A 144,179-nucleotide genomic window follows, 5' to 3' on the forward strand; every position below is an offset into this window, starting at 1 on the left:
TGAGCTAACTCTTATAGACCAAAGCAGTGTGCTGTGAAGGGAATGTGGTTTGATCCAGGGAGAGGGAAGGGCTTCCCTTTGTACAGACTTATCTCCACTTGGCCTTTTATCAAGGTTGCAGGTCTGGCTGCATTCCTAACCCCTCAGACTCATACAGCAAACAATGGCTCAACCCAGGGCCGAATTCACCATATACATCCTGTCCACACCTTTTCAGCTCATTGTGGAAAGAAGGAGACCAGAATAATACCTAACCCAGAAAGTAAACTATCAAATGTGTCCCATTAGAAAGGTGAAGTGATGAGTAAGTGTCAAAGCAAACATCAGCGTGAGAATATTGACATTTTACACATCTCACGTTACATTTTGTCAGCAATTATTTTTAAAAACAGTGACCAAACTCCATTGGAAACATTGCAAAAAATGGAAAAGCAAAAGGGGGTGCTTAAAGGAACATAACGGGGATCAAAACAGTCTTATACGTTGCTGCAGTTTGGTAACATTGTGAGAGTTTAAATCATATCGACTGTTTTCGAGTATTTTACCCATGAGTCAGTGTCATCAGCTTCCTCATCGTGCAACCGCTGGAAAGAGCCACGCTGCAATACCAGTCCCTCTGCTGCTGCCCAATGGAGAGAGCAGAGGGGAAAGTGGGCTGGGCTGCACCCCCCCAAGGCTTTATAAAATTCCCTCATACATCCGCCTTGGTCTGCACGTTATAAACAAAGCAACGCTTCTGTCGCTGCAACACTTTGCGCAGTTTAAAAATACAACAGAAAGTTGTTCGTGGACTTTTTACATCACAGGAGTGATCATCCCCGGACAATCAGAAGTTTAATCCGCAGGTAGGTTTCGGCACAAAACCATATTTATCTGTTTTTTTCAATAGTTTATAAAGAACTGGGAGCTTACTTCCCGTTGTTTGTGAGTTTCGCAGCATGTCTGAGCACGTTACAATTCCTGTTTGGCAGTGCATGCAACTCTGAAATATCTTTTCAAATGTGACATTTTTATTTGAGCTGAAGTAATATAACTTGTTTACGCACATATCAAAACGATTTCCACCTAAATCAGGATTTTTTTTCTGCATCTTAATGAAATGCAAAACAAGATTTCACGTGAGATACAGTAGCCTATAGTTTTTTGGCAGTCTTTTTTTTTTTAAGTGTTATATATTTCTTACAATTTTTACAGATTGAATGTAAAGTAGAAAACAGCTGTTTGTATCATGTGGGCGGTTACAGGAACTTGATCATATCAACATGCTTTTCACGTTGCTTTTCATGTTTAAAGATCCCAAACACACAAGTCAAGCAGTAAACTCTTATGGCATATATTATTAAATACACTATTGCGTAACAAATCCACTGCTTTCTAGCCTTGATAGAAGGAAATAAACAAAGACATGCATGGGTGTTGGCAGGAGGAGTGTATAGTGCTGGCAGCTGGCTGAGTAAAAAAAAGGAAAAACATGGTAGTTTAAGGCAAATAGTTTCAATCTGCCAAAAATATAAAGCTCATCCTCCATTGTTACCAAAACAGCACTGCATCCTGAGTCCTGACCTGTTAAGGCTGTGTTTATTTGTCCAGCTTATGTCTTCAATCTTTTCCAAAAGCGCATGAACCTGATGGGCTGTAGTGCTACATGAGAATTCATTTCACATAAACAGCAGCAGCTGCTTGTTACAGTGAGGGTGTGATCCCTCCCCCCATCATGACCCCCACCCATCAATTTACAGTACCAATGGAGACATCCACATTTTTATATCTTTTACAATCTGAAAATGTAGGTCTGTGACAGCTTAGTCCGACAGGCCTGCTGCCGCCCTGCTGATATTTCAGAACCAGGGATTTTACAGATTAAGTGAGTTCCCAAAGATTAGGGAAGCAATCATTGTTTCTGCAGATGGAAGCCACGGGCTTGTGGATTTAAAACTATATGAAGGCCATGAAGAAAGGATGGCCTGGCCTTGATTCTGGCTCCGTAATATTGAGACTCTCTGTCCAAATCTAATCAGTACATATGTTTCTCTCCCCCAGAGAGCGGAGGACAAGTTTGAGCTCATGCTGTTTTGTAACTTGGATGTTTCTGGCTTAAAGGGGACCTGTCATGCAAAATGCACTTTTGTACGTCTTTTATACATGAATATGTGTCCCCGGTGTTCCAGGGAACTCACCAAGTGTCAGAAAACACAACCCTCTCTCTTTTCCTCCATACCCAAATCTCTAAAAACGGGGCTGCAACCGATCTGATACAGACTGATCCAGATTTGAACATTTCTCTGACGTCAGGACGGAGGAGCTGACCTATCAGGGGAATGAGAGGTTGCCGTGGCATGGTAACAGCATGGTAACACGACGCTCATAACTCGGCCCCTCCTTTGCAGGGGGGCGTGGTCAGCTGCAGCGCATGCAAAGACAGGGTGGAGGAGAGCAAAATAGAGCGAAATGAGGCATGGCTAAAATGCATGATCTGTTTGGTATTTTGAAAAAGAAAACGTATAAATATACCTTATTTTGGTATGGCCCTACAATATATTATTCAAATATAGCATGATAGGTCAACTTTAAAGTACTGTGTCATATCTCTGGATTTTCCATGGCAAAACAGGCTCTAGTTTGTTATAGGGTCCGCATCAGTGTTGTTGTTTTTCTCTAAGGCTCTGGCCTGTCAAAAGTAAACATTAGATTTTTTTAAAAGGTCTGCTTTTCAGAAATTAACAAATATTACCTAATCATGAGAGTTATGTTTATTGTCAAAGCTTGAAAGCCGTATTGATTATCAATGCCTGAGAGCAGCTAATCATGTGAGAGAGTTTATTGTCACAGGACTTTCAGTCAAAACAATATCTTTAATTCCTGAAGCCAGTATTTCCCCAGAAATATTCCAAAAGTCTGTATTATTGTGTTATGCGGTTGATTTTGTGCTATTCATTTCTGATACTCCAGAGCCTATATCCTCCCACTGTTTCCTGTTCATGGTTGCATAACACAGTCTCACTTCTGCCAGGCTGAAGCTGTTATAGTGAATAGTTTGTTTTCTTCCTCACAGCGAAAAAACCCCACAAGAATTTCAATAGGGAATATGCATGTAGGAACCGGTTTGTCTTGGTTAAATATAAGGTGTAACCGTTGTCAATCACTCTCAGCTGGCTTTGGTGTGAAGCCAGTTTAAAGAGAGCCCCCTGCTGCAGCCGCATACAATCCCTGTGAGAAAAAGATGCACTGCAAAACCTTCACATTGTTTTTTGGCAACTGGGAATCCTTGCTGATAATCTGAGACATGGCATACACATTTTTATCATTTGTATGTATGTTCAATATAGCAGTTGACTTGACATAACTACACATCTATGAGATTATTTTGAAACTCCTTACATAAGAAAGGTCAAAACAGCGACCCTCAAATCTCATTGTTTGGGATTAAGATACAGTGGGGTTATACAAAAAACCTCCCGCCCTTTCTAACTCCAGCCAGGTGAAACATTAGCTCAGCAAGGTGAACGGTTGGGGCCCCACAGCTGGTGTAAACAGCAGGTGACCTAGTTGTCCCTGCTAACAGGTGGTGTCAGTGGCCAAATAAAGATTTCGTTGTTAATAAGCTCTTTAGTCTGCCATACATAGAAGTGTTTGCAAATAGACTCTGAAATAGGCTTAGAGAATTCCCCCATGTTGATACTGCTTTCCCATCTGCATTTGCTAATGTGAAATTAAGTTGTTTAATTTCACATCAGTCATGAATGTGACTGATCTCACGTGGCTGTGGAATCTCAGTGGGAGCTGATCTCTTGTCCTCTTCAACAAAGCTCCTGCAGTGTGATGGCGGCCATGTTTTTCAAGGCCTCTGCAGAAAAATGAACCTGTTGTTTGATACTCCTCTTTCTCAGAGCTTTTGTGAGATCCGGCTGGCTCCGGTCTCTGTTTTCCCAGTCAGAGGAGAATGTGTGTGTGTGTTTGTCCAGGGTGTGTTCTGCCAGACATCTCTACATCGACCATGTAACTTCGACGGTCACACTGCAGTCCTGTAGGTCAATGTTGATTTGTTATCTGATATGGCTGAATGGAAAACGAATCAGGAGAAACTGTATAAGTATGTAACCAAAAAACAGTCAGTCGTTAACAATTAAACAAAATCCTTACTAGAGGATAGGTTAACTCAAACAGTTCAGCAATAATCTAACAGACACATTCCAAAAAGGGAGCCAAAAGTGCTGATCACCACATCTTGTACTAGGAAAACTGGCATAATGGCACATGCTGCAAATCTCCTCAATCATTTATCTCCAGGCCATGTCACCTGGGAGGAGCGTTACCTGAAGGGACACCATCACAGTGTGAGAAAAGACACGCGCAGCAAAGCGCATACCACGAAGAGAAACGGAGAGCAAAACAAATAGAATGTGTCTGGAAAGGGCAAACATGGCAACCAAGCAGAAACCAAGACAAACAGAATACAAGGAGCCAGAACGCCAGGAGAGGGATGAAAAGAGGCCGGGATGTATTGATGGAAACCCGGGTGTCTGTTGTTTCCTGTGTGTGTGGGTCAGTGAAGGCCTTCAGCCGGGGGGAGAGAGAGGAGGGCCGGCCCTTGGCTCTCAGGAGACCCCGGTGCCCTGGACAAAGAGCCCTTTAACCGGCCGTTTGATTTGCATGCAGAGCTGCAGCCTGTTTTCTCCCCTCCAACACAGCATGATGACCCACAGCACAACCCCTCTGTACTTTCTTATGTTATTAAATGTGCATTTAACCGTCTCTTTCTGTTAGTCTACCCCAATCTTCTTTCTCTTTTGAAATATGCTACCAATCTTGAGAATACTTGTTAGGGAGGGACTGCTTTAGTTTCAGTTCTGTGAGTCGTCTGTCTTTTAAAAAGATTGTGATCGAAGATTAAAGCCACAGAGTGAGAGTTATTCAGAAATCTGATTTATTTGAACCCATTACTATATCATACTTCCCCTTGTCTGTGTGATACCAGTCTGCTTGGCTGTGTATCTTGTCTGCAAGGTTAAGATTGACTGCGTGTCTGGATAACTGTTTTGGGCGGTTCTAAGGTGTGGCACGTTATTTGGTCAGCATGTTAGCGCAGATCACAGCGCCAGTCTCTGCATGTCTCTGTGACTGTACACCTTTGTGGGTGTGAGTGTACGTGCATGTGATATGGTCTTTAGTAGCCTTTTTTGTGTTGCCTTTGTTAAATACAAAAAACACACCCACCCCAAAAGTTCAAGCAATCTGTCATTTGATTGTGTGCAAGTTAGACCAAGCCTTTTTCCCCACACACTGTCCTGTATAACCTGAAGCGTTTTCAATTTGGAAAAGCTCAGACAGAAGTTGAACCAGTCACTCACTAACTGCTCTTATCTCTCTGACGCCTATAGGCTCTGCAGCTCTTTGAAATGGATGACATCCAGGTTGTTGAGTCCAAACCTCTGCTGGTCGACAAGGAACTGCCGGTATGTATTCTGAACGGAGCCAAGAACAACAGTGATTCACAATACTTTTCAGAAAACTGATCATCAATATCACTCGGCCTTGAATGATTCATATCTGACGAGATCCTTGTTTGGGTCATTAGTACATCTGTTGCTTCATATGAGAATGCACATTTCCATGAATAGCATTGATGTGCACATTTTGAATCATTTACTCTATATGACTCCTTGAATTCCTGATAAAAAGCTGAGCCACTGAATTGTAAAAAACACATTTTGTTGCTTCATTATTATGATGTGGAGAAATAGCTGTAATTGTTTGTTTTTTTAAAGGAGAAATAGCTTATTATGCAATATTTGCAATAAACTGCAAACAGTGATATACACTGATCTTCTATGTGTGGAAGAGTTGTTTTGATCTATCAAGTGCAGAAGTTCATTAGGAAATAGAAATAAAGTCCATTGTTTTACAAATAGCCATTTATAATTGTGGACCTGGACGGACTCTGCAACATAATATTAAATATCACACTAACACATTAACATTTAAAGATAAAAACTAAGATATTGCTATCACATGCTGATGTTTTTGCTTCAAATAAGCCAACCATTGTCCAGTTCTGAAGGCAGTTTGCTAACCTTTGTTCATAATGTTGAAATTATACGTGGTGCCTCATAAGACAGAGGTCATATAGATGTGAAAATACATTCAGTGACAGGATGGCGCCCTCAGGATATTAGATTATAGCATGTTGCAATGTAATCGCATTAGTTTTGTATTTTCATTACTCTGTTCTTTCCTTGCAGGGCCTGAGAGAGGCTGTGCAGCATCTCGTTGTCAAGGTATGTTTGCAGACATAAGAAATAAGATCCAGCATTTATTCTTCCCACCGGTTGTTAACCCAGCTTTATTATTTAAAGCCTGTGTGGAAAGGGGATTCAAATTACTGGTTGTATGTACAGATGTTTTTTATACTATATCTTATAGATTTAGCTAGTTTGGTACCATCTAGTGGTGGATAAAATAAATAATCTGCCACACATCAACAGTTTTTGCCGTTGCTCATCCATCATGGTGCTGACCTTTCATCCACCGTTTGAAGTACATATTCTTTCACTTTCAAGGGTTAACTTGCCCTTAAAGCTTTCTGACTGACTTTGGTGTCACACTGACAGGTAGGCTGACCTAAGTATACAGATGAAGCGTTGGTAATGGTTTCAAACTGTCTGGTTTTGGATTATTTGATGGTGTTGATATTGTGGTATTGCCGCTGACCTCCATAGTAAATGCACGTACATGATCACATGATGTGTGCAGGATTATCTCGCCTATGTATAGAGGCTAGGCGAAGTTGTTGATGTTTACATGTAGTTTACGCCACCTAGGGCAGATCCCATGCAGTCAAAACTGGTTTGAAAATCACTAAGTAGGTCATACGTGCAGTGCTTGAACTACAGGTCTGGTCTTCATAGGGACAATTTTATTTTGGATTCATTTCGCACACAAACAGTTGGATATCCAAATTAGAATTTTTAAAATATTATGTAAAAGCATTTTTCTTCTATACCAACACTGACAAATTGACCAGTATATTTTCACGACAACAATATGTTTCAGACAGGAAGTTTCAATCAATAATGGATATCTAATTTTAGAAAATCATTAATCAAATAGAATAAACTTAAGTATAAACGGCATTCAAAGTTAGAGTTTCTTTTTATTGAGATGCATGTTATTGTGCTTCCGGTTATATAATGTCAGTCACTGGCTGTTTATGGGGTATTTTTTACAGTGATTAAAAGTCTCTGTTTTGCTCTTAGCCGCTGTCTCCCTCATTTGCTCAGCATGTTTTTCCCTCTCATCACACACCCATACATACATCATCCCGTCAACACTAGTCAATGCCCCTCTGTCTGACATTGGTTGATCCAATTTAGGGATCTCCATCTAGAGTTAGCTTGTTTTGACCAGCCTGCAAGGCACCATGGGAGGCAGGGAGCTTAGGCCAACAGTGGGGTATAAAACACCGCTCTAAGAGGAGGGCTAAACAACTTTACAGGCTTACTAACATTTGGAGCTATAGCTCGGGGAGCCACTGCGACTACACCTTTTTCAGTATCAAGCAGCGTTAACGTCCTCTCCTGTAAACATGGTTTTGGATGATTCGGATGTGGAAATGATTCTTGCTGAGAATGAAGTCAGCGTAAGTAGACAAAAGGCTTTATTGAAACATTTGCAGTTTCCAGTAACATGTGGGATTATACTCCATGCTAGAATTGTGGAACAGGGGGCCGCAATGAAAGAGAATCGTTTTTATTATTGCAGCTTATTATTATTATTTGTTGCAGTTTGTTTGGAGAGTAGTTTTAATAATTGAAAGAAAAAGCATTACATTTTAATGGCATTAAGATTATACAATTTAAGAAGGCAACAATGAAACATTTATTGTAAATATGTGGAAAATTGAATTGTTTTGTGCAATTTGCATTTAACATGCAATTTAATTACAAGGATAACCATGGTACAGGTATTTAGGTTTGCACCCATAATTGTTGGATATTGTGTTGTGGTGCCAAATACTTTCAATTTTTTTATTTTAAATCCAAATTCCTTGATATATTTACTTGGAATGTTGTTAAAAGTGTTTCATTCACAAATGTTATGCTAACTTTGGTTATTTATTTTGCATCCATAGGAGCACGATGTGGAGACTCCTTATGGAAGAGTCCGCTGTACGATGAAGGGCGTTCCCAAGGGTGAAAGACCAGTGATCCTCACCTTCCATGACATTGGACTGAACCGTAAGCCTGGCTTCTTATTCAGCTGGATCTACGTGAAACATATGTTGTTGTGCCTAAAGCCTCGGGGGTGTTTTGCATTACCAAACCATATGGGACCAGATTATGTTTAGCAACCTGACTCTATATTCTTAGTTGTTTATTGTAATTATTTTGTCACTGTTTTTGTCTCTTTGCTGCACACTCTTATTATATTTGTATAAATATTTCAATTTTATTTTCATTATTAAAAAAAAAAAGTATTTTATTTTATTTTATTGTTAAAAAAAGTATTCTGATTTAAAAAAACAAAAACGTTTTCATTACAGTATCTAAACTCTTCCAAACTAACCGCCATATTATTGTGATAGTGTCAAATATTGTTTATGATAAGGCTCTTGCATGTTATACACAGATGAACAAGTCTTACACTTATTCTCATGTTACTTGAGGTAATTCCTGGTTATCGGCCAAGTATCACTCATCCACCTCAACCTCCACCTCCTTTTCCTTGTACTGTTTCCCAGACAAAACCTGCTGGGACACGCTCTACAACCACGAAGACATGGCAGAGATCACGCAGCACTTCGCTGTGTGTCACGTGGACGCCCCCGGGCAGCATGAGGGAGCTAACACCTTTTCCACTGGGTGAGCGAGGGACACAGTCACAAAAACACACAAACACTTTATGTATGTCAAGTAGTGTGACCTCTGACTCTTCAGCTAGGTAGATCACTGCGGACGTGCTTAAGACGACCTAATTTGTTGAGTGTGTTGTAGTGACAGGTGTTTGTCTCGTTCAGCCTAATCTCTGCTTTACTGATGGGACTTTGCTTCATGTTAACTCCACCTGAGCTGAACATGATATGAAAACAGATGGGGAAACACAGATGGCTATTACAAACTGATATCAACAAAACAGAACAATAAACACAAGTGATTAGATAAAGGCTGTTAATAATTTCTTAACTATTAATTTTTAAATGTTGTTTTCCAGATATGAGTACCCATCCATGGACCAGGTCGCTGAGACACTCCCACTGGTGTTGAAGCACTTTGGGTAAGTTAAGCTCCAGTTTTCACACTGATTCTTTACCCTCATATTCAAGAGTTTTTCTAACCTGTTGTCCTAACAGTTCCCTGTTATGTTTGACGGCAGGCTGAAGAGTGTTGTTGGAATGGGCGTTGGAGCGGGGGCCTACATTCTGACCAGATTTGCTGTAAGTCCCCCCCTTTCCCTCTCAGTCAGGTTTAATAATTATTAAATTAATCATTTCAGGATTAACAGAGCCAGTTAATGTTTTTCTACTACTTGCTGATTCTGGCACCGTAACACTGCCTATTGCTCGAGCCTGTTGAACCATAAAAGCCTCAAGAATGTTCCAGATCAGTTCAACACCAACACAGTGCTCAGTAGGAAGTCTCACTCTGTTGACACAAAGCTGACTAAGATACAACTTTTAACTCCTTGCTGCAGCCTCCTCTACCTAAATCAAATGTGCATCACTTTTTTAAAGCATTGACTTATTTAAACATTTGAATTGAACAGACATTCACTTTAAAATCATGGAGTAAGATCTGATGCAACCATGTAAACATGTTATCCTAAAATAAATTGGCAGAAAATGCTGTTTTCAGTCTGCATCAAACTGAATATCATTGGATTTTGGCCTGACAAACTTTTTTAAAGACCCCACCTTGGCCCTTTTATAACACAGAAATAACACATAGTAATCCAAACCATGCCCTGAAGAGGGTAAGGTAAGGTAAAGTAAGTTTATTTATATAGCACATTTTCAGACACATAGGCAATTCAAAGTGCATCATCATTAACACTTAATAAGAAGACAACAGGGTAACACATATTAAGATTTTTTTAAATACCACAAAACATTGGCAGCCTGATCCCAGAGCCCCCAGTTTTGCTTTACCTATGTATTAAGCTTAATGCAGGATTGTGGTTATTAATCATTACTGTTACTTTGTATTATAGCTGGACTACCCAAACATGGTAGAGGGGCTGATGCTCATCAACATCAACCCAAGTGCTGAGGGATGGATGGACTGGGCAGCACACAAGGTAACAGACATGAAGAACAGTTTAAATCACTATCTGAATCAACTCCAGAGGCTAACTTGAAACCCTTACACAGTACGTTAGCTAAATAGTTTTTATGTCTAAACTCAGATCAGTGGATGGACCCATGCCACGCCTGACGCGATTATCGGACACCTCTTTGGAAAGGTACAGATTTAAGTTATCTTCTGTTGCGAGGTATATTTTTACTAACCAGCTTTTTCTAGGTTTGCAGTCCTCAGTGAGTCTAACAGCTTTTGTGTGTTTTGTTTTTACCTCAGGAGGAGATCCACAACAACCACGACTTGATCGGAACGTACCGCCACCACATCATGCACGACATGAACCAGTTCAACCTGCATCTCTTTGTCAAGTCCTACGAAAGGTATAGAAAAACACAAAAAGTCAGCTTAACCTACTAAAGTTCATCCTTAGATTCAACATGTTCTATAACCTATGTCTGTCTCTGCAGCCGGAGGGATCTGGAAATTGAGAGGCCGATGCCTGGAATCAAAGTCGTAACCCTCAAGTAAGTTATCAAGCATCAATCCGTAATATCACCTGCTGCTTAAATTTAAAATGTAATATTTCCCCAATGCTTATTTGTAATTGCATGTTTCTTCCTTATCCAGGTGCCACTCACTGCTGGTTGTTGGCGACAGCTCTCCTGCCGTGGAAGCTGTGGTGAGTTGAGCAATCTTTTGCTAAATTAAAAACAAGGCTCCAGTGCTAATGATTAGACGAGTTACCACCGGGAAAACAACAAAACATGTTTTCCATTAACTGCAGTCACATGTGAAAACCAAAGAGATATGCAAGATTGCATTGTTAAGGAAACTAGTTTACCATGACTGTCTGAGGCAAGAGCAAAGTTGGGAAGAGAAACAAAGTGACACAGAGTAGTTTTAATCTGTTAAAAGTTTGAGATTGGTAATTAATGTTTTATTTCACATTGTTTTTGCATAGCAATGTATTCATTAAACGTACACATGTGATCCTTAATAACATAAGATGCATACGTGAACTTACCCTCTTTTATTTGTGCCTTTTTAGGTTGAGTGCAATACCAAGCTGGACCCAACAAAGACCACCCTGCTGAAGGTAAACAGGCCTGTTAATCTCCCTCCACCTCCCCTCCCTCAGCTTCATTCAGGTCTTAATAGCCTTGGTGGAAATGTTTCGGCTGATAAGATTCCATGGGCTCAGCATTTATCTGGTGACATATTAACCAGGGCTAGGAAAGCTGAAGAGGGGACGTGCGATTGCATATCGCCTCCGACGACGCAATCTGCTGCAGCTGACCTACTTGTGTTGGCCCATGGCAACCTTTTAATGATCTACAATCGAAACCAAATGGCTGTTGGAGCTAAAATGGGCACTATTTATTGGGGTTAACTGTTCAGGGTCTATAGGTAGCAGGGAAAAGGTGTGTTGAACAGGGGACTGTTGAGTGTAATGAGGGTTAATGGTGTGTGTCCACTGCTGTGGGAATGTACGAGCGCCAAAATGCTAAATGCTAATTCCTTTGTGTTTTCCCTTCAGATGTCTGACTGCGGAGGCATGCCCCAGATTGACCAGGTGGGTTTTTGTGTAACAGAGAAAAGCTTTGTGAAACATGTTGATTTTGCTGAGCACAGGGTCGGATAATGGAGTGTCAGGTGGACGGGTGGATGACATAAGGAGGATGCACTTAAGAGCTTTAGCAAGTGGCAGATATGAAGCACAGGTTGTAATCCTGTGTAGCACCTGCTCACCGCAGCTGTCATATCTCCGAGCCTGAGCAGTAAGCTGCTGGATGAGAGATTGAGGGTGTCAATGTTATGAAAACAAGTGTGGTAATTAATGACAAGAGGACTAATTATCTCCCTACTTGTGCTTTTTCTCTCTGCAGCCTGCCAAACTGACAGAGGCTTTCAAGTACTTCATTCAGGGCATGGGATACAGTAAGTAATCAAGACATCACTCACTCACAATGACCCATATACTCAACTTAGTCTTGGATAGATAAAGAAGTATAAGTAAGAATTGTGCATTTAAAACTAAAGTGTCTAAAGAGTTAAAGAAAAACATGTGGCTATATCACTATAATTCACTTAAAATATGGACGTATAAATGACCACTATCCCCTGATTGGATATTCATTTAATTTCAGATACACATTTAAAGAGCATCTCAAATTTGGAATTAGTCGAAATGAAACTATTTCTAGCTGTTTGGTAGTTCATTTACTGTTTAACTATATATTGTATTTTGTACGCTAATTATAGGCCTTTAAAATCTTAATCTGCATAGTAACTATAGCATTCAAATGTATGTAGTGGAGTTAAATGAACCACATTTTCCTTTCAAACCATGAAATGAATAGAAGAAGTAGAAGTACCTCAAAAATGTTCTTGACTGTGCATTTTGTTAATCTCCCGCCTCCTCTTTCCTCAGTGCCCGCTGCCAGCATGACCCGCCTGGTCCGCTCCCGCACCGCCTCCGGCTCCAGCGTCACCTCCTTCGAGGGAAACCGCTCCCGCTCCCACACCCATGAGGGGAATCGCTCCCGCTCACACACCAACGAGGGAAACCGCGGCCACAGCCACCTGGCCAACAGCAACGTGGACCAAGCTGTGCCCAAGTCCACCGAAGTGTCCTGCTAAGTGAACCATCGCTCTCCAGGCACCGAGACCTCTCAAGGTCCCTTCGGTTTGTGCTGCGCTGCCTCTAACTGACACACACACATTCCTACGCACTTGCACACCCGTGGAGAGGGCAGTAAGATAGCATGTGTTTTTGTAAAAAAGCACAGTGGACACTCACCTGCCGATTGTTCAGTGCAGGTGAGATGCCCCAATTTGAAAATAGAATGTCTTTTAAGTGAGAGTTCAGGGTCAACAGTAAGTCTGTTCTCAAACTCTGAGGGACTCAATTATTTTTTTTAAATAAATACTTCTGATCTCCTTGGTCAGATGAGTTTAAAGTTGGGGGCAGCGCAGCATTTTGGGACACCGAAGCAGAGAATGTGGAAGAAAGCTGTGGCTACTAGTACACCAGCTTGTACATTTATCCCTCATAACCCCGCATATATAAAAAAAAAAAATGTTTTAATTCCATTTTCTGCATTCTTGTATCCCGTTTTTATCCATTTCTACCATATTGACACCGCTTTCTCAAATATACCTGACTGTAAATGACTGTTTTCTGTTCTCACTGTAATTGTTTTGATCATTTATTCTTTTTTTTCTATGTCTGAAGAGTTGTTGTTTGTATGTAGGAGCAGATTTGTAGAAGTCGAGAGAGAATTGGAGGCACTTGGATAAATACAAATGGCTGTTTGCCTCACAACATTTCCATGTCATTTTGAAAAAGAAGGGACAGACTTCTAGTATATACAGCTAATTATATTGTTTCATGCCAGTATCCATTATCCTTGAGTTATTTTAACATCTGTTCATTGGTGGAATCAAACTATCATTTTTATTACATTCCAATGAGGCTGTATGCTTTGTCGTGAATCAAAACACTCAAACACAAAATTCAAACTGTTTTACATTGTATGCTTTATTAATGGATCATGGCTTAAGACAACAAGGTTATTTTTTAGTTTTTTATGATGATTTATATGCAATCAAGCACAATGGAACAAAGATGTGCCATGGATTTGTTCTTTTTTTAGACGTGATGCTCCTATGTGGTTGTGGATTTTTGGGTGAGTGAAGTGATAGGTCCACATGTTAACATGAGGATAACCATAGATCTTACCTAACACCTTCTACTCCTGTATTTTACTTGCACTACAGCTACATGTTGCTTTGTAGAACAGAAACACAGCTTTGTAAAGATGCAATGCACAACTGTCTAATGCTGTAGAGAAGCATTAAAATTACATAACAGTTTGTATTTATTAAAAAAATGACAATAAAAAACTTGTAACTGAACTTCCCTGATCTTTTCATTTTGCATTGGCTTTATCTTTGGCATATCAGTCCATATCTGTCTTTTAAACAAGTATTATATCGTACATTTCTTGAAATATAAAAGAAAATATATACAGTTACGCCTTATTATCTAAGTGTACATGTGCGTTTTAAGACAGACAATGTGTACTGCTCTTGAAAGCATCTCAAGAACATAGCATATGTTATGGCATATGCAAAAAGCAACATAAATAAATTAAGCATTCAATATTTCACACATCCACTGTCTGAATGTTTTCATTTGCAAAGCACTTCTTCAAATATTCTTCTAAAGCCCCTTATGCTTTATGAATCCAATCTGGAGACAGGTATATATATTTCATATTTACAGATTTTTCCAATAGGAAAAAAGAAAAACCGTAAGAAAATCCCTTGCATATAATCCATCTGAATACAAAAACACTGCATAAGAAAAAGAAGCCAGAAAAATTGAGAGAGGCAGGGTGCGCTGTTAGTTCATGACTTCTGGCTGACTGTAGTAATTCTCCAGCTCGGCGAAGATGTCGTTGGGGTTTTTGCAGCTGAGGTTGCAGAAGCAGGCCTGAATCCACAGCATCTTCCAGGTGAATCCCGTCCCGTTAGGACACTCAAACTCCACCTCGATGGTTTTGGACTTGTAGGGGATGCAGCAGCGCTCGTCTGTGCAGACGCCGCAGTATTTGGGTCTGTACAGCTTCCTGCTGGTGCAGCCGGAGATAGTGAGGTTGGAGGGCAGCTCTTCCCTGTAGATGTTCAGACATTTCTTCCCCGGCTGATGGAGGAAGTAGAAAGTAGAAAGATATTTTTTACAACCCGTTCTTCTCTTGCAAATCATCATTTTGACGGCTTAATATATTAAGCAGAATTGATACCTTGATGTGTTTGGTGATGTCGACCGCACAGGGCCGCAGGTTGCAAAGGCGAGCCTCTTTGACCAGCTCACACTGCTCGTTGGCGTTAGAGACCCTCAGGGACAGGCCGCGGTCGCACGACTTAGAGCAGGGGCTCCATGAGGTAGTCTGGGTAATGCAGTTCTTGTGCCAGCTCCTGGTCTCAGCTGGGGCAGCTGTATCAGCAACAAAAAGTGAGAAAAATTGATTAATTATTTTAAAAAACTGCTACAGTAAACATTTGCTACACATTTAAATGTATGTTTTCTATTTGAATAATGTTAAGCTTGTATTATTTTACAAAGAGAAGCACATGGATATTACACAGTCTCTGTTTTAATCCAAACAGTTACATTTGTGTTTCTCTTGTAATCTGGATCTGAAATGTATCCTTATGCAACACAAAGAGATCTTGTTCACATTGATCCCTCCTCAGCACTGCTGCAATAAATCGCTGGAAACTGGACATGACCCAAAAACAGTGTGAGGGCTTCCACAGGAAAGGTTTGGTTTGTCCCTGCACACCGTGTACACACACAAACCTTGTGATCCTCCTGGACTCACATAACTACAGATGTTTGTACTACCAATTCAAACACAGCTGCCCCTACTTTCCAAATCCAATTGTATCCATTTGCTATTGGAAAACTGTATAAATGATTTCTTCTACAAATATGTTCTTGTAAATTAGCAATAATCCTTTAGCAGAATTATCCAAACAGACATATGACATCAATAAGAGGCCATATGCGTTGTTTATTAAAATACTTTGCATTCCCTAGCCACCTCCAACCTTTTCTATAACATTATCCTCAAGATCAAATCCTTTTTTCCCTAGCATTACCTCGTTTTTGTGATCTCTCTGAGCATTCCAATTAATCTACTCGACATGAGAAGGAAATTCAGTTATGAGGAAAAAGTTTGCAAGTTAAAGTCCATCTTCATAAAGCAATAGAATACATTTCCTACCCTCTATTGCGTGTCGCAGCGCCGTCTTGCGTCCTCTTTTGGGTTCATCACAAATCCACTGCTCACAGCATTCCCCCCGAACTTTAACCCGCCGTGGGGTTTGGCACCAGACCCTCGGAGGCTGGGACTCCGTGCACAGCCCCACACAGCCGATGGCCCCGTTCACACACACACACTGGTATTTACAGCTGGGCCTGAAGCTCTGCCCGTTACGGTAGATCACGCCATCATGCTCACAGCCTGTTCCCCCCATATCTGACAGGGAATAAAGACAAGCAGTCACATATTATAGGCATGCAAACAAACTGCAAACAAAACTAAGTTAATGTCATTGTATTTCAAATACACATAATTAGGAATAAACATATTTCTAGAGGCAAAAATGTTTGACAATGTAGAATAAATTACTTTGTGTTGCAGGCTGATATCAACCGATTGCCTTGTTGTGACTGACACTGGGAATTATCTATTCTACTACATTTAGCAAGCTACTTATTGTAAAGAAAAAATGTGTAAAATATGAAACACATGTCGTTTCTAAAAAAGATTAAGGCATATTTTTGGCTAAGGATAGAGTCAAGTCTCTGGCAGTTGACATTTGACAAGGATATTATTAAAAGTAAATGTTTTTTTTATGTACGTCCATGAGTTGGATATATTTCTCTGTGCAACCAGACCAAAACATATGAAAGTCTTTTCTAAATTTGGAAGAATTTCAGTATGATTTATATCAGATTTTTGGACATGCAACAGCTGTCATTGTGTTTGAAGTGATTTACTATAGCATCAAACTGAGATATGCACATACATATATGCTGTAAAAATGCAACTACTACTGAAATAACAAATAATAATAAGATGAAATGAACAATTGTCTTGCATGCTACTGAATCAGTATTCTGGTCAAGTGACACCTGGGTTGTTGCTATGACAACAGATGTAGATATGGCAGCAAACACCTGCTCTACAGAAACACAATCTGGTCCGTGCTGTGGCTTGCACAGGGAATCTTAAATACATCAGAAAATGAACCTGCTGTGTAAAGTCTGTTGTTTGTCGGTTTTGCTGAGTGACACTTACATGCACACACTCCTTTTTCGTACCTAGGCTTGTCCGAGCTGTAGTCACAGTACAGTCCCTTGTGGTAGTCGCACGTGTCCGCATCGTTGCACACCTCCCCCACCTGCAGGGCGCAGGCCTTGCAGCAGTCACAGCCGTCCATGAGGAGGCTCACGCCCCGCGGACAGGTGGGTGGGGCCTTGGGGCACGCGCAGGGCCACTTGCAGTACTCGGTGCGGTTGTACGTGTCCACAGCTGCCGAGGTGACGGCAGGCGGCATGGCCGTGGAATTCTGGGAGTAGGCCTGGAAAGAGGAGAGTGGATCATTTAGGGACAGGTTAAAGAACAACTTTCTTTAAGATAAATGCAATTTTACCGTCCAGTTTCACTTAAACATTATGTTTTTAATTCAGAGTATGACCAATTGCCTTCACATTATGAAATCAATTTGCCTCTCATTAGTGAACATTCAAAGGAAGTTTTAGCTTTGGTCACACAAAGTAATAGGCTTGAGCGGCTACACTTTCTCTGTTTGTGCATCATCAAAACAACTTTTTTTTACATAAAGTTATATGACCACATGTGGTTAGGCAATATTGTTTAATATTTTTAATCCTGATTTATTAAAAGACATTGCTGTTTTGAGTAAGGTTGGCTTGGGAAGTAGCTGCTCCTAAGGCTCTCAAACACATAAGGTGGTGAACCATATGACAGCCTTCCTACGTCTGTTTCATGATGAGAATAAATCAATTAAGCCTATTAAAATGAATTAAACCCTCAGTGGATATAATCGTATTAAATCAATGGCATAGTCTCGTCTTGTACGTACTTAGCACTCTGCAAGTGTTCCATCATCGTATTTAGAATCTGCAACTGTGCTGAGCAGTAACAAAACCCTGCCAATGAAACTCAATCAAAGCCCCCCCCCCACAGTGTGTTTTCACTCTTACAAGCTGCTGTGTTAAGCCAAGATCACACAGTTAACAGCTCTGCAGCTTTTAAAAGCAGATGTTCTCACTGAAACGGGCCACATGAGCCCCGTTAACATGGAGTTAGCATCGGACAGAGAGTCTCAGCAGAGGACGCCTGTCTTCGGTCATTTAAAATGTGTTATTCTGACAACATATTCAATGTTTTACAGGCCAAATGTAGTTCTGCTTGTTTTGAGAACATGGTGTGCTTGAGAAAAAAGCCAGCAGATCATAATGTAGTGAGTGAGAGAGACACTGAGATTTGTTTTGTAAAAAGTTGACACAAGTAAACATAATTTAAGCTCATACGAAAGTTGTTGGGCAATAATGCAGAGGCTCTCAATTTGCATTTAACTCACATGAAGCGATATTCGCAGTGTTAATGACTAAGACACACTCGAGTTGTAGGTGACACCATGTTTATTATTATTGCCACAATGGACTAATCAGGGAGGCAAACACTACATTAGAGGTCCAATATTGTCTGCATTCTCATAAATCATAATTTATTCCATTTACTCAGAGCACTGCACCAGTAAAGAGCCACTGAACCATTAAAAAGACACGCCTGTAAAACAAGACACACATAGGTGCATGCACACTTTATATGCAATTAACTGCAAGGAAACACGCTTAATCATCTAGTGCAGGCCGAACCATATGTCATATCCCTGAGCTTGTTTTGTGCACTTCAAAGGTATTATTGTCATTAATAACTGCTGTGCATAGTGTTCAAAGCTAATGCATTTATTGTAATTGTAGTAATGTGTTTTTATTACATGTACAGCACTTTGGCTCGACCAAAAATCGCTTTTAAATGTGCTTTATAAATAAAACTTGATTTGATTTGATTTGAATGCAGATACATGAGTTTTGATCACAGCAGTGCCACCGAGCCCTTCCTCAGAAGAGTTATTTAGCAGGCTTATTCAGAGAGGAGGGCAGAACAAACTAAACACATCTCAGAAGCTGTCCATCACTCTAATAAGACAGGAGAGAATAGAGAGGTGGGTGTTTGCTAAGTTCATTATCAAAACATGGGGAAAGCCTAATGTAATCTTCTACCAATATCATTTTTCTTAACTAGGTTAAGCGTGATTTTATTTAAAAATAATTTGAGAACTTTTGAGAACGGGCGCAGTAACAGAGCAGTAAATGGGAGAAACCAGTATTTAAGAAAACTTGAGCTAGACTACAAGTAGCGAAAGATGCTAAAATAACTTGCTGATGCCAATTTAACACATTTAGGTATACTTCACACAACCCTTTAAAACTGTCATCTCTTCAAATGTTTTCCGGTATGCGCTAGCTGTCATGTTTTACAGATGGTCAGCTAAAGATAATGGTGATTTATTTTCTCTGTTGTCAGAAGTGACAAGGGCTGATAACCCTCCTTCTCCTGCTGGTTTGAGATGTTTCTTCCGGTCAGATCAGATGACCTCTGACCTGTGCACATGTATGAACGAACCCATCCCTAAGGATGTGGGTAAACACTAAAAAAGGGAGGGTTTTTCTAAAAAGGTCAGGGTGAATTAGACAAACTGACACAGTGGTACTGCTTTGCAACATTTCTCTACAAAAGCTTGTGGTACTTCAAGGGAATACAGCATTTTCATAATTTAAAATATGCTATGAAAGTAATACAAATGTGAAAAACGACATTGTTTTTACTGTTATAACATCCCATATTAAATAATGTATTATTATGATCCCTTTTTTTACCCATTTTTTCAATAGTTGAAACAGGAAAACGTTATTGAAGGCATTAAAAAAAGCTGTTTCCTATATAACCACGAGGGGGCAGTAACATATAACAAACGATGAGACGTGAATCTGCTGAATGGAAACTGCCAGCACCTCACACTGCAAGTTTAACCTCAGGGATGATTGATGACAAAACCATCTCTAGGGAAACATTTGCAGAGAATTGAGTCCAGGTTAGTCAGTCCATCCCATCTAGTCACAAGACAAGAACACTTTCCACAGGCTGCACTGACTTCTGTTTTGGGGCCACATCTACAGATCTACAGCCAACTTATTTTTGATGTCATTCCCTGAACTGATGTTGCCTTGAATAACAACGTGGTTACACAAACCGGCCAATTCAGCGGTACAAGCTATACAAATACTTTAAGGAATAAACAGGCTATTTTAAAAGTCACTAACACTTACTGTGAAGTATTAACACACTGTCACTGTTTTTTCCAGTAACACTGACACAACTTCATGGGCAACACATGCACAGTTCCATAATATCATTAACCACACTGCTGATCTGCATACTGAAAGTGCGCTAAGTGTGCAGATTGATTTCATGTTTTCAATATTTTTGGGAATACTTAATAACAAATCAGTCCTCCATCCCACCTGTTGAATCCCGGCTGCAATGAGAATCCACAACAGGAGCCAACTCATCACTGGTGAGGATCAGCAAATGCATTGAATCCAGAATTAGTCCCGTTTTAAAGCCTCCACGCGCCGCCGGCCGCAGGTGTGCTGCATCCTCGTCCCATCGCCGACATCTCCGTGCACCGCAGTCTGAGTTAAGAGTCCCGGCTGACGTAAGGTCTGAGAGGACGAGCCCCGCATACTTCAGACATCCAGGGGACGGGTTCTCCTCTTTCCCTCCGCTCCACTTTCACCCGATCCTCCTCCTCCTCAGCCCCGGTGTTTACAGGGCGTGTCTTGAAACCCAAAGACACTCAGGGCTAAACTGAGGTCCCTTTGACACATGTGTTACTGCTGCTTCATTTCAAATTAAATGATAGGCCAAGATTTATTTCGAATCTATCTTATACACTTGCCAATACACATGAACATAGTTTTGGTTGCTTTAATAGTTTCTCATCCCCATGCTGACCATGAGAGATCTTTTCAAGACATGATTTCAGGGGACAGCAGAAGAATCAGAATCAGAAACAGGTTTATTGCCAAAGGTTAGCACATACGAGGAATTTGTCTTGGTGTACATGGTGCATACATAAACACAGTTAAAGAAGAAAAAAAGTAAGAAAAAACAACCACAAAATAAAATAAAATAATCAAAACTATACGTTTAGATGTAGAAAAGGATTTACATGAAATCTGGATATACCAAAAAAACGCAGTATAAAATAAAAGCATTTGATTAATCTTTCCAAAATAATCCACTTACTTATTCTGTGCAAACATTCAAAAAGCATTATTTTTCAGAATAGTGCTTAATTCCCCCTTCGCTCCACAATAATATTTCTAAATGTGTGGTACCCGGTAAGTGAGTGTTGTTTTAAGAGGGACCAGAATAAATTCAACACATCATTAAGCCCACATTTGGCTTTATTGTGGATTGATGGTTTGCACATGTTTTACATTTTATTTAGATGCCGCCATGATATAACTGAGAAATCGGAGCTAAAGATGCCACTTCTTTAAATTAATTTGGACTCGAGTCACATGAATTGGGCTCAAGTAAGACTACAGTCACATTGAATGACTTGACTCTACTTGAGAACATTTAAAAAGGCTTGCAACTGGACCTGGACTTTAGCTATGACTCGTGACCACTTGTACTTGAGCCTTTTGAATGATTTGATACCTTCCCCAAGCCCAAAGATTACCTTTAACTCCATTCCTTACCAGGAAGTCAATTCTAAAAAAAAACAAGAACCACTTTGTATGAACCAATCTGAAATACAACTCTCTGCTGTATTGTGAATTGCAATCTACATATTGTTGCCTTTGAACTGTTACTCTCAAACAAGCCTCAAAGTGTCACTGGCGTTTCGTTTTACAGTCTCATCTGATTGAAGCTCATCTGTAAGCACTCTAAAATGACTCAGGTGTGGCCGATCCAAGAATGATCTGCACACAAATTGTTGTGACAAAGCAAATAAATAAACCCTGGTTGCCTACCTCCTACCTACAGTACCCACTTCAAGGCTGGGTGCTGTGTCTGCCACACAGATGTTCAGTGTGAGTCAATGACGTCAACTATCTCCAAGTACTTTCCTTTCCTTTTCCATTTTCATGGAAATTCTAAAATGGAATTTTGGAAAAAAAAACAGTTTTCCACTTAGTTATCCTGGACCTTGAATGTCACTAGTTTGATGTTGAAAGTATCACTTGAAAAGATCTTAACCCAGGAGCAAAAAGGGATGGAAAGAGTGAGAAATGAGTGAGGTGCCCCAGGTCTGAACCCCTATTATTTACAGGCAGTCCTCTAATCCCTGTCAGAGAGCTGTCAGCCTCTGAGTTGATCTGAGCAGCTCTCTCTCTCTCTCTCTCTCTGAACGGGACGATCCGATCGCACTCCACAGCACAATGTACCCTCTCTCTCTCCGTCTTTGGTGCTCTCTTTCTCTCTCTCACTCTCATTTCTATACATTTATACTTTTCAATCTCCATCCCTTTTTATTGATCTCTTTCTTTCCCCAACTTCGATCCATTTCCATTCACCTCAGTGTTCAGTTCAATGGTATGTTTGTCATTTTGATCCCATGTAAATGTATTTAATTATTTTGTGTTTTTTTCATGATATGGTTTTTTCAAGATGTTGATATTATGTTACTTGAAATCCTGAAGTGAGAGTTTTTATTGCCATGATTTTACAAGTATGCAAACTAGCACCACCCCAAGACTAAATATATTTCATAAAAACTCATGGATTAGTGTAAAGACGGCATCAGTTCAGATTCACATCTTATAATATTCTGTGCTGTCTGACAACTTTATAAACCCTATTTATTCAATTTAATTAAATAAACCTTTATTCAACATTTCCATTCTTCACTGAAACAATAGAGAGACAGGAAAGAAAAGTTTCAGACCCCATGTGGCATCATTCACGCTCATGTGAGCATCTGTCCTCCATTTTCTGAACCAATAGCGGTAATTAGTGTTAACTGCTTCACATGGACCTGCATTATGCACCATTAGCTGACGTCGATCAAAGCACTGCTGCATGAAAACTCTTCTGTGATATTCATGTCTCAGTTGTGGTACTTTTGGCAAAAATATTTTTTTAATGAAAGCCAGGTCTGAGGTGACTAGTGCTTCTCACATGAGGTGGATATAGAGCTCAGTTTGTCAGCTGACTTGAATTCATAGTGTTTAATGATTCAGTGGAAGGTTAAAGGGAAATGTTGTTTAAGGGACAGATGCTCCAAGACAGCTTTTGTTTAAAGTTGTGATGTTGGAGGAGAGAGAGAAAAAAACATTGAAGTAATCTAAAATATATTGACTTTACTGTAATAATTAAGCTAAAGCTAGCTGGCAATTAGCTTACCTCAGCACAAAGACTGGAAACAGAAGGAAACAACTAACCTGGCTGTGGTCAAAGGAAAGAAGATCTACCTTCTGGTACCTCTTAAGCTAACAAATTAACTGTATTTCTTTGTGTTTAATCCAAGATTAAATTGTTTGTTTGTTTACAGTCTTTATGCCAAGTATTCAAACCAACTGGTGGTTGTAACTTCATATAGCATACAGTCTTATTGTACTCTTATTGACCTTTCATTCAACTATTTAGCAAGAAATCAAACAAACCTATTGTCCAAAATGTTTGGCTTAGTTTTTTCCACCTTCCTCAGGCCTGGAGGATATCCCAGGATGCATTAGGTGGAGAGCTGGCAACACTGTAGAGGCGTGTCTTCATACACAAACGGCATTGAACCTGAGGTCAACAGCTCTAATCACTGCAGAACCCCCTGAGCACTGTGCAGTATGGAAGTAAAGGAGCGAGTAAAGCACTGCAGGTATGAAAGTGTGATGGATGGCTTGATTACGGGAGCCGACCATCTATGACTCCGGTCCCCTCATTAAAATCCCCTCAACTCACAGAGAAGCCTTGAAGTGAAACTGTGTTTTGGAAATCTTTCAGCTTCAAAGTCAAGTGGAGTCGGTAATCCGCCCTAAAATGGGAGACTGAATTTACAACACCTTGAGGCGACCAAAAACTGCTGAGGTGACACGTAAAAAAAGTTCCCAACACACCAGTAGTGTGGGGAAATCGGACTTTCCTTTTTCTATGCAGCTAGTGGCCTCATAATAGTTGGTAAACCTCTTAAAAACAGCAGTGTGTTTTCTGTGGAGAAAAAGCTCAACATCAGAACAATCAGTCTTGCAAGAAAATCTTTCTGACTGTTTATAAATGTAAAGACCATTTTTGAAAGTTAATTTAAGTGCAATGCACCAAAGTAATTATAATATCTCAAAACCTCAGCATGAATAGTAATTGATTAAAACAAGAACAGTAGTAAAATATCCAATAACTGCGATATAGACAGTTTAAAGAAATGTCTTGTTTTTTTGTGTGTATGTGTGAGAGAGAAAGGGCATGGCAGGCTAGGCTCAGACCAGTCCGGTAATTATACCGTCTTTATATAGCTGTGGCCTGGCTGAGAACTGAGAAAAACATCTGCTGAGCTCCACAGATATGAGAGTCCTGCATGAACTCGAAGCGGTTTAATAGCCCGCTATTGCTCACTCTTGCTGTAGGTATTTATTTTGGTTATATGTATGATTCTTAATAGATGTCCCTACGTCATTGAAGGCCTTGTAAAGCCAACAGCACACATGTACAGTTCAAACAAGGCTTAACAAAAAAAAAGCCACTCAGTCACTAAACATCAGCCTACATGAAATGATCGTAGCATGTTTTATATGAGTAAGGTTGGGTAAATAAATATATTAAGAATTTATATATAATTTATGTATTATTCCTTTGACAGATTGCACAACTTTGTAAATGATTCTCCACCTTAGTAACAGTTCTTAGGAAGAAATGTTTATATAAAACTCAAGTTTCCATTCAAGCCAGTGTTCTTTGTTAAATGTTCTGCAAACAACAAGTCATGAAACTTCCAAAAACAACTTTTTTTTTGTGGTCCAATGCTATCGGCTCTGTATAAAAGGCTGTGAAGGAAAAACATTGACATGTTTGTTATGCAAATGTGTGCAGACATTTCCGCACACAGGGACACAGCAGGGCTTTAAAGCTGGAAAATGATTTGCTTATGATTAAAATGATTTATACCGAAGGCTTTAATGTCTTTAATTTTCCTCTCTGAGCAGATGATTTTCCACTGGCTGACCCACCAAGGCAAGATAACTCTAGTGAAAAATGTCGGTCTGACATTTCCTTTTCCTTTCAAACGACTGCCTTTTTGTCTCCTCTTTAGACGTCTGCAGCTACACATCTAGACAACAACAGATCAATCAGGATTGTACTGACCAAATGGAAATCAGAATATTAAAGAATGCAATCTTTCATCCAACGATGTTAAACTTATTTATTTAAAACTAGTTTGTGTCAGCTCTGTGTTTGAAAACCCCCCCGTATATCATTACAAATCACAATTGTCCAGACATTATAACCACGGTAGAGGTAAGTCAAACATTTTCAAAGCTTTATATGAAATGAATTGAAATTGTGAATGTCTTTTCTAGATTATGCCAACATGATGGTGTTCAAAAGAAAATGTCAGTGTTATTTTACCATAAATGTAACATCCGAGTGAATATAACTTTGGTGCCATGTTAGTTGAAATGAAATTCCTCACCTCATGTCAGCCTTGTTCTGATATTTAAGCTCAGGATCAGACATGCCTCATGTGAATGTCTTGGTACTGGTACTGTACCAGCCTCTACAAACGTGTGTGTGTGTGTGCGTGTGCGTGTGCGTGTGCGTGTGCGTGTGTCTGTGTCTGTGTGTGTGTGTGTGTGTGTGTGTGTGGGACATCACGTGTGTGTATAAACACCATATATGCCTTCTGAACTTCTACAAAAGCTGTGGTTCATATCTCACGAATGAAGGGCCAGCTGTAACGGGGCCCCTTGCACTCTGCCTGCTTTGAGCGTGTGTGCTGCTTCCTTCACTTGTTTAGCTTTTGGCAGGGGAAAGGTGACATGTAGACAAAGCACGGGCTTAAGATGATATGAGATCCCAACTGCTGTCAACATCACAACTTTAAACAAAAGCTGTCTTGGAGCATCTGTGAGTGGGTCAACAATATGCGGCGTAGTGACGCGTATACATTTCAGCTCAATATGGCTTTGGCTGCAATTCAAACCAAACACTGCCTAAAGTTTTTTTAACTTTGTGTAGACAATGACTTTAAAAAAACACAAACATTTGACTGTTTTAGAATATGTCTTCTTTGTAAATGGCTGATTTGTTTAAGCATTTCTTGATTGCATGAACCGAGCCCAATGTAGGAATGCCTTTTCTTAGATTGTTTACCCTGGATAATCTGCTCTGTCTAAAGACCTAGCCTTAGGTTGTGTGATTTTCTAAAGCTTGCCATTTGCAGCCAAGAATCATCCAAAGGTGCTATCTGACGTGCAGATGGGTACACTGCAAAGAGGTCGTCTCCTCTGAGGCTTTGTTAGCAGTTGTTTATCACAACCCCTCTGGTATAGGCATATCCAAATCACTGACAGGGCTAAATGACTTTGAGGCATTTTCAGGCTTTAATGCCAGATCTTTTACATCGGTAACTAATCCCTTCACTCAACATTCGTGGAATCAGCCCTTGGCAGATTTGCAGGTATTTACCCTCATGCTGAGAAACAGTTTCATGTGATTTTTTGATATTGTCTACTTTTGTAGCACAAGTTATAATATGTTAAATCTTATATTGAGTTCTTTTTGTTCTTTTTTCCTTTTAACATGGTTGGTTGAAAGTGACACATTTTGAAACGCTGTAAGAACAACATGCACACGGAAAATAGGAAAAACATATTTTGATCAGTTTGAAAGTCCTGGCTGCATTTTCGGCAACTTCTGTTGAGATATTTGAAAGGGTAAGGGGAATCTGTGAGCCATCTGAGCTAAACAGAATTTCTCAAAGTCAAGTAAAGCCGTAAACAAGATTTAGAGAGAAGCACATCCCTAGAGAATCCGCTGCAGCAAAACCACATTTTAAACGTCTGTCTGTTTTATGCCATCACAACTCTGCTCAAACCTGCAGGGACCAGTTGAAAGTCAGACAGTATGACAAGATATCCTTTTTTGCCTTGGTAAATCTCTAAAGACTTATATAAGAAGGCTGCAGAGCTGCCAGCATCATTCCAGATAGCTTCAGTATGTTTCCTTTGACCTTTCCTGCTTTGTGAAGTTGGTAACGGGAGTGAACGAGGGCCAATTACACACTGGGATGAAAAACAACCTGCACACAGAGAAAGTCTCCCCGGTAGCGTCTGCACTCGACCATGAAATATGTAAAAGCCAGACACTAAGTCAGTATATTGTTCTGACCCGGGGTCAGATTCTTTTCAAGGCATGCGGCTGCTGACAAGTGAAGTATGGCCTCAAGTGTTTCCTGTTTTATCAGTACAGATTGTTCCAGTCGTGTACTCAGTCGGTGCTGCTGAAAACATGTCACAATTCATTGGTTCCACATTATAAAAGTTAAAAAATACAAATAATAACATAATAATTGTTCTTTTAATGCATCATCTTGGAGATTAAACTCAGTGATAATGATGAGGTTAAAGTTGAGGAACATTACAGCAAATCAAATAAAACCGCTTGCTGACAGCAGAAATGTAATCACCATATAATGGACTGTGGCCAGTTCTGGCTTGATACCTTGAACACAGATGACAAGGTGAATTCCAAAGTTAAAAACATCAGGCAGGAATGTCAGGAACGAGGGAAATGACAGGAATCACGTTACACATATTCAGCGGTGCTTCTATTGGTGGAATGAACACCGACAACCATATTCTCCCTCACATGAGTACAGAAATGAAATATTGTTATTATCATTTGTTGAATTAAATGTGCAAAACCAATAGAGCTTCAGTGTTTAAGCGATTAGATGGAATTTATCAATCCAGTTTTTTGTCATCTAATTATTTTATAAAACAGAGAATGACCACTCTACACTCTTCACTTGAGCTTGAAGGCTAATGAGCCTAACACAACATACTTGTCTTTCACTTTGTGGTCAGATCAGATTTTGTTATTAAGAAAGAGAGGGACAACTGCAATGTTTTTTTAGGTCAACTTAAAGACTGATACTCAAAGCAATCCTATAGCTATCGGTAAATAGTGGCCACTGTGGCCACAAGAGACAATTCAAGATAACAGAAAGGGCTAAACATTAGCTGACATTTGAAACCATTAGCTATTGCTCATACAAGACTAAGGTTGCAACCCTCTGAATTGTTGAATTAAACCGGCGTGGCTTTTGTTGCTTATTCATTCAACATTTCATTTGTAAGAGGAGGATTGTCTTGTTAATTCTTTCTAAAGTTACAAAGGCAAGAAAAGACAAAAATGAAATGCTTTTGGATGTTAAACTGTAAGTACAAACTCAAAAAGGTACATTTATTTCACACATAAATGGGCCTTACAGTCAGCTGCTCAGGATCAGAGTCAGCATGTAAATATGTTCTGCCACAAATCAAACACACACTTGTGAGACATTGGGCTTTCTTGCACAGATCAGCATCCATGAAAATATATGTATATTATACCCAGCTAGCAAGCCTTGACAACCATGCTTTAACACCTAATGAACAGTGAATTTAGTGCATTTTGGAAATATATTCCCATAGTTCCATTGTGGATTGATTTTCCGGAAAGTACTAAAACAAATGATATGCCTGGAGGGATAGCAGGAGCTGAAAGATTTCAAACACCAGCCAGTGGAAAATACGTTTAGAGAGTTTTCTTTGTTATGTAACAGTTGCTTGGATTTACTTTTACTGAAAAGGTACATACAAAGCTAGTGGGGGCCCAGCTAGTGAAATTGTTCAGTGTGCTTTTGTCCCATTTTTACGTCTATTGCATTTACTTTAATAAAAAAATCATTTTAACTGAAGTTAATTAACTGAAAATATAACCAACTGTCAGTGAAATCAGCTATTATTACATTGCAAGGTGTAACACACTGCATGTTTCCAGTGAGCATACACATGCTTACACCAAAACCAACAGAGTGTTTATCAGATTTGACTCTGGGGCTTTTTTGGGCTTTAAATGTCTTAAAAACAGCGGTGTGCCTGTATGTTTGAATGGGGGGCTGGATGTACTTTCACAGGTGCACAGTGAAAACAAGCATCATGAAAATAGCTTGCTGGTGCATAATGACGGGGTAATAGAAGATGACACAGCAATACACGCCAAACTCCCATCTGGATCGCTGCAGTGAGTGAGTGCGTTCGCTGGTGCAGACGCTCATTATGGGCTCGGCAGGGCTGGCTGGCACCGTAACCGATAGTTACCCTGCCCTGGATGTGAAGGCTGGCATTATCCTGGATGTGTGCGTGAGAGAGCGTGCATGTGGAGGTGGAGGTGGAGGTGGGGGGCGGGGCTGCCAGAATACACAGGTGGCCCGCATGAAGTCACTGATAACAGAGCCTGAAGGATGCCCTGACATTAGGAACACTTTCTCTCTTTGCAGAGCACACCTTTGGGGATTTGCACTTGTTAGTTTAATGACACAATTAGGGAAGAGCTGCACCTCCTTCACTAATGTCTGCATGATGCCAAATCCAACCTGGAATAACCTCAGGAAACCTTACTGACTTGGAGAATTAAAGGGGCTTTCCACAGATTTCACACAACCAAAGTCAGTTTGCTCGTCATGTGGAGTACAAATATGCAAGTGAAAACCCTTGTAAAATGTCTCTTGTAGGCCTATAACTGAAGGGAGCTCTCTTATGAGAAAATAACCCAGGGAGCGAGGATCTTACACAAATATGAAAATGATTGGCATTATGGGAAATGAAGGACCCGCTGTGTATTTATACTTCATGATATCATGATATCTCAGCCTCTACTGTATCGGTCTTGACTCTTTTAAAAAGACAAGTTCATCTCACGTCCCTGTAACACTGGATTACAGAATGCATTGCTTCCTGTACAACCCTTATGCGTTTAAAGGCAATTTAAATCCAGTGTAGGAATGGCGGACTCCGCCACAAACAATAAAACTGCTATATACTGAGTTAATTACAGACCAAAATACATTAAATGGCCATGGCTGCAAAAAGGACGACCATAATAGTAACACAAATAGGTTTGATTGTCTGTCAGACCAGCATATACATGAGAAAGAAAAGTGGCATCACATTTTCAGTTTCTATGCCAAGATGGTCCACCCACAGTTCTTTTTAAGTACCACCACTCAATAAGTGCCATCACAGAACTGGATTCCTTTAATGGTGGTCGTGGTTCACAGTAATGTCAATGATGTCATATTTTCCTCTACACAGCTGGGAAAAAAGCCATTAAGTCAGGTCTCATTATGGCAGCAGTCTGGAATGAATGTTTCAGGTCTGGGTTTTCAGGTTTAAAAGTTGTTGTTGTTGATTCACTGAGGAACTTTTGCTTCCTGAGGCTAAGAACCAAGGACATCTTTGCTGCTCTGTGCTCTCTCTCCCTCACAAACTCTGCTATAATGATGCAGTTGTTTGCAAGTTTAGGCTCAAATTTCTTAATGCAATCTCATCCAATTACGTTACCATCCAAAAAGCTCTGCGTAACTGCACTCTAGGATAAATGCTGTGTTATTATGGTTAGTTTAAATCACAAAATCAGCAAAAAGCAGAGCTGTTGAAAATCATTTAAGGATTATTTCTGAGGAAAAGTTGTGAACGCTGAAAGGAATGTATTAATGGAAATGATAAGCAGGGAGGGCTGATTTCTTGCACAGATGGTTATGAGGATAAGATGCTCCAGATGCCTGAATGACCCGCATGCAGTGACCACATCACATTAATGATTACAGGCTAACTGGGGGAAGATTTTGGACTCTATGTAATTGTGGCTCTAAGTTTGTGGCTAGAAAAGCTGCAGATACACACACATGCACATATAGCAACGCACCCCCCCCCCCCCGATCCTGTCAATCCTGTGGTTTTGAGTTCAGTTGGGTCAGCCTTGCTTCTGAATTTAGATACTACTCATTAAAGTGAGTGAACACAGCAACCGCATAAAGACTAACTACCGGTGTCCGAGCATGTGGAATGTGTATTGTTTTTAGGAAAAGAGGAATTGTGGAAGGATTCATTACAGAAACACTCACCTCCCCTGCTTCCCTTCCACTCCCTGCCAAAGAGCCTTAAAGGCATTATGAACACATCTTGATTTGGACTTCTAGAAGAAAAAAAAATGATGAGGGGAATTCCTCACAGTTAGTAATTTAGTAATTTCAGACAGAGGGCGTGGAAGTCACTTCTCCTTGAGATGTTCAAACACATCCAGTCTGCTATACAGCAGCCACTGTGGCCAACGCCAAACACAGGCAGAGAGCATCTGTCTTTACGAGATTGTTGCCCTAAAGAAGCGCTTACAAATCATCAACCGTCTTCAAAGTTAGGGCTTTGACTTCCCACAACACGTGTTATAAACGGGCAGTGAGACATCAATCATGCATGTCTCTCTCACAATCATCCATACAAGGAGAGTGTCTGACAGCCAAATATCAGCTTTACTGCCAGCGTACCATCTGGAAACACCTGCTGCACTGCTTTTATGAGCATTTTATGAATAAAAACATTTGTTCCGAGTTTATTTTGGTATTCACGAGAGGATATGGATTTAGAAAAAATATAAGGTTTTCATTGATATTTAAAGTCAACTTTATTGTCAATCTTTCAGTTTGTGTGTACAGACAGAGAGATCGAAATACCGTTTCCCACAATCCCGAATACAAAAACAAATATATATAAAAATATGTATGAAAATATGTATACACCTATATATACACAATCAAAGACACATTTATACATATGCACACATTAAGACCTAAATAAAAGCACAACAATCAATATAAATAACAGTCACAAGTCACAAGACCTGTAATGATTATGATGTATGGCAGATACATTCCCTTTAATTTCTTCCCTTTACTTAAACTTGCAGTGGCCTATACGATGTAATTCATGTAATTTGCCAAATAAACACCTGCCTAATCCAATTTTAGACAAACGTTTTCAATCGAGGCAATTAAGATTAATAAGTCTCAATCAATTACCTTAAGTGATACGTTTTCCATCCAGATGCAACAAAGAGTCCATTGAACTGGTTTCACCTGCGTTCTGTCGGCTGGTGACTCATTCAGAGACACATGGCCCTGGCACTGTCCGTGACACAAGCCAGGACCTCAAGAGCAAAACAGAAAATAAAAACTTGTAGTCAAGGAGGAAAATGTGAAGAGTGTGGTAAAAGCCTGGTATGCTTTGTATTTTATCTCAAATAGTTGGAAACCCTATTTACTGTGGCTTTTTTAATGTTATATTTATATCTTTTGCCAATTGTATTCTGAATCCGTAATGTTTTATCATGCAATTGTGAAACGTACCTTAATAAACAAAGTACAAAGATTAAACGCATATCAGTGATTCACCAAATTAGAAAATAGATAATACAATATATACAAATATATAAGAATATGAGCTGTTGACATCACTTTGTGTCTTGAAGAAACAACTACATACCATGGAGGTGAGTGGGACAGTTTGCTTGTCATTTGTTTTATTATTTTGAAATGCGGCTGAACCAAACCCTTCAGTAAACAATTCCAAAAAGATCACAAAAAGCTTGTCTGCGGTAGCACAACATTGTGAAGAAATGCAAAGAAGATGGAAACATCTGCCGGTAACATTTCCACCAACAAACCCAATTAACTACAATCTACTTTTGAGCTTTCTAAAAATGAATACGAACTGGCCACAGGAAGTGTTGCTCTATTCTCTGAGCTTTTTACACTGTCACCACACAAGCTACACGTTGACTATGTGTTTATTTTCATCTAAACCCGATGAAGACTTCCTTCCTCTCTTGCAGCCACAACAGCTAGAGATCTGGCATCTGACACCATGCAGGCACCACCCACCAAGCTACAGCAGCAGCTCTCTTTCTTTCTTTCTTTCAGACTTTTTGGTACAGCCTTGAAAAAAGAAACTTCCAAATCCTGTGTACTTTCTCTATAGAATATACTATCCGTCTCTTAGAACTGACTTTACTCTTCCAAATACACACACACCCACACACTTCACACGCACACAGCAGGAAGAACTCAACCAGAGAAACTGCCAGCTCAGTGTTTAAAATGCCACAATGACGGCAATATGAAATAGGTTTACACGATTTACAAAATTTACAAAATCCCCAAAAGATACGTATACTTTAACAATGAGGCTGATCTCATGCTCTGCCTCTTTTTTTCCTTTTATTGCATTACTGTCCTACCTTCTGAAAGGAAAGGTGGCAGGAGAAAGAGGCCTAATCGTTTGAAGGTGACTAATCCAGATTTTAATATGGAAAATGCATGAGCTAATATGTCTTGAGAGAGTAATATGGCATGAAAGAGGAATATTCTTATATAGCCAGGAATTTGAGGCTTAAGATATACTCAATAAATCCTTACATAAGTGTTACATTAAAACGCTTATTGCCTTCAGCCGAAAGTGTAACTATGATATAAAACATATTTGTGGATCTGAGATGAGAACTCAATGGGAGTGTTTGGTGTCAGGGTGAACATCTTAATAGGTATGAATGAGTTATGATGAAGCAACGTAGAGTGAGACAGGGAGTGAAAAAGTCTGGATGAAACTTCAGACAGTTTTTATCATGTATAGCCGCAAAGATAATTAGCCCTGAACATTTCTGAAGTCAGACGCGGTTTGTCAGATAAATGTCCTGCCATGAAACACCATCTGCATACCATACATTCCCTGACACTCAGAACATGAACATATACAGACAAACATTTTTCATAGAACTGTGAACAACTGTCTCAGAAGATGTGAAACTGATCGTTTTGGGTTCCCTAATTTGAAGCTGCTGCAGCAGCATTCTGGGATACTTTCAGACCTCAGATAAACACCACAGCTAAAGATAAGACACAATAGTAGCTTCCTCTCTCGAGATGGGTTCATGAGAGTTGGCATATGTTTTTGTTTCTATTACAAACATCATTTTTAAGTGTATACGTATGAAGACAAATTAGCCCATTTATTGCATACTAGTACATTTACTTATTTTCTGCTTTAGAACAAATATAATGGCATTTCTACGCAGATAACTACATTGGCAGGATGTCACATACAATCTCAGGCTGCTATACCAAGCATGGAAACTGGCAAATGCTGACTTCCTCTGAGCCAAAGACTAAAGATAACTTTCCAGTATATGTAAAACATGTCACTACAAATAAATACTTCTATATTTGATCTTGTATTTGTTTCTGGGGGCTATTAAGAAAGAGGAATGCACTTTTGAATGCTTAAGCACAGCCTAAATACAGGAGTTAAGGGCGGAGAGGTCTCTGAATTACTAACTAAACTAATGTACTGCAGTAACAATAGACTATTTTCATTTCGGATTAATCCGACATTTCTTTTTTATTTATTTATTGATTGCATTTGTTGAGAGAGTTAGATAGGAATAATGCTCTCACGTTGTACCATGAATACAAAACTACAGATGGAAAATAGTTAGCTTAGCACAAAGCCTGGAGACAAGGGAAAATAGTAGGTGGTAGGTCCCAGTAGGAAGTCTTTATCGTCCAGTAAACAGTATCTGCCTTGAGCCAGACAAGAAAGTGCATAGAACACCTTAAATCCAATTAAAATAATACTTTACACTTTTTTGTAAGGATTTAATAAACGAGATATAATGTGTTAATTATTAATCTAATCTAACATAAAACAAAGAAGAGCCTTATTTGCAATGGAGAAGCTGGAACAAGGTAATGCTTGAATAAAAAACTCAAATGAATCAAACATTGATACATTTTCTGCCACTCTACTAGTTTGACTAATCATTTCAGCTTTAAAGGGGACCTATCATGCAAAATGCACTTTTGTACGTCTTTTATACATGAATATGTGTCCCCGGTGTTCCAGGGAACTCACCAAGTGTCAAAAAACACAACCCTCTCTATTTTCCTCCATACCCAAATCTCTAAAAAAGGGGCTGCAACGGATCTGATAAAAACTGATCCAGATTTGAACACTGTCCTGACGTCAGGACAGTGGCGCTACGGCTATTGGGCCAACTCCACCAATCAGGAGGAGACAGCCACGCCGTTCGAAAGCGCTGGAGACGCTGTAGTACATATGCCAGGCCTGTAGGTTGTGCTGTTCTCACATAATCTGCCCTTGCAAAAACAGAGCTAAAAAATGTCAAATTGAGCAAAATGAGGCATGGCATGATCTGTTTGGTATTTAAAAAAAAAAAAAGTATAGATATGCCTTATATGTCCTGGTGTATGGTCCTATACTATATTATTCAAATATAGCATGATAGGTCCACTTTGATGTATTTTAAGATATTTCTATGCTACACATAAAAACTAGGGCTGTCAAGTTAACGCGTTAATAACGGGTTAACGCAAAAAAAAATTAACGCCACTAATTATTTTAACGCGATTAACGCATGTGTTGTTGTTGTTGTTAGCATCTGGTGCTAGCTAGCGGCGCTAACGGATATAAGGAGCTGTTTCAATGAAAACAGAGGAGCGACATTTCGCCGACAACTGCGCCGAGCACTTGACTTTATGCAGGTAGCCAGACAGTGGGACATTGTACGAAAAGTCAGCACACTCAGCACGGATAGTGTGCGCAACATGATTGCAGCGTCCAGGCAGCACCCGTTCGAGCATATATGCCTTGAGCTGCACATAGCTCCAACGATCCATCACAGTGTCTCCACACACACACACACACACACACACACACACACACACACACACACACACACACACACACACACACACACACACACACACACACACACACACACACACACACACACACACACACACACACACACACACACACACACACACACACACACACACACACACACACACACACACACACAACACACTTTTTATTGTATGAGAGAGGTTCCAGGTTGAATTGAGGCGAATATTTGTAATGTTCAGAGGTTGTTGTGATTAATATTCATGAGAATATTTGTCATTGTTCAAATGATAATAAACAAACATATATAGCATATTTGTCCACTCATATGTTGATATGAGTATTAAAAACTTGAAAAAATATCCCTCTAAGGTACATTTAGAACAGATAAAAAATGTGCGATTAATTTGCGATTAATCGCGATTAACTATGGACAATCATGCGATTAATCACGATTAAATATTTTAATCGACTGACAGCCCTAATAAAAACACAATTAGTTAGTAAATACTAATAGCTCATTGGACTGTATTAAAGCATTCATAAAATAAGGTTGATCTCTTCTGGAACATCAGTAACATTACCAGCGTTTTTACATATGTTAACACGTTTTTTTTTAGCATACATTAAAGCTTTCGGTTGCTGTAAATAACTACATTTAAATGGGTGTTATGTGCACCCTTCCTTTGAGGAGTGAGTGTGTCAAAAACACTTATGCGGGCCTTCTTCCTCATTTCATTACAGGAAGTGAGTTTGCAGTCAGATGCAGAGCTGTCGCCACACTCTGTGACAGGTCATTGCTGTAAGCTGTTATGAACATGATACTTTTGTAGTAGCGGACTCGGCTGCTGCCACCATGGGTCATTATCTCTTTAAACACACTTGATGCCCTCACAGCAGGCCAGCTACAACTCCCACAGGTAGGTGTCTACAATTTATACCGCCAGCCGCGTTCAAAGCTTTCCATCTCGGCAGGTTGTTGACAGTCCACATTATTTCTCCATACTGGCCAACACTGTGATGCAACCTAAGTATATGGTCACAGGCAGGATCTGTTGAAATGCCTCATGGTGTAAGTTATGAAATATGAATTGCATTTTAAAACAAGCGGACATGATTTTGCAATATGTGAATTCAATATCATTATTCATTGGTGTACACAGGGCTGGGTTTACCAATGGAAAATTCTGACTGATAGCATCTAGCCCCAGCTTCCCTATTCTGAGTATGTTGTTTGAGATCAATGGTCAGCTTATAGGACATAAAAGCTGTGTGGTGTGGCAGCAGTAGAGAGAGGTTTAGTTTCACAACAGAAATACAGACACATGAGTGGAAAATTAGTTTGTAGGTTCACAGTTGTTCTGTCCTTGTGCCTTGACTCTAGGCTGGAGGATGGGGAATATAATGCGAGGTGAGAGTGCCAAGGAGACGATCAACACAGACAGCTCTTTAAAAGGTAAGAACGCTTAAAGATGATTTTAAATAACATAATTTGATTTGTATAAGAAACTGTTGTGGAAACGTTTTTCGCTGTGCCTACTCCAGTTTAGGGTAGCAATTAAGGGCTATTGTCATTTTAAATTAATCTGCCTATCATTTTTTTTGGTTTAATCAATACATGTTTTGGCCTATAAAAATGTCATAAATTACAAGTTTTTTCAAAGTCAAGGGGATGTTTAATGTTTGTTTTGATCATTTAAACCTCCAAGAAATTCAGTTTAAATTGATATCAAACAGAAAAAAGCAGGACATCTACTTTTTTGATTAATTTAACAAAAATATACTTTAACAATTCTTAAAATAGTTATCCACTTTCTTCGAATGCACAGCCTGATTGTATCGGAGATGTCATGATCTTAAGCTAAACTCAATGACTTAAACAAAAGGAATTTCCGAGGTGTAGTCCCACACATCTCTGGACTTTTCTAAATCATGATGTCTTTGTATTTGCATTAGTAAATGTCAGCTGTATTCTGTTTGTAGAAAAGGCTGTAACTATTGTTCTCGGCAGGTCCGGAGGACGACATGGTAGTGGTGCTTCAGGATTACCCGTCGCCGGACATCAGCGAGCCGATCTACAGGATGGGGGAGAAGCTCAGACTCATAGCTCAGTACGTTCATGCATTAGCTTTCTTCATTTAAAACCATTTCAGTTTCTTCTGTCCCAGGCGTTAACTTGGTAGACGGAAGATCTCAAATCAAAATGAGGAAATACAGTTGGTTACTTGATGCAGGATAGAGAAGTGTTCACACTAAAGGTCAATGTTTGATTCCTCTTTGCTTCTTCATGGTCAGGGAGGCTTACTGGTGGAGAGTACGCTCCATCCAAACACAAAAGGAGAACTACATACCCAACAGCCATGTGGCAAAAGTGTACCATGGGTAAGTAGAACCATATTGAAACCATCCGCCAATATCGGCTTCATTGATCTGTTTGAACATAACATCAAGAATATCAAATGCATATTTTTCCACTACAGCAATCTGAAGGAAGTTGCGGCAGATGTTATTAACACAAAATAGTCATCACATTAGTGTTGTACGTGTAGATTTGATGTTTTTTTGTTGTGTATGATAATGTTAATATATAATAAAATGAAGGGATTGATTCAGTTTAAAATGTAAAAGTCTAAAATGCAATGAGTATTTAATGTGATCGCTAACACATGGCTTTTTTTTGTCCGGTCAGTTGGCTGTTTGAGGGGGTGGAGAGGCAGAAGGCCGAAGAGCTGCTCAGTTTACCCGGGAACAGAGTGGGCTCCTTCCTGGTGAGGGAGAGCACCAGGGAGAGAGGTGAGGGCTTTCTGTACAATGTTTAAGAGTTTCTGCAAGTAGCCATACTCTTTCAGATCTTAGGAGAAGTGAAAGAGTTTTTACTAAAGTTTCACCTGATGGCTTTAAATAAAAGGAATTGAGGATTAGGGATGGCGCTATTGAAAGTTAACTTTTGACTTATTAATTAAAAAAAGTTTTAGTTTTTTTATGTTAGAATTTACAGAAAATACGTTTGGGGCATCAAGATGGTATACGGCCATTTGCTTCAACTCAATGTTTTCTGTATGTAGAGGCAGATTTCTAAAAAGAAGTCACAACTACAAAAATAAGCTGAAGGAAAATACATTTTATGAAATACACTTATTCACTTTCTTGCCGAGCATTAGATAGATAATGCCAAGAAACGTAGTCAAAACAGCGAAGACAAAGAAATGGATACATTTTCACTTTTTTTTCGTACTGATTAAACAAATATTGCGTTATTATCATGGTTATTATACTTACAATGTGGCGATAAGCAGTTTTCTTTTACTTTTGCTAACAAATATTTGTTTAAGGAAACAAAATCTCCCCTAAAAAATTCTGTGTGGTCACAGTATGATCTGAAACTTTTCTTTACCAATGATACAAAAATACCCAGGATTGACATTCACTTCTGCTTTTACATTGTCCCAACCTTTTTTAGTATCGATTAAGAGTGGATCAATTGTTATTGATGTTTTTGGTTTCTTGTTGAAATGTGTGTTTCTACATCCTCAGGTCTGTACTCGCTCTCAGTGAAGCACAGGAGTGTAAAGCACTATCGTATCTTAAGACTGGACAACAGCTGGTACTACATCTCCCCTCGCCTCACTTTCCAGTGCCTAGAAGATATGATCAACCACTACTGTGGTGAGTGTATGCACACACACACACACACTGAGATACGTAACTATGCGCAGATAAGTATGTCTAAAATCAAACAAAAAGGAAATACGCATCATGATAAGAAGAGCCGTACACACGTACATAAACAGGCCATCATGTTCTTAATATAAAACTGTTGCTCATCAGTGATCGACTTTCGAAATATAGATTTTTGTAACAAAACAGGAAATGAGATACAATATGCATGCTCGGTAAGGACGACTGTTGAGTTTGGTTTGAATGTTTGCCTGAGCGTGAAAGGAGTAAATGCAAATCATTTATTCTGTTTGTTTGTTATCCTGTGAGAATGATTTAACTTCCCCTATTGATGCCTTTTCAGACGCTTCAGATGGCCTCTGTTGTGCTTTAACCTCCCCCTGTCAGTCGAGCACGACCCCCCCGCCTGACGCAGCCCATGCAGCTCCACCTGTAGTGATGAGACGCAACTTTGACTGGAAGAAAATAGACAGGTACAACTGAGGCTTGGTGATGATATTTACCAGCTTTAATCGGGCAGTGCATGATGCTTTGTCCAATGGTGGCTTATTTTGTTTCAAGGTTCAAGGTTCTTTATTGTCAATCTGACATAGCTACAGAGTAATTATGCAGTTGAAAATCTTATATCACAGGCTTCTCCAACAATGCAACATAATAACATAACATAATAACAATAAGAGCAAGAGCAATACAAAAATAATAATAGTTATAAAAATGAAATAAAGTTATGATGTGGAATAGTTTCACCATATAACTGTTTTTATAAGGTGACACTGTAAATGCAATATAAAACAGTTATTTACTGCATTTCTAAATAGCAATGGTCAAATGTAAGATTGAATAATCTGCACATTACTTTTTCAAATAACAAATGAATGGTTTCACCAATGAAATGTTGGAAAACTGTGAAAATCAATCCCAAAATGGCTAATAATGAAATAGCTTGTTTTATCTGACCCACTGTCTGAAAATATTGAATGTACTATCTTCGAACTACAGCCATTTCTCATGACAAATGTCTGAAACAATTCAAATAAATTAAATAAATGTCTTTAAATTGACAAATTATTTATTCAACTTCTTGTTATTGAATTTAGATTCAAGCAAATCTGTGGTTGATCGATTCAAATAAAGTAATGGCTTGAAATCAAGATGTGGATAAACATCAGTGAAAGAGAAAAGAGGTGGGAGGCGTGTGGTGCAGTGGGTTGCGCGTTGGTGTTCGGATCAGGGGGTCAGGTTCAAACCCCACTGCAGTCAGCATGTTGTTGTGTCCCTGAGACACTTCACCCCAAATTGCTCCTGTGGTGATTGTCCACAGTATTGAGTATGTAAGTCGCTTTGGATAAAAGCGTCTAACAAGTGACATGTAATGTAATGTATTTCTGTAATTTCCTCTCTACAGCAAGCAGCTGGTGAGCACAGAGAGCTGCGGCGAAAACATGGTGAGCTATGGAGTCAGGAACAGCATCGCTGCCTACCTGTCCTTTTCTGGGAATCGAGACCCTGCACAGATGAGACCCGCCAGCAGGAAGAAAAAGAGTAAATCTATGTATGCTCTCCCTGAGAACGGCCACGGAACCATTGACTATGAGGACCTCTAGAGACAGCAGCGGGGTTCAAAGACTGAAATACCTTCAGGTTGAAGGCAGTAGAGGGCATCCTTCTCAGCAGCATCCCAAACCTCGAAGTGTGCTATAGCTTCTAATGTGAGCACTTGAAGTACTTTAACAATAACGCAAATTGCATGAGCGCTTACACTTTGACTCACCTAATAAGATGGAACTTTATGGAGTTGAACTGGACGATGGTGCAATTGAACTGCGGTGTGTATTCTGGACGAGTCATGATCACAAACAGCCGGCATTAGGAGAGCGAAGAACAATGTTATGGGTATTGTTTGGTAATTATATTATTAATATTTGTGTGTGTATATGAGTATTTGTGGCTTTCAAACTATTCCCAGTGTTCTTAATAAATGTGATATGGTTAAAAAGCAATCGTTTGAACCCATAGATATCTCTTTTTGTTGCCACCACATATTTTCATGTTATTATGTTGATTTAAAAAATGGGCTAGCAAATAGTTGCTTTTTTGCAAATCAAGCAGACATGGAGCAACATTCACAATAATTTGGAGTTATGTTTATGTCCCCCTTGATACATCTGATGTTAATTCTCCTTTTATCTCTGTTTTGGTCTCAACCAATTACTGAAGAAAATATGTGGCTCTTTGGTTGCTAAATGCTCCACTCTGCTCACCAGCTAGTCGCTAAATTGGTTTATCAAAGCTTGGGAACTGCTGATTCTCTTGTTTGTCACTACAAGCATACACTTTCACATTAAACAAAGTCATTTGATCCATCCTAAATATACTGTAGAACGATTAAGAGAGAACCTTAAGTCTAACATATTCTGTGTGGAGGAAGTAGAAGAAATAACCATTTGGAAAATGATAAAACTTCCCTGATTGGTTCTCAAATGATTCACAAGAGGAACAAACAAAAACACATTGGTAAAGGTTACTGCATAAATTACATTTCAATTCGATTCAGGTACTTGGGCGGATGTGGTGCTGCAAGATCTATGATTCTAATTCGATGGTCACTATTTTTTTATTCTGTCCATGTGTCAGTAATTATCTTCGGAAGCATTTGGAACTTATTAGTCATTTAAATTCCATCCGGTGATGACAATTGCAAAAAGCTCAGACAGTCGCTTTTTGAAATGTCCCTACCATAGACTGCCAACATATTTGTTCAACTTCTTCTGTCCATCTGTGTCTTTTCTTCACAGTAGGATAGTCTCCATATTTACACATGGTCAACATATGATAGGCTATTCATTATTTAATTAAATGATAAATAAAAGTATTTAATAAAGGAATGCAAACATTGAATAGACTTATTTGTGCCAGAAAAACGTTTTACCAAGCTCCCCTCAACCCCTTTCGTATTCGTGCTTTAGCAACTTCCTCTTATGTTTTGAAGAGTTTGACCTGAACATTTCTAACCACTAACCCAAAACAGCAACCTGTGAGATATGTGAGAACAGATCTGTGGGTTGTTATGTGTTGTTATGTTTAGCTCTCTGCTTCTTGCTGGTGCCTCTGAGTCAGAAGAGAATGATAAATGTGTCTGAGAACGTCAGCAGAAGCAGAGCGGAGCCGGTTGGTCAGTGAGGAAATGTCCAGAAAGCAACATGGGGGTCAGGATCCACACTACACACGTTTGTTAAATCAAACCATCTAGTAACTCAAATACATTCACACAGTATGGAGGGCTTTAGGTTTTAACAGCGTGTGACATTAGTCAGTTCAAACGTTTTTGGCTGCTGTGTAATTTCAAAGATTTACAAAAAACCTATGCTGTCTAAGACATATCCTCATCCTCCTTATACATCCTGAAAGTTGGCAACTCTGCCAATCAAAGTCAACTGAGTGTGACTAGTTAAGACGCGCTGAGCACTTTCATCTCAGTTAAAAAGCAGGATCAAATACTTGTTTCCCGGTTTAAGGTCTCGTAAAATACCTGCAAGTAACATATTGGGATTCTGTGTCTGTGTGTGTGTGTTTAGTGGAACAATCAGTGATGCAGACACACACACATCTGGTAGCCTACTGCTGCACCATACAGAGACTTCTGTCCAGTCAGCATTACTCAGTCCTCCAGACGACGTGTAACTAGTCTAAGAAAACACTAAAGATCCTGCTATGGGTGATTTTCCTGTTGATCAATGACTATTCATTGAAAGTTCTAGTCAGAAAGTGCAACAGATCTGGGGTGAAGCAAAGTCTGAGAGTTCATCTCTGAATCAGAATGAAGGCAAACTTGTGGGAAACATGTTTTCATCAAAGGCTGCTTATACATTCAAAATAAACTCACTTTGACTGATCTATTCATCCATATTCACATCCCTGAACGTTCAACAAAAAACAACAACTCTTCCCTGAAATCACGTGAGCATCTACTGTAAATACCCATGCAGATAAGAAAGACAATACTCCGTCACCCCGCCAATCACCACACACCTGTGGGTTTACATGTTGGGGGGAAAAAGGCTCTGGGTGGGATGAAGAGCGGAAGAACCACGGCTCAAACTTAACAGAACCAGACAGAACGCATGTTGTTTTACGAGGAAAAAACCCTGAGAGGTCTTCATGATGAGACAAAAGGGATTCCAAAGTTGAGTCCCTTGTTCTCAATGTTCGATGTTACAGTGGATATACGTACCAAAGAAAGCACTCAAACAATAAAGTTTTAGGTTTTTTTCCATGAACAAAAACAAGAAGAGGAAGGAGAGTTGAGGGCCGTTCATCTCTTAGTCTCTAGGAATGGGATCAGGAGAAAGGAGTGGGATAAGTAAAGGAAATTAAGAGATGGAGGGAGATTCCTCTTCCTCAAGTCTGTTTTCTGTTAATCATGCTCTTATAATCTCACTACATCCTCCCTTCCACCCCGAGGCCCAGCTGTCCAAATCTCTGACTTCATCACTTCTGCACTGGATGCACGCTTCAGAATATCCAGATAAATGTTTGCTTTGTTCCATCACAAACACATTCTGTCCTTGGCCCCCTTGTTCATTAAAACTGCTGTTTTGATTCTCCATGCTGTTGCTTTCAACACATGAAACAGTCTTATTTTGTAAGGGGAGATCCTCTAGGGTTTTCAGGGTGACTATTATCAACGTTAGTTTTCACTATAGCTCTTGAACTCGATTTTCAGGAATGGTATATTTAGTTTGAGCGTTTCCTGTCAGAAAACCTCACCACATGAGCTATAAGGTTCATTTGGTGTGAGAACTTGACATTTCACTCTAATTTAAAATCTGACCACTTCCTGCAGGTGTAAAATAGAAATAAGTTGAAGTCTTGTCATGAACTATCTCACTCTATAGCCCAAACATGGACACAGAGATGAACATGAAGTTTTACTGAGAAACAAATAAACAGTCCTCAAGTGCAAAACAGTTTCACACTGATGGTTAAACTACCCTCAGAACATTAACTTTAATGGGCGTTTGACAATTTTCACCAAAGTTGTGAAATAACCTCTCCTTAAGAGCACTGTCAACACTGAGTGTTCACTTCAGTTACAGCCCATGAGAACATCTCCTTTAATGTAGAAACAAGGGCTTCGGCCAACACACACAACCATGTCCAAGGCTGTCCAGAGAGCTGGGGGAAAACAAACAAAACCCGAACTCTCCAAAGGAAAAAAGGCCCAAATGTCCACATATTTGCCGCGGAATGGAGTGTTCTTATGTGACCCGCTAGGAATCTCCCTACTCTCATTCCTTTACCATTTCTGGTACATGATTCTGCAGAATGAGTCGGTGATGTTCATGCTCATAAAAGGGCTTTAAAAAAATATTTTCAACTCAGAGGAAACATAGTGACAATCGCTACAAAACAAGTATGCAATGTGCTTTGTGTGCTTTCATTGACATGTTACAAGTTTGTGCAAAGATCTTTGTCATTTCTGCATGAGCAAACCTTTCTAGTGACAGCTGTTTTATTTGTCGGACATGATTAATCGTGTACTGTTTGGATCTGAAAAGCTTCAGTCAGGTAGAGGCATAGATTTGTTTTCTTGGGAAGCAGTTGAAGGGTGAATATTTGGACTAAAGAAACAATCTGCTGCTACGCTTCAAGCAAACAAAAGAGGTGGAGAATTCGTCTTGGAGAAAAATTCCCTTTCCATGAGGAGATTTTCAAGATGTTTGCCACGTGGCTTCAGACAAATAATTACCACAAGCCCTGTGCAGGCGCTTTCTAATTAGAAATTGTTGGTAAACCTAAATAAGCCCACTTGGTGACTTAATGCATATATCCTTTTCAGCGTCTCATAAAAGAGTCTTGTTAAATGTTTACTGGCAAGAGAAAGCATGTGGTAAGAATCCAAGGCTGAAACCTCTTAATACCTGTAAATTATTCCACGTGTGTGCATGTGGATTTGGCGTCTTACCTGTGCAGTGTGCATGTTCTTTCCATGGCCCTCAGCTCATGTTGAACCCCATTCATCTCTGGAGGATGACAAGCAGGATGACAGCTGTGGACAAATTAGTGTCAGGAATAAGTCTGAAGCCCCTCGAAGCCAGGGAGCATGAAAGAGGGAAATAAAGATTGATGGGCACCAAGTCAGAGAAGACAGAAAATAATATGTGATTGATGTAACCAGATCTGCTAGACTAGTGACTCTCAATTATTGGAACATTAATTGTTCAACTGACATTAAAGTTATATATTTAAAAAAGGTGAAACATGAGATAACAGTACAGTGTCCTAAACTGACCGGCAGGCATTAAAACAAACAAGTTCAGACCACTTCCTCTGGTCTTAATGTTAAAGTCAATGTTGAATGACGTAAGTGTCAGATAAAAACCTTGCCTCTCTCAAATGATAAAAATGAAAGGAACCAACAGAGACTTGTTTTGCCACCATGTGTTTTTGTCATGAGCATTTTGGCTTTAAGAGGAGAGTCCTTTTCTGCTGCCAGGGACACATTATCCCTTTCTCTCACACACAAACTGTATGCACACAGACACTCATAATTTAAATCATGATAGCTTTATTTCCTTTATCAGAAGCAGATGATACTGGCTCTGGTCATGCTCTCTGTCGATATGTCACTCATGCAAGCTACTGTCTCCTTAAATTATTCATACAGTTAATGTTTTATAAACTCAAACCTATCAGCAGAACAACGGGCCAGCAAGTTCAAGGAAGAATAACAACGCTTCTTGTTCCATGGTAATCATAAATCCAGTGTACATATAGGTTGTTAAAAGTTGTGATCACTTGCTGAACATCCAATATGATCTTTTCAGTTGTAATGCATTTGGATTGCTTTCAATTGAATGTCAACACTGTGTAGGGAAGCTGCATAAAATATGTTTGAACTAAAGGACTCGTGGATTTGACTTACAAACACACATATGGGGCACACACATATTGTCAGAGCCTCGGGGCCTCACTGCCTTTGGAGAGAGGCCAGAAATAACAGAGAAGCTCTGACATGATTGATTGCACCTTTGGCCGCCGATTACCACAGAGAAAGACAATAATAACTTGCCATGGGACCAGCTTATCGAAGTGATACCGCTCCTCTGCAGACTTGACATTTGAAAAACAGGATCTCCAAACACCAGATTCAGAGCAACGGTCAGGGATATGTTTTGGTGCTGATGCATGTTAGTACATTTGCTGACAGCAGAGTAGGAACTTTATGATTCCACATTGAAGCTTTTTAGAGGAAGAGATTACTGTGAGACTGTACTTGTGATTCAGTCAACCAGGGCATTGACCACACTCTTACTTAATTCCAGTTCTTGTGACACAGGAACACATTTAACAGCCCTTTAAAAGCACTACCCTGAAATGTAAGTTCCTCATTTGAAACCCTCTTTACATACCAGTGAATAAAAAAGGGCTTAAATGTGCTTTCGGCAGCGAATGACTCAATCTGTTGAATGGCAAATGCAGGTGTGCGTGCCTCGTTGCTTTCCAGGAAACAGACTGGCAGCGTTTTCTAACTGCGGCATAACTCTATTATTTCAGACATTTATGAAAAGAAGAGATACTGAATGCGAGCCTGGATTTCATGCAACACTGCTCACAAACGATGAAGTGCTGAAAGTGTTACTGATAGCTTGTCTACATGAACCACTTATGGAAAATAAATCCCCTTCCTCATAATAATTCTCTCCATCTGCATTACAACACAGAAACATCTCATTTGTCTCTCTGGCGTTAAACAGCGCTAACTGTGTGCCACGAAGCAGGAAATCCTTACTCTTCTGGCCTTGTATGAGTACAGTTCTAATGAAGCGAAACAACTGGTTTTCTAAAAGCCACGCAGGCACCCCCCTTGGTTTTCTCTTCCCTTATCAGGCTCTCCTTTGGCACTGAGAACCAGCTATGAAACAACGTTGGACAACTTCCATTGCAGAGAGAGACTGCTGGAGCCGCACTGACACAAACAGCAGGCCAGAGAGGAAGGTCTGCTCGCTGTAGCAGTAGCTGACGTGGATACTCGTGAATCCAACACACACACACACACACACACACACACACACACACACACACACACACACACACACACACACACACACACACACACACACACACACACACACACACAAACACACACACACACACACACACACACACACACACACACACACACACACACACACACACACACAACACACACACACACACACACACACACACACACACACACACACACACACACACACACACACACACACACACACACACACACACACACACACACACACACACACACACACACACACACACACACACACACACGCAGCTGGAGTAACTCGAGCTGACTGTTTGACAGCCAGCCAGTGAACTTTGAGGTCCAGTGCTGAAGACCGGGAGACGGAGCAATGTTTCTTTTCAACAATACGTAGTAAAGGCTTGGGAATGTACACAAACTGACATATACATGTGATAAACACAGATGCACACACACTCTCGCAAAAATCAACATCCATGGAGTTCACCAGGACATACAAGACACTCTTCACTCACATATTTCAAAATGACAAATTGACAACAGCATCATGAACCCAAACAGAATATTTATATTTACAGAGACATCTTAACTTTAGGTATCCAGCATACCTGTTGCTCTACTTGCAGCGACTGTATAACCTAAAGTGGGATTTTCTTTGGAAAAGGGTCACAGATTAAGCTGCATATCAAGAAAGGTCTTGTGTATAGGAAAAGCCTAAAGTAAGATTGGATATCTGAGACATTCCCTTCATGTCCACTCTTTCCATAATGGTTTTGCGTTTCATCTTTGAATTAATTGCAGACCATGGCCTACCACAGAGAGAGGAGTAATGGAAAAACTCATTATGATGAGTCTTCACAGAAAAACGTTCCAAGTCTCGGTAGTGGTGAGTAGATGAATGGAAAACTCATTGTGCCCCCAAATATCAGCTGAATCTCTCACTCCTGCGCTTTCCTCTAAAACTATTTAACCAAGATGAAGTCATCATTACATAATCATCCTCGTACCAATGCCAGTCCCCTCCACATTGTGCGCATGGAGCCAGATATGTTTGGTATGTGATTGGTCTGGACTGGGTCAGAGAGGGGCTATTTCAAAAATCCAGGGAGGGTAACAGTCCCTCATTCCTGCATCCATTCCGACCCTCTTCATTACACAAACCACTCAGATACAGATACTTAAAAATGTCTATGCACTATCTGTGAGAATCAATAGCCAAGAGGGGAAAAAATGACACGTATCAGAGTATGGTAATGTTGCAGTGGATCACAGACACTGTGAGATGGCATAAATGGTCTACACATTTAAAACATGCATATTAATCAAATGTGAATATTTTAAACTGGAGGAATTACTTATTTTACATATATGTGCCAGCATCATGCAGAGGATTTGCTTTTAAATAAACTTTAGTGTCCTCTGAGTTTGAATGTGTAGAGTTGAATGCAGTTGCTAGCAGTAGTCTGACATCTAGTGGTCGATGCTAAAAAACTGCTTTCATTATATGTCCCGGGTGGTATGACCCTGCCAAACAAAGTGCAACACATATGTTTTGGGCATGCATTGACCCCTTTAGTTTTAATTTGTTAACACATATTTGTTTAAGCAAGATTTGAACACAGTATGTAACACACGTAATAATGCAAGATCAACCCTAGCTAAGGTCGTTATAATTTGAGGTCACAATTGTGTAACTGTTGAAAAATGAGACTTCATCCAAAGACCACAACTCAAGGGACTCACAATACATGGGTTTTCTGGGCCTCTAAATCTCCAGAGTCATGTAAAGGACTGGGAAAAACAATGATTACACACCTTTAAATATACCTGACTCAAGTGACAATGTCAATCGGAAAAACATTTCACAACTGTTTATTAAAGCAGAAGTTTTTGTAAAAGTTTTAAAGAAAATCAACATGAGAAAAAAAGTTTATGCCTACCTTTCCAGGTCTTTTGGCGGATGAGAAAAGCCTTCAGATGCACAGAAGTCTGATGTGAAGACGACAGTAGATCGAGATTCAGGTCCAGTTTGGATTAACGAAATTATTCAATTGTTTACATAACCAGTATCTCCATGCTTCCATTTTCAAAAGTACCAGTGAGTTGATTGAAATACTGTGATGAAAATTTACTTTGTGAATTGTAGTTTTCTAAAGTGTCAAATTGACCTCCCAAATTCCCAAAGCCCTAGCTTTGCAAATTCCCAAAGAATCAAACATATCTCCGGAACCTTTTCGCTCGAAAAACGTCGGACTTCTTCTGCGACGGATCACTTGGTGTCACACAATTAGTTGTCCGTCAAGCACAGTAGTTGAGAAGCATAGGTATTGATGTAAATTAAGTATTATTTTCTTACTAATACCTGTATTGTGAATCGTTTTGATGGACTGCTTGGAGCAGAAAGATACTGAAGCGACGGCGCCGTCAGTTATCGACCGATATTACACACGCTGGTACAGAGCAGGTAAATATAAATGTTACAGTTAGCCATGCGGTGGCTAACTGAGCTAACGTTAGTTGGACTTCAAACCTCATGCAGAGTAAACATGTTTTTGATTATATTACCGAGATGTACAAGTTAAATGTGTTGTTTTATTTAGATATTAAGGGGAACCCGTGTGAGGACCATTGCATCCTACAGCATTCAAACAGGTAAGGTAACAGGGGTATCATGGCTAACTTAGAACTTAGCTAACTTGTTTTTTATTACCTTTTATGTTAAGACACGAGGAATTAGCTTTGGTGTAAATGGTACAAACATAAACACAAAAAGAAGAACACTTTTTATTTTTAAAGGAACAAAAAATAGCACTAATATAAAAACTATTGTTCATTGTTAAAATACTGTCAATAATTAACAAAACATTAATATGCAAAACACTGAGCAAAGTCAAATATAATATAAAGTGGAGAGCTGTGCAGGTTTAAAAAGAGGTAGTGTGAAACAGAAATGTGCACCAAAGGGTTTACAGCAGGGGTGTTCAAAGTGTGGGAAGGTGAGCCTCCCCTCGGAGAACATAAGAACAGCCGCAAAAGTTTGCAGTTCAAATATTCTGCTGCTTTTCCAAGCCTTTTTACTTTCTTTTCTTCTCTCATCACACATTCAAGCCCCCAGTGTTCATGTATCATTTCAATCTAAATTCTTCACTTTCTTCTTACACATTACATTTCAGCATAGCAGTTTAGCGTCAGCTTTTCAGCATAAAGCATTCCTACTAGCAATTTCTTCAGGAATTGCATTCTCTAGTTATTGTTGCTGTTGCTATAATGCAGGGGTTTTGAGCCCGCCATTTGAAGTTACTCCGACTTTTTCGCTCTTCTTGTCTCGTCTCTGTGTGTGTGTTTGAATCTATCGTGCTGACTCACTGACTGCACCAATTTGATTGGCTGAGTAGCGTTACCTGCCTCAAACATTAAACAATAACTTTTTAAAACCTTTTTATCTTTATGTTTTAAACATATTTAAAAAACATGTTTAACATTTTCAACATCATGGATAAATCCTTATATGCTCCCGGCAACACACTGAACGTCAACTTTGCCTCCTTATTCCACTCACCCCTACTTTAGTGGGAACAATGAGTCTGCGTCTTTGATGCACACAGGCGGATGATGCGGGGATGCAATGTAGACAGGAATAAACGCAGATCATCCTCTGGCTGCAGCCTTGACCGGTACTTGCTTTTGATCAAAGTAAGTATTATTAAAATTAAAATAAAGGGCGGTGCCGGCCGTTCTGTGATTCTCCAGAACACACAGATGGCCAGTCCGCCCCTGCCAGGACCGGTCCATGAAAATCCTAGCTTCAAATAATCGTGGTCATACTTCCTCCGTTTTCTGCCAGACGCTGTCTCCTCTCTCACTTTAAGGTAACTTCACAAAAAATCGATCCATGTTGCCGCTCGCATAAAGTTGGCTGAAGTGAACTAGCTAGATTTCACTGTTTCGTTATTTTTTTCTCACGCTGCGCCTCCCCTGAAGCTCTCTGGCGCCCCCCTGGGGAGGCGCGCCTCACACTTTGAAGACCGCTGGTTTACAGTCTTAAAGGTCCCATGTCATGGCCATTTCTACTGATCATAATTCCATTGTTGAGGTATACTAAAATAGATTTATATTGTGCAATTTTCCAAAATCGCATTGGTTTCTCTACAGCATCTCTGCTTGTTGGAGCTCCTGAGGAGTTTCCTCAAACATTGTTTTATGGGGGACTTCAACATCAGAAACAACTTCTATAAATATCCATTAATGGCACACCAAATAAACATCAACAAAATTAAAGGTTTCCAAATAGTGAAGTCCTCCAAAAATATAAGGGTTTTAACAGTTCTAGTCATCCACTATTATGAGTTGTTGCAACAAACACACACCATATCCTGTCTCGCACTATCTTCAACTCTATTCACTCATACTTATTAAAAATGACTTGCATTCACTAATATTGTTAACTTGTGTTTCTTCTCTGCAGACTGTGTGTCATCACATTAGCCGAGACTCACCCAATCCTTCAGGATGGGCGGTCAATCAAAAAAATCAACTACCAGATCAGTGACGGCTGCAGTCGGCTGAACAATAAAGTGTCTGGGAAGTCCAAGCGGGTAAATTCAAAATACTTTATAAAGCTACAGATGGTTTGGATTTACGTGCATTTATTTCTACTTGTGTAGCTACCCTCAACATTGTTCAGCTTGCCCTTAAATGCCTCTCAATCTTTTTTTCCCATCATAGGGGGGTCAGTTCGTTACTGATTTTGCACCTTTGTGTAGGATAACATGCACAGATGAAACTGAATACACAATCTACAGGTAAGATAATAGTTTGTTTTTCTAGGCATATATTTCACATGCTTGTATGCATTTCATGATAAGTCACACAATTCATCATCTTTTTAGCTGCATCCGAGGCCGTCTTCTGGAGGTCAATGAGAGTATTTTAAAAAACCCCTCTCTCTTGCTGAAAAAGGTAAATATATATTTGTAACTGTAAAATCATCTCCTATGCATATCTGGATACCATGTTTATTGTCAAGTCTAATTGTGTATTTGCCCTCTTGAATTACACGATGTCAAAATACATTTTGAATATTTTGTTTTCTCTATATTGTTAATGACTGCAAAATAATAGTTCCTCTTCCACAATCTTTGAAGTTTTCATTTTCATTTTATCTTATCAAACAAATGTTTATAAATGCTTTGTCTGTCCAATCTGAACAGCCCTTCACTGATGGATACATCGCTGTCATCTTGCCAAAGTTTGAGGAGAGCAAGACCATCACAGAGAATCTTCTGAGCAGAGAGGAGTTCGAGAGCATCGTCTCCAAACGTTCTGTTGCCGAATCTCAACCATCATGACAGAGTTCTACTCATTTCCTTATTTAAGTTAAACCCGCTCTGTCAGTCCTGCCAGGTTGGGTAAAGACTGAGGATGAATCCTGGAAAGAGACTCGCATGTGGTCAAAAGGAATATTGCATTTAATGCAAGCTTCGCACTGTGCCTCTTTACTCTTATTGTTTTCTTATGTTTTAGAATGAAGGAGGTTTCAGAAGGCACTCGGTGTTTGACTTATTGTTTGAAAAGATAAGAGGAAAGCATGACAAAGTACTTGAATTCTGTTTGTATAATACCAGAAACATATATACTTTGGTTGAATTATTTTTTCTAGAATGTCAATAAACAAAAACAGCAGTGATTTAAGAAAAATATTGTTTATTTTTGTATGTGTCACTTTTATTAACCTTTCAATTGTCAAAAGAATAGATGGTCCAAAACTAGATCTGATTTCTTCACATCTGTAGCTGTACTACAATACCCAGCATCCTTAGCTGCTCTCACACCGTACAAAGCCTCTCTAAAGCTTAATGTATGTTATTCATCTCTGTCATTATCACACCATCACCTAGTACCAAAGTCATTAACTTAGGATACATACTGTTTATATACATATATATCTATGCTTCATGTACCATATTATACATACCATTTACCATTTAATACATATTGGCCAACCAGGCAGCTTCACAATGATAGTCTTCATAACAAGTACACTTCAAGGCTCTATTTGACACAGGTGCCAGTTCAAATGATCTTTCATTTCTTTAGTGAGAAAAACAATGTCTGACTATACTAATGATAGGATTTCATAAAAGGACAGTGTAAAGTAGGATCCTGACATCCCCAAAGCATCTTATTGATGAACTTTATCTTCTGATTTGGAGAAGCCAGGACCAAATCAAAGAGTTCTCCAGTGATGAACACTGAGGTGTAAGAGCTTTATATTTCACACAAGTAGCAAGCTGTAGATCACAGCGTCTTGATGAGGACACTCATATTTGGCATTAAAGACTGATTTTGTTGCTAACATTCCATGGCAAACTATGGAAATAAACCTTTAATCATACGGTGTGACTTCAAAATACGCATTAATCCAAGTGAGATGACTAGAATGCCAGTGTTCAAAGACAAAATGTATCACTGTTTCATATTACACAAGTGTTAACATTAAAAAGCTTTAACACGTAGACCATAAGAGACTCAAACACAAGGGTTTGGTGGCGATGGCGTCATGCACGGTGGGTTTTAAGCTGGTAACTTTTTTTTTTTTTTACCCTCAATTTGGCTAACATGTGCAACACGTTTACAGTACACCACTAAGCAAATAGGCTTGTTACACAGAGGCACATAGTGAAGACAGATATATGGCTGAGCATTAAGAGGAGCTCTTTTTCTGATTTTTGATCAGTTCATCACCTCAATATTCAGAGAAGTGATAAAAGTGACTCAAAAATCAGGTTGTGTCAGAATTCTCTCTCTTGAAGGAGGCTCGCTGCAAATGACAAAGTCATAGCTGATTGTCTCCATCTTGTGGACTCGGGTGGAACTGATCTTCTGGTTAAAACTGCCAGCACATTGAGCTTGAATCTGCCTTCCACTTCATCATCCAGACAGCAAATGCAAGCTCCTGAGCCGAGGCTACCATCTTCACACGCTGCTTTAATCCACTCTTTAGGGGTGCATGAAGATGAGGGGAGTGAAGTAATTTTCTGGATCACCTGTTCTCCAGAAAGGTGATGTTCGCTATGTGCTGCTCCAATGGAGGATAGTGAACAAAGGATTATTTGCTCTCCAGGATGTTTAAACCGGCAATGTGCTGCTCCAAACATTTGACACCAAAGCCATTGCTGTTCTTGTTGTGGAGAGCCCCCTCCTCTTTGACAGGTGTGGATGCATCCTGCCTCTCTCTCCAGTCCTGCGGGGAACCCAGGCTACTCCTCTCTGACTTGTACTGCAAACAGACAAAATCGAGAGGAAATATTAAAAACAACGTAGGAACTTGCAATCTTTTAAAAGTTTTAACCTTATATTTTCCTTATCTGATTTTATGCTGTTTTTCGACAAGTGCAAAAAATGTAAGCAGACACTTTGAGCTCTTAAACTAAATCTTCTTAAGGGTAATCTTCACAGAATTCGGAGCATATCTATGATTAAGGGATTGCCTCCACACATCTCTCAACATGGCGATGGCTGAGCTGGCAACTGGCAGCTAACGGTGCCATCATCACTTGCAGTGCTAACAATGAAAAAATTGCAGACAAAGCTAACATTGCTATCTTGAGGGTGAGCCGGGGGTCTGATATAAGCTTCAATCATCTAATGTGAGGCTGGCTTTGTAAACAAAGCACAGAGAAGCTTGGATTACAACACAGAGGGAGTATGACTTTAATCTCTTTTTAGGAGGATATTACTCAACTTTTTCTTTACTTAGCAAATGGTTGTTTAAGGCTCTCAATGCCGTTTGTATAAACTTTCAAGCTATTAATGATTCATTATATGTCCACGTTATGTTCACAGTTTGTTTCCACTGCCCCTAAGTGGCCAAAAAATGTGTAATCATATTTTTTGCTTCATAAATGTGTTCAAGCTCTTAGCTTTTAATCTAACTTGCCAAAACACTACAAGTGCCAGTTATTCAGTTACGGAGTCCTGTTTAATCACCTTTTTGTTGAGCTTGTTGCAGAATGGGAGGAGATAAAGCACCACGGTCAAGATACCTCTGGTTGCCTGAATGGATGAGTCCACCTATTGACAAAAAAAGAAAATATTAAAATATATAAAATATAAAGAACTAGAATGGACATGCATTGAAAACAAATGCACACGAGCGTACACACAGCAGCCTATCAACCACACACACATATTACCACTTTTCTGATCAGTGCTCTCAGACAGACAGACAGACAGACAGACAGACAGACGCCCTCCCATTAGTGACAAATTATAAAGTGAACATCAGGAGGGAGAGACAGAGAAATGGGAGTCAATACATATCAAAGAGACGCTCATTAATCAGCAGAGGACACGCTATTCTTCATCCCATCCTTTTGATTCAGACCTTCGCCTTTATTACAAGGTGACCTGAGGCGGCTCATCCCTGCCCAAGATGCTCATTAATTTCTCCCAGACACTCATTAATCCAGTGCGCTGTGTTCGATAATGGTGATACTTGCAGATCACTCAAATATTAAGCCGTAGCCAGTAATGAAGTAACGCAGTTAGTCATGCCCTATTGTGTGTAATGTAATGTGTGCTCACTCAGTGCGTCATTGATGCCGTTCTATTGTCGGGGGATTTAGTTTTGATGCTTTTTTAAGCTAATTATCCCTTTAAATAAAAAAACTAGCGCCTGCTCTGGACTTTGTGTGATGTTACTAATTTGATGTCTACTTAACAAAACAGACTCACAGGCAAAAACAAGCCATTAATTCATTTTTTTCTAAAAAAGCTTTCACAGAAACAAACAAGAAAAGATGGAGACACACAAGGTAGTGTGAGTACCTTCTGGAAGGTGGCAGTCTTGCCCTGTACGGGAGTCTTGCCCCCCATCTGCAGCTGTTGGCAGAAAGCCACCACTTTCTCCATCTCTGTCATCACCACAGACTTTTCCTCATCAACCAGCTGGAATGGGAGAAACACAGGGAAAAGGGAGAGATTTATTTCGTGACAGCAAAGATGGTTTATGATCCAGGGACAATAGGTTAATACGTGCAGCCATTTATAGACCTACTGGACTGGATTTACAGTGCTGTTGTTCAACCAAGCATCAGAAAAGGAGGGTGAAATAAATGTTAATTTAGTGTAGCTTGATATAATCCATCAGCAACAGCCAGGTCATGATCTACTGCTTAAGTCTGTTATTCAGCTGGGTTAATCCCTTGATCTCAGTCACGGGGGCCATCAATCTACTTCACTCACATGCCACTAGCGACCTAAAAGCACAAGCTCTTTCATTCAGTGTAGCACTACTCATGACTGACAAAAGTATATAAAACCTCAATTACAAATGCTCGAGCTAATTTGCATAAATAGCCTCATAATTTAAATCAGGGCAACGCAGGTGTGCTACAACAGTGCATAGCGCCAAAGAAGTGAGACAAAAAGGGTGAGACTGAGGGACTCCATTAGCACCAGTGTGTTTGATGTAATTAATCAGAAAGCGTGAGGCAAGTTGAAGAGCTGGGCCTCCTCATTATGAATTAGTCCTGGGCGGTGGCAGTAAAACCCCCCCCACCCTCGCCCCCTCCAAACATGCACAAACATACAACCCCGCCAACGCAGCAGTGACAAATGGCAGTCGTTAATGGCTGTCAATAAGAAGCGTTTAATTACGCTTGGAGGACCTGGGGAAGTAGTTGGTGGAGGGCAGGAGGAAGGAAGACACCGAGGCGACATTCGTTTGTTTGATCTCGACTCAGAGAGGGAAAGAGGACGGTGAAAGTGTGTGACAGACTTCATTTCCTGCTCTCGCTGTGTGATTTATAAGGCGGACCTGGCACCGTGGCATGCTAGAATTGGTGATAGGAGTGTGTATGTGTGTGAGAGGCGTAACAAGGGGTGGGGGTCCAGGCGCTAGTGTGTGTGTGTGTGTGTGTGTGTGTGTGTGTGTGTGTGTGTGTGTGTGTATGTGTGTGTGTGTGTGTGTGTGTGTGTGTGTGTGTGTGTGTGTGTGTGTGTGTGTGTGTGTGTGTGTGTGTGTGTGTGTGTGTGTGTGTGTGTGTGTGTGTGTGTGTGCAGTTTTCCCTGTACAAAAGGTTGTTTTTCCTGTTACTTGTTTATAAACCCATTTCTATAGCTTCTTATTAAGAAACTATTGTCAGATTCCATTAGAGAAGCAAGAACACAAGGTATCCAGAAATATATATTTAATTATGTTTAATATAGTCAACTGCACTCAACAGATAACTGTCCGCCTTTTAAATAGGACATATTGAAATGACTTTTTGTAGAGGGCTTATATTGCAAAATAATTGGTGTGTGTGTGTGTGTGCGTGCGTGCGTGCGTGCGTGCGTGTGTGTGGTACCTGAGTGGAAAAAGTGCGGAAAGATGAGCACAGCTGGACTCCCTCTTCTGAGAGTACCTTTAAAAGGAATCAGAAAAAATACAAAAATCAAAAAAACGTACACAGAGTGAAACTTTATTTAATTTCAATTCCACCAGAAAGGAGCTCTTGATAGTAAAACAAAACAAAAGCACAGTAAATATTATGACTGTTTCCTGCTGTTGTTATCAGCCTGCCTTTCCGTCTCTTTCCCCTCTTTTCTCTCTTCCTCTCTTATCTCCTTAGCTTTCCACAGATGGAATAAATCTTGCTGACATGTTGGGCCCTGATTCTACAAATTAAGGAACATTATCGGCAATAATCCTAATTTAACGGATACTATCCTCCATGCACCGTTTGTTATCATGAGCACACAGCGCCCTCTTTCCATCATAATAAGTCCTACTAGTCATGCCCTATCAGACACAAGGGGGAAGGGAATGAAATGATGCTGGCATTTACTAATCTATCGATCTTCCAGCCACAGTATGTCTTCTGTTTAATAAAACAACAGATGCATTCATTTGGTGGACAGAAGGAGAGATTAGCAGATATGCACGCACATACCTCAGCTTGATGAAAAAGATCTAGTGTTGTTTTCAGCAGCCCCTCCCCTCTGAGGAATCAATATGGGAAACACAGAAAATGAGGAAAGGAACAATGCATTAGAGAGATGGATGTGGACAAAATACATCCACAGCAATCATGAATTGCAACCATTGGGAATGAATCATAGTCACGTCAACTGTGCCAGCACCTCTAGCTATGACTGGTAAATATTGATAGCTGAGCGCTTGGGAATCGTATTAACAGTAAGCCTCTAAAGAGATTCATGTGGATGCTTAAGAGGCTTTTCAGTATTGAGCTCTGAAATGTATGTAACAGTTAAATAGGAACGTGTGCGTGTCTGCGTGATGTGTAGAGCTGATGTGTCACCTGGTGAACAAGTACATGTTGTAGGCCATACTAGCCAAGCTCTGGCTCTGTCGGACGATGTCGTGCTCCTGCTCCTCCCACTTCTCCACCTCTGTGTCCACGTCTGATGACAGCAGACGGAGCTCCAGACCCAGCTTGGCCATGCTGCTCTGCTCCTGAAAGCACACAAAATAATTCAATATAGGAAAGTCTGAAATATGATGCATGTCCTTGTCATACATTTGTATTGGTAAAGAAGGTTATTTTCATTTGTTAACACCATAATAAGTTCTATAATCAGCATAATCCCGCTTCCTGGTGTGGTACAGCATGTGAGAAACTGCCAACCTAGCAACATCGCAGCTATTAGCATTAGAACACCATCAATTTCTCAAGCGAGTGACACAAAGTTTCCTAAAGATGAATATACTGCTGTCAGAACAGGAAACAGGACGTGTCATGATGTATTGTCCTGAAATCCAGAGGAGTGTATGATGTATGCTACCTCTGCATCCAACTTGACAGCCTTGGCAGTCTTCAAGTTAGCTGTGTGTTTCTGTGTGAAAAGAGAGTGGCATTAATCAGAGGATTACTAACCATTTGATGATTGGAATATTCATGAGGATGGCTGTGTGAGAAACTCACCCCGGCTCTGGGAAGTGACAAATAAGACCTTTTTTCTGTAAAAAAATAAACATAGAGCAAAATAATCACAAGTTATTTCTCTTTGAATGGCAGGGTGTAAATATCAACAGAGGCAATTATGGTGGCTAATATTTTTGGCTTTTTTGCTTTTAACACTATCCATCCTTGACACATCTTTATCTTTCATCACAAAAAAAGAGCAGCATGGTTCATTTTAATATACTACAAGGACGATAAACGGATGTTCACGGGGAAGTTTATGAGAGAGCAATAAAACCCAATCTCTCTACTGTCAATACAACACTTTCACATACTATTTAGGCTTTACAGGACTATAAATGTGTGACGGACGTGATCCTTTCAACCTGCTGAGCTGCACTTCCAAATGTTTCCTGGGTTTTATGTGAAAGTCACATTCTTGAGGGCAGCCAGGTCTTGGAAATATGCCAAAAACATCTTTCCCCTGTCTTTGAGATTTCTCAGGCTTACAGTGTGTGAAAGCACAAGGTTGATACGAACACAGATTTTTTGTGTGCAAGGACAAATGTAAAGTAGATGCAAATAAATACACAGGTGTCAGTAAGGACAACATCTGAGAGGCCATTCATAATTTGAACACTTTGGCTAACTATAAATATTGAATGGAGAGAGGGCGAACAGAAGAAGAACGAATGCATGGGTGTTTAATGGCGTTTCACAAAATTCTTCACACAGTCAATGATGGTAAATTTTTATAAGATATGTGCTTGCATGTGCTGCTTGCTGCTTTAACTCGCTATTTATATGTTCAAATTCTGCGTGTGCAAAATTATTCACCCAGGCTTTTATCTTCTTTCAGGCTAAAATGCCATTGACAGCACATTTGGCCTTCCCCTTTTCAGTCTTCCTGAAAGACTCTTAAGTCGTATGTATATGCTGACCCTCCTAAAAGGCACACATTAATAGAAAGCGCACCTCGCCTGCCTTCAAAGACGTCGTTGATCTCTCTCAGCAGCAGGGCCATGTCACAGAGCTGAGACTCCCACGCCTCGCAGAACACCTCCAGGTTCTCCTTAGCGATCTTACTGGATGGGTGGAGGGCCAGCGTCTGAGCTGCAGAGATGATCTGAAAGGGAGCGGGAAGAACGAATCATGAGAACATTTTAAAAGTTGATTTGTATGGCAGCGTAAAATATGCAGGCACAGTAAGAGACAGAGAATCTAGAACAAGGAAACTCACTGTGGTGATTTTTCGATTTAATCAGCCGTTGATTTTTATCTAAAAGTTAATCAAAGGGTTGCTCTGAGGTTGAACACAAGGTTGGAAGCAATCCCTTTCAAACTTACTGAGGAAAAAGAGGAACTAACACTAGACCACAACTAAGGCAAGCCATCAATATGTCTAATATGAATGTTTTACCAATGTTGTTAACAGCTTTGTAAGTTTGTTTTGTTGATGGGTTGCATTCTCAAACTTCTCTTGGCTGTCGGTATAAGTTGGCAACACTTCTCTTCGAATCCTCGTTCATTAAGACCGGAATAATGGATGATAGATTAAACCACCATCTTCACTCTCTCTCTGGCTTCACATCAATAGTTTAGGTGAAAATGTGGATGAAGCTACTTTGCATTTTTATGCGGATGACACCGTGATGTACTGTGCAGGTCCCTCCATTAAGGAGGCGGTTGTTAAATTACAGGCTGTTTTTAACATTATTCAGACTCAGCTCTCTGAACTAAAGCTTCTTTTAAATGTTGAGAAAACCAAGGTAATGCTCTTTTCTAAGCTAAAAAGACTCCAGAGACTGCTTTGGATATTGTGACTATGCAAGGACAAGTACTCCAAGTGGTTAGCTGTTATAAATACCTTGGTATCTGGCTTGATGATTGTCTTACTTTTAAACTTCAGGTCACTAATCTGCTTAAAAAGCTGAGGGTTAGATTAGGTTTCTTTTTCAGAAACAAGTCCTGTTTCTCTTTTGAAGCCAGGAAAAGGCTAGTCACTGTGACCTTTTTACCTGTGCTAGACTATGGTGATTTGATCTATATGAATGCACCTGCCCATTGCCTGGAAAGGTTAGATGCCACCTATCACAGTGCTCTGAGATTTGTTACTAACTGTAAAGTACTTACTCATCACTGTACCCTGTATGCCAAGGCAGGTCTGCCTTCACTTACTGGTCGGAGGCTCAGTCATTGGTACATATTCATATATAAAGCCATGCTGGGTAAACTACCGACTTATATATGCTCTTTGATCTCACGGAGAGTGGCAAGTAGCTATTGCCTGAGATCCCAGGATGTGTTTTTATTACATGTGCCAAGTGCTAGGACTGTTTTAGGTACTAAAGCTTTTATGTGCGCTGCTCCTCTGGCTTGGAACACCATGCAAAAAATATTGAAACTGAGCATTTTGATTCCCTTGCATCGTTTTAAAGCACGGCTGGATGAAATGTTATTGGATACCTGTAAATGTAAATAGGTTGCTAATGTATACCCCTGTAATTATGTTGTGATGTCCTTTTGTTTTCTGTTTGTTTTTATATGTGTAACTAATGTACCGCAGGTCTCCCTTGAAAAAGAGATCGTTGATCTCAAATGGGATTTTTTAACCTGGTTAAATAAAGGCTACAAACAAACAAACAAGAGCCTTCGTTCTACTGCTACACCCATTACATTGAATACTGTTATACTAGAAACTGCCCCCCCAAAACATGAGCAGGTAGGAAATAACCTTACCCAGAAGAAGCAACTTAAATACTGTACATATAACAATAATATTAGTACTTCATACATATTGCTGTCAATATAATAAAGAGTAACCTCTGATGCCAAAAATAATGTCAGTGAAATAATCCAGACTATAAATATATAAATAACCATAGTAACTCATCATACAGATTTATAACACACAATTCAATCAGATGTTCACTAAAAAAGTGAGATGCTAATAGATCAGCATATCTTTATTGCATGACGCATTATATGCTTTTCTGAACTCAAGCTTGCGTCATGATTTAAAAACACATGAAACACTATTATATCGGCAAACAAGTCTGGTTTAAAACTACAGCTACTGCGCACACTTGCATGTACACACACACACACAGTGTAGTATTTAATAGCCAATTACCCTCTGGGCCACCCCTCCATTACTCTGGGCAGGCAGAGACGTATCATCGTCGCCGCCTCACACTGCAGCGTTATTGATTGGTTGACCTTTGAACTTAGGAGTGGAGCCATCACTGCAGGGTCACAGGGGGCTTGACATTCGCACCGCAGGACGAGAACATTCTACATTGCTGGATAATTACTGGCAGGGATGGTTTCCAAGAGCAAACATAATTAGATTTAGCAGAGCGAGGACGAGGACGAGGTGGACAGCTTGTTCTCAGGTGGAGGAGACGGGAGATCATTTGTCTATTCTCTCTCCCCTCTATGTGTAAGTAGGATATTGCTCAGGTGTGATTTCACTCCCAGACCCCTGTGTAACCGGTTTGATTTGATTGATATGCAATTAAAGTGTTGAATGATATGGGTTAGGTTAAATTAAGGTTGACCTGTATAATAGGGTCGATTTCAAACTAACTAAGGCGTGGTGTTTTACACAGATATTTGGGGTCAAATTCACACACATACAAAAACGAAATCCATAGAGGTTATGTTACCTGTGGGCCAATGACATGGAAGGTCTCCTCAGCGTGTATACAGGTGATCTCCAGGGGCTCTGTCCCCGAAACATGGCACAGCAGCCGACATGTCTGAAGTAAGAGACACAGAGGAACCAATGTGTGACCAAAAGTGCTTCTGAGGTTTGAAGACACTTATACATGTTTACATTTGCTGTATATTCTACCTTACAACAAATCTAAACACTTACTGGCAAAACACAAACATGGCTGATCTCACCTAAGTGGGTGAATTATATATATTTAGCTGTATACAGTAACCTAACCACTGCATCGTCATAAATGTAGGTGGATTGAGGTCATCTACACAAAAACCCTTCAATATATATGATTTAAAGAAGCATAAAAGAAAGCCACACTTTAATGGTGGTTTAGCGTTCCTTTAGGTGCAACAATAGTGAGTGAATCTTTAGTCTGCATTGTTAAGTTTCAGACTGAAAAAAAAACCTTTTGTATACCTTTTTCGGAAACTAATCTTCTAGAATAATCTAAAAATAAATGTTATTTCAAATGTTCACATTACACAATGTCCCTTTTCAGGCCTAGGCTCCACGAGGACGAAAACGGGTTGAATCCGCATATTTCTCTTGCGTATAGCCCTTTAAGCTCGACGACGCCGTAACGGAAACGTAGAAACAGACCCCGCAAACGACAACGGGTCCAAAGGTGGATAGATCTGGGAACGGAGCGCTCTGGGGGGTCCAACGGGGCCGTGGGGTCGCCTATACGGTCATCCGTTTCATAGCCCCGCCTCTCCCCACCTCTTCCCACCTCTCCGCGTACCCCGCATCATTGCTGATGTGTTTAGTTAACAACAACAATAGCTATTTTAATTACCTCTCAAACTACCTAAACTAGTTATAAATATGTTTATTTTTACTGTCGAGTCATCATTACTGGATCAGCTGCTGCATGAGACAGACACTGACGCTGTCAGAAGAGAGGAAAAAGAGACAGGCTCCGTGTATTTTATTATCATATATCATTATATCGTCGTTATTCATTTGTTTTAAAGCTCAATAAATAACAAAGAAGACCTTTGACCGGCACTTTTATAATTTTGTCCGGAAGATTTAAACTTTAACACACGTTGACCGGCAAAAAACTCTGCCCGGATCCCTCGGCCCCCACCGCGGAGAATAAACAGAAGTGCAGCCATGACAACCATTCTTCTTCGCTGCTTTTGTGGAGGAAGTTGCTGCTTTTGTGGAGGAAGTTACAGCGCCACGTACAGGCTCGGCATATGTACTGCAGCTTTTCCAGCGGTTGGATGTAAACGGAGCCGTCTCGTGGAGCTTGACACAATCCGGTGTATATTGCGTGTGGGCGGAAGGTTTTTTGCGGTTGCGTTTGCGTTACTCCGATGCGTTTTGCCGTATGCGTTCCCATGGAGCTGGGGCCTGACTATACTGTGCATTCAGTTTGTCAGGGCCACCAACAAAGACATGGCAAAGCCTGCATGGCATTTTCCTGCTCAGTGTTTGCACAACAAAGCCTCATGTTGACTTTCATTTTAGTTGAGGATTAGATGTCTGATGTCATTCATTTCAAACTGTGTGTGTAGCAACTTTGCAACTCATGGAGAACTAGCTTTCTCTAAAGACATATTGTTTTATCCTACGAAGATAAATTGATGAAATAAGTCAAATATAAACTTCACTGTTCTTTCTCTTTTTCCAATTTCAACACCTCAACTAGGCCCTACTGTTAAACTTCTCCCGGCCTCTCTGGTCCATTTCCTCGGGCCTACGTACCTCCACCAGCTGCTCCTTCTGCTCGGTGAGGGTTCGGGAATACTCAGCCACTGCCTCCAGGTTTCCCTCGGCTCCTGCTGCTTTGAGAGCCCGCAGAGGCAAATGTTCCCCATGAACTTTGAGCAAGTCAGTGGTACGACAGACAGCCACCTTATGGAGCTGGAGGAGGAATGAGAGATACGAATAAGAATAATAAAAACAATGGAGAGTAATGGAGGCTGGAAAAAACCCAGCAGAAAGAAAGTTGAGTAAGAGACATAAATTAGAGTGGATTTTGAGAAAGCAGAGTTAAAAGAAGAGAAACACAGATGACACAAGTTGATAGAGAGACTTCAGGGAAGCTGAAGAGCATAACTTCTAGTGAGAATAATGTCATGTCTGTGTCTCACTCTACAGGAGACAGACGGCAGCTCACCTCACGTCTCAGGTCATTGAGGCTCTGACATGTCTTCAGGATGGCCACCTCCATGCCCTCTGTGGCTTCTTTGGCATGGACAGACTGCTGCTCCGGTGAGATAAGGAGAGGAGGAGGGAAATAAAACATGAGACCCAACATGGTTTTACAGTCCCACACACTGTGTACATTATTAACTGGAAGAGTGTGGTAATAGAAAAAAAGTGGTTTGGAATTCAATTTATTGATTTTGTTCTGAATATGCAAAAGAGAGCCAGACATTTCAACATGTAGGTTTGTGTAATGAAACAAGTAACTATATCAATACAATATTATACAACCATTTTAGACCCATAGCTCCAATGGGAATACAAACTATAATTTTTACTAAACTTTCCACAAGCATCTAGGCCACAAATTGGACTGTGCAGAACACACAAGAGTATTTACACATTCAGATGTGCGTGCAATTTCAAAAATATTTAGTGGATGGTCTTTTCAGTTCTCCAATTAACCTTTAATTGCACAGGCTAGATGAGGCACGACTGTACAATTATGTGGCAGCAGTCGACAATGTTGACAATGAGAAACGGCGGCAGAATGTTTCATGCTCTTCAAGGACAAGGAGACTGTGCTGAATGGCAGCAAGATATAGAACCACTATGTGATGTTTCTCCCTCGGCCGAGTGAGCCTTCATAAAAACGTTATTCAGTTGGGTTAATGTGCTCTGTTCCACGAGGGATGTATGGAAATAACGTGAGTAGGCAAAAAGAATAATTGGGTTAGCTGGGGAAGAAGTCTGGGTCAGTGTATCATCCTGTGTGTGTTAAACAGACATTGACATGTGCCTACAAGACACACACAAGATATTAAATATTTCCTTTTAGTTTATCACCAACTCCCCATCATTCCTGGCAGCAATTGTTGACAACAATAATCCATTTAACATCACTTCTTCTTTGCTTGGATAACCCTATTTTGCATCTTATTATCATACTTCTTTTACAAGTGTCCTACAGATGAGGTACTTATTATTTGTCTCCGTATGGTAGCATATGTTTTTATGAATAATCCTGTAGCTGTATGTGTCTCTCTGCCAGCGTGTCTGCTCGGGCCAACGTACCGCCTCCACCCAGGCGTGCACCAGCTGCTGAGTGTCCTGCCGGGCCAGCTGGCACAGACCCAGGATGGCCTGCCGCTGCTCGTGGCTGGTGTAGGCCGAGTCAGTGAAGTCCTCGGTCCGCTCCACCAGCGCCTCCAGCTGGCCGCCCATGCTCTGAGGGGACAGGGTGTACAGGTTCTCCCGCAGGCACTCCACGTTGGACTGCAGAAGGAGAGATGGGAATTAGGGATGTGAGTTGAAGAAGGCAAGGCAAGGCAAGTTTATTCATAGCACCTTTCAACACAAGGCAATTCAAAGTGTTCAAAATGGCATTTAAAAACACTTATTAAAAACCAAAGATAATAAAATAAACATTACAAAAAAAGATATGAATAAAAGTTACAGCGTAAGATATGAATAGTTGGTACCACTTTACAATAAGACTACCCTTATAAAGGATTCATAAAGGGTTTATAATTAGGTTATGAATTAGGTTGTAAACACTTTATTAACATTAAGAACCATTTATAAACCAGTTCTAACATAGTTTTCATACATCAACAAAGGCTCACTATTTGGCAAGATGACTAAGCCTCATATTGGCTACTTAGCGAGAATCAACTCAGTGAACAACAGATACCAAGGATGCTGGCTGATGAAGAAGACGAAGTAAGCTAAGTAGCCAATATAAGACTTAGCAGTACAGATAAATGTGGGCTCACTATTTGGCAAGCAACCGGTCACAGTTGCCCTGTTTATCTCATGTCTTATAAAAGCTTATTAATGATTTATAAAGTGTTCACAACCTAATTAATAAATGAATTACAAACTATTAGTAAACCCTTTATAAGGGTAGTCTTATTGTAAAGTGGTACCGAATAGTTCAATTAAAATCAGCGGCAAAAAGAAAAGTCTTCAGCCTGGATTTAAAAGTATTAAGAGTTGCAGCGGACCTGCCGGTTTCTGGGAGTTAGTTCCAGATATTTGGAGCATAATAACTGAAAGATGCTTCTCCATGTTTAGTTCTGACTCAGAAAGCTGACCAGTCCCTGAAGACCTGAGAGTTCATCATTTAGCAGGAGATCAGAAATGTATTTTGGCCCTAGACCATTCAATGCTTTATAAACCAGCAGCAGTATTTTGAAATCAATTATTTGACATACAGGAAGCCAGTGTAAAGACTTCAGAACTGGAGTGATGTGATCCACTTTCTTAGTGTTAGTGAGGACTCGAAGAAGCATTTTAAGGATTGTTTGACAAATGAATGTAGTTAGTTTTACTAAACAATGACCTCAAGAGAAAAAACGAATATATTACCTCATCACCAGTTTTGCACTTGACCTTGTCATTAAATAACAAGGATTGTGGGGATGTGTGTTGAGTCTAAAAGGCACCTTGGGCCATCAAAGGTGCCTAATAAATTATGCAAGCAGAACGTCAAGTACACAAAGATGAGAGCTAATGCATTTTTTTCTGTTTCATCCTTATCTTTTCAACAAAGAAGTGTCTTTTAAAGAGCTATCTGTCTCTGCTTATGTGTCCTCAGATGACAGGTTTACATAAGCTTTTAGTTCAACTCTGCCATTAAGAGCTACGAAGCCATTTATTAAAAGCAGTATGCATCTCTGCGCCCTTTCATTAACATACTTTCTTCTACTTTCATCTCACTGGCAAAACGTTTTTTGTTATTGTTGTTTTTCTTTCATTTGCCACTGCACAGGGAGGAGGGAGAGCATTAGTCATAGTGATGTTGATTTTTGGTGATTCATCAAACCCTATTACTAAATGATAAAATAGGTAAGTCTGGTGCTACATATTGATTCTCTGAGTTACATTTCAAGCTGTTGCAACACGGTGATGCTAGCATGTTAATGATGCAACCACACACCAACCCTCTCACAGAGCCACTATAGTATACTTGTTTAAAACCATGGTATGTCTTATTATTGATATGAATTGAATAGGTCTGCCGTTCTTGATACTGATTTTCAAACAGAACGTAGTGTGAGCATTGGGGTGAGAATTCATGTGTTTGAGCCGGCGCAGGCTGTTCTGAAGTTGTTGTGAGAGAGAATTGAAAGTAATAAATGGAGACGGTGTTTGTGACTCTCCACAAGTACAAAGTTCCTGAGTTTTTGTCACACAGAATTATCTTTGAAGCCCTAACACCTCGGACGCTACAGTAGCATTAAGCCACAAGAGAATCATTTCTGAACTTCACAAATACCTCTAATACTGAATCCAGTTCCTGATCCTACCTTGAAGTCCTTGATGCCGTTGTAGATACTGGCAGGGAGCATCTTGTTCTCTCCGCAGCTCCGAGCCTCGGTGACTATCTCGATGACTTGCTCCAGGGCACAGCGCATCCGCTGGAACACGGCGTCCTTGTTGATCCGCGCCGACTCGCAATCTGGGTGCCTCAGGCAAGTCTTGGAAAGGAATTCGATGTGAAATATCAAAAGTTAGTTCCCTCTCTTACTCTTTTGAACTCCTACCCTTTTCATGCCTTACAACCACCATTATTCACTCTTTTTTTAATGATTACTTGACTTAAGAGTATTACCATTAATCGCGGCATTGGAGAAGCCTTGAAATGAAATAAACTTGAGAAGGCCATTCATCTTTTAAGCTGGACATAATCCATAACCCTTGCCCAAAGGTTCAGTGTTGGAGTTTACCTTGGAGGCTGTGAGGAGCATCATGGTGCATTTCTCCAGCACTGCTCTGGCCGCCGCCATCCGTGCTTTCTTCTTCTCATCCTTTAAGTCCTACAGCACAAACACACACACACACACACACCAGATGGTAATGGGTGGCTTTTCCTTTAGCTGCAACTTCCAAGACCTCTCTGGGTGTCCGATGGACATGAAGCATCAAAAGCATGTGACACATCTCTTTCATGCTGGTATAAAGGGACACACACATGTGACATATATTCCTCTCCAAGTTTACACACAGATGAAGCTTCCCAAGTTAATTATCTCCTAATAAAAAGAGACGACTCCAGAATATGAAAGAAGATGTGTGTGTGACCTGCAGCACCCCCCTCCATGTATCCCAATCAGAAATAGACAGCTCGAATTAGGTATTTGGGGATTTGGAAAAGGCAGCTGAATCAACTCCTCTCCCATTGCTATGCCATAGATTGCAAAGATGATGTGATTATCTGTCATTATTTTTGCCTCCGTGCTCGTCTGGCATCAATAGACGAAGATGGTGGATTTTCTAAAGGGCTGTGTGCTTGTGCATGTATAAAAGTGCATGAGTGGGAGTGAATATGAGAAAAAAAGACAAAGAAAACCAGGTGGCAAATGAGTATTAGCTGTGTTGCGTTGGGGAGAGACATGATGTGTGTTTCAAAACACGTGCTGTGAACAAATTCAAAAAGACGGATGGTCGATCCTCTCCCTGTCTAGATATCGCAGACGGTGCATTTTACATCAGCTTCTGCAGGCAAAGCGCTTTAGCTGCAGAGGCTCAATGTATGCATCAAAGAAGGATTAGCAGGCTTTGACAGAACAAAGATAAAAACCCTTACTTGGCCTGTTTTCCTCAAACTTTAAGCAAAAGTTTTGTTTTGCATATGCACTATTCCCAAAGCTGATATTTGCAGACAGAATGCATCTCTGAAAGCATAGGTCGGTTTACATCAATAATTCATTATGATGCAAACAGTGTTTGAGCAGTATGAGTCATAACTGACCTGCACATTTCCCTTTTGTGAATTGAGACGCGGATAAGGAAAAAAACAATAGATACCCAAAAAAAGAACAAATGTTTTGAGAAGAAGCTTCGTGAGTTCATTATTTTGTGGTAAGAGTAAATATTTGATGCCTGAATTATTGATTTCTTGAGTTGACTGCTCATTTATGTAAGTGCAGAAGGTTTCACAGTCAAGTCAAAACCACTGTAGAGTACATGTACTTGGAATTGATTGAATTAAAGTCACATCACCCAATGTTTATAAACTAGACTATATCCATATGTAAGACCACAAATACATTTCATTTATTGAATAAAACGTTATAATGTGCCGACAATTTAGACACTTTAAACCAACAAGAGTTGGTTTCTTCACTTGCTACTCACGTTCTGTCTGTCTCCAGTGAGGTGGGCAAACTCCACCATCTCGTTGCCAAACTGGCTGAAAATCTGTACAAATTCCTGGAAGGTGCTGACTCTTTCCAGATGGTCGAGGGTAACAAGGACCTAAGAAGAATGAAAGATCAGAGTAGTAAGGTGAAAGCCCCCTTATGGTTGTGTTCTTGAAGTCTTCGCACACTGAAACAACCTATTTCTGTTATTGCAAGATATCAGCAGGAAGGACAATATTTTTAGATTTGTTTGCATTGCATTTGGGTTACTCCTGTGTAACTATTTAAGTGTTCTCCCAAAATAAATCAGCAGATTAAGTCGTTCCAAACCTGCATTTTAGTTAATAGCAGTCTATGTAGATGCTAATTTAGCTGCAGAGGGCTAGCTGGCACTTTTATCCCCACCAGACAAAGAGGAGGAAGAGATGTAATTGTGTTTGCCGGTAATGGAGGACAGGGGGCTGTCGACTGTCTGCCCAAACGAGGCTAACCAGTCCTGATAAGGCCCCCTGCTTCCATTCTTGGCTCAGTCTACAGCTACATCCGTATCACACTGTCTGGATAAGAGCATAGCCAGGTACGATGGAGGGAGAAAGTCTCTTGCTCTGCGTTTTTATGTGATCACTAAATGTGCTCTTCCCTCCAATTACCTCCAGAGTACTCCTTAAGAGAGCCAGCGCTTATCTATTAGGAAATAAAAGGATCCAGGATGGTATTTGCATAGCTGCCTTTTATTTAGGCATGGCTAACTTTTGGTGTGTATGTGTGCAAGAGACTACTGTAAGCAATAGAGCTTATCTATATCATTTTAAGGAGGTAGTTTGCATGTCTCACCTTGTTGCGTGATGTGATTATCTGTTTGATGACGATGCGGTCAGCCAGGACCAGGACTTTAGTGACTGAAGAAAGGAGTAAGCGTGCAGCCTTCACCATCCCGGTCCTATCATTGAACACTGTGCCACATCCTTCTGACTGGGATGGCAAGGGTGATCCCGCGTCTGTCAGCTGGGCTATGGCATCACCTAAATGAGGAGAGAAGGGAAGTGTTTGGTTCAGCAACAGAGATAGACTGATATACGGGGAGGCGTGTGGCGTAGTGGGTTGTCCGTAGGTGTTCGGATCAGGGGGTCACAGGTTCAAACCCCACTGCAGTCAGCATGTTGTTGTGTCCCTGGGCAAGACATTTCACCCCAAATTGCTCCTGTGGGGATTGTCCACAGTATTGAGTATGTAAGTCGCTTTGGATAAAAGCGTCTAACAAGTAACATGTAATGTAATAATGTAATAATATACTGGCCGGGTTGATATATTGTATTTCAGTATGGGGATGCAACAATCGATTCAATGGATATCTGCATTGTACAGATCCCAAACTAGTGCGCTTTTTCTGTATAAGGCTTCCCCTCTGCATTGAAATAACTAGGAGCAAACATAACTTCAAACATGACAGCTCGAATATATTGTTAACTCTAAGTGGACATACATTGAAGATTTTTTTTAGGCTTGTGCTTGTTTTGATTACATTGAGTTTGACAGTTCATGAGACTTTTGGTTGGACTGAGAGCTTCTGTCTGTCAGATGATTCAGGAAGAGTCCAGTTGAGGAGGGCGACTCAGAACACGCCGGAGGGTTTACATCTGGCCTGAGAGCGCCCAAAGGTTCCCTCTGAAGAGCTGGAGGATGTGGCGGCTAGCCAGAAAGACCTTTAGGCGACTTTGCTTTGCCTGCTGCCACTGAGATCTGGACCCTGACAAGAGGCAGAATATGAAAGGATGGGTGGTCAAATGATAGTTTCCTAAAGGCCCTAAGTCAGACAACACCGCAGCATGATGTCCTTTCAATCTGCCACTCTTCACCTCAGGGAGAACATGTCGTCCGAGGCAAGATGAAACACAACGGTACTATATTCAGCACAATGTTGTGACAGCTATGCAAGCCTGACCGAACACTAATGGCATGCTTTCTGTGTGACATGACACAACTAAGACCCTCACAATTTATACATGGACAAAACATGCAAATGCGAAATATTCGTTGAGCATCAGACTTTCCGTTTTCTCTCTAAACATGAAAGCCCTTCACCAAAATAGTCCCTAACAAGAAGAAAATGTCCAGAGTTCAGGGTAAGAGGGAGGAGAGAACATCTCTCAGAAAAGAGGGGGAAGGGTATATAGCTAGGTCTCTATCGGGTCATACAGCTTGGCAGTCTTTTCGGTTTGGCTGTTTTTTTAAAGAAAGCAGCACTGACAAACTGATTGCATCCGACAGGCTGCTTTTTTTGGTGCCAGCTCCGCTAACCAGTTAAAACATCTAGGCCTGGCTGGCAAAGGATGCTCAATCCCCATGACACTAGCATGGGGGAAGATGGAGCCAACTTTACCCTTCAAATCCAAGAATATGAATGGTTTGGACTGGAGGATGGATTTGCATGAGCTTATATGTAAAACAGAGAGCTGGTACCTTAGTTTTCATTAATACTAGAGACCTTTGTTACTCTCTAGAAGCATCTGTTCCCTGTAAAAAACATCTTGTTCCTACATTGAAAATCATGCTTCAGGTGTAATGAATTATCTTTCTTTCTGTTTGACATAATAATAGATTTTATTCATCAGTGAAAACTTGAAAAGGCTGATCCTGGATGGTGCAGCGCTTGTTGACAGTAAATCTTGCATTTCTCAATTGAGGGCAATGTCTGTCCGCATGTTAGTCGATTGCATTAAAACTTGAGAAAGATCTTTATGCCCCCACAGGATTACTTTGTTGATTCATTCACTTTTAATCTAGTGCTATAACCAGCTGAACTTTTTTGATTTGTCAAATACTTTGGTTTATAACGAAATACCTTCAAAACTAATCCTACTCTGAGTTTATTGCTAATTAGCCAACACTAGAATGCTGACAATGCTAAACTAAGATGGTGAACATGGTGAACAGTATCTCTGCTACACATAAGCAAAATAGTTTAGCTCAAAGTATTACAAAAATGTTTTTCTGTAGAGTTTATACATCATTCATGAGTGAAAGCTCAAAAAGGTAAATACTTGTGTGTTGGAAAAGTGTTAAGAGGTAATCTTATTCCCATGTTTTACCAATTGATTGCCTAAACATGTAGTCCAGTATTAAAAATACTAATGGACTGTATGAGCTATGGTTTTATTTTGATTCTTCCTACAGTCATATCTTGAATCTTAAGATATGAGGAGAAAGATGAAGTGAGACAGCAGTTTGTGAATGTGAGAATGACACTGAGAGACTGAGTGAAAGAGACAGAGACAGAGATCCAACACAGATTGCCTCCACTGACCTGCCTCATTGGATCTGTTCACCGCTCTGATGACGGGCGGCATCTAATTAAAGAGTGCTTTCAGCCTGCCTTTATTTCATTCATTATAGCGCACAAGGCTGAAGCCTGCCTGATTAAAGTCTCCCTGCGGCTAGGTATTAGAGAATGTCAATCCTTCACTAACTAGCCCTTCTCTCTCCTGGATACTAACAGCTTCAAAAAAGTATTTAATTTTAATCTCTGAAAATGTCTCTATCATTATATTAAATGGTCAGAGAGACAGCAAGTGTTGGCTTTCTTTTGAATCAGTAAACTGTGTAAGGAATGCAAGGCAAAGCTGTGAAAACGCCTTCCTAAGAGGAAAGTGAGAACTAGAATAAATTAGTCGCAGCGGGTACACACATCCAGACAATTGCAAATGCACACACACATAGGCTTCACTAGGCCTCACCTATACACACATTCACACACACATTTTCTCATCAGTCTTCTCTCCCCCTCCCACCAGCACTTCTTTGTCAGAGTTTACGCGTCTTTACAAATCAACGCCGTGTGAGGATTAAATGCTCTGCTATACAAGCTGGTTCCCCCAACATAAACCTATTATCACGATGTTGTGACTAAATTCTTATCCAGTGTGATTTTGTTTCCGCTGTGCTCTGCAGAAGGCTAATATGAGGTCCTTGTTTTGCCTGATAAGAACTAAGTTTCACAAGCAAGTGATACCAACTATCTAAACAAGAAAGTGTAAGAAAACGTAGAAAGACACCAAGATACAGGGTTGACGTGTGCCTTGGGTGTTTTTTTTTATTAAATGTTAATAGCTAAAGCTTGTAGGAAAGTGTAGAAACACTGAAAGAAACACATTTCTGACAGAACCATCACCTCTTCTGTCTCGGGTTCAATAAAAGCTGACAGTCCCATAAGAACGATCCACACATTCTTGTTCCTTCACACTGGTTGTCACTGTTTCCACCCCTCCCACAACCCTCTGAACCTCTTTGTCTCTCTCAGTTGTTTACTGTTTTGCACTCGAAATATCCATCCATGACATGTCTGACAGCACACATTGGGCGAGAGGCAGACCTCACCCTGGATAGTTTGGCAGTCTATCACCTAACCTGCATGTTTTAGAATTGGAAGGAAACTGCAGACAATCAGATGTGGGGAGAAATATAAGGCACACACAGACAGGCCCAGACAGCAGATTTAAACCCTGGGAAAGAAATGAGGGGTCTGACCTCAGGTGGAGAAAAGTTCTCTACGTAACTCTGAAGAAATCTATAAGGCAGTGAACATCGGGAAAACTAAAACTTTCAATCTTGCCAACAGCCTGCCGCATAAAGTTTCTAAAAGTGTTTTTTAAGAACTTATTATGCAGTGCTTTTTCAAGCCAGTGCAGACACATTTGCTCCCTCTTTCTACACAGCGCCCTTGGGTGAAGAAGCCCTTTTTGCAGCCTTTACTTCCAACCTAATAACAACAATGTCTTTAGAACACTCTGGAGGTCCTCTGGTGTAATAGTGTCTGTCAGCCACGCTGTCCAGACAAATCGAAACCTGCTTAAATTTGATAACACTTTGAAGCCCCAAGCTGATGCCTGATGCTTTATGAAACTGTCAGTTTATCTTAACAAATAAACACCGATAAGTCTTATTCGCTGACCAGCTAGAACAACCTTAATGGACATTTCTGAACACCCTAAAGCCATGGCAATGTATGAGACAGAAAGATACAGTGTTTATGAACAAGCCTTTAGAATTTCAGTTTAAAAACACAGATGTGACCACAAAACAAGGGCTGTTTCTATCTACCCCTGAAGAGAAACACTAGATGATGTATTGAGTTGCAGTGATTCAATCAAATGTTAGGCACACAAAGTGATTCAGCCAAAGAAACCCACCTGCCCTGCGAGCCTCGAAGCAGGCTTGTCCCATCTCATCCTTCAGCTCTTGGTTCTCTGAGGCGATGGCCTCTCCAACGGCGACAAAACGTCCCACAGCCACGCTCACTGCCTGGCCCACCCTGTGTATGGCTGCTAGGGTGCGCTCAGACTTATTTGGCTTGTCTTTATGGTTGATCAGAGTTGTGATCTATGTGGAGAAAGACAAAAGGAAAAATGTTGACACTATTTATGTAGGAAGACATCTCAAAACCTGGAGGAAGTTAAATAAATACACTATTTGAATGGCTGCACAATGCCTCTGTAGAATCATTCATTCTTAAAATATGCTGCGATAAAAACGGAACAATATCTTTGATAATAGAACATGTTTAGCCTGGAGATCGCACACCATCTGCTTATCAGGAGAGAGGAGTTTCCAGCATCCACGTGGATAACCTACGATGCGTGTCAGAAGGAGGGTAAGCAGTGTGCAAAATACCCGTCAATAATCGGGGGGGGGTCCCCATCTCCCGTTTATTGCGCAATATACCGGTCGAAGATTTCTCAATATGCAGTAGGCCTATACAATATTTCATGGATGCAAGCCAAGACAATCAGTAGTCTATAGCAGCGTTTCTCAACCGGGGCGCCGTCTGGCGTCTTCAGGGGTGCCGTCAAATAATTCTATATTCTGACGTTCATATGAATGAATGAATACGCGACCGTTAAAGAGCCGTCTGTTTTCGATTCCCTGCGAGGAAATGCTTTTGCCAGCCAAAATAGAAGATATTTGTGAATAAATGTTTTGAATGATGAATACTGCAGTAAGCTTAAAAACATTTTAGTGACCATTGCAAGTGACAAATACATATTATAATTTGAGACCCTCCTGTAATTTTGCTGTTGAGGCTTTCAGGGGGGCTCAGGTGTTCATCAGGGGGGGTCGAGCTCCCCTGGACCCCCCCGTATTTTGCACACTGAGGGTAAGCATGCCAACAGCACACACGCATCCTATCTCCAAATCCTCTTACACAACATTTTATAACATTTCCAAAATGAGAAGCAACAAACACAGCAGATGGGACACACACGCACTTCTTCTGTGACATACACAGGACAGTCATACACCACTGAATACAACAACACACATACATTAAACTCAGGTGGGGCCTCTTAGTGATAATTGAGGGTATGAATTATGAATGGAAACAGTCAATTATCATCAATTATTCATTGATTGCTTTCACTCTCTCCAGCTGTTATCATTGTGGGTGTCAGTGTGTGTGTGTGTGTGTGTGTCCAACCATTTGGGTCAGGGAGTGGTGGGTTGGGATTTTAATTGGTCCACAGCTGCAGGTGGTCAAAGTGGGGAGTCTTTAGCAGAAAAGCCTTTGTGGGCAACAGAACACGTGCTGGTTCTGTTACGCTCAGATGGCTCTTTCAACACGCCGCATCTTGACACAGGACTTTTTTTTCCACAGAAGTGAATGAAATGCTTTGAAATGTGTTCAGATATGTTTGACACACACACACACACACACACACACACACACACACACACACACACACACACACACACACACACACACACACACACACACACACACACACACACACACACACACACACACACACACACACACACACACACACACACACACACACACACACACACACACACACACACACACACACACACACACACACACACACACACACACACACACACACACACACACACACACACACACACACACACACACACACACACACACACACACACACACACACACAGGTAATGGGTGGCTTTTCCTGCAACTTCTAAGAACTCTCTGGGTGCATCAAAAGCATGTGACACATCTCTTTCATGCTGGTATAAAGGGACACACACATGTGACATATATTCATTACATTACATTATATTACATGTTAGACGCTTTTATCCAAAGCGACTTACATACTCAATACTGTGGACAATCTCCACAGGAGCAATTTTTGTTATCTGGGCTTTTCGTTTGCTTTATAATGAAGCTACATACAGTTAAGTAGGAAGATTATTATCTTATCATTATTATTTTCAATCGATTGCTTGTTAGCTCAATAAACATCAGATAACAGTGAAAGAAGACCAACAAAAGCATAGACTTTTTATATTTGAGAACCTTAGCACTCGAATGCGTTTCATTTTGGCTTGAAGGATGTGAACAATAATTGTGTTTATTTTGATCGACTTGTGATTGAAAAATGATGAAAAACTACACAATGAAAAAGTGATTAAAAATAAAATAGATTACACCAAATAAAGCTGATGCTCCCTCGTTCTTCCTCTTCTATAACTGCCCCTTTTTAGTACCATCTCTGTCACCAAATGTTTGAAGAAAAACTGTAGATGATAGAGAAAGTAAAACTGCTTTTTCCAGAGGTATGTCTTGTACTTTTAACTGCTGTACCAAATTAAAAAAAAATCCAACAAAGGTCCCGACCCTGAACAGGATCATAAAGCAGCTCATTTGGCCCGTCACTCTCCACTTTATCATCGGTCTTCTTTATCTTGGTGTTGGAGCTTCCTTTCCTGTGAGCCCACAGTCACCCAAACAGAGCAGGACACTCCGGAGAAAACACAGACACCGGCTGGATTGATGCAGCCTAAAATAAGGGCCCAGTGACACATGATTCAGAGCTATGTCATAAACAGACTGTCGTAGAACGTCATGTGGCATTTATGTTATACAAGAGACATTTCTGTGACGTAGAAATGATTCAAGGATCTGTCTATTCTTGAAGACTCTGTGTCTTTTTGCACAAATGAAGTGCGTATGCATGGTATTTGTATGTCTGCAGGGTCCATGCATATCTGAATGCAGAGAAGGGCATGTTTGTTTTCCCAGATGACTTGTACAAGCAAATGGTGACACTCGTGAACACTGAGGCTGGCACTGATCACAGTAACCAGTGTTAAAGGACAGGGAAAGCATGAGGGAGGAACTTAAGTCTGTGCATGTGTGAAGGTAAACAAACAGCAGCACCTGAGGCTCAGAGAGAGAGAGAGCAGAGGGGAGGCAGCAAAAGATTACAGATCTTCCTGCGCTTCTTCTACAGGCAGCAGATGAACTGGGGGTGAAGTAAGTTATACAAGTTTAACGCATTGTGTCTGTGAAAGAAAAACACAGTGAAAGATAGGCAGGGAGAGAGAGCGGAGAGTAACTAACGACCACTTTGGATTTCCTCCATGTACTAGGTGGGTACGTTTTTCTGGGCTGTGCAAACAGGAACAGAGCAGGGTGGGGAGAACATAATATTGATACAGTGCCATAGCAGCAGAGAGGCCATTGTGTGTGTGTGTGTGTGTGTGTGTGTGTGTGTGTGTGTGTGTGTGTGTGTGTGTGTGTGTGTGTGTGTGTGTGTGTCAGAGGAACTTGTGTCATTTTCCACAGACAGAGAAAAGAGAACACTCATTCTACATTTGTTAAAGAACCCTAAACCTTTGGATACCATAGTAACCAAGACTACATAGAGGGCCAGACATTACATTTCAACTTTCAGCAACTTTAGTTGACATTTTGATACTCTAGACTCGCATTGGTTGATAACAGCTTCACCCCTTACAGACACCTGTTGAATCATTAAAGCCGCCTTGAGGCACAATGCTGGACGTTTACTGTATATTTCACTGCAGCCCATCAATTAAAAACCTCTCCTCTCAATTCATTCTTCATCTCTCTGTTTCACACACACCCTCACTGCACCATGCTGCTGTGCTCTGCTGCACTCCAGCCGTGTTTGAATGCCAATGAGCTCTACCAACCAGGCAGCATCCGGCCCAAAGCCTCCACAACTCCACTGAGGATTTAGAGGATATGAAATCTGTGGCACATAAGCAGAAAAGTTTTAATCTACTTTTTAATGTAATAAATGTGGTGGGCAAATTCAAATCCTGACCAACCCCTTATTTCACCCCGGTACACATTCAGTCAATTCCCAACCGTCCACCTTTCACCTCTTTGTTATCCGTAATTAGGAGGACAATTACAAGGCCAATAAAAACAAAATCAACAGCTTACTCTGAGTAACACAATACACCAACAGAGCCCAAACATTTGGTTAGCGGGAAATCTAGACCGACACTTCAAGGCCACAGTGAGCGACTATAAATCAGAGGGTAACAAAAGCTGGAAACATTTGTGGCTGCCTCCCATGGCGACTGAATGAGCTCCATTGAATGGTCAAGCTGGGAGAAAGTTTGCTGTTATCCGAGTCATTCCTTCACTCGGCCTGCATGGCTTTTTATCGTTCTGATTCTTGGATAATGCAATAGTATAAATGGCAGTGCTTATGAAAGAAAAATCCAGTTTACTCAAAACAGATCAATTTAAAGCCTCTCTCCCCGAGGCAATTGTGCGACATTTTTGGCATTCAAAAACAGCAACAAATCTCTCACAAACAAAGGCAGCAAGATAAAAGTGAGTGTGAACAAGCTCTTCCTGGAGGCCTGACAGGGCTTTTATTGAACACTCATTGTTCAGCTTTCCTGGCAAGTGTTATATTGGCATGCTTATTTGTTTGAATAGTATATCTGATTCCTTTAAGCTAAATGTACTTGGCCTGTTGACAAGAGTAGCTAACTCAAACTTACATTTTAATCCAGATCAAAAAGATGAAATGAAAAGTTAAGCAAATCCTAGCAAAAAAAACTCATATCAGCCATTAGCAGGAAAACTCAATTTGATTTCCACATGTGGATCAAAGAAGGAACGTTATCCATCCGTATATAGTGACAGCACAGTTATTTTTTATTTTGTTTAGTAAAGCTGTGTGGGTGTGGGCTGTGGATACAAGTTACTTTACTGCCGTACTGCTCTAGTAGCGCTGCATACTTGTTATGTGTATAGACAGGAAGTAATTGGACAGTAGCTTGTGTGAAGAGAAGGAGACAAGGAGGAAACAAAGATGGAGGTTTCGGTCATGTTTGTGTTCTGATCAGATAAAACTGTCTGGCACATTTTAGTTAAGTGAGTTTCCCTGTTTGTCCTTGTTTATGTGAAACATAATTTCTCCATTTGTGCTAACTTTGGAAGCTTTCTATTTCCGGACACTTCAGATTGTCGGTCCAATTACACAAACTCTACAGCATATGAACACTTTGTTAAAGTAAACAGGAAAAAGAATACTTCCAGGTCTCATTTCAGCACATTACAGCACAAAGGGATCATTGTCGCAGGGTTTGTCTTTTCCATGATGATAACGCCTAGAGGTTTCCAAACTTTTTGTCTTTCACAGTATCAGCTCTTAAAAAAAGCCAGGGTTTTTCTGGGCATGGGGAGACGTGGCTGTGTTTTCACAGGGGACCGCCAAGAGAATGAAAAAACATAAGAGAAAATGATGAAAGTTGTACTGAACATGCACTTTAATGGGTTAGCAAATTCCTTCCAAATTGGCTGTGAGCAGACGGGAGTTCAACGCTGGTCCACAGCCAGACTGGAGAAGTGATACAGGGAGAAGGGAAGAGAGACAAGAGAGCTAGGAGGAGAGTGCATATAGATATATAAGGAGAGGGAGCAAGGGAATAAAGAGTAGGGCATAGGCATCACACTTTATTATGACTTTTTCCATCCTCACTATATCTGACACTTTTCTTCAATCTTTTTTAATTCCCTTCCTTCTCTCAACACATGTATCTCTCCTCTAGAAGTTTTCTGTGTGCAGTACTGTAAAGGAGTCAAGTCTGTCTCTAGAGCATGGCCGCTGCAGTACAGAGCAGTGTGATACGGTACAGTAACAGCTCGTGATTTTTTAAGCTGCATCCTTTGGGGTATGCTGTGAAACCATGTGCAAAGAACAGCAGAAATAGTAGAGCTGCTGCACCGTCCAATTCTTACACTGCAAAATCGGATTAATCAGAAAACATATGCCCTTTCATCCCCCAATGAAACAAGTTCATTTCTATAGGCCTAATTTCAAGCACACAATGCACAATCATTTGACAAATTGGTCCAAACTAGTATGCCAAGTTTTCTGGAAGCAGTTGGTCATTACTGAAGAAAAACATTAGTGCAACTTACCAGGCTAGCCAAATTACACCCGTATTCTGCAACAATGAGTCATGCCCTCATCTGGCAATTGTAAGCTGCACTTTTGTATGCTTTCAGCTCCCTACGGACACTGGTTAGAGTTACAGAGCTACTGGGAGCAGAACGCAACTTCTTTTGGTGTAGGTTGATAAATTACAAACCACAAGGCAGCAAATTAATCAAGCCTAGAAGCTGAGCTGAACCTCATCCATATGTAATCCTGACAGGTCATGCCATTTTAGGAATATGATTTAATATGAGGGGCTATTTTTCAATGGGTACTACCATACACACACACCACAAGTCTGTTTAAGTGGCCAGTTTTAAGTAGAAGTTCAATCTTTTGTACAGATTCTAAGAACCTATAGGCATTGATATCATGCCAAAATCACGTCTGCATTTGGGAGGAATAACAGAAACAAGCAGAAACTCAATTATTCTGGTGGTAAAGAGATGAAAGAACCCCAGGCATCTGTATTTCTTTTCTGCCTATACATAAGAAAGATAAGTCTAAATTGGGGTCTCTTTTACGGCTCCCTAAACCAGTGATAGTGGCCTGACATTATGAGGCTGCATCCAAGTAGTGCAACCCACTTTCACCATCTACCTTTTCACCCTGCATAAACACACATCTAGCTGAAGTACCTCCATAGATATAACAATGGAGAGTGCAGTGGTTTGGCAGTAGTAGCTGCAGCCCTTTAGGATAATTGAACACAGATGGGTTTAGCCTGCAAGACAGATAATTCCAAAGAAAAGATAGACAAATTGCTGCATGCCTATACAACAGCAAGATGACGGGGATAATACCAGCTGATTGCCAAAGAGAGAGGCGGAGGGGGGGGGGGGAAGGGTGCAGCACATCGGGGGGTGATGGATGTGGGAAAACCGCAGAGGCCAACAGAGGGGCAAGCTGACAGCCATGTAGTATAACCAACAAACAGATTATCATTCCTGTGTATTAAATCCCCAAAGGACAAGCATGCCTTTGTGCTTATTTATTTGTGGCACTGTAAGACTTTCATTAGATTATTATTATTGAGTTTTTAAATCACAGTTGCATGAGAAACACGGATATATCATTTTCAGATTTCTCTTTCTCGCCATAATTCTCCCATCATTAGTTGTATATCACTACTTGCTGACAGAAAAATGACCAATGTTGCACCGTGTAAATCGGATAATCAAGTTGAAGATCTATTCATTTAAAAAGGAGAATATGTTGCAGTTGTGTTTATAGCTTGTTTCTGAAAAACTAGTACTGCTTTAAAAACACATTTAACAGTACAATTATATGGATTTAATGGGTTATGATATTGCATTTCTGCCCATGGCAATGAATTATTCACATTTGCTATTGGAGGAATTTTGCTAGATAGTCAAGATTTGTTTTCTGTATGCCTCGGGTCATTTTCAATATAGCATTACCCATTGTTAGGAACTCTTCCTAATGAGCAGTAAAAGTTTTTGGTTATGTTTTATTTTCATTGTCATGTATTAATGTTGTACGTTTTTCACAGCTGGTAATCATGGAATGGGTGAAGCCAGTTTTCACTTTGTTTGACCAAAGTCTGGGCAGTGGATAGACTAGGTAAACATGGTGGGGAGGAAAGCGGGGGACATGTGACAAAGGTCAGTAATCAGCCGGCGAGCATGTGACATGAACCTCAGCCCACTCGCGCATGACACGCAGCCAACGAGACAGACAAGCAGACGGACACTAATGGAGGTAGACACAGAGAAGTGGGGGTGTACTGAGGTTAGCAGATACAGAAAAAAAGGTCTGAAGGACAGTGATGAAAAACCTGAACGTCATGAGTTGAATGAGATTGTATGTTTTTTAGATGGTGGCCCATTGGAGTTGTATGAGAGACAGGCACTGACTGGCCTTCAAACTTTGGCTCAGCAATCAGAGCTGACATTTGAATATGTGGACAGGCAGATTGAATCCACAGCAAACATCAGCAAAAAGGTTATCACAGATTAATAACAACTAGCTGTATCCCAGTGTGTGTAAACAGACTACTCAAGAGGGAGAATGACCAACATTAGAGTATCATGACTGTAGTGAGTCTGAATGACACATAGTGGGTCTGTTATGGATGCACTTGTGAGGCCTTTTATTCAAGAACTGAACACAACGGATATAGTCAAAATCAACATAAAATAGTACATTTTCATAATCACATGATTAATAATCTGTCCGGGCATTTGATGCTTGCTTACTTTTATTTATTTTAGGTGTTTTTTTGGATTACAGGCATATTTCATCCTGTACTAACAAATTATTAATCTCGATTGCTCGTGCATGTTATTCAAATTTCGGGCCTAAAGAGACCTGACTGCACATTGCAAGCAGTGTAAACACGTACATTAAATTGTTATCTTTGTATGAAAAAATTGCGTGTAGAAATATTATAATGAAAACAAGTTTTTAGCAGAAAGTGATACCACTGATCTCAACTAAGCAAGCTATTTGAGTGTTGCATGTGAGGTTACACAAATGGAAAGATGGTACATGTGACGCTTGCTAAAACAGGTACCTTGGTCCTCTGACCGCTGAGGTATGCCAAGGCTCATGGTGCCTGCATAGTTTCATAGCATAGCTGTGGAGTAGAGACAGCCAATGAAACATAGACACACACACACACACACACACACACACACACACACACACACACACACAGCTTGCATTCAGCAGAGCACAATACCTCTTTTCATTCCTTCTTGCACACGTAATTCTCAGGATAGTAAGTGGGAGGGAGGGAGAGAGCGTCGGAGCCAGACAAAGAGAAAGTCAGGGAGGGGTCAAGCAAGGAGAGGAGAGATGTGCCCTGAAAAACAACGTAGGTCAAACTCCCTCTGGCGGCCTCAATGTTCACCTGGCCCTTCTCCGGTGTACCTGGGGATAATGTGAGGGTCAGCTTCAGATACAGAGCAGCCTGAGGCGGTGGATCACCTGGGATCTGAGACCTACATGCACCGAGCTGTTCATACGGTAACTCCTCTGCGCCACAACCATTTACTTTACTGAGGAAACTCACTGACTGGTGTATGTTAAATATTATTTCTTTTTTTTGGCAGTCACGACTAGAGCTGTAACATTTTTATATTACATTTATACTTGTGTCAATACAGTACTCGAACAAGAGTGCCTTAGTCAGGGGGAATATAAGCATGCTGTATGCTTAGTTAACATTCATATTTACACATGAACACACTTGATATCAGTATCAATCCTCTCATTCAACAACTCTTGACAAGAAAGTAAATAGGAAAAATGTTGAACTGTAACATAAGCAACAACAAGGGAACTCAAGCTAGGTTAAATATAAAGTCAGAGTCTAAAATTAGCAGTGGTAAAAAGAACATATCAAATTCAAGGATGAATAAAAAAAGATTGATGGAGAATCTAGCAATGCTTTCGATTCCAGCTTTCAATATTTGGGCGGTTTTCAACGACTCAAATATTAACGCAGGACATTTCTACTAAATACTGAACACGGGTCTTCATGTTATTACTACTCACTGTTCTAGAAAAAACTGAGGTTTGAGCTGCTTTTTTATTTTCATGGTCAAAGGCATAACATGATTTGCTAACTAAACTGTCATCTCCGTTTTCTTTTACGCTAAATCTCTGCAGGTGACCGTGACTTTCCCATAAAGCTGAGCTGACATCTAACCCCGAGTAGTCAACTGAAATGTTTGCTCCAGGCTCCTCGTATGACTCATAGCGCGGCAACGTGTCAAACACTATACTTTTTCTCCCCAGCTTTTGTCGCACCACGGCACAACAGCAAGTGCTGCTGCAGTGTGCATCATCATTTTTTTTTTATGTAAGGAATTCAAGCCCTGTCAGATTAGCTGACTCACCAACTAGGCCTTGGGATATAATGAAAATGCAGATATCTTTTACTGAATGAATCACTTAAACCAATTTCCCAATGAGTATATCAATCAAAGATATGTCTAATGCTGACAAAGCAGACTTGCTTTTAAATCTCTTTTTTGGATCGGCCTTCAAACCAATGACAAAGGGAGATTACTTTGAAGGGAATATAAATCATAAAATGTAACATAAAGTTGAATGTTGGTTGTGTTACTTAACTTCTGCAACCACGGTTTAAGTGAAGGGCAGTTGGCTCTATATTACAACAATCAGACAGTCAACTTGCTTGGTCTGTAAAGGTGTTTGCAAAGAAGCCAAGACAAAGCAACATCATTGATTGTCAGGTTGGCACACAGCAGACAAAGGCAATAAACTAAGCTCATATTTTCCCAGGGACCATTCCCTGTCAAATAAACGACAAATATAATCCCACTTATTGCCTGGTATTACAACTTGGCATCGATCCTCGGTGCTCTGCCACGGTTCAAGTGTTCTTAGCCTCTCTGAAACCTCTCGGAGACAGATTTCCAAATAGAGGAATGGAAACATGGACCTTCAGACTACATATTTGTGATTGTTTCACATGAAGAGAAGAATTCATCTGCAGGGCTTGGCAGCGGATGGCACATTCATGTGCCATAGAGGGGTAGTGTTTCCGCTCGGGAAGTAAAATCTAAGAGGAAAGCAGAACAGGCTGTGTGCTACCTGGTACTCCATCATGGCTGTCTAAAAATAATGGGAAATCTATCAAGTCTTAAGTGGGCCCACTGAGGGTGTAGAGCGGAGAGTCACTCTGACCTGAGCTAGTTGTTGTCATCGTGCGACAATCTTTGACAAGCAAAATTAAATCAGTCTTTATTAAAACAGTCATTCCCATAATACACGTTTATTCAAATGCTTGGTTCCCACGTGCATAAAGCCATACTTTATGTTTGAGCGGATGTATAACTAATTGAAGTAAAAGATGTATAATGATACCCTGCTGACCTGGTTTGTTGTGCCATGACAGTAACACGTAATCTCTTTTGAAAGCAGAGCATTGCTACAGTGTAATCAGTCAGGCTGATATGAGGTGCAGGAAGTCTGGAGAAACCAGCAGCAGCAGCTGATAAGAGAGAATGATAAACCTGGGAGAAAAACAGATGGACAGCTGTGATGGAGGGATAGATAGAGAATGGCAGAGGGCATACAGTAAATAAGGGAAGAGGGTGGACAGCTAAGACGAAGAAAAACAGAAGGAATGAGCTACAGTGGAAACAAAGCAAAATAAGTCTTTACCGACTCACTCTACTGTATCCAAAAACTGTTTAAAGAAATTGCTCTCTTTTAGTCGAGTGACACTTCAGACAGACGAGATTACACAGTGTGACCTCTGAGTCCATGATCCTTGCTGGGGGGTAGACAAACACAACATGGCTGCGGATTCATTTTTGCTCTGTTAACCACGATCCAAGGTTAACTAATGGCGCATTTCCACCATGGCGCCGAGCGCGGTTTAAGCGTGCCGTGTCGTGCCGGGCCTGTTTTTGGTTGCGTTTCCACTATGCCTAGTTCCGGCCCGGGGCTACTTTTTCACCTCTTTTCTGGCCCGACAAAATCGTGGTTCTATCGGGGCCAACAAACAGGGCTGAGTCGGGCTGAGTTTGCTAAACTAGAGAGAGAATCGCTGGCAAGGGGGCTACAACTACAACAAGATGAACATATTTGACCGTGATTTAATTGTAATACACGTTTCAAAATGATGCCGAAGTAACTACATACTGATACCGGTTAGTAAAAACCATGAATTAATGCTTTGACAAGTCTGCAGACAGACGGCAGGCGAAAAACCTTTTAAAATGTGTGTTGTCTAAATGGAGATCGGCTAAGCTAACGCAATATATGCTCCGACCGTCCACACTCACAACAACGGCCTATACAGACATAAATAAACCAGCGACTCCTACTCGCCATGACACAGACAGTCTGTGGTTTGTACTTGTTTAACTTTTGTCTAGTTTCTGAACAGATATGAGGAGCTGTGAGCTTGAGTGCTAACAGCTAACGGCTGATGTTGTTTTTCTGGTGTGCTAATTGAAGATGACGTCACGGCTCCGCCTACACTGCGTTACTATAGATACTACCCCAGTTCCTAAACTGTAATGGAAGCGCAGCATTAAAGTGAGCCGGGCCTAACAAAGCCTAACAAAACCGTACTAAGTCGAGCGAGGCCTGCGGTGGAAATGCGCCATAAGACAGGAAAGGGGAGCAGAGGGAATCGATCTCCTCTGTTTGCAGAGCACCAAACCATGACACAAACTACTGTTGTGGTTCATCGACCTTGTTTCTCTTTAAAACCCTTTTACAGATGCTCGTGGGAGAATAGTAAACTAGAAAATCAGATTACAACTAATGTAATAACAATATTGAATTAAACAGTGCACCAAGAGGTTTTTCATGAGCATGAATGACAAGCTGCATCTTATAAAGCCTCAGACTGATGTGCACATATAGCAATGCCAGTCAAATTACCTGTCTATTAAAATAAAAGAATGCATCTCTTACCATTAACGAGCTACTGTTATACATTTGGGTGAATACACTTTAGTGAGATGGAGATTGATTTTCCTATTATTGCACTGTCTGATGAATATTAATAAAGCCAGCTGCAGGTGGACATAAAGACTGTAAATAGGACTAAACAGCTGGCCCGGCTCCGTCCTAATCTAACTTAATTCACATACCAGCACTTCTAAATCTCACTTATTAATACATTTAATCTCATTGGTTTATCCAGACTCAATACATAAGGTTTTACATGGGGTTATGATGTACATTTCTTGGCTAGACGCAGTGATTGAAAATGTTTTTATGGATTAAACAAGCAAAATAATCCATCATTTTATTTTATTCTCTGGAACAAAGTATATTTAAAGGTCCCATGTCATGGCCATTTCTACTGATCATATTTCCATTGTTGAGGTCTACTAGAATAGATTTAAATTGTGCAATTTTCCAAAATCACATTGGTTTCTCTACAGCATCTATGTATAGTATGTGTATTCACCAGGTATTCACTCTCTGTCCTAAACGGCTTGTTGGAGCTCCTGCCCCCCCCCCCCCCTCCCTGTGAGCCCAGTGTGCTCTGATTGGTCGGGACGTTGCAAGGCTCGCTGCTGCGAGCCGCTGCTGCTGCGAGCCGCTGCTGCGAGGAGCGGACAGGTTTCCGGGTCGGCGATACAGCGAAACACAGCGAAACTCATCCTGAGCACACACAAACACTCACAGCCGAAGTAAAAACAATAAGTGTGGCTTGATATTGAGTAAGAAAAAGGTTTATAACGCTGTGAGAATGGGTCTGCGGAGAGCATTCCTCCGCGATCCCAACTCGTCTATTACCAGGAGCTCTATGCAAGTCAATGGGGACTCCCTGTTAGTTAGCCAAGGGATCCTGGTGTGTGAGATGCTCCGCGGATTGGTCCATTTGGGCCAATCCGGTCGTTTGTTGTTGATTTGGGTGTTCACACGTCACAGAACCCAGGAAGAAAACAATGGAAAATGAGAAATCTCCAACGAGGTGTTCTGGGGCTGCATAGAAGGGTCTTTTCTGTGTTAGAGTTTTACTCGCTACAGGGTGTACTTGGGGGGTTTTTGACTCTGCAGACCGTTTACATGCATAAAAACCTTCATAACACACAAGGGGACGGGTAATAACCGGAAAAGCATGACATGGGCCCTTTAACATATGTCTGTTTTATTAAGTTGAAACGTGACACCATATTGTTGAATTAGTTCATGTTGTATAATATACTCTGTCATTCTCTCATTGTAGCTCTCATTCTACCAACAGGGGGGGTTACTTGTCAAATAATAAATCAATGATTCGAACAAGTTTCCCTATAGGTGCTTCATTAGTGAAGCCCAAACGTATATGCTTGAAATGGACTTTACTTTCCCCTACCAGTGTGTGGGTGATGATAACAGTGTTGCAACTGGTAAGGTAGGCATCTGCCTGCAGCTAAATACAACATCTCACTTTAAGAGTGTAACAAATATTTCAAAGGCAGTGAAAAATCAAAACATGCATCTTCTTGATTACAAAAGGATGTAAAATACCTCAACAACAAAAAAGGGGGGAAGATAGGACGAAACAAGTCATGTCAGGCTGCAACAAACCTAAAGCTGACAGAAACAACTCAAGACTCTGACAACACAACACATTTCATTTTCCCTTGGATCTTACGGTTTTTACGTGGATCTATCATACTGAGCTTGACGGCACTGACATCTTTGATCTAAGCAGGTTTTTGCAAAACATCATGAACGCAATATCAAAGACATCTCTGGCCCGGGCAGAGGGGCAATGCAGATGAGATGCCTCCCATTTGGAAATGTACACCGTATGCAATTACAATTTTCTCCAGGCTACACTGGGCCCTTTGTTCCATAGATGACAAGGTTATTTCATTCTCCTTCATAATTCTGCTTTGGATACATTTTTTACAGGAACATGGCAGTTCAATTTGGCAAGGAAACATCATATTTAGGGGAAAACACAGAGACATCAAATATGACATCCATATGCGAGGTCTTCAATCTCTCCATTTGGCTGCTGGCAACATTCAGGGAAAAGTGTCATAACATCCAAATAGTCATAAAGAAGGCTTTGCCTGGACATCAATTCACAATTTCTTTCACTAATTGAATTAAGACTTGCAGCTCTGTAATAGAATATTCATATAATTGTATTAGGCAAGTGGTTACATTCCAGGAAGAGAGGAGGCAAATAAAAGAAACTAAAACACTTCAGGGGGAGGTTTCATTTGCACAAATGGCATCTTGTTGTTGTGTATAAACAAACCAAAATGGGTAATTAATGAAAAACTAAACCTGATCGCAAGATATCCTACAAGTTGATGAATTAAGATCAGTCTCAACTTGTGTTTTGACGCACCTTGAGACGAAAGAAACAGGGGAAAAGAGGCTGTAACAAATATTTTCCCTGCCAAAAAGTAAGCCTAGAGCACTGTTCCTACTTTGTGCTTGCCATCTGACTCAAAATGTTGATTAACCCCCTCCATGATTTCTGTGTGCTGTTGAATTGTGATATGAAAGCACTTAAAAAGGTCAAACTCCACTTCCTGATGAGGCTCTATTGTATTCTTGATTCTGTTCCTCAATTATCTCAATGAAGATACCCAGTCCTGCCAGTAAAGATTGATGAGCACCTGAGTGTAAACCTAAAGAGGCGGAACCGTAATCGATGAAACCTGTCTGAGATCTCCAGATCCACTTTCACACAACATAGTTTTTATGAAGCCCCAATCAAGACAATTAGAGGCTGCATACTCTCACCATCCTCATCAACATCATCATCATCGAGTAGAACACTCCCAAAAGTAAACGATGCCGCAGACATTGCTCAAACAACAAGTGTTGCCTTCTTGGTCGAACATGGAAGACAACAGCATGGTTCCCTAGCTTGGAGGTATGAACACAACAGCGTGGCCATTGGCTAGTGGGCCTCCCCCCCCCCCTGAGGTTGTCTTCACACTGAGCCGTGTTTAATGACTGGGTAATTATATAAAGTCCTCAACAGGATAATCCCAACTGCTTGCCAACTCAGCCTCGAAAACATTCCATCAGTCATCGTGATGGGTAATTACAAGTAATGGACAAATAATAGTGTGCGCTGAACGGTGTGTGAAAGTGGCTTAACCAGGGTCTGTGACAGCCTACCACGGCGATGGCATGCTCTGTAGTTTAGAAAACAACAACGACTGCAGTGGCTGACCAAATACACCCGACACAAAGGCACTGGCTTGATTTTTATATAATAAGGTTTGTTTTTCTTGAATGAAGAGTCAAAGTGACAATGAAAAATGGGCCTAGTTTCTGAGTCGCCTATTGAGCCACAAATCAAATAAAAAGTGTCTGATGAAAGCGCTTAAATAATTCTCACAACCTACCTCCAGGATGTTTTTCCCCGCTAGTTTTTGAGCCTCTCGAAAATTCTTCACAGATGAAAGGAGGGAGATGGGAAGATAAGATGTCAGGTGTGGAAGAAAGTCAACACGACTGCAAACTATCCCCCAGAGCGAGACTGATCCTCATCCAGAAGGACAAAAAAAAGATATTTCTAATAATGTGGTCTTGAAGCTTTGACATCTCGGAAGAGAGGGACTTTAAAATGTGAATGACTGCATTAATAAATTGACGAGGTGTGTCAAACCAAACATCAAAAACCCTCAAAGCAGAAGGATAATGGCTGAGCAGGATGATTCATTGATGGAAGGGGTGAGCGAATGAAGCAAGGTCAAGTTCAAGCCCTTGGGGGGGAAAGGCATTAACTCATGCATACCAGCCAGTATCCTCTCACACTTTGAGACTATGACCTTTGACCCTAGATGTGATGCTACTATAAACAATACATAGACACAGTTTCAGATAGCATCTATTATACATTGTAGGAACTCGAAATCTGATCCCTGTGAAGGAATGCAGCCCCCCTGACTTGAGACTGCATAATGGCCTGTGTTGTGACACACCAACTCTCTCACACATACTCATGGGGGGCTTAGGGATTATGCTTTCACTTTTGACACACTCCTATGTCTACAAGTATTTGAACTTCACTTCAAGATCTAATTCAAACAAAAATAACCATTTACCTGCACCAGTTCCAGTAGCCTTTTCATACAGAAACATTGATCTAATCTAAACACGGAAATTAAGTCACACCCATGATATTTACTTATATAATTTCAAATCACCAAGTCTCAGATATAATCACAGGTTGTCAAAGCTAAAAAAAGTTAGGCCCTTCAAATAACATACGCGCTTGAAGGTCCAGAACAACCGGACCATTATTTATAGAAGGTGAGACACTTTTACTTATGTATAGGGGTTGGAGCTGTGTGTGTGTGTGTGTGTGTGTGTGTGTGTGTGTGTGTGTGTGTGTGTGTGTGTGTGTGTGTGTGTGTGTGTGTGTGTGTGTGTGTGTGTGTGTGTGTGTGTGTGTGTGTGTGTGTGTGTGTGTGTGTGTGTGTGTTACACACATTCTGGGCTACCTCTATGTCCAATCACCCAGAAACAATGACAAGTTGAGCGTCCAATTCTAGTGATGGTAGTTAGTCTGGGACAAATAGATAAGGCTACATTGTTGATATGGATATACTTTTTTGGTCCAATTTGAGTGACCTTGGTACTGGTTTACATAATGAGACAATCTAAAGAGGAGTCACAAAGCTGCGTCTGTTCTTTCTTGTTACTGGTCTGTTAATACCTCAACTGAAGCTGCCATTTGAATAGACTACTTTAAAATGGCCTGAGAAAATCTAGCTACTTTAAATCCAGCTACATCCAGCAAAGTTTTTTTAGAACAAAACCTGTTTGTTTGGAAACAGCTTACCAACACTGTGTAATCTTATGGGTATTAAAGGCTATTGTCCTATTCCTGGTCTTTTCATAACATTTTAGATCATATCGACTTACAATTGTGTTTGCAACACTGCATTGGCTTCCAAAAACATTTCCCCTGAAGATATGTGTCGGTCAGACAATAGATGGTAAGAATACCATCAGCTTGTTCACTCCCAGGAATTCTCTGTCAAAGAAAGGGACAGCAGAATGTAGCTGTGCTAGTCACAGGCTGTTCTCACTGCTGTTCCTCAGAATAGGTGCAGTGCTGAGGATTATGACTCAGTTTACAGCACAGAAAAATCAGTAAGAGATCCTAAGAGAAACAGTGAGGATGAACTTTTCAGCTCTGTGCACGACTTGTAGCCGCTGGCTAGGTTTTCCGTAGGCTGCATAATTAATGAGGTGATACAGGGACAGTGGTCTCTCGAGAGACTGAGATTAAACGGGAGAAAATTTGGGCTTAGAGAGAAACGGGGAGAAACGAAGCACAAGGCTGAAGACAGAGAATGCAAGAGCAAGAGAGTAAAGGGTGTGACAAGAAAACATAATCAGGAAATTGGGCAGAGCCACAGAGGAAGGGCGAAAGGCATACCAACAAGGTGCTATAGCATCTTACATACTGATACTTCCTCACACAACACCCACGAGTCCCATCATAAACGTGTGTGATCAGTATGACTACTCAAAGTTTTACTCTGCAGTTTACAGTACAGATTATCAAACAACTGCAAATCAAACAACATTGATATACATTTGTGATAAAGAAGTATACAAAAAATACATTCTCACATTGACAGTATAGAGTAGTAACAATGATAAGGTTGCAGTAACATAGCAAACTTGAAATACTTTTCTAATCTGAATTCTAAAAAATGTTTTGTATTCTGCGTTCTCCTTGTCCTTCACACTCCCTTTGTTCTGTCATGTCAAACCTCATCTCCTTAAAATAACTCATTATCGAGAGGGGAGAAGTTCAAAGACGCTAGAAGAAAGCAATTAACACATACAAGCCAGACTGGAGGATTCCTCTGTGGTACAGTCAGCAATGCTGAGAGGGAGAGAGGAACAAACATGATGACTACGAGAGCTTTGGGAAGTTTGTCAGATATTTCTCTTTTGGATGACCTTAAAATACAAAAGAGTTTGAAAGCTGTTGCAAAGTGCAGAGGTTTTCTGTGAGGCACTTCTCCTCAGGGAGCGCAAACAGGGAAACATGAATCATAGTTACATTGGGAGGAGAAAGTGAAACAAGGTACTTAATAATACCAAACCCTTGAAGTCCAATTGCCCCGATTTCAATCAACAATGAGTCATAACTCATGATACCCATATATTTTGGATTTAGCTTGACTTACTGATTCTGAGGATTTGTAGTATCTGTGACATTCATCATGGTTTAAAGTCCATAATCTTTTTTAATCCTTTAAAAAACACTCCAGAACAAAAAGAGGTTTTCTTCAGACTAAGAGTAAATGAGTGATAGTTGTTTAAACATCCATGGATTACTTTGCAAACATGACAGCTCATAGCTTATTCTTCATACTTTTGTTGGTGCCAAATTTGCAAAATGTTACCAAATATAGGCAAAAAAGGGCTCTAGTTGCAGCTAAATCACCCAAATCAAAGTAAGACAGAGACAAATAATACAAAATAGATTCAGATTAACTTTGTCATGTTGCAGTATCAATATTTGTTAGTGTCTATTCGTCTATTTTTGTGGGGTCAACAGTTAAGTACTTGTAAAACACCGGGCAACGAGAGAAGTGTATTATTTTCAGTGAAGACAAGGTGTAAAGTATTTTATCAATCTTTTGTTTAACCCTACTACTGGCAAGGTTTCCTGATTTCTCCAGGATTTGCAGAGCTTCTCCCAGCAAGGCCCAGACCCCACAGCATGAATCAAGACAATGTCATGTGCTCAAGACTGGAATTATCTCTCCACTGAGCCAAGAAACCGCCAAAACAAAAAAGCAATGCAACACAAACAGTTGCCTGCCAAATACTGATCTGTTTACCTGTGGTTGTCCAGGCAGCAGACAATATAGATACGTTGTGTGGTATCTCTGGCAAAACATGACAAGACAAGTGGAAGTGTACATGCCAACAAGATTACAGTAAGAGGGCTTTCCTTTCACACTCATCGGTCTACTCTGTCCAGTAACACATTTTATTTCTGTCCATCTTTACATCTAGGTACCTGCTTTTAGTTCCGTGAGCAGGAAGCCAATTTAAATAATAATCAGGGTTCTTACACCTTTTCCAAAGTCAAATTCAAGCACTTTTCAAGCATTTTCAAGGTGCATTTTCAAGCTTTTCAAGCATCTTACAGCTGTTGTAAATTACATATTTTTATACACATACTTATACTCAAATGATTATTTCCCTACCTCACATTAAATCAGATGTTCTTTATGCTATAAACAACCAAATGTGTGTTTCATAATAGCATTCTACATGAGGATGAAAAATTAAAAAATTTAGAAAAGAAAACTAAGTTTAATATTTCAAAATGAGTGACCCATCTGTACGTAGACTGGGCATCCCATATAACCTGGCTGAGCCAATATAAAACAATCAGCCAAATAACTTTTCAATATATTATTGATTACTATTTTTGAGGTACTTTTAGGTTGGCAGTAAACATAAGTCAGAGGTAAATGGTGTACTTTGACTCCACTACATGTATTTAATACCTTTAGTTACTTTACAGATGTGGATGAATGATGTGAAATATAATCAAGTGTTAAATCAGACTTTAGTTCCACCTGGAGTAAATTCACAAGCTACCCTGCAGTATACAAAGTCATTCAAACTAGCTGCACCTTTACCAGCTTTGATAACACTTTAATGATCAATCATTATAAAACATATCATATACAATTATTAGGGATGCTCCGATCGCCAATTTTGGGGCCGATCGCCGGAATCAGTATCGGCCGATACCGATATCGCTCTCTTTTCCTCTCTCCCCCTCTCTCTCTCTCCTGACAGCCCGTCAGTATCTCCTGCAGCTCACTGATCCAGTAATGAGCGACCCGACAGTGAAGAATAAATATATTTATAACTAGTTTAGCTTGTTCCAGAGGTAGATAAAATAGCTAAGTGTGTTAGGTCTAACTCTTAATGTGTGTTCTGCTCCGCTCACCGGTCCGTCACAGCGGGTGGAGCTGCAGGATTTCTGCTTCACACACGTTGCATACCGCTATTTTATTGTCATTTTCGGACACTTAAAATACTGCCAGACTAGTGAAGCCATTTTGGCGAGCTTGTTTTGCCGCGCACAGAGAAAAGTGTCATGTATTTTACATGCAACGATAGCCTAATCTAAAATGCTCTACTATGGCGTACCTTTCGTGTGGTGTGTGGCGTCAGCGCAGACTCTCGCATCGTTATTGTTGCACACTTTGCAGGAGGCTACTCTTGGGCTTCGCTTGACCCTCGTCTTAGCCATGGCTTGTATTTGTCTTCTGCTAGCCAACGCTCGTTGAAACGGCAACCTCCTGGCATACTGTCATCCATCACTCTCATCAGAATGCCCAGGTCACACAGGTAACAAAAACACTTGCCGGTCACGCGCATTGCGCGGGAAGGCCGGAGCGGAGCTGTTTTATGTAAAAGCGAAGCAATTAAGCGCGCTCCGACTTCTTTATTTTCTTTTAATCTAAAAAGCGAAGTAAAGCATTTACAATTTCAAGCACTTTATCCCAAATTCAAGCACCATTCCCAAAATTCAAGCACTTTTCAAACCTTGAAAACACCTCGTACAATTTCAAGCATTTTCAAGGATTTCCAGCACCCGTACGCACCCTGAATAATACTCATTTACTTTAGAGCAAACTGTATTTTGCTTTCTTATCATGTCAGGTACATACTTTATGATTGTTATTACTAGGGATGTCCCGATCACCTTTTTTTGCTCCCGATCCGATTCCGATCATTTGATTTTGACAATCTGCCGATACCGATTTTTCCCGATCCGATCTTTATGCAATGCATTAAGAGGAAAAAAAATTAAAAAAAATTCCGATCCCCGATTTTTTTCTCCCGATCCCCGATCACGTGAAAATCACGTGATCGGCTCCGATCCCCGATCACGTGATCGGATCGGGACATCCCTAGTTATTACCTATGTACTGCTACAGGCAGACTGGTAGAGAAACTGTTGTGCTGTTTCCCTGAAGTTCACAGATGGGCTCTGTGCAACAACAGAGTAATTTATGTCAATAATGATGTCCTGGTCTGAGTTTCTGGGCTTGTGTTTATGCATCTGTTTCAATCTACAGGGTGCTGCCAGATAAAAGCTGGACAACACAAAAACACCATGCTACATTAGGCACTACATTCCCACTGATAGAGATCCCTTCCTGTGTGCCAACGCTTCAAAATGAGCCGTCTCATCACTACCTCATCATCATAAACTATAAGACACTGGAAATACGGGCTGGTAATGGGCCAAACAGCCACTTCATACTAGAAGGCCTCTAATATCCTTTGAGAAACCTTGATATGAATACCATAGAGGCTGAACATGCTTAAGACAGAAAGGTTAGATGAATAAAATAGAATCTATAGCAATCACAGAATTACAAACCAAGAGATTTATCCCCTGTATTTTTTATTATAAGCAATTACTATCAGATGACTATTTAATTGCCAATAAACACAAAGAGGGATATAACCACCAGAGGACCTTTTTTTATTTTTTTTAGAGAGCAGGTCCTTGAAATTGCTCTCATTTTCAGTTGACACGAAACACAAGACTCTGAGCTATGTGAGCACACTGTGCCACTTTTAAGCTCTCTGATAATGGGAAGGATGTCTAATCAATACTTCATCAACCTCTCAGCTTCAGCAATACTTCTTGTTCCGAGGCAGAAGCTTTCATTGAGACAATTAAAAGCGGTATCGCTATTAGCCACCGCCTTCAGATAACTTAAATGGCAGAGGGTGAGATAGCTTTTTTCACCATTAAATTAACTCTGATGTTCTCTCTAGGTGAGCGATCCCTTCAGGCTGGGTTATTTGGAGGTTTCGGGCGCACACGTACAATTACTTACACACACAAGAGTGCGCACCCACACACACACAAATGCACAACAATCTCATGTGGAAGTATATTAGCCAGGGAGAGGTCAACAGATCGACAAGTGAGACAGACCCTTTTATCGCCACTTAAAGACACAGCAATCTGTAATGACTCCCCTGATAGCAATAGTGGGAAGAGCAAAAGGGGGAGGACAAGGGAGAAAGACTGGTCATGTGCAAACAGCTTACGTGCGTGTGTGTGTGTGTGTGTGTCAGTCAGATGAAAATAAATCTGAGAGTGAGTGTGGTAGGGTTAGGTGAATGAGTTTAGTCATAAGAAGGAATTTAAATTCTCAAAACTGACAAAGTTGTCTGACTAATGCAAGCACTTAACTAGAAAAGCAAGAGAGTTGAGTGGAATTACATCTCATTTCAACTTGATGATGACACAGGGTTGTTGACTGCTTTTGTATACTACGTACCACAGAGAAATAACTTGCCTCAGATCCTCATTTAGACATCAATTATGTCAGGCTCACTGTGATTTATAAAGTGTATTTGGTGATGAATCCAAGGAGAAAAACAAAACACATAATCACACGCCAAAAAAAAGATGACTCCTGCAGAGGCAAATGGGTTATTGTGAATGTATATTTTTGCCATTCTTTAAAATGTTTCACTGATAGTTGCAAAACATGAAAGATGGTGGCCCCGTTGTGACAGCATGACCTGGGTTGAACATTTGTAATCATTGGACACATTGTTGTTTTGGTTGAGGCCTCAAAGGGTTGAAGGTGACAAGTCATGGTGGCAAAACACAGCACACAAAGAAAGCAATGCTTTCACACATCAAACACCGGCACCACACATTCATTTTTGTTTCTGTCGTCCATGAGCAAACAATCACACAAACCAAAGTATGCAGATGCAAAGACACACAAACCACACTGGAATCCCCCACCTTACCTAACACAAACACACACACTTCCCATGAGGCTGGAATATTTTGGTCTGTGAATGTGTATGCACACGCATGTATGCTTTTGGCGCACTGTAAGTCTCATGTGGTTTCACCTTCATGCCAGGGACCCATTTGTCTTCATTATCATCATACGGCTGGAGGAAGCAGATCTGTTAGGGCTTGTGGCAACAGTAATGCCTCTCTGTCCGGATATAAAAAACAACTTTTCTAGACGGATGTTTGTCATGTCACCCGTCCACAGGGCCGGGAACATTAAGAGGGAAATAGTGCCTAGTGCCTCAATACAACTGCATTTCCAATAATACCAGAAAGACGGGATGGACATTTGATTGATGGTCATGTTTACAGAGCTCTGTGTAGTGAGTTTATGTAAAGCTTTTTGACAGCGTTTTGTTTAATGCAGAATTTATATTGCAAAATGCTAATGCTCTTAGCAAATCACATCCTCAAACTTTCCACTGAGCTTTGTTTGGGTAATAAATATGCCATTTCAATCCAGTTTGTGAGCAGATTAAACATGGAAAAGCTTTTTGTACCCTACGTGCTTTTAGCACATTAGACAGCAACAATTCAAACACCACAGAACCCCTGCAAGCGTTATAAAAAAGGTTGACGCTAACAATCTTGGACAGAAAACGGATTTTCCAGGCCCAATTATAGTTGAAGATCTTTTAAGAAACTCCTGGCTTAGCTCTGCAAAAACATTACAGAGCTGGCATAGCTTTGTATCACAAGGCTAGTGTGTCACAAGTGTTTAATGCTCACCAGCCTGATCAAAGTCTCAGATATTACACCATAGCCCTTATTCGTTCCCACACATCTTTACCTCAAAACAACACCCTTACACCTCGTCAGCCTGAGGACCACCATGCCCGCAGACAGGGCTGGTGTGTTTTTACTAGGAACAAACCTCAATTATAAAACCCCAGGAACAGAACTGTTATTCCACTAATCACCACATCAAAACAGGAATCAGATCTCAGGGAAAAGGCAGCCAGATTTTCGCTTATTGCCTTCCAGCTGACTTCAGAGTACATCACAGGTTAGGACACATAAACAACAGCAGACATATTCACTTAGTTTCTCTTCTCTCTGCGTGATGCACATTAGATTTTTTAACCACCACAAGATAAATTAATTACCATGACCCTTATAATGCAAGTCAATAGAGATGGCGTAGGAGAAAGGTGCAATAAAGCGCATTGTTGAATTCGTAGCTGAGAAGAGTGTTTCAGTCAAATCAAGTGAGAACCCCCTTCTGTTTTGAAAAGTGTGAAGTGGATGGTAAAATGAGTTAGATATTAAAAGAAATAAGAAGTTATTTGGATCAGTGGTTCTGTAATAAATGTGCAAAACCAACTGTGCACCCATGTCCACAAACGACCGCAACGGGAAGTCTGCATGTTTTTCACAAAATAGCATGCCTGTCTGTGCCATGACCTGTTCAAGGATGTGTAGTTTGTATCTGTGTGTTAAACACGTTACACATTTATTCATACCGCTACTATATAGGTGCCCGAAGCGGCCCAAAAGGTGCTTTGCCCTTCAAATGAAGACGTCTCTTTGATTAACTAACAGCCTGAACTTGGACTTTTTCCGAAAATAATTCGCAACGCATTTAATGGGGCTTGATTTTAATTGAGGCTTTAAAATGTTCAAGCTAATTTTTTTGACGTAAGAAATGTGCTTGACATTCAGACCAACTGTCAAAAAGATAACTGCATACACCAGAAGTAAATAGGTGAACATACAAGCATGACAAGAGAAGAGGTGAGCGGGACAGAATGCTTGTGTATCTGCGAGCGTGTTTGAATATGGTGCAAGGCCGGGAGACTCCCAGGACTATAATTACACCCTGGTGGGAGTGAAGCTGAAAACAGAGGCCTGAGGATACCAACGTCATGAGGAGGGGACAGAAGGATAGGACAGAAGGAGAGGACAGTAAGAGAGAAGAGAGGAGAAGGGAAGAGAAATTAAAAAAAGAGGATATTGTACATGATACCTTATCACACACCAGCTTTGCTCACTGACACAGCTTTTTCATTTCCTCCTTGGTAGTTATCTAATGACCCCTACAGCAGATAAGCTTGCATACACACACAAAAACACACACTCACACATGAGCTTCATCAAAGAAAAAGCCGAACAAAACAGCCTGCACATTTAGTGTGTTTACACTGGCTATAATGATTCAATTATAGCCAATGTAAAGCAATACTCAGTCACATAAACTCCTTAACTGAGTTATCTTTCTCACATTAAGGCTGCAATCAGAGTAACACTGCTGCATTAAATGTCAGCCATTCTAATAAACACAAGTTAGACAGATTTATTTTGGCAAATACATGATAAAAGCAAAGGATTGATCTGGCTTAAGATGCTTTCATTTTCTTCTAATATATCCTATTAGACAGTAGGATACAATGCTTACTTCTGGACATTAACCCAACAATCATACAAGGCACTTATTTTTATTACGGATCACTACCAATTATATCTAGTAAACAATTTGAATACCAGCATATATTTATATTTTCCACATGGTTTTTCTAATCGATTTTACAGATAGATGCCTTGTGCATATTTGCAGTAAATGTGTGAGTGATTTGAGTGCAATGACCACACTGCATGAAAAGCACTCACAGCAGGTGAGACTAATGTACCGGTCAGCTCCGACTGAGTGACCGTCCTCCAGATGACATCACAGCCACAACAAAGAAACATTACGGAGATAACAGCCCCTTGGAAATATTGTTTCTTTCAGCATTGCAGAGCTCTGTTGCTATGGGGACATGCCTCACATTGAGAAAAAAATAAGTTAGAAAAGAATTGTCCTTGAGGCTCACTATTCAACAGTGAACGGTTATACACTGAATGCTGTTAAAGTATTCAGAAAAGTCTTCTATACTACGGTGGAGCTCAGCCAGTCTTTATCAGCAGGAGTGCACCATACGTTTACTGCAGCATAAAGATCTTAAAGTAACCCAGAGTGCAGCAGATCTATTGGATGCTTTTGCACAATATTGCAGGAATGCTTACTGTAAATATTCTTACAGTAATTGATGAATTTACCCTTGGTTTCTCAGACTGTATACGCAAATTAAATGTTATTTTCGGTGTACTTAATGCTGCACAGAAGCACATCCCCTATCATATGTTCTGATAACTAACCCATATCCATTCAGTACAGGATGACCTTTTGTCCTTTAGTGCCATGAGAGAGGAAGCAGGCTTTCAGCGCTCACAGAGGGAGGGACAGTGTCAGAGACCTTCCATCACCGTATTGTCCAGACTCCCCCGTGAGGCTCTGCTCTCTTCCACTGTCTCTCCGTGGAAACACCAGTACATTTACAGGTCTCTCACTATTTAGCCTCCTTCGAAACAAGGGGAAATTAGCATTTATAAGACTGGTGGTTACTGCTTATTCAAGGGGATGCAGCCCACCTCCAAGGAAACAACATGCCATGTTTATGTTAAAAGCAGAGGCTTTGCCAAATAAATCAACTTGTTCTCGAAATGGAAATTAAACAGCCTCAAATTAAATCACTGATTAACAAATCAGGCCTAGGAGTTCTCCCCCTACTTTGTTGCACTAAACAATAAAATGATTAATTAACTCGTTGACCTAAACTCTATGCTTTAAAGCTAGGGACTGTTTCAAGTGTGCAGGATAAGAGTTCCTGAAAGAGTGCAGTGGCTAAGTGGGTCTTTCTTCTACTTGTTTATTGAAAAACAAAACACGTGCCTCAAAGTGGCCTAATTAGAGAAGTGGGAGCCAGACAGCAGTTCAGGACTGGCAAAGGGCAGCACACAACTTCTTGGGAAACTTTTATGCCCTTTAATTATTTTTTATTATGAGTCTAGCAAAATAGGGATTAACATCACAGTGGTTTAATTGTGTTTTTGGATGGTTGATCATTGGTTTAATTGCTCCCATTTGTACTTCCCCATTCCCCATACAGTGTCCGTGTAATGTTATAGATTCTGCTATGAACAACAAAACCAGTCTTTTGTCTACTTTTATCACAGTAGCTGTCTTTCATGTTAAAAGTTTACAGTTCTAGACACTTTGCAGCGTGCGACTTGTAATAAGTCGATTTAGCAGTAGCAGTAAGCTGTAATACATCCCCATTACTGATAACAGCAGTGACAGTAGTACAACGAATCGTAAACTAAACCACACATGGGACAGTCTTTGAACACATCACGAGAGGTAAACATGCGAACACAAACAGGTAAACACAGAGTCAAAGTTAGCCTCATGTGTGCGAAGACGGCTGGTGTTGTGAAAGCGTTTTTAAAGTACTCAGAAATAACATTATAACGTGTTGTTTTGGGTTAATATGGCACTCACCTGCGATACTAAAGGAATAAGCGTCTGCTCCACCGAGCGAGTTTTGATTTCCAGCCCGGAATCAAAGTTAGTGTTGCCGCACGGAGATGAAGCCATTCCCGCCGAGCTGCCACACAATGCACGGCACTACTGAGTTTACCAATAGCCTTTCCCTGGCTGTTTCGCAGATGTAAACCGGTGCAACGGACTTGCTATGGCACTACAAGATGTCTGAATTGGTTACACAGTCGTTTACCGAGTGGCTCTCCGCACACACTCTGTTTAATCCACTCTGGCTCGGTGGTTGTGTCGCTGCGCCGCTAATGTCCATGTAGTTAACTGAACACCGGCAGGGAGCGGACTGCAGCACAGCACTCTGTGGGCAACCACACACACACCACAGCGCACACACACCACAGCGCGCACACACACACGCACACACACTTTCGGGTTCTCATGCTGGCTCATGTGCAGCTCAAGGCTTCCCAAAATTCAGTTTACCATTTTGCTTATTATAATCGTTATGATTGCTTTAATTTTGATATGTCTGTTTCTTCACTATATGAGTTGTGTAATGCATAGCAATGTCATAAAATCAGACCTATGTTTATACAAGTACTGTTGATGTAAACATAATCTGTAACCTCTTTTATTATTGTTATTTTGCACTTTTTGGTTTAAAAATGCATCAATCAGTAATGCAAATTACTGCAGGGCCCTCCAGAGAGAGATGAGTGATGCTTTCCTCGCAGCGCAGCTTTGGTTTGATCCCTGAGACAAAGAATCCCACATTATCCCCTGGAGTCTGAGAATCCCTTATCATCCTCTCCAAATGCTCACCAGATATGCCAATCAAATTTGGGCTGCACTGAGCCACTTGGGACAACTGCACTGACTGGAATGCAGTGCCAATCTTTAAAAGTTACCAACTTCATTATGTGCATTTGCGCATTCAATCTCATGATCTAACTAGTAGGGTTGAAATATACAGTCTATGGTTGAAACGTAAGAAGGGGACCCTTAAGGTTTAATAAGTAAAGTGCTTCCAAAGAGTTTGTTTATGATTTCATATGGTTCTGGTTTTGGATCAAATCTGCAAAATCGCAAACAAACATCAATGATATAAAAGGGTTGTTGATGTTTTGATATCTTAAACAACTTGGAACACACAGATCTGGCTGGATGTTTTCCTGCTCTGAAGAGTTTTATCCTCTGCAGACATATTTTGAATAAATGACAAGTGCAGAAAATCTGTTTACAGAAGCTTAGAGTGAACCCATCAATAAAACCCAGCATTTCAATTAGAGACTCTGAGTTGTGGATTGATGGACATAGATGTGCTTTTTTTGTTACAAATTGTATTACTTTTTCATATTGTATTTCAGCAGAAGGATATAAATCCCTATCTCCTCATTTACCCATCACCAATCGTCAACACCTCCACATCTCTCAGAATTTCCCCAGACTACTTTCACAATGTGGATCTCAAAATAGCAGAGTACCAAAAGGGACACAAACAAAAACATCAGCAATACTGAAGAACTGTGAGTCTGTTGATGCATGGTAAAGGCTTGCAAACATGTTAATTGTTGCTAAAGAATACTTGAGCCTGAGAAAGAAACAGGATGCAATTTCATTTTGAAAACTGACTGATTGGAGGTTACGATTACTCATATGGATGTTATTTCTATAGGTAGAATCATTTTGTGTGGGGATGAGATGATCTAGCGTTGCATGCTCATATGAGGTTAAGTAGTATACTACTAAACCAGTTAACTATCACCAATGTGTGTAAATGGTCTGCATTAGAAGTTCTGTAAAACTTCTCAATAATGAGGAGAAATGTTTTGAGCCTGGTTAACACATCCTTCCTCTTCTTATTTTGTGAGGCAGTGAATGGTATCCATAATAGGACTCAAAATAGGCCTACTTTATTGCAGCCTGGATCCGAGTCTGACCAAACTATTGCCAAATTCTTTGTATCCTCAAGTGGCTCCAGTGGCTATTTCTAACTTTACAAGTGGAGCCACTGGATGACAAGTGGTGCATAACACTTCATATTACAAACACACCAGATGACTGAGAGAGCAGATATGGTATAAGCACTGTGGCACCGTTAGTGAGGGCTTTGCTGTCTGCTTTATCATCAACTATAGTGGCTGGCTCACACTCTGTGTCAGCAGAAGAGACAATAGCTGTGGGTGTGAGTGTGTGTGTGTGTGTGTGTGTGTGTGTGTGTGTGTGTGTGTGTGTGTGTGTGTGTGTGTTAAGACTGTCTGCCAATCTCTGCCCAAGCCAGTATTTATTTAAAACCCCAGAGCTATGCTTTAGTTTAACCCTCCCTGTTTACATAGGTTTCACTCCCCACACACACACACACACACACACACACACACACACACACACACACACACACACACACACACACACACACACACACACACATTGCTTCATTATGAAGGCATGCAAGCAGTTTGGCTGCTACGAGCGGACAGGGCTATGTTCTGCTTTGATGAATGGCTCTACTACTGACTAGATAATATCTGTATGTTTTTTGTTAATCTGCTGTGAGGCTCTCTTCGAAGTGATACGATGATAACAAGCTCCCCTTGGGCTTCATGCATTGTGCTGTTTCAACTTTTGCTGGTTTAAATTATTTTGGTCGTAGCAGATCTGTTCAAGAGGAAAAAAAAGATAAGAAATATGATGTATCTATGTAATTGGAAATGTGTTACCTAGACAAATGCTTCCATTCCACAAGCTCATACAAACACAATAGTGTGCATATTCTCACTGAGTTTGTCAGTGTCATCTCGACGTGAAACTGGCTTGTTTTTCACAACAGTATCTCATTTGTGTTGGAATATTCAATATTTGCTTCTCTGCGTCTAATCTCTTTTAGGCACATTGCATTTTGTCAATTTGCCTGGAACCCAAAATAAACAGAAATGGGCCTTTTGTGAATACTTTGCACAGTCCAAGGGTATTACTCATTAAATAAAAGATGCTTAAGCATAGTTTGACTGTGTTACCAACAGCTGCTACTGTCTCTCTCTCTCCCTCTCTCGTGCTTTAGAAGTGCTGACTTCTCCAACCTCACTGCTGAGCCACACAAGATAGAGATTTTGCACACTGCGAGATGTAAAATGAGTGCATTCAGTCATATTCCCTCTTGGATAAGTAGATTGAAATGTTGGATTCAAAGGGAGGATTGCGGTGAAATGTTCAAGGATTTTACCCCTGCATTTTAAAAAGGTCTATCTCAGTATATTCACAGTGTTGGATCATGGCCCTCTTCACATAATGATACACATTATATTTTGTGTTTGGTAGTGTAACAATCCATGTTATGTGTCTAGATTTCACACCACAATTTACACATTAGCGTAAGCCTTCAGGGAACCCTGCGCCTGCCCGTTAGATGAACTAGTTTAAAGAAATATCACTAAGAATACTTGCGCTTCAGGCTGGAGTAGCTTCAGAGACCCGCTGCTGAACTCACCAACTTACAAAGATACAGTGACCCTGTGAGGCCCTGTGAGAGAGAGGAGGTCAAACTGAGGTGAGATGCCCCTGGTTAAATATTGAGTTTGTTGTACACTATTTGTATTAACTGACCCTGAATAGTTGTACAGTTGAAGCTTTGAGTGTTATAAATGTTAGATGAGTTTAATCTTGTCTGCCTTACAAGTGTTTGTAGTCAGGAAGAATAACAGTGTTTTACTGCAAATAATAAGCAGCACAGAGTTCGAAACTGAATACAAATCTGACGTTTTAATATGTTATAAAAATCAGCAGCAGTGTTAATATGGAGGAAGGCATCTGTCAGTCCGCCAAATGGCATCCCCAGGGGCAAGGCTAATTGAAGTGCATGTAAACAAACAAGGCAGCAGCAAAGTGCCATAGCAGACAACCATCCCAGTAATCTTGGCTTTTTTTCTGAGCCTACTTTACTGTTGTTTACTCATTATCATTCAGATTCCATCCAACACTTTTTTGTTTGCCTCATTTGTCAGAGAGGCTCTCTGCAATTTGAAATAACAACATGTGAAAACACACAGGAAGGTAGGCATGTAATACATAAATGGAAACATTATGCAGCTGCATTTGTTGTCCATGCACACAAGAGAAATGAATACAGGATATTACCAACATGTATATAATATATAAAGTCAAGGCTGTTGTGTTTTCATCATGCTGGAGAAAACAGACTGAATAATATGAAAATTAGAAACCTGAGAATGTTTGTTTTCCAAGGATGAGATTTGATGTTTGCTTTTCTAAATCTGAGGATAAGTTCCACAAGGAGTTTTATTTACAGATATTATTATTAAAAAAAAGCAATTGCTTAAGAGTAGATTTAAATATGATTTGAATAAACATCAAGGGTATAAATCGCTCAGACGTAACAAAAGATAATCATGAAATGTGTGCAAGGAAATTAATCCCAAACATGTTTTTGTCCTATTTTATTTTTTGTTATTCCATTATTTACTATTCCTCATTCTTGCATGCAATAACAAGCATTCATCAAAAAATAAATCTATTTTTTTTACACCCTTTACTAAAGGCTAAGAGGAAGAGAATAAAAAGAGAAGGCATAACGAGTTGCAAAATACTGTTGTTGTTACTTTAAGATGTTAAAAGAGACAAAGTATAATTACAGTCATTACATGCACTGTTTAGCCTTAGTTTTAACATGCCTTTGTTTCATGACGAAAGAATTGGCTTAAAATGAGAAAAACACTTTAAAATCCCCAAGAAAATGTTAGTATTAAATTAAATGGAGGGTCTCTCTAACATCATTATAGTTATTCCCTCGTTTATAGCTCTCCAGGCTTCACAGCTCCTCAGGCAACATATGGCTCAATGAAATGAATAACATATTTATGGATATTTTCTACAGAGTAAACTATTTCTTCGCTGATTTCTTACATTCTTGATGCGTACAGCATGACAGAGGTCCTCTTTTATGCACGACATAGTGTTGTGTTTATGTTTGTCCTCCTATTTAGAGTGTGTCCACGGGCCAAATCAAAGCGCTCTCCCTGGATGACCCCATCACTACTGGCTTAGAGAAACAGTTCACATGCAACCTGGTGCAAAGACATGTTGAAAAAAATCTCACATAAAGGTTTATTATCCTATTTTGGAAAAATGGGATTTGAAAATAGGACAGGATCTCTCAAAAATAAACCTCCTCTCTCCTGAAACTACATATTACATTTGCTCAAACTAATCCGGCATTGTGTAAACAGGTACACAGATTTCACCAGCGAGAGGATGATTTATGCGCAGTACAAAGAAAATAGAGATGTTTTTTCAGAGACGCAGCTGTTTGGCTACATCTCTATGTGCCACTCCTGAGATGGGGGCCATAGATGCACGCATGGGTATCCTCCACAGTCAGGTCGTCTCACCCTGCCAAGTCTGTCTAAATCCTGTCTCCCTCAGACTGAGTGAGGAGGGACAACAATAGCAAGACGAACACAATCTATTTTCTCCCCAAGTATTGGTGACAGTGCGTCTGTTTTGTCATTGTCACAAACATATACCACAAGTCAGCACAGCCAGAGGCAAGCAAAAAAAGACCCAGACATTCTCACTTCTACAAAATATATGTCTCCCCGGTTTTCTGTGCTGCATTGTCATATATCGTATCTTCTCAAGGGTTCACAGATGCCATCACATTTCTCCCTGATCTTGTCAAGTGGGTGTCTAGTAACTCCTTGTGACAGAACTGTCGCCTCAACCTTTGAAATCCATAAGGCCGAGGGCTGTTTTTAACAAGCATGGCTGTGTGGCTGGCAGCTAGCTCAGCTGAGACCAGTCACCCTCAGTCACCACTTAGCAAGGGGATAACACAGTCTGACACAGCAGTGTGTGTGGAGTGTGGCATCTTGATTGTTGATGGAGCAATTTAAAAAAAATAGGTCAAAATGTCATCAGCCACCTTGGATCACCATTCACTAAATATGTTGGAAGCTGCAGTCCATCATAAAAACGAAGTACCTCATGTGAATGCACAATCTTGGTAAATGTATAAGCCAAATGTCAATAATAATAATAATGATAACAATGTATTCGGATTTCTCTGACTTACATGTTCAAGCATTGGGTATGGGGACAGGGAATAGACAGTAGTGAGAAGTACTCAGATCTTGTACTTAAGTGAAAGTAGAAGTACCAGTCCCTTTTTTATTTGTTGTTTATACTTAATATCATTATTCCAAATGTAAGTAACTAAAGTTATATAATAAATGTAGTGAAGTAAAAGTATTAAAGCATCTGAATTGTAGTGCAGTAAAAGTACAAGAAGCAAAACATTAAAATACTGAAGTAAAGTACAAGTTCCTCAAAATAGTAAAGCACGTAGGCTACTTGAGTAATTATGTAAGTATGGCTTTTTATATTGAATTTTATTTTTATTTTTTAAAGAAATGTCGTCAGCCATTTGGCTTATATGTGGTTAGTTATATTATAACACAAGCCTCTCTGGGTTGTATTATTGACGTACACCATCTAGTGGACATTCCTCAACAATGCACTAATGTTAAAACACTGTCATGATTGCTTATCGACAGAATATAAAAACGTGTTTATATAGTGTATTAGAAATAATGAAATAAATGCCTCAATTTGGTATGTGTCGAAGCTACTTTAAAACCCTATACAACATTGCTGTCAAAATAAAGATCTTTAGATGTGGAACCTTTTTTTTGCACGTGTAGTTTAACTACAACAACATTTTCAGCGACACCACAACTACACTTTCAAGATGGCGGCGCCCGTATTTGAAACATGCCACATAGCTTGTTGTGCAAACAGGACTCCACATGCTGTTTCTTGGGGTCGTGGAGGAATTATTGCTTTTGGGACATGTACCTCGGTAGCTCTCTACGACCCACAGGTAGTAAAATCCGTCTAATTTCTTCTGTCATGTTAGCTGTGGATGTTAGTGGACACTGTTAAAGATAACCGAGCATCCTGTTGTTGTAAATAAAGGTGTTTTTTGTTACCTTAATAAATAAACGATTTGTTTTTTTTACTGCAGGAGAGAAGAGTGGTGGCTGTGCTGAATGGACACACAGGGAGAGTGAACACAGTGCAGTGGATTCACAGAGAGGACTGTGGTGAGTGTCCTGCTGTCACTGATGGACCTGACAGGATCTGGTCTTGTCTTTAGCTCTTTATAACAGTTTTAAAAAAAAAAGAAGCTAATTTTATGGCCTGTCACTTATGACCCTTAAAGTATACATTTAGTTCTAAATGATGTCGATACCCACAATTTGTTCTAAAAAAAATGCAACCTGTTATAGCTGATAAAAATGTCCCTGCAAAATACACCTAATACAGGACAGGAACAGAAAACAAGGAACATGGGAATATGTTGGAGGTAGAACATTATTTATTTTCTAAATATAATGTATTTAACAAATAGCTAATCAAATCAACTTAATGATATTACAGATAATACATGTCGTAGTACACCTTAATACAAGTTTTTTTTTATGAATATGAAAAGATGGAACTCTTCAGTGTATATAATTAACTTAAAAACTGCCCTGTTTCTTGTGTAAATGTAAAACATAATCTTTCATAGTGGGACATTTTGTCAATATAAGATTATTTATGATTTACCTTAATTGTAACTAAGTGGCATAGCACATAACATTGAAAAACTGTCCCAGTCCGAAGGTGCACAAAAGGCACTTTTACCAATATAATGTACCTTTAATATACTGTGTTTTTATCATTTGGACAGCTCCAGAGAGTCACCTTGTCTCTGGAGGCTCAGATAATCGGCTCATTGTCTGGGAGGTTCAAAATGGGAAGGTAAGCCATCTGTTTCATCAGACATTGTTTTTCCGTCTTTTTTTATCTTCTAATATGTGCTCTGTTGTCTCCAGTTCATCCAGTCGGTGGAGTGTAAGGGCCACACGGGTGCAGTGTGTGCTGTGGACGCCATCTATCTGGAGGATTCAAAGATCCTGGTGGCCTCCTCAGCATCCGACTCCACTGTCAGACTGTGGCTCTGTGATGGAGCCAAAGAAGGTAAGAAACACAAAATAATCTGGCAACAACTTTTTGGTTTCAGCCTGTGGAGATGTTGTGGTACAACACTTGCCATAATAAGGTTGGAAATTGTTCAGAAGAATAGTGTTTTAAAGTAGTATTATTACTTAATTTGGGTCCTTTTCATCATTTTGTGACCCTTTCAAAATAAAACAATGTCGACTGTAGAATAATAGGAATCTTTATTGTCATTGGGAGGACTACAATTAAATTAGGAGCGCTACTCCTGATCAGTACAGTTAAAAGATACAGAACAAAAACAGTTAAACACAAGACAAAATGACTTTAGCAAACGAACATCCTCCGTTGACAAACAGAATGGAAAATCCAATACATTTAAGTTAATCAAACAGTGATATATTTAGCTTAATTTCAGTAGATACAGTCCTGTAATGATACATACAGTTTTTCTAAACCTTAAATTAAAAAAAAAGAGAAAAATATAAAAGATTAAAAGAACAATTATTTTTGCACCTAGAAAGTAACATACTTGCATATCACTTGATAGATAAATAAATAATGTTTCCATTCACTTACAGTTAGATTTTCTGCCCCCTTGTGACTGTTAAAAGACATGGCAACATTAACAAACAACATGATAGCTAGCCTCGTCTCTGAAGTGCTGCAGAATTGTTTAGTGTGCATCACATCAATGACACTTTGTTTATATTTGACATGCATTCACATAGATAAGGTCAAAACAGCTGAAACAAATGTCAGTGAAAGAAAATGCCTTTGGACAGATATTAAATCTCTCATTCCAATTTTTTTATTTCCGTAAAAATGTAAGTTGACTGAGTCCAACAGCTGTATTATTGTAATATTTTCTCACATTAATTATTAGTGGTATTCCCAGCTGTCATCCATATCTCCCTTTTTTCTAAGCTGTCAACCATTACAGCTTCTCTTTATAAAAGTTTCTGTCCCCCCGTCAGTGCGGATGAACACTGATGCTGCTTGACAGTCATGCACTAGCACATTAAGCGCGTGTGTATGCAAACCAGGCGTAACCTTGGGGTGTATTCCCAGATGAAAAAACGGTCCATGTTAAGTTGGATTGTGACAGCTTGAAAGACCCTTGGCCTCTACAAATGAGGATAGGCAGAAAAACATGCTTCTTTTAAACATTCCAGAAACCGTGAAAGGAGAATTTCCACATGCAATATAGCAAACAATTGCCATATAGTTCTAAAATATATCCGGACTTATTTATATAAATATGTGTAAAATAATGTCTGTGAAAAGGCTATGTTATTCTGTTTTTTCTTTAGCTGCATCATGGTTTCAGACTCCACCTTCCTCAAGAAAGTGCGACACAAAGGTGCATGAGTAATTGAAGTAGAATTTAATAGCTTCTCTAAAGCCTGTTGTAGTTGTAAAAACAATCAGGGTTTAAACAATGATCAACTTGTTTTGTGTCCTTGAATGTGAGGGAATTTGGCCTGGAAAGTCCTTGAACGTGATGTGTAAGAACCCTTCTCTTAGTTGCGTAGCAGTATTACTCGTAGGGCATCACAAAGTTTAATCCATGTGCTTGTATGTTCCTCAGCTGAGTGCCTCCACACCTTATCGTTCGGCAACAGTTTTATGATGGATGTCTCTCTGGCACTGTTGCCAGGCAGCAGAGGTAAGCCTAAGCTGTTCCTACATAGACATCTTTTATGTTTTGCTTCAAACACACACACACTTACACAGACATTTTTCCTCTCGTGCCATCCATCTCAATTTGCACTACTGCTTTAGCGCCTGTAACCAAATGTCATTTTCTAAATTCTGCCTGTGTTTTGAAGTGTCTCATATTATTTTGCCTTTCTGTTTCACATGTTTTACATCTGTTTGAGGTTGGGCTTCCTCCTTCTCTTACATCGCATGTATAAAACCTAAACATAGATGTAAATGCTAGATATGTGTATGTGTGTGTGTGTGTGTGTGTGTGTGCTTACAGTACATGACTTTGTGCAACCTGCCTTTCTTTTTTGTACAGTTCCCATACTGGCCTGTGGGGGTGATAACTCCCAAGTGGATCTGTATGTGTTGTCTAATGGAGAGGTGAGCTCAGACAGACTCTGTTTAAGCGACATCGCATTTATTTTTTCCCTGACATGTTTATTTGTAATTACTTGAGAATGTGAGCAACATTTGACCTTTTTTAATTGCCCTACAACAGCTACAAACAGGATGGGTTAAATGCAGAGAACACATTTCACTGTGTGTGCTGTGTGCTCTGCATGTGTGACCATTAAAGAGGGTTTCATCCCTCCCAATTCTCAGCTCCAGAAATCCATGTCCCTGCAAGGACACGAAGACTGGGTTCGTGGAGTGACCTGGGCATCTCTAGGTGAGCGCCACCTACTTCTCACTCAATTTAAAGTCAGATAAACATACAATATGTACTGTAGGCAAGTGTCTGTGATTTGAAAAACGTTTCTGTTAACCAGAAAGTCTGGTTAAAATAAATTCAGAACAGAAAATATACATATTATTTCAATTCTCTTAGAGCCTAATCACATTTTCTTAAAAGCTTGTGCTCACGGGTCTCTATAATATGTGATTTATCTTAAGCAAGCCTGCAAACTGAATAAAACTAGCCTTTTAGAAGAGTGAGATAACACATGATTGGTTAAAAGCTAAAAGGTGGGAGGAGCTTTCCAGTAAGAGCCTTCCACCAATTTCAAGAGAAAGACAGACAAGTACATTTCGACCTTCTTTAAGAAAAACAACTAGACACATATCTCCTCTTTGGCTTAATGGAGCATTTAGAAAAACTAGACACAGCCTTTAAACCATTTTTAGGCCTGTATCACCAACTAGTTGGCTATTCACAGTATTGTGGTAGCACAATGCATGGATCCAATCCAAGCGCTGCTAATTCTGTAACGCTCTTCAAGGGCTCTTCATTACTGCACTGTTCTGACTGTGTAAAAGCTATTTCATCTCCTTAACCAGGCCTCTCCACCAGTGTCTCCTTCCCACTCACAGTCTGTGACCCACTCCACGTTGCCAAGCTGCGAGCAGGCAAAGAGACGGAGAGAAGTTTGTTGATATGAAATATCCCCATAGGAATGACAAAACTCGCTCTCCACTGTGATAGTAGTTACATAAATCATTCTGTTTTTTAAGGGTTTGGCAGATGGCACATTGCAGCAGTAGTGGTGCCGTTTATCATGGCTGTTAAACACTGGCATTCAGAGCATGGTGCTATTTCTTGTTTTTCTGTTTCTATCTTTATCCTTGCTTTCTAAATCACAATTCTCTTTCCATCAATCTGAGTACTAGAATAAAATAGGCTCTGGTATAAAAGCAGCTTTATTGTATCTAGTAATGTATTGTATTGTAATATTTGTTAGTTGCAGCCCTAATCATGTTGCCGTCTTTGGAACAGCTGTCTGGATGAAAAGTCTTCAACACGCCTGGCAACAGTACTGTGTTACTAATTTTGATTATGATGCTCAATCAAGCATCTGATCTCACACTGACACACATACGGCTACACATGGTTTCAATCTAATTAAAAAACATTTTAGGCTATTTGTTGTAATTTAGGGTGGGGTGAAAATGTTGTATTGCTTCTTCAAAAGGCTACAGTTGGGGGCTTTATCATGGCGCAGATAAAGGTTTTTTTGAAAATCGAATCAACAAAGAAAAACTCTAAAGTTTAAGTGAAAGTTTCAACTCGATTTGTTGGCAATGGGTAATTTATATGGTCAAAAGTATCAAAACTACTCCGACAGGCTGGAGAAAATGACTAATGCGGTCTGTTTTGGCAGAATTTCAGCCCGGTACCAAAATGTATCATCAATATCATTACTAAATGATCGACAAACAACTATGGCCTTACTCCTAGCTCTCCCAGCATTTAGAAGGCATTAGGTGGTGGCAACGGAGGAATTTATAATATGTCTGTTTATCTTGGCAGAGGCAAAACTGGGCCAGTGGCCATTGGACTAAACCTGAAGCGCATAATGTGACAGACGGGAGCACTCAGAGATAGTGGCTTGTGCTTTGTTTACCACCTGTCTGTTTATATTTGTCTGGTACTCTTGCTGTCTCGCTGGCCATGTCACTGTCAGTAGCGTTCTTCTAAAATGCCTCGATAACAGATCTAAAAAACTATTGAAGACAACAGGAGCCTCTATCGATGTGCTAGGTCAGGCTTTAATGCTCATTACAGACCGGAAAACTAAAGTTGGAGCCAAAGTCAGGAAAGTTGGTCATTAGGCTCAGTTCTAAATGTTGCAACATCACTTCATTATTCATCATTTTATTAAAAAAAAAAAAACAACAAAAAATGTCTCACCACACACACTCACAGGAGTTTTTATCCCTTGAAACTCCTCGGATCATTACTGAGCTAGAAATTTGTTTTTTAGCACCAAATAAATGAAAACAATTTAAGTCATAATGAAATTAGACTGTTATGTATTGGTAAATGATTTTAAGTGTATGCTATGATGTAGTTGTTGTACAGGGTTGTACCTGCTTTGGTTCATTTGTAGGCATGGAGGGTTTTATTTAAAGTGGACCTATCATGCTATATTTGAACAATATATTGTAGGGCCATACCTATATAAAGTATATAAATATAGTTGTTTTTTCAAAATACCAAACAGATCCTGCATTTTAGCCATGCCTCATTTCGCTCCATTTGCTCTTTTTCCAGCCCTGTTTTTGCAGGGGGCTGATTCTGTGAGCTGCAGCTGACCACGCCCCCCTGCAGAAGAGGGGAGCGTGCTCTGATCAGCTGCTGGGCTGTCAGAAGAGGGGGGAGATCTCCGTCCTCCGTGTTTTATTATATTATTATATAGAGTCGTTATTCATTTGTTTTAAAGCTCAATAAATAACAAAGAAGACCTTTGACCGGCACTTTTCAAATTTTGTCCGGAAGATTTAAACTTTAACGGACATCTTGACCGGCGAAAAAAAACCTAACTGAAACTCTGCCGCACGGTCCCCTCGTTCCTTGGAAGAGGCGGAGAGGTGGGTGTTTGTCATCTGCTGGTGGACTAACCGGAGAGAATTACAGTGCTTGCCTCGACGGGGAGGGATTGCATTGAATTACAGCAGCGGGAGCAAACGCTTGCCTCGGGGAGGGAGAAAAAGAGCCACAGCGGAGAATAAACAGAAGGGTAACCATGGTAACCATGCGCGGGAAGTCTTCTTCGCTGCTTTTGTGGCAGACTACAGCGCCACTTACAGGCCTGGCATATGTACTCCAGCGCTTTCGAGCGGCAATGGCCGGCCGTGGCCCAACCCCACATTCCCCTGATAGGTGGAGAGTTGGCCCAATAGCCGTAGCGCCACCGTCCTGACGTCAGGACAGTGTTCAAATCTGGATCAGTTTTTATCAGATCCGTTGCAGCCCCTTTTTTAGAGATTTGGGTATGGAGGAAAATAGAGAGGGTTGTGTTTTCTGACACTTGGTGAGTTCCCTGGAACACCGGGGACACATATTCATGTATAAAAGACGTACAAAAGTGCATTTTGCATGATAGGTCCCCTTTAACATTTATTATTTATTTTTTCAATCCTGTAGTATATTCTTCCTACTTAAAGGTGGGGTAGGTAAGTTTGAGAAACCGGCTCGAGATACACTTTTTGTTATATTCCATGGAATGCTCTTAACATCCCGATAGCAATGAATATCTTAAGTGCTTTGACAAAAAATCCATAAAAAAATGTCATCTGTGGAAGCTGTAGTACTGTAAAAAGCACGACCAATCATTTTAGCCGGCCCGGCTAAAATAACTGGATGGCCTACCTGCCTGTCAGCCTTCCATCTGTGCACAAACTTATCTCATGCCCTCATTGGTCATGTGCGCGTTCGTGTGTGTTGGAGGAGGGGCTCTGTAAGGAAGTGGCAGATTTCTTTCGGCTGTGTATTTTCAAATTCTAGCGCACTCGAGCTGGTTTCTCCAAAATTACCTACCCCACCTTTAATACTCACGGTCTTTGTCATTTTTTCCTATATAAACAGTTTTTTAAGATGAATACTTGATAAAACACAGGGGTGTAAGTATTTCAAAGGCATTAGGGTACATTCAGTGCTATAGGGAAGGGTATTTTAAGAGCTGATAGAAAATGTCTTTCAGTGGAGCAAGGTTTTCATGTTCTCTCTTTGTCTCGTTCAGGTGGAGAGCTGCTATTAGCCAGCTGTTCCCAGGACTGCCTCATCAGAGTGTGGAGGCTGTGTGCCAAGTCTGGGACAGACGCCCACACAGAGGACGATCACACCATCAAAATGAAAGAGGACGTTTTTGAAGTGAGGGAGAAAGGTGAGCGGGCCACACATGCTTGATTTATAAAAATGGAGCTAATTAACCAAATGAGTAGGCTCATTTTTTGATGATATAATTGCACACGGTGGTTACCGACTTCTATAAAGAACAAGTTTGTGTGTAACAATGACTTATTTTATATTTCATGGAATGTTTCGAACTACATATTCTGTAGTTGGCCACAAAAAAGTTCACCTTTTTAGTATCAGCTGCTTCTCTCCTGTTCATTGTTTAAAACCAATACCATGATCTGTCCTCTGTTCCCGCTCCAGATGTGTCCTCGGTGTTTGCTGTGACTCTTGAGACAGTCCTGGCTGGACATGAGAACTGGGTCTATGGAGTCCACTGGCAGCCTCCTGTCTACAAAGGTACCTTGATGAGCAACCAGGGAAGGGATCAGTCAATACTTACGAAGTTTCAGATAATTAGCAGTAGGTTCCTGCAGAAATCTCTTGGTGTTTGTGTCAAATTAAATCAAAGTCTCAGAGTTGGCCATACGGTACTTACCTCTAAACATTTCAGTCACTTATTTGCTTTCACCAGCCTGTGAAAGTAAATGGATTTTCTTGCATGCTAAACAGAGAGATGCTGTTTCTCTCCCTCTGTCCTGCACTGCTGTTGTTTACAAAAAGCAGCACAAGACAGTGACAATTTCAAAGAAAAAAAGACAAAAAAGGTGTTTGCTTAATTAGCTCTCAAGGGAAAAGCCTAATGGATGTGCTAAATCTTCTCTTTAAACTCTGCTTGCCTTAAAAGCTTATTACATCAAGATCACTTCAGACAGCTTCTGTATACATCCAAGATCATTATGTCTAGACACACAAGTAAGTGAAATTACTTAATCATGAGGGCATATCCAGTCGCAATAATTTGCCTATTATTGACATTACATTTGTTTGCCATCTTTAAAAACTAAAATGCTATCATCATTAAGCATAGATTATAATTGTTAAAATATGATACCATGCATCCTTATACAAATTGATCTCTACATAAATTGATCTCGGCCTTTTTCCACCTGAGGAACATTGCCAGACTCCGACCGTCACTCTCGGAGTCGGTTGCCGAAACCCTAGTGCATGCATTTGTCACCACCCGCTTGGACTACTGCAATGGTGTCCTGTTCGGGGTTCCCAAAAAAAACCTGGACAGGCTCCAGTATGTCCAAAACTGTGCTGCTAGGGTACTCACACACACAAAGCCGTGGCAGCACATCACTCCCACCCTCATCCACCTACACTGGTTGCCGGTCAAGTTCCGTATATCCTACAAAGTACTCCTCCTTACCTACAAGTCCCTCCATGCCCTTGCCCCCCCAGTACCTATCGGACATCCTTCACCCACATGCCTGCACCCCGGAACCTGCGGTCTTCAGACTCTGGCCTGCTTACCACCCCCCGCACCAAACTGCGAACCTTCGGGGACAGAGCCTTCAGTGTGGCAGCCCCCACCCTCTGGAACGCTCTCCCTGCGGAGATTCGCAACATCCCCACACTCGACGCCTTCAAAAGGGCCCTCAAGTCCCATCTGTTTGCCAAGGCTTTCGGCCACCAATCGATCTGTTGTTTTGTCTGTCTGACTTTTGTTTTGTTATGTTTGTTTTTGCCCTATTATTTGTAAAGCGACCTTGGGTCCCTTGAAAGGCGCTATATAAATGCAAGCTATTGTTATTATTATTATCTCTTGCATGCAGCCCCCAATGTGTTTGGGAATACCAGTAAACGGAAGCAACTTTGCTTTTTAATGGTCAATTTTGACCTGTTAACACATGTAGGAATCACTTGATTTGTTGCATCAGAGCAGGCAGACATCCTTAACATGCTACCGACTTTTATACGTTATAGAGACAAAAACCATGATGAGGATTTCTGTACAACCTTAAAAATATGTCATAGAATATCACAAGCCAACGCTTTTAAGATCCGCTTTCTTACATAATTGACACACACTTTACTTGTCAGGTCAATAAATGTCTGGTACAAAGTTTGCAGTTTAACACAGAGTCCATTGTTTCTCTCGTAGTGTTGTCCATCACCATACAAAATTGACACCACAATAGGCAGCCATACTTTACCTCAGTGTGTGTGTGTGTGTGTGTGTGTGTGTGTGTGTGTGTGTGTGTGTGTGTGTGTTGTGTGTGTGTGTGTGTGTGTGTGTGTGTGTGTGTGTGTGTGTGTGTGTGTGTGTGTGTGTGTGGGTGTGTGTGTGTGTGTTGTGTGTGGTGTGTGTGTGTGTGTGTGTGTGTGTGTGTGTGTGTGTGTGTGTGTGTGTGTGTGTGTGTGTGTGTGTGTGTGTGTGTGTGTTGTGTGTGTGTGTGTGTGGTGGTGTGTGTGTGTGTGTGTGTGTGTGTTTGTGTGTGTGTGTGTGTGTGTGTGTGTGTGTGTGTGTGTGTGTGTGTGTGTGTGTGTGTGTGTGTGTGTGTGTTCAAATCTGTTTGGCCTTCCGGCTGAACCCCAATCCACAAACATTGTTTACTACCTTTATACCAGGTGCGTTAATTGGCTCCTACACCACTAGCCTAATAATTGACTGTTGTCTGTAGACCATTATTAACTGCAAGCTGCTCCTATAAGTGTCTATTTGTCTCCCCCTGCAGGTGGAGAGCGGCAACAGCCTCTCAGTCTGCTCTCTGCCTCTATGGACAAAACCATGATATCTGGCTCCTGAGGTAGGGGTCTGGAGTCTGGGTGGAGCAGGTGAGTGTTGTCTTGAGCTCAAGGAGGGTGTATGCAGATATACAGCGCCTTCACACACACATACATGGTATCAATCACTCTCTGCAGGGAACACAGGGTTTGCACACAGACCTACACACCAATCCCTTTTCTGCTAGTTTTCCTGTCAGCAGCTCTTGACATGATCCAAGCGTTTGAGCCCCCCGCAGTATTCTCTCTCCTGCTCTCAGGGCCCCTGCGTCGGTCTCCACTCTCCCTGACATTGAGGTGTCAGGAATAGAAGTGATAGACAGTGATGAAGAAGCGTTGAGCCTGGCGCACCACTGTGAGTTTAGACAAGCCAAGGTTGTCCTCCCCCATCTTCCCCTCCATCACTCACTCACACTGAACCCCCTGTTTTACGGCCCATTCCCCAACAAATCCTATGTGTCCAATGGAAGACATACCATAGCCTCTGCCTGCAACCCCTTTTTCCTTATTATTTTTTCACCCCATGATCTGTCTTTTAACGTTGACTCCCCATTCCGCCTTCACTCATTTCACTTAGTCTTTTTGTCCACCCCTTGCCTTCCCTTCTCTCCTCCTGTCTCGTCTCCCTCTCTCACATTCTCTCCCTCTCCTGCTTTCCTCTCGCTCCCCTCCACCTCGTCTCTCTGAGCTCCACACAGCTGCTGTTGTGCCAGAATGTGGCTAAATTTAACACAAGTGTGGATGGTGAAGAAAAAGCCTTTTTTCCCATCTGTCCCACAGTTTTTCTTTTTTTGACTACGATAACTTCTCAGGTGAGTCAGGATTACCTTAGAATACCTTTGAACATACCTGTCAGAGAGGCAGAAACATGAACAGGCTTGCAAAATTGTCAGACACATAGTTTCACGCATGCAGAATGTATCTCATTGTGCACACAGGCTCCAAAAGAAATACATACATCCTTCCCATTGCACTGAAATTGGCTCACTTCACTATGGCAGGCACCTTGTGTGTGATCACACTCTGAAGTGATTTTCCATACTCGATCTGTTACATTTTAGCGCCTTTGATCTCATCATTCGCATCCACAGTGACGAGCAACAAAGACCAAAGAAAAAAGCAACCAGAAAAGTCTTGATTCTCCTCTCAACAAAGGGACGATGATTAGAGCCTGAAGCCAGTGTCACATAGTCCTCTCAGTCTTCTTCTTAGTATATCTAGACAAAGGTGGTCAGTGGAAATGAAAAGCAGCAGTGGGCATTTGAAATCATGTCTGCTGTGCCCAATCTCCATCCACTGCTCAGGCCTTTCTTCTTTAAGCCAAGAAAAAATAAAAGTAACCCCTTACCTGAAATAGCCTTTTTGTTGAAAGTGACAGTGCTCCTCTTTTTCTGTTCCTTCACACCTGATTTTTTTGTGTAACTTGAACAATCAGGTTGCCTGCTTGCAAAGCCTGACCTCTGAAGCTTGAAAAGGCCTCACAAAGGCTTTTGTACGGGACGTTAACGTTATTGGCAGAGCAGATTCCACAGTGCTAACTGACCGGCCATGTGTGTCCTAATTAGCCGTTTTCTTTTTAACAAAGTAGTGCTCCACTTCCTCACACTGATTAGAGTAATTGGTGAGATTTAATGGAGAGCAGGGTTAGCAGTGGGGTGGCCGGGGCCCACCACTGCGTAAAGCACATCTCACTAACGAGACACACTGGTAATTAACATCTCAGACTGACCGCAGCGGGCCGCTACAGGGCCTGCAGGGACCTGTCGCAGCGGGCCGCTACAGTGCCTGCAGGGACCTGTCAGTGTGTGTGTGTGTGTGTTTGAGGGATAACCTATTTTCAGACCTCGCCTTGTGTACTCCCCTTAAGTGACACTTGGCCGCATGGCAGATCAATTATCCACTAAAATAAAATATTGTTTTTAGCTGCCCTCTCTGATTTACAGTTCCAATTCATCTCTGACCACACCCAACTTCCCCACTGGGTGTGGTCAGAAGTTTGCTTTGTTGGATCTGTAACCACACCCAACAAGGAAATCACTTTGTCCTTGAGAGCATCTACACCATGAGGTCAGCAAAGATTTCAAGAGGGTTGCTATTTGATGGTAACCCTTAGAAAATTTGATATAGGATAGATTTAATGTTTCGCTAAAATAGAGGAAAGAAAATCCATCTAACCTACTGTTATTGATAAACTTGAACTATGAATAAAATACTTGTATAGACAAAAAACACAGAGAATTATAACTTGACTGCACATCCGTCTTTAGAGCATTGTTTTTACTTTAGCACCTAGTAATGATTTAGTTCATTCTGACGGCTCTCATTAGTGTTGGAGACTGTTACATTCAGTAATTGCTGAAAACAATTAGAGAAGTGGACAGCACTCTAGTGGTCTGGAACCAGGCTATAGTAAGACGTATATCGAGCCTAACACAAGACATTTGATGCTTCTTGCATTCAAATGTGAGGATAATTTGATATAAACAGTTTAACAGATTAATTTAATTCGTATTCGCTGTCTTTAATTATGTTCTACATCTTATCAGGAGACATTTAAAGTGGACCTATCATGCTATATTTGAATAATATAGTGTAGGACCATACCTATATAAGGCATATTTATACTTTTTCTTTTTCAAAATACCAAACAGATCATGCATTTTAGCCATGCCTCATTTTGCTCAATTTGACAATTTCTAGCTCTGTTTTTGCAAGGGCAGATTCTGTGAGAACAGCACCATCTACAGGCCTGGCATATGTACTACAGCGTCTCCAGCGCTTTCGAACGGCAATGGCCGTGGCTGTCTCCTCCTGATTGGTGGAGTTGGCCCAATAGCCGTAGCGCCACTGTCCTGACGTCAGGACAGTGTTCAAATCTGGATCAGTTTTTATCAGATCCGTTGCAGCCCCTTTTTTAGAGATTTGGGTATGGAGGAAAATAGAGAGGGTTGTGTTTTCTGACACTTGGTGAGTTCCCTGGAACACCGGGGACACATATTCATGTATAAAAGACGTACAAAAGTGCATTTTGCATGATAGGTCCCCTTTAAGTGAAGGAGAATATGTCTCAGTGTCAAGTTTGAAAACCTGTCTGTACGGGTTTTCCCAGTTAAACTCATTCTGCAGCCATCTCCCTGTTTCTCTCCTTCAAATAATGATATATACGCCTTTTTCTGTCCTTGTTCTTTTCCTCCCCCATACCCCCGCTGGCCAGCGATAAGACACATAGTGCATCCATATTGTTCCCCCAGTCGTAAACAAGACAGATGACGGCTTTTTGCCTCTGTGAGTTTTTGAATGATTTACGGCAGACTCTTGTGTGCAGAATTTTAAAATCAATCTGCTTAATGTTGCATCTCGTTCTCTCTCAATCTCACCGTCTATGTTTCTACCTGCCTGCTTCTCTCTCTGAATGGCTGCAGGATCGTGCCATTCAATGTGAAGGCGTGTCTTTATCGCTGCCATTAGTTCCGCTGTGTTTGAGCCTGCAGACAAGCGTTATTTTGAAGGTCATTGATGACCAACGCAAGCTCCCTAAGAAGGCCGGATGATGGAGGACTCCACTTTGCTGCCACATACAGTAGACATAGCCAAGATATGTGTGTGTGTGTGTTTGTGTGTGTATCATCCATCCTGTTTGTTTAACATGTCATTGATGCACATGTGTTCTCGTGGGTTGCTCCTGCGATGACGGCTGCAAAGATAACACGCTAAGCTGTACAGATTTGAATCATTCAAGTGTGAATTTAGCACTTCTCAAATGTCCTCACAGCCAATGTCCATATCATTTAAGGCACAAGCTAATTAAAGATGGAGAAGATATCATGTAGCCGTATCTGGATACAGACTCCAGTGGTGCTGAGGGAGCAGTGGAGCGCTCTCTGGGGTTGTTTCTGCTGCTATCGATTTGGATAGATCTCCCCTCTGGGCCCCGTTTACCTCCAAGGCCTCAGGGCCCGATAAAGCTTTTAATTGTTTGAATTCCTCCGTGAGAAGTTGGCCTGGTCAATAGAATTCTCTTAAAGTCCTTGGGAACATAGTTTTTCTTCGACTGGTTAAGGGTTATAGAATAAACTCACAATGGCGACTAGACAGGAATAAAGTTATGTGAACATAAATGTCTCTGCGAACAATGCACACGTCTAGACTTCCTCTCTTGTCCTTTTATCGTTCAGGGATGAAGCTCATTTCGTCCCGCACAAGCCACTTGCAGTTGAAAATATTGACGGCTAATGGTTAGAACATCTCTCCGTTGCTTATACCAGAATTACTGTGGATTAATTTCCACATTGTTTCAAGTTATTTTCGTCTAGTGCCATAATCCTGCATTGAATCGTACGGGTTACGCAAGCAACGGGATGAGGTATTAATATTGCTTTCTTCATTTTAGTATGTCATTTCTGTTCAGTAAAGAAATAAATGTCAATGAAAGCTTGAATTGATACAGAATATAATTACGTTTTTTAATTTGTAGAACTTGTAGTTGTAATTGCCTCGTTCAGTTAAATGCCTTGTTTTGTTATTTTCCTCTTTGCTCCCTGTTTTGGAAAAATACACTTTTAAGGAGTTACAGTGACCTCCACCGTTTAAACAAGTGATTTTTCTTTTTGTCAGTGTAATTGGTAACTGCACTTAAACCAAAACGCGCTTCATGCCCCATCTAATGATTTGAATCCTCAAAATTCATTACAAAACTGAGTCTAGACAGTCGGTCAGAATCCTTTTAGAAGTGATTATTATTTCTAGCATCTTTCTGAGGCAGTGATTATGAGTTTTTAATATGGATTGTTTTTCAGTGGCAGCTCAGCCCCCATGGGTGCTCCGTGTCCGCGGACCCTTCACTGTCTGTGTGATCTGTCCTACGAGCGTGACGCAGGGGTCACAAGCTCTCACCCAAATCCAATTTATGTAAATCCTTCTGGGTTCTCAGGCGTCGCCATTTTTCATCATTATTTGTTCAGTGTGATATGCTGCTCGGCAATTGCTTTCATTCTGTATTAAACAAATGTATTTTCTAAGAAAAAGCAACACAGTTTATTGAGCTCGAATCAGTCCCATTATGCATTATTTATCGTTTGACTTGTCAGCTTAATTTCAGTTTTCTTCTTCCATTGTGGGAGCTGTTAGTTAATATGTCTTGTAGGGAGACTGACGACAGATTTGAAAACTCTTTCCCCTCACTACTTCTATGCATCTAAACCTTTATATTTACACAAAACCCAGGTGTTTGACAGAGCAACTCGGCTATATACTGCGTGTGTCTGAATCTCATATAGGATGAAAGGAGAAAAATGTCAGAAATAGCCTAATTATTTCAGCAGCTTTTTCTCCATATGTGGCAGTTCATGCACCTCAATGTCTTTTATCTTCATCTGTGGCGAGTCAGTGACCCGAACCAGAAAGCAAATGTTTCTCCCCCACCTGATGTCACATACACGTGTTTCTAAAAAGACATCCGAGTTGAATCACTGGTCTGTAATGATCATCCCTACACCATGTTTTTCTTCCACATCAGGTGCGTGTTGGGGAGGTTGGTGGCAACACTCTGGGTTTCTACGGCTGCCAGATGAGTCCAGATGGCTCCATGATCGCTGCTCATGCTTTTCATGGAGCGCTACATCTCTGGTGCAAAGACCAAGATGAAAAGGTGTGTCGCTTTTACTCTTAACCTTTCAAATGTATAAACGCCAGCATTTCTGTTATTTGAAGACAATCCTTGTTATTATAATGTGTTTGACATAATATTCAGTGTTAGAGCATTGCTTCACCGAGACGTTTTATTCGCAACATAAGGTTCAGAGATAACTGCATTTCAATTACGCCGGATCAAAATGTCAGTTTAAAGTTCAGCACATACCTGAAGGTGTTAATAAAGTTTCAAATAGAGATTGTCTTTTCACTCAGCAACACATTCATTATTTATCACCCTCTCTCCCGTAGTGTCATTCTAATTATGGAAATGATGCTTATGTTAAAGGGAATTGACACAAGAAATCATTTGAAACGTGTTAACTGACCAATGCAATGCTGTCTGACAGGGACAATGGAGGCCTGGGGTTGTGATATCGGGCCACTTTAATGCGGTCCAGGACCTGAGCTGGGACCCTGAGGGGGAGTTCATCCTCAGCGTGGGCTCGGACCAGACCACCAGACTCTTCACCCCATGGAGGAAACAAGATGATAAACAGGTACAAATATCCTGTAAATGAAAAAAGAGACTGACTGTAATTAAACCGTATTTTTAAATGTTTTAGTGCATCATTAGGATTTTGATTTAAATAACCAGATGGTAAGTATACTAATATTTTATCACATTGATGCAAATACATCTAATAGGACCATAAGGCAGTCCTGTGTCGTGATGCAACATTACCCACAGTCCTAATGCACCTAAAGATATTAACGAGAGTCTCACTCTGGTATAAACAGCACAGCTCAATCTCACAGGATGAATACTATCTTATACTTCACTTTATACGGTGTTATAAGGTTATAAGGATTGTTAATCTAACGCACACATCACAGTTTATTTTCATTAAAGAAAAATAAACATTAAAACAATAGAGAACCGCAGTGACGCGTCCTAAAACCCGGAAGTAAGTTAGCATTTTTACCACTTCCGGTTCCTTCGACAAAAAGCAATGCAATTTCTCCATAGGATTTTGGAAAATAGCTCGAAATAAGGTCTGTGTTTGACACAACTTGAAGAGACAGATCACGTTTTGTTCTACGACATTAAATATATCAGCAGTGACCCCGCTGGTGATTTCTGAAGAGTTTACGTGTCTGAAAAACGATGGTTGTTAACAAGTGGCTGAATAGGACTACAGAAGTTGTCGAGGCCATTTTACGCCATTACACCGAACACGTAAACACTCCCGCTAAGTTTGTTTGCCCTGTTCTGCTTGAAAGCAAGTACCTGTGCTCTTGCAAACTGTTAAAACAAACGCTTCAACTTGTACCATTTAGAATCTGTATTTTTGAATATGGATCTTAAGTTGTGACGTTGAAGCAGCGACCCCGCTGTAGTTCGTTTATAGCATAACGTTAGCATTTTGCTTCTGGCGACTAGATTTATGATTCAAAAATTATAAAAGTAGGGTAGACATGTGGAGATTATCCGGCTGAACAAAACGTGATCCCTTTCTTAAATGTGTGTCAACCACAGACCTTATTTCGAGCTATTTTCCAAAATCCTATGGAGAAATTGCATTGGTTTTTGACGAAGGAACCGGAAGGAGTTTACTTCCGGGTTTTAGGACGCGTCACTGTGGTTCTCTATTGGAGTAAACACTGCTACTGGTGATTTTCCTCTTTATAAAATGAAGTTGTAGTTCTGACGAAGAGCCATTCCACATTTCTTTATTCATCCTGAGACGATATAAAGACAGGTTTCACACACCTGGCCTCAACATGTCGACCTAAGGATTCAGGCCTCTCTATTTCTTCCTCTCTCCTGTGAGCAATAGTCACTTAGTATGCTGCTCTCCTTTAACAGCTGTGTTAACCTTTGTGGGATGTAGTCTCCACCTAATATGTATTCTACTTGCTGAAGTTTTCTAAAATATGTTTAGGCTCCTATCCCTGATTGAATTTTGGTAGGTTATGACTTAATAATACGAGTTTCTTGGAAGTGATTTATTTTTTAAAGAAGGAATCGAGGCTTTAGACATGGGGATTGATTGATCGCATGAATAGTTCCTCAGAATCCGCCCACTTCTTACTTCCCCTTAAATTAAAATCCAGATGAAATGCAGAAACATGATGGTGTTTTTTTACATTTTTTTACATTATGGAAGAATCCAGTTTAGGAAATCTAAGGAAATCTGGTCATTGCGTTTAGTTTGCAACATAAGCTGAAAAGAATTGTTTTCATATGAACTGGATAATCAATTTAGTTTTTAACTTGGTTGCAAACGCCTGGATTTAGGGCCCAGAAATCCTGTTCCACAACATCAGGCATAAAATGAAATGCTGGCACAACCCCATGCAGCGTGTTGCGATCCCCGTGTCCAGATTTGCATCTTTCCTATATATTCTCATGCCTTATTCACCCTGCAGGAAACCTGGCATGAAATCTCCCGGCCGCAGATCCATGGATACGACATGCAGTGTCTGGCCATGGTGGGAAGGTTTCAGTTTGTGTCGGGAGCCGATGAGAAGGTCCTGCGAGTGTTTCAAGCACCTCGAAACTTTGTGGAAAACTTCGCTAACATCTCTGGGACGTCAAAAGAAAAGCTGTTGACATCCAGTGTGAGTGTCGAATGAAATTACCATCATTATATATTCAAGTTATCTTCACTCGCGTAGAAATAGTCAAGAACTATGTTTGCCCTCTCTCCAAAGATCAGTTCTCTCTCTTTCACTTTGATTAACAACTGTAAAATGTGCTGAGTGGATCTCCCACCCCTACATTGTTATTGATGTGTTTGTCTCTCTGTCCGTTCATTCATCTTGTCAGGACGCTGCCAACCTTCCAGAAGGAGCCAGCACACCTGCCTTGGGTCTGTCCAACAAGGCCGTATTTCAGGGTAAGAACTTGCTTACTTTTGCCCTTTTTTTTTGTATCCTAAAGTTTGATCTGAGCTCCAAACGGTAGCTCTGGGTCTTATTTAAATCAAATGTTGTTTGTATTTTTTTTAGCTCGTATGATGTAGTGTAATATATAAATGTTACAACTTATTTACAGATGTGTCACATTGTTCTACAGGTGACCTTGCCCACAAAAGCAACGAAGGGGAGTTCAACAGTGTATCTGATCAATACCAGTCTGAGTCTTACTTCAACCCACTCATCATGACAGGTACTGCAAAAACAACACTCTCAACCAAGTGTTTTTCCAGCACAACAAGGTCATTTCTGAGATTTCGCAGCAAACCCTCATTTCATTTAAACCTCCTTGATAAATAGTTTTCTAGCCGAAATGCATCCCTGTCTCCTCCACAGTCCGATAGCCTGATTCATATTCTGCATCGCCCTCCACTCAGCAGCCTCAATCAGCTCACAATATAAGATTTCCAGCCAGCCTGTCGCTAGATGTTCTTATAAGAGACAATTATGAGCGGCCAGACGGACAGTTAGTCATTTGGGGCTCTCGCCATGCTATACTCCCACAATGCCTGAGGTCTGCTGGAGGTCGATGGTATTACAGCAGGTGTCTGTAAGCGTGAGTAGAAGTAAAGAACATAATTTAAAAAAAAAACTCAAATGAAATGTAATTTATTTGTTTATTCAACACATGGCATGACAAAAAAATGTACACTTATACTGTTTTATTTTTATTTTTTATAGTGCATGGTAGAAAGGAGCAGGGAGAATAAAATCTTATTTGACCTGCCCCTTCTTAAAAAAAGAAAAAAAGGAAATAATCATAAAAAAGTAAAATAAAAGCAATATTCTTTCAGTCACAGTTGCTTACAAATACTGAAACATAAAACCCGAAAACAATCAAAAGTCAACTTCATACGGTCTAATAACGCTTTCTTTATAAATTTTCTTAAACATAAAAATGTTCTTACAGCCCTTTAAATCATTCGGCAAAGATATCCACTTCTTTACGCCAACTTCAGAGACACGCATCTGCTTTAAAGTTGTACGCGCAAACTGATGCTTGAAACTCAATTTTCTCCTAAAATAAGATTATTTCGAACGGGAAGGGCATTGAATGTATACATGTATCAAGGACACAGAGGTACATGGAGGAAGGAGAGTACAAGAAACAAATGCAGGATAGATAAACTAGTGGATGAAAGTAGCAGATGGGAAATGGATTGTCAAATAGAGAAAACGTAGCTCTTTAAAACCCCTGGGCTAGACGGTGTCGAGTGCTGTCATCAGCATGATTGAAGCCACTCATAATCTGCAATGCTAATTAGAAAGCAGGCTTATGTGATTGCAAAGTTTAAGTATCGATGACCCCGGGCTATGGAGGGAGCAACCAAGTGCGGAGACTGTTGTTAACAATGCATTTTCCCTCGTTTGATTGGCTTCCGCAGGCAAGGAGACAGATTAATAATTAGGCAATTTGGGAAGCCGATGACCAACAAGAAAAACACAACGAGTGTAGCTCTCGGTTATATGCAGCACAGAGACGTGTGCAGAGAGGATTGGCACCGGCTAGATTTGGTCCACCTCAAAGCCAACAGCCGTTACGATCTCAGATAAAAGCTGCTGCTGTTTCAAAATCTTTTTTGGCAAAAGGCGTCAAGTTCCAGGGCTGAAGATTTCATGCAAGCTAAATGCTAAAAGAGTGTATATAAATGTGAGGGGACATTGTCTTCATGCTATTAATCGTGTTCTAGGTGCACCATGTAGTCTTTAGTTCACTCTGTCTCGTTTGTCTTCTCTTTCTTCTTCTTTGATTTGTAAGCCTGTCACATACACACATTCAGGATCCTATCTGTCGCACTTTTGGTGCAGGGATTTAGAAAAGGGAAATTATAATAGCTACTTTGGTGTAATCCTCATTTTATAAATTGGAAACTGCTTGTATTTGAATTTTAAAAAGGCACAGTTGTCACGGCCTGCCAAATGATAGTTATGTAAGGGTTTGGAGTTAACTGTGTGTCTGTTTTATGTGCGTGTGCGTGTGTGTAGAGCCCCCACCAGAGGATCATCTTCTCCAGAACACACTGTGGCCTGAGGTCCAGAAACTGTGAGTATCCAAATGTCTCTCTGCTAGCAGCAGCTTGGTAACCTGCTGGAACAAACAATATCCTGAGACGTAAAACAACCTCGACTACAGATTTACTTTATATATATACTTCCCTTTCCTAGAAGACATCATGTTTTTTGTATCACTCTTAATGAAGCAGCATTTCCAGATGGAATTGTGTTTTTTACCCAAAGGGTTTATTCTCACTGAAAATGATGGAGTTCACAAAGCCCTGGTTCTCTCCTTCCTTGTATCAGCCAATCAGAATCCAGCTTCCTGCCATCCCATGAGCCTCTTCTCTAGGCTGAATATATTGCCTCCATTTGTGGCCAATGCTAAATCTATTTCCCTGTCAATTCGCTATAAACATAACATATGGCGCGGTGGTTTATTCGAGGTGTGGAGCATTGTGCCTTTTCTTTTACCTCCATTTGGCTTCTGCCCCCTGAATCATTTAGTGCATAATAGAAACATTAAAATGAGTAAGTGGCTGAATTATTTTTGTGGCATAAATAATACACTCGGCGTTGGGGCTAAATTGCTGCAACGCTTCGTAGATGGGGAGGAACTTCCAGGCTGTGATTTCCCTTTGTTGACATTTGGAAACAAGCAGGTGATAGTCGGCAAGCTAAAAGTAATTATGCTGCCGGTGATTAGCCGCAGCATCATCATTGTTCATCTCTGTCAGCAGGAAAGGACCAGTCATTGCAAATCAGTGTTTTAATTTCACACTCTGTCTGCTTATTTACCTGTCAGCGAGCGGCAATGGCTCAAACCTAGGCGCTTGTCGGGGTGACGCTTTGGAATAACAGGAAACTTAATTTGCTGTCACACTCGCTGCGTTGTCTTTGTTGTTGTCGTCCTCCCTTCATTCGTCTGTCTTTCACATCCCATCTGTCCTTCACATATTTCGAACGGCTGTTATCCTGCGTCCTGTTGGTGATTAATGTCTCTATGATTGTCCTCCGTCTCCTCCAGATACGGCCACGGATTTGAGATGTTCTGCCTGGCCTCAGACAGCGGCAGAGCGCTGGTGGCATCTGCATGCAAGGTCAGTGTGATCGGAGCGAGGCCAGAGAGCACGTACTCGGTAACAGGCATTAGATCAGAGAGGAGGGGCATCATGACATATTTACTCTGCATGCTCATATCCACACTAACACAGAGCGGGGTTAGGCTGCTCTCAGTCAGGTATTGATGGTACCAATATGTCCTGACCTTGAAGCAGACAAACACAGAGCTATTAGCCATCACAGATATGTTTTTTTGTGCCATACAATATCTCTCTTTCTTCCTCTCGCATCCACTTTCTCCTCTTTCCATCTGTCCTTCTCGCTTTCCTTTTCACCTCTTTGCTTTATTCCTTTCCCACCTCTGAATTATGTTTCCTTTTATATTCCCTGCTGTGGCAATCCTCCATTCCTCAACCCACCTCCTACACCTTGTTTATTTTCCAACAGGCATGCAAGCTCATTTTGTACATTTTTTAAAACAGAAATTGTTTTTCAGGAGGAAGTCAAAAGCAAGAAGAAAGACAGAGAAGATAGGATAAAGTCAAAAACTAATAAAACTCAAGCTGCTTTTTAAAAGTAATGTGTTTTTTATGATCTAACTCCTCTCTCCAGGCGTCCAAAGCGGAGCATGCGGGTGTTCTGCTGTGGAGCACGGCGACATGGCGCCAGCTGCAGACGCTGCCCTGCCACACCCTCACCGTCACCCAGATGGCCTTCTCCCCGGATGCTCAACTCCTATTGGCTGTTTCCCGTGATCGCACCTGGTCTTTATGGAGACAGAACCCACCCACAGCTGAGAGTCCAGGTGAGAAACAGGAAGGAGTTGTGGACAATAAGAGGATCTATCATGAGGGGTTGTTATGTTGCAGTGCAGCTAAGCATGAGGTAGCATTTCAGCATGGTGGTGGCCAATACATTTAGCTTAATTAAAAATGTGTTTGAGTGAATCTCAAAACAAAGAGACAATATTGGAGCCTAAATGGCAAACAACACCAGCACGCCTAAAACAAATTAATTAAAATAAGGTAAACCCACTGAGCAGATTTGTTCCAAATCAAATTCTATGTCAAGCTGGCCTGATTAGAAGGACTCCCCTAATTAATCCTGAGAAGAGCCAAAGCAGTGATGCGCTGATTGAAACCGGTCCAAAAAGGAGCTAAAAAAGGAAGATTAATAATTAAAAACACATTTTCTCTTCATATTTATGTAAATTGACCACCATTAAAACACCACCAACTTCCCTTCATGACACACTTACAGTAAACTCTTTATTGCACGTTATACTTGGATAGTATGTGCAGAGATATTTGTAATGTGCGACACTACACAGAATACAACAAATGCCTTCCTGTAAACCTTTTGAACCTCATAATTATAGAGGGCTCCACAGAAAGCTCATTTGCAGGAGCTCATCAAATCTGTGTTTGCAAACCTATCATGTCGGATCAGGAAGAAGAAAGACACTGTCGATGCTGTGAATACATTTTTAGATCTAAGCAACCCGTATTTTTGAAGAAATACAATCAGAGTGGTGGTGTAGTGGCTTGTCTGTTGGCTTGTTTTCTGTAGCCTTATTTTGAAAGATTGTCACTTTTTTTTAGTCCGTTTGCTTGACCTTTGACTTTTTTCAGACTTAACTCAGTTGGGGTGACATTAATGGTTAGCGGTACAGATCTGTTTCTGGAAGGTCACTGCTGTCAGTGTCCACATGGACTGAGAAATTAAATGAATCCAATTGAGAGAGACACATAGATCTAGAGCCAATCTTTAAATACTACTGTGGAGCTGGACTTCTTTTATTATAGCCTACCGTTTGTATTTGATTCTAACTTTTAAAAGGATCTTCTTCTCATTATGTATGTTGGAACCAACAACGACCTCATACTCACTTCACGCAATGTAAATGATTTATGAAATGTCTTTTATAATCGGATTTCTTTGATCTGCCTGCTCTCCCAGCCTGAGAATGTTTTATCTGCTAAAGTTCGGTTCTCTTTTTGTTTCAGTTTCGGACATTTTCTTATATGTTTTTTCTTATATGGTATAATATTCTTAGGATATTTTATAGTTGGATGTTTATTAGAAATTTCACAAATGAAATAACCCTTTTTTTTTTTTCAGCATGCATTTCTTTAATCATTTGATCACTCGAAAACAACAATTAAATGTTGCTCTTACACTTTGCTCGAACTAGGAGTTCTCTTATTCGAGCACTTAAAGGGGACCTATCATGCAAAATGCACTTTTGTACATCTTGTATACATGAATATGTGTCCCCGGTGTGTCAGGGAACTCACCAAGTGTCAGAAAACACAACCCTCTCTCTTTTCCTCCATACCCAAATCTCTAAAAACGGGGCTGCAACGGAGCTGATACGGATTTGAATTGTTCTGACGTCAGAAAAGGGGTGCTCCGCCTATATGGGCAACTCTCCACCTATCAGGGGAATGAGAGACCGCTCGAAAGCGCTGGAGACGCTGTAGTACATATGCCAGGCCTGTAAGTGGCGCTGTAGTCTGCCACAAAAGCAGCGAAGAAGACTTCCCGCGCATGGTTACCATGGTTACCCTTCTGTTTATTCTCCGCTGTGGACGCTCTGGCTCTTTTTCTCCCTCCCCGAGGCAAGCGTTTGCTCCTGCTGCTGTAATTCAATGCAATCCCTCCCTCGCTGTAATTCTCTCCGGTTAGTCCCCCAGCAGATGACAAACACCCACCTCTCCGCCTCTTCCAAGGAACGAGGGGACCGTGCGGCAGAGTTTCCGTTTCAGTTACTTTCGCCGGTCAAGATGTCCGTTAAAGTTGAAATCTTCCGGACAAAATTAGAAAAGTGCCGGTCAAAGGTCTTCTTTGTTATTTATTGAGCTTTAAAACAAATGAATAACGACTCGATATAATCATATAAGAATAAAACACGGAGGACAGAGCCTCTCTTTTTCTCCCCCTCTTCTGAGAGCCTAGCAGCTGATCAGAGCACGCTCCCCTCTCCTGCAGGGGGGCGTGGTCAGCTGCAGCTCATTTGCATTAAAGCTACGTCACAGAATCAGCCCTTGCAAAAACAGGGCTGGAAAAGAGCAAATAGAGCGAAATGCATGATATGTTTGGTATTTTGAAAAAAAAACTTCACAGACATGTTTTATATAGGTATGGCCCTACAATATATTTGTCAAATATAGCATGATAGGTCCACTTTAATTGTAATTCTTAGAGATTTGATAAATTAGGTCCAGTTTGATCAATAAGACACGGTTTCTTTGTCTGTTCTGATTACATAAAAACGGTTAAAAACCTCCCAAACACTGATTTGTTCTTCTGATGTCCTGAGTCAGTGAAGAAAGAATGGGATCTGTTCGTCCCCACGTTCAATTCACCTCCTGCAGGCCCAGTGTTGTAAACAAGAGCGTGTTCCTGGAGAGTTTGTTTATGTGAGAGAATCTCTGCACCTCGACTCCGACAGATAACCCGATCCTGCTTCCAAGGTCAGCAGAACAGGACATTTAAGCCCCAAGGATTACCTCCCTGCTAACCGTCTCACAGCTCTTTTGGCAGGAGGGTCCTAACGGGCGCAGGCAGAGGAGAGGCAGCCCTGAACTCTGTCTGCCTCTACAGGGTTCCGCTCAGAGGCATGGAGGCTGTTTGTGAGACAGGGAGGGAGGGGAGTCTTTGGAGGGTGGGCACGTCTGTTCTGGTTGGCTGCTGAATCACTCAAGGTGATTGTCACCCACAGGCTCACAGTCCAGACCAGGGAAGGTTAAATGAAGTCAGAGCTGATCAAACAAACCGCCTGCCTCCATTCTCACCTCTTCTGTGTCTCTTCTTTTCATCTGACCACGTCCCTTCCTCTTCCTCGGGGGTCACACACCCAGACGTCTAAATTATGTAGACCCTGTTACCTTCCTCTCCTCCCTCTCCTTTTTCTTTGTGACGCATTGTATCAAATCTGTATCCTTTTTAATGTGCTGCTCTCTAATCTTCTGGGATATATTTGTATTGTTGTTACTCCAACCTTGTCTGTCGCTGGTCTTCATCTCTGCGCACTGAACAGCCCATCAACCCCCCCCCCCAGGTCCTCAGATGAGAGTGTTAATGAGAGGAGCTGTAACACCTGTGTGTCCCAAACGCCACACCTACAAACGGAGCGTTTTGCAGAGAGTGTTGTGAGCACAGAGACACGACACGGTGGTTAACTCTGACTTTGTGGGGACCCTGTGGTTTTGCGGCTCAGTTGTATGTGTATGTGTGTGTGTGTGTGTGTGTATGAGAGCGAGTGGAGAGAGAGCACTGCTGCAGACAAGCAGACAGGCGGCTGCCACCAGCATACAAACAAGCTCCCTGGGGAAAACTAATCTGGGGTCTGAAATGACTTAGGCTGGGGAAATAAACAGCAGCAGGTCATAAACCAAAAGTGAGTGAAATGGAGGGCTGCAACGAGGTTCCCTGTCTTGTCTGGTTGTTTATTTGTCGCCAGGGAGAGCCTTTTGTTGCTACACAGCAGTTGGTAGGGATCAGACATGCTGATGTCATGCTACAATAATCACGACACAAAGTTTTCACTGCCCGCTCATCTGTCATCAAGAGGAAGTGTCGGAGAAGTGTGATTAAAGCTCTGCTGTGTTGGGGCTGATTCAAGCTTTTTTGTGAGTTCCTTCTTTCTCTGATCCCTGTACTGGTTTGTGTTTGTTTCCATGCAGAGCCCCGGTTCTCACTACATGCACACACAGGGAAGGACACAGCCGTACACAGCCGCATCATCTGGTCATGTGACTGGAGCCCAGACAGCAAATACTTTGTGACATCCAGTCGGGACAAGAAGGTCAGGCTTTGTTTTTATGATGATATGGTGGCACATTGAAGTGGTGATGCAATGATTGCATTTTTTGTAGAGAGCAACTATTACATTTTAAATGCTCATAAAAGGTTTGTGTGTGTCTGTGTGTGTATGTGTGTGTGTGTCTCCAGGTGATAGTGTGGGGGCCGTGCGGGTCAGAGGACTCTGGAGACGCTCCTCTGTCTCCTGAGATCAAACCCTGTTCCTCCATCTTGGATGTGGGAGATTCTGCTACTGCTGTGGCTTTCTGCCCCACACTCTGCTCTGATAACAGGTACACACACACACACACACACACAACAATTATATTTCTTTATCTTTTTAATATGGCAAACTTGTAATTGTATGTTTCATAGCACCTTAGAACATTTGTAATGGCTGAACCTCTGAAAAAAGGAATAACAACAATTTTGAAGTGATTGTTATAATTTGTAAAATGTATAAAGCTGACTTTGTGTGTTTTGCTTTCTTCCTCAGCTTCCTGCTTGCAGTGGGGCTGGAGAGCGGCAGGATCTTGCTGTACAGGTGGAGCCCTGACCTGGGGTCTGCTGGAGGGAACGACTGGAAACACTGTGGAGGAACAGACATCTCGTATCCTTACACACACACACACACACACACACACCAACCACACAACACACAGTGCCTCTGAAGTTGAAACTTTGAAAGGCCTTCAATGGCCATGGGCAGCAGATGTAAATGACAATGTGTCAGTAACAAAACTGTGGCTTCAGTTTGATGGCTGAGTGTATTATGGAGAAAAAAATGCAGCACGATGCTAAATGTAATTGGCTGCGTTCCTTTGAGCTGGGCAGCAGTTAGGGGGTGAGGCATCGACAGGTGGTCGTGTGTATTTCTGTGTGTCCAACATGTGAGAGTGAGTCATCATCTGTACAGCTCAGGAAGTAAATTAAAGAGTTATTTTGGTTGTTTTTAAGTATCAGCTCTATACCCAATTTGTGTTGCTCACATTGTGTTACATATCTTGGAGTAGACAATTGGAGATGGTGCTGCACTAAAGTACTTGTAGCAGGTAGTAGTATTTGTCTGGATTTTGTCCTGTTTTTCCTTCATTTCACAAACTTTCCCAGACAAAGCCACGCGCTGACAGTGAAGAGGCTCCGCTGGAGGCCCCGGGCCGGGCGAGCAGGGCGAGAGAACGAGGAGGACGGAGCGAGTGAGGGAGAGAGGGAGGAAGAGGAGGAGGAGGAGGAGAGCTCCTGGGTCCAGCTTGCCAGCGCCAGCGCCGACCACTCTGTCAAGATCTTCAACATCAACAAAGGGGCTCTTTAGCACCACCAACAGTGACACTATTATGTCCCTCACATGCAGACAGACACTTGGACCGAGGGCCACAAGCCACAGCTGCTTCTCCTCTCACTCTCTGTGACAGCCAGTTAAGTCATGGGTCAGTCGCAGGACCAACCAACCCCCCTCCGCCCCCCCACCAGTCTGTCTGCACACAGCTGAGCAGATCTGATGGGTGGAAGCAAGACGGCAAAAACACCATGACCCCGGGTGGTCTTTCACTTCATAGTGTTTCAGATTCAGAGAGGACCACGCTGCTGGATCCCCACACAGATCACATATTTATCCAAGCTAACATTATACAGGGACTCTTTTCAGTAACAAATCACAAAGGTGTACTATGATTTGGTTTCATGACAAATTCATTAAATGTTTTTTATATCTAAGATTTGTCTTGGGTCTCTGAATGAAGCTGCAGTGGTTGCAATGGTACCTGTGTTTTTACATGGTTTAGCACAAGTACTAAAGACTTGTAATTACAGGTAATAGATTTGGACATCATAGACGTAGCTGTATTTCATTTTTGATATTGGCTGCAGGAGTCTCCATTTATTTCTGTATGAAAAACACTCTGCTGACTTGGGGGAAATAAGTGTTAAAGCTAACTTCAAGTCTGCATTCATTTTAACCTTTTTTCTTTTTTTACCTAGCAAGTTATTGTTATGACATAATGCAGCGCATACTTCTCAAATCAATTTGCAATTATAAAAATTGAACCTAAAAACACTTGGGGTGATGAATTACTCGTCTTAAAAATTGCTTCCATAATGCATGGAAATGGGTAAGAATCAGTAAATAATGTACATTTTCATTAACAAAAGGGAAACAGTAATTCCCAGTTGCATATGTCTGGTTTCGACCAGTTCAACCAGGTGGAATGATCCAGTAAATCATATGGGGGAGAAGGTGATAAAAGAAAATACTGATTAATTTTATCCTGTAATCCTCGTGTGTCTTCTCGAAAACTACATTCATTTGAAAGTCCATAGCAGGGTATTCTCCCGTACAGGAAGGACTTTAAACATCACAGTAAGGATCCATCAGGCCCAGTTATTGAACACTGCAACTTTAAACACATTAGGGTACACCTGCTTATGGAGAGAGCAGAATTCTCAAGGACAGAGGAAGACCATGTCCTGGATTTACTGTGGGCTCAGCTGAGTGTGCCGTCATTATGTCGGCCATAAATGTACCTGCAGGAGATTGTTACTACTGGCCATAAATCTGCCTCTAATCACGTATCCTGGTATGTACGGAGGCATCAGTCAACCTGCGCCGCACGCTCCAACAGGGAACGGCTGTTTTTCAAACGGTGAAATTAGGTTTTGGGACAATGCGGCAATATGTCAAAGGATTTTCCACATCATAACATAATGTAATTATTGAAACATTATCAGCGATGTTTCAATTTAAACATGAATGATCATCTTGCTGGAGATTTGTATCCACACGTTTTTTGTGAGGAGTCTCTCGGCTGTTTGCCCTGACTAGCATACTAATACATAAAGCATATGCTGCTATCTCACATGTCCCCTCCAATGTGCCCTTGACCACTCATCTTGATGAGGTTAGATTGCCATAATGTGGTACTGAGGAGGGATTAGACGCCACGTCTGGAAATCCTCGATGCTGCTGATTAATGGTGGAAATGGTGACCAGTGGCACAGGTGATACAACACCGACAAAGGTTACTGGTATCTCAAACCGCTTTAAAAAGGGACTTAAACGAGGGAATACTGGAGATAAGAATATCATTATGCCTTAGTTTCTTTTGGCAAATATACAGATTTGAATGGAATTTCCTTTTTTCCAGCATTCTTCACCATTGTCAGAAATCTGTTTTCACCAGCGGCTTTGTTATTGTGCTGTTAGGAAATGTGTAAAGTGTGTATGCAAAGATTACCTTACTGTAGTTTGTGAATGAGTCATCTGTCAGTGTGAGTGGGTGTTTGTATTTTTCTGCCTCAATGCTTCCTGCAGTGTAGTACCACCTACCCTCCTACCACAGGGTTTCTATGGTAGGATTTATTGTGTTATTTTACAGTTAGCTTTTCAGGCTGGAATTGTGTTTCAAATGAGTATTATTCAAAGTATTTATGGCTGATATTCATACACTTTTTTTTATCTCGTGTGACTTAAAGTTTCCAAATCAATGCAGCATTGTATCAGTACACTGGGAGAGCAAGGCATAGCTATTTTAATTAAAAGGATGTACCAGATGTTTTTCCTAACCTGGACAAAAGAAATACACATCTTTGTATTTGATTGTCAGGCTATAGCTTCTTCACCAAATGACCTAATGACTCCAAAGCAAGAGAGGAAATAATATAAATCCACAGGAAAATAGGACACACCTCTTTTATTGGATTATTTTTGTATTATATATATATATCCTCTTGTGAAAATTCAGCAATTTCTTAATTGAAAAGTGTCATGTCTTTTCAATAACTATCATGTCATGTTACCCAATGATTCCAAATCAATGTTGTGTCGTATTACTACACTGGACAAGCAAACAGGTAGACAGTAGTAATGTTTCCTGAGTGAAACCCTGTGGTTAAGAGCGAGGGCTTTGAATTGAGCTATCTCTCCTCTGAACCGAGTAAGAAGTCCGCAGTGAATATCTATCATATTTCTAACCAAAACATAACCAGGTTATATTGTGGAGAAATCTCAGTCTGGACCTTATATGTCAATGCAAGACATTTTTTGTTGATACTACTTAAGAGGACAATTTTGTGTGCACATTTGGTTGCAATCAGAGACCTTAAATAGTTGTTGTGTTCTTACACTATCATAAACAAAGTAACTGTGACATAAAAACAATCATAGACGCTCATATGAAATGGTATGTGTTTTTTTCTCCTCAATGCAGCCAGCTATGTGCACGTGGGCACGAGTTGGATACACTGGATTATCTCTGTTTTGTGTATTTGCCGTTGATGTCTCAGATCGAGCCTTCATTTCTCCAATGGAGCCGTTCCATGTGAAGGAGGAAACGCTTCCCTTCCACCGACACTCAGGTCAACTTAATCAATCCGCCTCCATTTGAACAGCATGATCCCGCCGAGACACGAGAGAAGGTCATGCAGCATTTACACACACACACACACACACACACACGCACACGCACACGCACACGCACACACACACACACACACACACACACACACACACACACACCCCCCGAGAGTTTCTCCGCTGAAGAAGCTCGGCAAGATCTGTGACTATCTCTGAATCAGAAGGCAGCAGGAGAGGAATACTGGATTTACTGGAGCTTCAGTTCACTTGATTCCCCACTGAGACGTATGAACAACATTACAGCCATCACAAGGTCATCAGTCGTCCTGCAAGGTCATACAGAGCAACCCTTTCAAATCGTCCCATTGTCAATTTACACATAAATATTTGTATATATGTTATAGCCACTTTAAAGACTCATCTTTCCCCAATGATAAAGCATAGGTTGTATGAAATGGTATCTATCCATGCAGATAATATTCCTTTTTGTGTCTAGTTTGAGATTCCCGAATATATTTATTATAATATTGTTTTTTTTACCTGGCATTTTAAAGTTGTGGACAGACAAAGTTCTGCTACACTGATAATTCTTTTTTTAAATCGGTCATTTCTGTAAAAAACGAACAGCAAAACCAAACGATTCCTTACAGACTTTCTCATCAGTAGAATATATTTCATATTCAAATTGTTTATTGGGAGGTCTCTGGGTTGAAACACACATCTTGAAACACAAGTTGCTGCTGAATATTTTATGAGAATTTTGAAGAAGCTGTGTGCACCCCTAACAGAATACCATTCATCATCATTGTGTTATGGCGGAGGCGGAAAACCAAAAAACTAGCTTCGAAAAAAACATTGGTAAGTCATATTTCAAACAACATGAATAATCAGTGAATCATTTACTCATGCTTTATATTGTAACGTTCGACAATAGGAGTCGGAAACAGGCTTCCAGTTATTAGGTTTAATAACTCCTTTGATCGCATACAGATATAGGTCATAGGTTACAGGTCGCAGGTTCAACATCACTCAGTACTCCACTCCCTAACTCACACACACAAGCCGGGTCAACGTCACAACTCCCCAGCCCTCCCCCCTCTGCTCCCCCGACCACAGGCCAGCACACCGACCAGCATTACTGTGCAGCTCTGTGATTGGCAGAGAGACGGGGGATGCTTGAGTGACACACCCAGCAGCCTATACAGGGTCGCTACAATATTTCAAAAAGGAGACTTTCTTGAAATGTTTTAACAGTGTCAGGATCCTGATTGGGGAAAAATGCCTCTGCCAGAGGCCTGTACTACGAAGCCGGATTTTCGCTTAGCGAGCTAACTTCAGGGAAAACTCTGGGTTTCCGGTCCTACGACGCTGGTTCTCTTCTTACCGGGCTAGATCTCCATGGTAACTTATGCTGAACGGCTAACCTGCTCCGGAGCAGGTTTGGTTCCAGGATAAGAGATCAACTCAGTGAAAGCACCGCCTGCTGACCAATCAGAGCTCCGTGTGTGGAGTTTAAAGCTATCAAGTCATATTACAGGATAGAGGAAATACAGAAAAACTGCTGTTGCAGGAAACGTTAAGAAAGCTTACTTAAATATCTGCCACAAGTTAAAGGTAGGGTAGGTAATTCACTTCAGATACACTTTTTGTTATATTCCATGGAATGCTCTTAACATCCCGATAGCAATGAATACATTAAATGCTTTGACAATAAATACATACAAAAATGTCATCTGTGGAAGCCATGGCGCTGTAAAAAGCATGACCTGCCTGATGGCCTACCTGCCTGTCAGCCTTCCATCTATAGTGCAAAAACTCATCTCGTGCCCTCATTGGTCATGTGTGCGTTCGTGTGTGTTGGAGGAGGGGCTCTGTAAGGAAGTCTGAAGGAAGGGGCAGATTTTTTTCGGCTGCGTACTTTCAAATTCTAGCGCACTCGAGCTGGTTTCTCCATTCTTACCTACCCTACCTTTAAGTTGACGAAACACTCGAGTCAAATGTAATTAAAGTCAGATCCACTTGTGTCTTAACGGGGCAGTGATATCATAAACCTGTTAATGTACGCATTCAAACCCTTTTTCTTTTACCAGCTGTATTCACCTTGCAGGTGCAACTATATGGCTTTTATCCTGGATAAAGTGTTTAAGTCATGGATGTTTAAAGTCTTCATATTTGTCTAATATTATAGTTCACTTTTCATTCAGGAAGTATGACGCGCTGCGCTGTCAGTACGCTTCTCCATGTTTGTGATTGGTCAAATGTTGCTAGCCCCGCCCCTTTCATGTGAACGCGCACATAACTAGATAGGGCACACCGGGCTTGAGTTACCGAGTTGATAACCAGCATCGTAGGACCGCTTAGCGAGAACGCGTTTGTTTTGGATTAGGTAAACCGGGTAACTCAAACATATCCAGGGTATGTTGAACTGGATTCGTAGTACAGGCCTCAGGTGTACAGCTTCTGGTTTAGTTTAGTTTATTTGTTTATAGTGTCGTGGACAGTCCCCATTGATCAACTGTCACAAAAAACAGTAAATTGGGCAGCTTTAGCCAACATTGCTAATTTCCAGCTGTTGTCCCCGGCCAGATGATAATGGAGGACACCCCTTCAAATCACAATACTACTACTTTAGCTATTTGATTTGTAAGAAAGCCCTTCTGCGGGACAACACTCAGTATATTTCAGTTGATGTTACTCACAGTGGAGGAATACGTCAGCCAGCTGCTCTTCTGCGGCTCCAAGAGGAACTCGGTTTGCAACCACGTCTAGCATCCACATGCTAAATATTTGAGAGTGAGGATGAAGAAAAGCTCTGACAACACTCACACCAGATATGAATGACACCCGAACGCTGGATGCAAACACACAGTGACACTTTCAGTAACACTCTCGCCTCCATCCTGTTTGCCACTGAGTTCCTCCTTACTTTTAAATTATTTATCGACCTCCACTTGCAAGGCTTTTCATTGCAAATGTATTTTTCCTTTGCAGCGTGTGAGGGCAGTGTGAGCCTGCTGTGCTCCTGTTGGTGTGCCAATTAACATCCTCAATGTTGACTGGCTAGG

At 40.8% G+C, this 144,179-nt stretch overlaps 6 protein-coding genes across 9 annotated transcripts; 4 read left to right on the forward strand and 2 right to left on the reverse strand.

The window, feature by feature from the left end:
* Nucleotides 1–692: 692 nt before the first annotated feature.
* ndrg1a (N-myc downstream regulated 1a) lies at nt 693–14,210 on the forward strand. Its single transcript, XM_034124348.1, has 16 exons — nt 693–845; nt 5,379–5,453; nt 6,240–6,275; nt 8,129–8,234; nt 8,738–8,858; nt 9,208–9,270; nt 9,370–9,430; nt 10,204–10,290; nt 10,399–10,455; nt 10,569–10,672; nt 10,760–10,816; nt 10,920–10,971; nt 11,341–11,388; nt 11,830–11,865; nt 12,179–12,230; nt 12,724–14,210. The coding sequence occupies exons 2-16, from the start codon at nt 5,397–5,399 to the stop codon at nt 12,930–12,932; spliced, it is 1,146 nt and encodes a 381-aa protein (XP_033980239.1). The 5' UTR covers nt 693–845; nt 5,379–5,396; the 3' UTR covers nt 12,933–14,210.
* Nucleotides 13,815–20,763, reverse strand: ccn4a (cellular communication network factor 4a). Its single transcript, XM_034124349.1, has 5 exons — nt 20,485–20,763; nt 17,168–17,450; nt 16,088–16,342; nt 15,101–15,294; nt 13,815–15,000 (listed from the first exon to the last, which is right to left on the reverse strand). Exons 1-5 carry the CDS (start codon nt 20,530–20,532, stop codon nt 14,701–14,703), a joined length of 1,080 nt encoding a protein of 359 aa, XP_033980240.1. The 5' UTR covers nt 20,533–20,763; the 3' UTR covers nt 13,815–14,700.
* Nucleotides 20,764–36,520: 15,757 nt separating this feature from the next.
* sla1a (Src like adaptor 1a) lies at nt 36,521–41,441 on the forward strand. The gene is made up of 8 exons (XM_034125331.1): nt 36,521–36,683; nt 37,148–37,219; nt 37,775–37,874; nt 38,059–38,145; nt 38,453–38,556; nt 39,298–39,429; nt 39,785–39,914; nt 40,847–41,441. Exons 2-8 carry the CDS (start codon nt 37,156–37,158, stop codon nt 41,043–41,045), a joined length of 816 nt encoding a protein of 271 aa, XP_033981222.1. The 5' UTR covers nt 36,521–36,683; nt 37,148–37,155; the 3' UTR covers nt 41,046–41,441.
* An 8,290-nt stretch (nt 41,442–49,731) lies between these two features.
* abitram (actin binding transcription modulator) lies at nt 49,732–53,185 on the forward strand. The gene is made up of 6 exons (XM_034125168.1): nt 49,732–49,952; nt 50,089–50,140; nt 51,954–52,083; nt 52,214–52,290; nt 52,378–52,447; nt 52,699–53,185. The coding sequence occupies exons 1-6, from the start codon at nt 49,871–49,873 to the stop codon at nt 52,834–52,836; spliced, it is 549 nt and encodes a 182-aa protein (XP_033981059.1). The 5' UTR covers nt 49,732–49,870; the 3' UTR covers nt 52,837–53,185.
* Nucleotides 53,175–103,658, reverse strand: ctnnal1 (catenin (cadherin-associated protein), alpha-like 1). Of its 4 annotated transcripts, none has more exons than XM_034125166.1 (19): nt 103,319–103,658; nt 75,618–75,807; nt 71,266–71,453; nt 70,427–70,546; nt 69,016–69,105; nt 68,596–68,766; nt 66,359–66,559; nt 65,256–65,342; nt 64,841–64,999; nt 63,066–63,158; nt 60,382–60,523; nt 59,419–59,453; nt 59,279–59,329; nt 58,795–58,949; nt 58,426–58,474; nt 57,841–57,897; nt 56,318–56,437; nt 55,478–55,561; nt 53,175–54,767 (listed from the first exon to the last, which is right to left on the reverse strand). In XM_034125166.1, the coding sequence occupies exons 1-19, from the start codon at nt 103,412–103,414 to the stop codon at nt 54,597–54,599; spliced, it is 2,259 nt and encodes a 752-aa protein (XP_033981057.1). In that variant the 5' UTR covers nt 103,415–103,658; the 3' UTR covers nt 53,175–54,596. The 4 variants fall into 4 exon arrangements, with proteins under 4 accessions (XP_033981057.1, XP_033981055.1, XP_033981058.1 ...); XM_034125164.1 differs by having other exon boundaries at nt 60,373–60,523; XM_034125167.1 differs by lacking the exon at nt 59,279–59,329 and having other exon boundaries at nt 59,371–59,453.
* A 6,417-nt stretch (nt 103,659–110,075) lies between these two features.
* Nucleotides 110,076–138,479, forward strand: elp2 (elongator acetyltransferase complex subunit 2). Its single transcript, XM_034125466.1, is given in 23 exon segments — nt 110,076–110,207; nt 110,352–110,430; nt 111,063–111,133; nt 111,208–111,352; nt 112,923–113,000; nt 113,358–113,422; nt 113,645–113,711; nt 117,502–117,645; nt 117,921–118,016; nt 120,245–120,301; nt 120,304–120,344; nt 125,809–125,940; nt 126,332–126,481; nt 128,355–128,546; nt 128,755–128,824; nt 129,004–129,096; nt 130,890–130,947; nt 131,926–131,998; nt 132,573–132,765; nt 136,649–136,770; nt 136,917–137,059; nt 137,263–137,376; nt 137,877–138,479. Coding segments are annotated over 23 exon segments (2,517 nt in total). The 3' UTR covers nt 138,079–138,479.
* The last annotated feature ends 5,700 nt before the right edge of the window (nt 138,480–144,179 follow it).

The sequence above is a fragment of the Trematomus bernacchii genome, unplaced genomic scaffold, assembly GCF_902827165.1.
Source record: "Trematomus bernacchii unplaced genomic scaffold, fTreBer1.1, whole genome shotgun sequence".
NCBI lineage: Eukaryota > Metazoa > Chordata > Actinopteri > Perciformes > Nototheniidae > Trematomus > Trematomus bernacchii.

Excerpts from the sequence above, each read along its gene's own strand:
- ndrg1a (XM_034124348.1), top strand. The coding sequence starts at position 5,397 with ATGGATGACATCCAGGTTGTTGAGTCCAAACCTCTGCTGGTCGACAAG. Across the intron at positions 8,859-9,207 it reads GCTAACACCTTTTCCACTGG|ATATGAGTACCCATCCATGG; the intron begins GTGAGCGAGGGA and ends GTTGTTTTCCAG. Across the intron at positions 10,673-10,759 it reads TTTGTCAAGTCCTACGAAAG|CCGGAGGGATCTGGAAATTG; the intron begins GTATAGAAAAAC and ends CTGTCTCTGCAG.
- ccn4a (XM_034124349.1), bottom strand. The coding sequence starts at position 20,532 with ATGAGTTGGCTCCTGTTGTGGATTCTCATTGCAGCCGGGATTCAACAG. Across the intron at positions 17,451-20,484 it reads TTGCAGCCGGGATTCAACAG|GCCTACTCCCAGAATTCCAC; the intron begins GTGGGATGGAGG and ends TCCTCTTTCCAG. Across the intron at positions 15,295-16,087 it reads GCTGCGACACGCAATAGAGG|CTGCCCCAGCTGAGACCAGG; the intron begins GTAGGAAATGTA and ends TTGCTGATACAG.
- sla1a (XM_034125331.1), top strand. The coding sequence starts at position 37,156 with ATGGGGAATATAATGCGAGGTGAGAGTGCCAAGGAGACGATCAACACA. Across the intron at positions 39,430-39,784 it reads TATGATCAACCACTACTGTG|ACGCTTCAGATGGCCTCTGT; the intron begins GTGAGTGTATGC and ends ATGCCTTTTCAG. Across the intron at positions 39,915-40,846 it reads GACTGGAAGAAAATAGACAG|CAAGCAGCTGGTGAGCACAG; the intron begins GTACAACTGAGG and ends TCCTCTCTACAG.
- abitram (XM_034125168.1), top strand. The coding sequence starts at position 49,871 with ATGGACTGCTTGGAGCAGAAAGATACTGAAGCGACGGCGCCGTCAGTT. Across the intron at positions 52,291-52,377 it reads ACTGAATACACAATCTACAG|CTGCATCCGAGGCCGTCTTC; the intron begins GTAAGATAATAG and ends TCATCTTTTTAG. Across the intron at positions 52,448-52,698 it reads CCTCTCTCTTGCTGAAAAAG|CCCTTCACTGATGGATACAT; the intron begins GTAAATATATAT and ends CAATCTGAACAG.
- ctnnal1 (XM_034125164.1), bottom strand. The coding sequence starts at position 103,414 with ATGGCTTCATCTCCGTGCGGCAACACTAACTTTGATTCCGGGCTGGAA. Across the intron at positions 68,767-69,015 it reads TGCTCCTCACAGCCTCCAAG|ACTTGCCTGAGGCACCCAGA; the intron begins GTAAACTCCAAC and ends TTCCTTTCCAAG. Across the intron at positions 66,560-68,595 it reads ACGGCATCAAGGACTTCAAG|TCCAACGTGGAGTGCCTGCG; the intron begins GTAGGATCAGGA and ends CTCCTTCTGCAG.